The following is a 101399-nucleotide window of genomic DNA, read 5'->3' on the forward strand; positions in this document are numbered from 1 at the left end:
ACTCTGTCTGTCTGTCTGTTACTCAATCACGCCTAAACTACTGAACCAATTTGCATGAAATTTGGTATGGAGATATTTTGATACCCGAGAAAGGACATAGGCTACTTTTTATCCCGGGAAAATGACGCAATCCTGGAAATCCCACGGGAACGGGAACTATGCGGATTTTTCTTTGACTGCGCGGGCGAAGCCGCGGGCGGAAACCTAGTAGACCATAGATATCGACACAATTACTAAGGGAGTATTCAGAGAGAAAGCTTGAAACTTATAAGCGCTTATCGGCGCTTGTCATGTTCATATATTTTCCTGCGCGGGTTGACAGCACTGACAGGAAAATATATGAACATGACAAGCGCCGATAAGCGCTTATAAGTTTCAAGCTTTCTTTCTGAATACGCCCTAACACTGTATTCTTTGAACGGAAGGTATGACCCATATCAGTCATAGCTCTATGGCTCTGGTAACTTCAGTTGCAGGAAAATCACTCATTTTGTAATGTGTTCAAAGATAAACAGTAGAAAGAAATAAACTCAGTTTAAAACACGTTACAATATTTTTTATTTGAAGCTGCTATAGTCGATAAATAGGCACCAAACTCTTAAAGGGGTATAATATTTTAAATTTTAATGTTTAAAAATCGAAACACATTTTTTTCTCGTCATCATTTCAAAGACATAAGGGATTTAAAAAATTAACCTAGTTCGAGGTTACTACAAAATAAGTCGAAAAAAACGTGATTTCTTGTCTGTTCCCCTATTTTTTTAGGTGTGTGTAGGTTGCATGCATATATATTATATTCCTACTAGCCGTAGTATATTATTATTAGTCTGTGCTACTAGGTATGAAGAGATATACAGAGAACGCTTAATACATTTGCCTGGTCACAATTACCATTAGATACACCATGACATGGTAGAGGCCGTTCTATAGAATTACGTCAAATAAATGTACTCCATCTTTTATATCTCTGTAGGTGAGATGTTCTCCACCCTAGTCTTCATCAGGTCTCCAGAATAAGATAGTAGAGTCCGTGTTGAATAAAATTAATTTCTAAATCGATGTTTTCTTAACTGTTCCCCACTCTAGAACATATAATTACTTGCTTAGTCATCTTAAGGTCTCCAGAATGGGTCATGTAGTAGAGACTTTGCTTATAACGGTTAATGTTGAAAGATGAGTCTTCCTACATTACATTTACAACATACATAGTACACAATATTTACTATGAATAAATGTAATATGTTACTGCCTCTCAGAGAAAACATAAATTAGGTAGAAACCACTATCGGCGCCGACAAGTTTGTTGAAACTTGTCGGCGCCTATCAGCGCTTATAAGCGCATGTTCATATATTTTCCAGCGCGGGCTACCAGCGCTTATAAGTTTCAAGCTTTCTTTCTGAATACGCCCTAAGATTAGATGAGATTTGACTCGACCCCCTCCCCCCCTTAAACACCTCACGTAATTTATGGAGCATGGACGCCCAATAAACACGTATTCATATTTTTATCTAAGATATTATTCACTGGGATATTATAAGAAAATAAAGGATATCATTGTATTTGATACGTAAATGAATTAGAAATATTAATTATTATTAGGGTAATTGAAACTCAGTTTTAGCCATATTATAATTTATTTCAACATCTCAAGAAATGATCATCATATATTATTTCTATTGAAAATATTTAAGCCGAGTATACCATAGACATATTATACTTATTTAATAAGTAGATATGTAACATAAGAATGTATAAAAAGCGAGTTAGGTATAACGACATATTATTACAGATCTATGGTAATTGGTAATAAAGTTTGAATGTTACTAAGACATACGAGTACAACAATAACTATCTTAATAAATCAGCAAAATTGCAAAACATAATATTAAAAAATAATTTGGAAAATCCAAAAGTGCACGCCTCATAATTTTTTTTTAATAAATATTTATTAATTATTATTTTTGTTTATTTAATAACAATTAAACCACATCGAATCAGACCCTGAAAAATGAAAGGGTTCTATTCCTGAGCATACTCAAGCGTAAGAGAAAAAAAAAGACTCGATTAGTTAAGTATTTCGGTCGCTATCGTGTTAACAAGAAAAAGGATCCGCACATACAGACACACGGACGTCCAAGACAGAACTTTTTTAAACTGTTTTTTAACTAGTTTAAATAACAAAAATGACATCAAAAATATCATGAACGTTAAAAATAGTGTTTTTTCTTAATATGTGTGAGTATGTATTATCTTACAAGTGCAATGTATGATACATAAAGAAATTTAAGTTTGAAAAATCAGATGTTTTGCGCGAAGTGACAGTAGTACCCACCTCAACGCTTCGCTTATGAGGCGTGCAATATAATATGAATAGAGAACGAAACGGTGTAAAATCTATAACTTATTAAAATAAATTATTTGACTTAACATAATAAAAGGCATAAGTACCAACAACATAATTATGTATAAAAATTAAAAAGTAAAGACTAACTATCTTATTATGCATGATCATGCAGCAATCGACGCGTCACTCCATTAAAAGTTATAACTTAACTGAGCCAATATATTGTATTATACGGATTATAAATATGTGCCAATCTCTATAGTCTATAATTATAGTACTCCCCGCATTAGCCTAATTTGGGAGTTTGTTGTACATAACATTTATAGTTCGTCGTGTTTTGGTCCTGAGAATTCTTCGTGGCTGATGAAACCGTTCTTATCTTTGTCTTCATGTTGGAATATTTCTTCGACTAGTTTTTCATGGCTCTCGAGCATTTGTTTGATGTCTTCGCTAATTTCAGCGCCGTCGGATGGAACCATCTGCTTCTTCAGATATTCGCTGACCTGGCAAATAAAAATAAGTTTTGTATATTAATTATCTAATAGAAATAACTTATTTACGTACTTAATATAAATTGTTAGGCACATTTTAATACCAAGTAAAGCTTATACTGAGAAGACTGGATAGCAATACTTTCTGAAGTTAGAGTCACCCGGCAAACGTTGTCGGTTGTTCTAACAGTTAAACCAGTAATAACTAAATAACTAAACAGTTAAACCAGTAATAAAAAAAGACGGGTTGCACTCCGGGAGTGCCGGCAGAAGTGAAAACTTGATTATTAACGTTGAGCATGTTTGATATCCATCCGTCTTACGCTTTTTCAATCAGGGTCACGTGTCCTGACGCGAGTTTAGGATTTTATACCCAACGCCGCTAAAGAAGTTATCACTTCAAAAATTATAGATGGATGGATTATATTATGTGAACATTTTAAAATTATTTATTAAATATTTATAATTATTTCTCAACTATTGAAGAATTTGACAGCAACGGAGGGAAAATATTGATTATAATACTGAAATTGAAATTTATATAAATAAGGCTATATTTTATGGTATTCAAGCAACCAGCTCATTGCCGTGCACTAAATACTTTAGAAATTACAGACTGTCCATGCGTAATTAATTACATTTGTATGCAGATGCGGTTAGATCCCATCACCCGTATAATCGTGAACTGACCTCTTCTCTCGACAGCACCGAGTCACGATCTGTGTCCATTGCCAAGAAGGCTAACTCTATACTCACTTCTTCGCGGGACAGCATGTTGTCCTTGTCAGCGTCGATCTCTTTGAATACGTTGGTTGTTGGGGGCGAGTCGCCGATGTTGATGAGTTCCACTTCGAAGTGGAGGGTGGCGTGGGGTGGGATCACGTTGCCGGCCCCGCGCTCACCGTACCCGAGCGACGATGGGATCACCAGCTTTCGTTTTTCACCTGAAAATTATGGCAGTACCTTACATCACACTGTTAATTAACTGTTTTAAGTTTCAACGCTGTCAACTGACAGCTCGACTCGAAACTTTATAATTATTAGTAAAGATTTGTAGGTATCTACGATTGTGTAAGAACAATTTTTATAACTAAGTATTTGTAACTGAAAACAGATTATTATTAGTTTACGAGTCAATTTAACCATACAGTAAAGATTAACAGAATTAAAAATCAGTATTTTCTTTATAAAAGTTTATCTTGGGCCATTCGTGCACAAGGCTACTCAAATATCTTCGTTTTTAGTCTCCAAGAGACTACCGCTATACAAATGCATTGAGATTCATACATAGATAATATCTATATATATTATGATAAAGATAAAGAGAAGAAAGATATTATGTCGAAGAGAAAATTACTTACCGACACACATGTCAACGAGACCCTCATCCCAACCTTTGATCACCTGACCGGCACCGAGTTGGAAAGTGAAAGGTTGGTCGCGGTCGTAGCTGTAACGAAGAAATGAATAGTTAGCAAGATGTCGGTATTTACATCGGTCATTAAATTTACAGTAATAACTTTCAAGTACTTAGCAGTAACTTGTAAGTCAATGGAAAATTCGTCAGCTAATAAGATTCAGTAGGTTATAGATGCTGTTGCGTTACTTTCTAGGTTCCAGCTGACGAACTTTTTTTTTTTCGCATGTTCAAGCTGCCAGCTGACGTATAATCTCCATGCTGTGACCAGCTGACTGTTCTTCTTTCAACATAATAGATAAAATATAATATGACAAACTTTTAAATGAGAGGAAATGACTGAAAAAATTTTTTTTTTCTACATGCGTGCGGGAGGCTAGGTCCCACTGCCCGACCCATCAACGGAGTCGCAGCTGACGGTCGCCAGTGTTCATAGTATAAGTCCCTTATGTATTTTACGAAGTTTCACTCGAGAGTAAATAATGAACCGAATAAAGCTGATAAATGCATGGTAGATACCCTAACTAATATAGTATAGTATTATATTATCTGTGCTAATATTACAGTCTCTGCTTCACGCCTAAACCACTGACTCGGTTCAAATGAAATATGGTATACACGTAGTTGGAAATCTGAGAAATGACATAGAATTCATCCCAGAAATCACAGTCGAAAAGCTACTTAAACGTATTCTGTGGAATATGTAACTCAGTGAGCCTGCTTTTGAGTTCAGAACACCTAGTAAAAACATATTACACTATTACAGGGTGCACATGGTGCAACTATTCATGTATTTTGACAATGCGATCAGACAAAAAGATAAATAGGTGCCGAGGATAACACTATTACATAGCCCATTGTTTCGGAATACAGGATGCTGCATTGCATCGAAAACTGTTCACCTATTATATCACAGATTTTACATAACCGTACCCTCCGAAATTTTATAACTAAACTTTTTTGTACTCCTACGATTTATTTTTGTCTTATTTTATTTTTACTTATTTATACTTATTTTATTTTTGTCTTTTAACTGAATCTAGACTGATTAAGAAAAACATTTGCAGGTACTTAAGATTAGAACGTCCGCGTCGATTTAAATATCTACTTTTACGTGCGTCTACGACAAATTTTTTAATAGTCCATTGAAAAGTTACATTTGGGTGTCGCGTTTTTTAGAGGACGCAATTTTATTTTTTTTTATGTGTAGGGGGGTCAGTGTGAAGCTATCACCAAGTTTGTGGGGTCGCCACCCTTGTCCCACGGCCGCCATCTTGAAAAGAGCGGTCGATATGGTTTTTACAATATAACTCTTAGGGCCGATTTTTCAATGCTTGGATAAAACTTATCCGTCCAATAAAGTATTACACGAAAATATTAAAATGTCACGTAAACTTTCAAATACGGGTAATTAGAATACTTTTCTAAAATTGTAGTTTTATACATTATTCGACGAATAAGTTTTAACCAAGGATTGAAATATCAGCCCTTAAACTATTTATCTGATAAAAAAACATTGTTAGCATTATTTGTTGCAAATTAAATTCTCTACACCTTTAGTCCAGTAACTTTTTGTCGTAAAACTATAAATAAAAAAAACTATAAGCGAAAATGGTCAGAAATTAGAGATATTTATATTTTTCGATAATTTATTTTTTATCATTTTACGAAGAAATGATATCAGACCATTTTTGTAGATTGTTTTTCGAGGAACAACTTTTATAAATAACATCATTACGTCAATAGCTGAGGTTATACAGCGCTCTGAAGTGAGTACTATTTTTCAGTGCTATTAGCTATTGTGCAACTCGGCTACTGTGCATGCACTGCACTAGCGCCGCCACGGGACTCGGTACGTCACGGCACGGCATAGGCACAAACTGCCCGTGTCTAAGTTTTTATATGTGTGCGTGCTTGTATAAACAAGTGGGGCGACAATTATAAACTTCATGTGATTGACATAGAGCTCACATTGGTTTGTACAACGCACACAAGCACAAATAGTGTACGCAGTCTTCTTACGAAGATATACAAACCAAATCCGAAACTACGGCGCAGCGTCTTTCCAAACTATACAAGGCCAGTACGCAACGATGTGAAACTAATCACGTATAGTTTGGAAATAACTTTTTTACAAAGTTCTTTCAATCTATACAACAGCAGTACGCAAATACTCGCGTATACTTTGTAGTGAAGTAAGTAAGAATAGCGCTCCAAAATATACAGCGCCAGTACGCATGCGGACTAATCGTGTATGTTTCGGAGTACAAACCTAACCTAACCCATAGGTAACCCTTATATCTGTTACCTATTTATTTTTCTAAGCTTACCTAATAATATTTTTATTCCATATTTTACTGAATCAATCAAGAAGAATAAAAGTAGATAGATAAAATAAAGCTGTACAAGTCTTTGATTGCCTATATATTTATAATTTCGCTCAAGCGTAAGTGGTGTAGTAGCTATATTTAGTTATACATATTTTGCGTACTGATCGTGTATAGTTTGGAACGAAGAAGCAAGCATCCGCGTTACAAAGTATACACGATCAGTACGCAAAATTCGTGTATATTTTATAATAATAAAATACGCTACGGCGCATCTAAAGTTCGGCGACCAATATAAAATATTATACTTTATGCTTACCTTAGACAGGTACAAGGTAACCCTGCAAAGTTCGCACTCATCTTGATCGCGAACATTCCAGGCACCGGTGTGAACTCGATTCTCTGGAATATCTTTACCCTGAAATTTGAATAAAAATATTAAATATTATGAATCAGTACGTTTGTTACAAAAGCGTAAATAAATTTATTTATTTACTAGCTTCCGCCCGCTACTCCGTCCGCGCGGATGTCGGTCTTCGCGTGGATGGTTTATTTCTCCATTTTGAGTAACTCTGACTATGACATCTTATAAAATATATCTATTGGACCCAAATACGGCTAGGCCTATAATAATACGCAACGTGTGTTCGCGGTTCTACAGAACAACGTCTATGGATAAAGCTATAAAATTAAGATTAATTTTTTTTTCTACGTATTTTTCCAGGATAAAAAGTATCCTATTTTACGCCCAGGATAATAAGGTATAATTATACCAAGTTTCATCGAAATCGAACCGGTAGTTTTCACGTGATGTCTTCACATACAGACAGACAAAAATTTTTTTAATCACATATTTGGGTTTGGTATCGATCCAGTAACACCCCCTGCTATTTATTTTTTCAATATTTTCAATGTACAGAATTGACCCTTCTACAGATTTATTATATGTATAGATTTATTTAAATAGGTACACATCACAGCTGACAATATTTTGAATATGTAACAATTTATAGCTCACTTTAAATCCAAGTTTTTTAATCGAACGACGGTTCTTATGCTCCTTTTTTATTATTTCATTCTATGTCGGGTAGATTTGCCTTAAAATATCCATAGGAGTACGTTGATCGCGTGTAAAAGATAATAAACACTTTTCGATAGAGAACGTGGCTGGTTCACAACTATTTGTTAACTCCTGTAAAAATAATAAAATTTAATGAAAATTCGCTCACAGCTATTCTATATTATAAAAATGAATCACCTAATGTGATATTAAGCGCAGAACTACGGATCGACAAATTCGGCAATTTTTTTAATACTTTCGTTAATGCACAGGTTTTAACACAGAAAAAAAGGGGCAATGCAATGCAAGTTAAATTAACAAAAATTAATATTATATGAACGTTTTTACCTTACTTTACTACACTTTCCAATACTCCAAAATTTGTGACAATCGAACAAGAGTAAGCCTTGGGGCACACTATGATGAATTCGCGGGGTTTTTGTACCGCACGGCACATTGATACGTTATACTTCTGTAACATTTCCGGGGGTATCATTGTAATGTCGGAGGGGAGCCAAATGGATTTGTTTTGGCAGAACGCAGGGCCAAGAATCTCCACTGCGCTGCGGAAGTTATTGCTTTGGTCGTCTGGTATGCCATACCTGGAAAAGCAGACGTATCGATTTAATTATTATTAATTTCGTTATTGTTTTCTAACAATCCAAAAAATTGTTTAAGCATTAAACTACATTACATAATATCGGCTCGCCAAATCCATACTAATATTATATAGACTGTCTGTTTCTTCTACACACTTTAACCAATAAACCAATTTGTATGAAATTTGGTACGAAAATAGTTTGAGATTCGAGACTTTTCTCGTGACCTTTCCGTGATAAAACTATCCGGAGCGAACCATAGCGCGAACTATGCTGGTTTTCCTTATACTATGCGGATAAAGATGCGCACGGAAAGCCAGTACATATATATATACATAAAAATGAATAGATGTATGAATTATTATTAATACCTCAATTCCTACTTGACCTTTGTAGGCTTATATAATACTTAATATATTATATTACCTTTTTAATATTCTAGTCGATTTCAATTTCGCTTATCTTCACCATTATATTGATTATCACATGACAACTCACCATATTTTCTGCGCACCCTCATGCATGTACTCAATCCAGGGTAGGCCGTGTGGGTCGCGATGCCAGCAACTAGTAGAGAACACCATAGAGAGGTGCAGGGTTGGCACCGTCATACCCACAACTGGGCCTAGGTAACTTAGAACGTTGCGGGGATTTTCACTCAGTCTCTGCGTATAAGAACATAAGTTGTGATCTCTATTTTTCGATCCGAGGATCAACTTTCCTCTGTTCTGTGTGTGTTATTACTCTCTGTGTGTATTATGTGGATGTACTTGGTATTAGTGGTCGGTTTATTGCAACGACATAACCTAATAGACATCTTATGTCTTATTTCCTACTACTCGTTTAGGAGCTAGCAACGTTGACAAGAGAGAATTTTAGTATAGTTGGTTCTTTGATATACTGTTTCTCTTCCTATTTCGGTTAGAGCCCGGGCTGTCTGGCTGGCCGCAGTGGTTGCGTTTATTAATTAGTACGCATCTTATCTGCACAGGAAAATATCCGTAATTTAAAGTCATTTATTAACGCGTAATTTTTAATCATTTGCCTTTAGATAGATCCATCAGACATAATTTTTTTATTGCAAGACGTTTTTTTCGTTGTTAAATAGGTGCCATACGCAATTTTTTATTTCAAAATAATTAAAATGTCATCGAAATAAGTGAAATTCCATCAACATGAGTCTTCGTGTAGGATAAGTAATCACTATGTTACTTATACTTTATATAATATTCATTTTACTATTAACAATTTCTTAGCAACAATCTACCATAGTGCCTCCTTTTTCCAACGAACCTCAAATAGGACGTTAATGTAAACTTGATAAAAACCAAATATCATCAAATTCATATTAATACCCAAAAGTGTAATAAATATGAAGCCATCTATTAAAATATCAGATTCAATATAAGAATTAAAAAAGGATAATATACACTGGTCATCAAAAAAATCGACCCACCTGCATTTTTACGGAAAATTGCGGTTTTCTCACAAACTAAAGAAAAAAATTGTTTGGAAACTGAACCGATTAATTAAACATGCATATTTACACGAATATAAACACATAAAATCATTAACATAATAAAAAAAAATGTCAATTTCAAATAAAGTTCAAAATCCTCAATTTTCAGCTTTTTCTTTATTTAATTTCAAATGCAGTTTATTTTGTAATCATGAAACTTATGATCACGATTCCTTCGAATTTATACTCAGTACTTTCTCTTCTTTCTGGAATGATAGCCTGCGTTCACCATTTTAAAGAAATAATCAAGATTTTGATGGTCTCTTGAGGAATTCGTTATCATTCTTCCCTCATGGCGGTTTTCAGGTCTCCTATTGTTGTAAGGGCTGAATTACGAGCTCTAAGCTTTATTTTTTAATTGTCCCACATGTGCTCTGTAGGTTTCAAATCGAGACTTTTTGCTAACCAGAGTGTAACTCTAATGCGGACCTCTTCTAAATACTGGATCACGATTCGCTCTACGTGTTTCCGAGCATTATCATGCATAGACTCAAAGTTTTTGCAGATACAGCCGGCATATTACACCATATGATAGTCCAAAACCTCGGTAATGTATTGAACAGCATTTAATGAGCATCTTTTTATCGTCAAGCTCCGTGCGCCTTGTCAAAGAAATGCCACTCTAGAACTTTACAGAGCCTCCATCATAATCGACCGTTTCTCCTACCTAGCACTGAACAAATCGTTCATCTGGTCATCGCATGACATAAAGACGTCTATCAGCACCATATAAAGTCATTTGCATCTTGTCACTCAAAAGTACTCACTCCCATTGGCCTATAGTCCAGTTTACGTGATTTCGAGTCAATTGAATCTGGTTTGTCGATGAGCTGTGGCTGATTGTGGCCATGTTTCTGGCTTGTGTGGTCTTAGTTTCTACTCCTTAAATCTTCTTCTAACAGTTCTGTCATTTATACCCACCTCCTTATCTTCACGCAGGCGTCACTAGAGATCTACACCAGACAGATGTCGATTTTGTAGAGTTGATTTCATTATCTAGGGGTCGTCCCTTTGAGGTGCCGCCCTATTTCTTGCAGATCAATATTTTCATCGATACTGCCCAGTCTCTAGAAACCTTTGGTAAACTCATCGAACTGCAAAACAGCTCAGATTTTAGTTTTTAGCCACAGCAAGTTGACATAACCCCTGTTTTAGTAGAGCCACAGTTTGGGCCCCCTCAGCTACAGTAGTATCCATTATTTTGAGACAAAATTTATCAAAACTACAGCATCAATTATTAAACTTAACGTTATGAATAAGAGATCCCGAAAAAAGTCATTTTTGAACTGGGAACACGGGCATAATTTGTCCCGCCGTAAACCGTCAAATCAACACTGTACAGTATTTCTGTATAAAAATTTGTTAAGAATCATTAAGTGCAGTAAAATTTACGACAAACATAATGATTAGCATGTTATCAGACCCTTACAACAAAATACAACAATATAAGACGACTTATTTGTGAAATAATCGATAAATAGCAAACATAGTGTAGGTGGGTCGATTTTTTTGATGACCAGTGTAATATAAGTAATAAAGTTATTACTTACCTTTACATAAACTCTAGTGTAAACCTTGTACATAATATACTCTAATAGCGTCTTTACTCATCAGTCTAAGGTATTGTCTAAACGTGTTCGGCGTTCGCCTTAGATACGATGTCTAATAGATTATGATGCGTTTGTTTTCACCCAAGTTTTACCATTCGGAAAGCTTCTTTTACTGAGAAGAACCGCCAAGAAGCATAGTTGCTCATTTAAAATCATGTCAAATATTATTGAATAGATAAATGAGGTAACACAATGCAAATACAATCATAGTATTATGAAAAATGACATAAAAATTAAACAAATTAGCCCGAAATTCTTCTTTTTTTGTTGCATATTTGATATATAGCGATAAAATTATAAAAGCCCTTATATTTTTTACATTGTTCCTTCAGTCAGCCGCAATTGAAGGTTTTCTAAAATTCCTGTCAGCACCTCCGACGACACGATGTGTTCTACCTCTAATGGGAATTTTGGTTTTATATTTTTTTTTAATATTGTTAATCCGTGTTCCAAACAAAGCGCAGATTTTTTTTGGGACATCTCCTTGACCTGCAAATCATAATAAAGAGTTTAAATTGAAAACATATAATTTTTAACTTCTTTATTTAATATTTTAAATGGGTATTTTGTTGCTTTATTGTGTTGTGGGAATTTCCTATGACCACGCGGGCGAAACCGCGGGCGGAAAGGTATTTAAGGTAACTTGTAGCCAGTGGTGTGCATTCCATAAATACATAAAAACGCTGGCTACCGGACCCTACCAAACTTAGATCAATATTTAATATCCAATAATAAAAATTACAGTGTTCTTTTATTTTATTAATCACCTCACGTAGTATGAAACTAAATATTTCAAATATATTTCAACAAATCCACCTATCGGTATTTTGGTGGCATTATTATGTATATTCTATAACTCGGCTACTGTGCATGCACTGCACTAGCGCCGCCACGTCACGGCACGGCAAAGGCACAAACTGCCCGTGTCTAAGTGTTTATATGTGTGCGTGCTTGTAGAAACTAGTGGGGCGACAATTATAAACTTCATGTGATTGACATAGAGCTCACATTGGTTTGTACAACGCACACAAGCATAAATAGTGTAGGCAGTCTCCTTACGAAGATATACAAACCGAATCCGAAACTACGGCGCATCTGAAGTTCGGCGACCAATTTAAAATGTTATACTTTATGCTTACCTTAGACAGGTATAAGGTAACCCTGCAAAGTTCGCACTCATCTTGATCGCGAACATTCCAGGCACCGCACTATGTGTTTTTAGGCCCGAAAAAGTTTCATTCTTTTTTTATTGGAAATATCTAAGGAGCTTCTCTTTTTAAATGCACGAGTAGAACACCCAGAGTTTTATTTCAAAATATTTAAAATATTGGAATTTTCGCGGCCGACTGAGCTAAATAAATTCGTATAAAAAAAAATAGATACACTAGATAATTTATTATGTTGCAATTTGCGCAATATAATAACTTCGTGGTTAGAATGTGGTATTTTTGTCACATGTAGCCCTCAGTTCAAGGCTTATTTTGGTACTAAACAGAGCTTCTACTAACGCCTGCATATAATATAAAAAAATAAAAACGAAAATCAGTAAAAATTACAATACTTTCGCCTCTATCGACAATATCGAAAATTTCAAAAAGGGATAATTTGCGCCTGTAATCACTACATATATTAGCAACATAATAAATTATCTAGTGTATCTATTTTTTTTTATACGAATTTATTTAGCTCAGTCGGCCGCGAAAATTCCAATATTTTAAATATTTTTTTAAAAATCGTGTTTTTGAAATAAAACTCTGGGTGTTCTACTCGTGCATTTAAAAAGAGAAGCTCCTTAGATATTTCCAATAAAACAAGAATGAAACTTTTTCGGGCCTAAAAACATATAGTGCACCGGTGTGAACTCGATTCTCTGGAATATCTTTACCCTGAAATTTGGATTAAAATATTAAATATTATGAATCAGTACATATATATGTTACAAAAAAGTAAAAAAATATTTTGAATATGTTACAATTGAGTCGATACTCGATACATATCAAACTCCGGTAAGGCCATTCTAACAGAAATGTGGGAATCGAAGTATTTCTAATAACTTAAAAAAACGATATGTTTGGACCTTTATAATTTATGACGAATATAATATTATACATTAGAATTATTTTTACGAAGAAAAAGAAATGTATTACTTGATGATTAGGTATGCCACAAAATTAGATTTAAATCTGGACATACAGGCGTTTGATACGTACCAGCAAAATTTACCGGGATTTGAAAAACATCGTATTGGACTTACAGGAATATTTTTTACATTGTTCCTTCAGTCAGCCGCAATTGTAGTTTTTCTATAATTCTACCTCTAATGGGAATTTTGGTTTATATATTTTTTTAATATTGTTAATCCGTGTTCCAAACAAAGCGCAGATTTTTTTTGGGACATTTCCTTGACCTGCAAATAATAATAAAGAGTTTAAATTGAAAATATACAATTTGTAGTTACAAATTGAAAGTTTTGTAGTTAAAAATTTGTAGTTACAAATTTAAAGAAGTTTCTTTATTTAATACTAGCTTCCGCCCGCGACTCCGTCCGCGCGGATGTCGGTCTTCGCGTGGTTTATTTTCCATTTTGAGTAACTCTGTCAATGACATCTTATAAATCTATTGGACCCAAATACGGCTAGGCCTATAATAATATGCAACGTGTGTTCGCGGTTCAACAGAACAACGTCTATGGATAAAACTGAAAAATTAAGATTAATTTATTTCTACTTATTTTTCCAGGATAAAAAGTATCCTATTTTACGCCCAGGATAATAAGGTTTAATTATACCAAGTTTCATCGAAATCGAACCGTTAGTTTTCACGTGATGTCTTCACATACAGACAGACAGACAAAATTTTTTTTAATCACATACTATTTGGGTTTGGTATCGATCCAGTAACACCCCCTGCTATATATTTTTTCAATAAGGCGGCGGAAAGGTATTTAAAGTAACTTGTAGCCAGTGGTGTGCAGTGGCGGTACGTTCATACAAGCCGAAAAGCCCGGCTTGCCTTAGAAATTCGCTACGAGACAGGAAAATACCCATATTCACGTTTGAATATTCGCTCGCAATGAGCAATTCATAATTTGCTCCGAAATTCAATGAGAACTCACCTACAATATTTTGAATGAAATATTTTGAATATGTAACAATAATTTATAGCTCACCTTAAATGCAAGTTTTTTAATCGAACGACAGTTCTTAAGCTCCTTTTTTATTATTTCATTCAATGTCGGGTAGATTTGCCTTAGGATATCCATAGGAGTACGTTGATCGCGTGTTAAAGGTAATAGCAACTTTTCAATAGAGAACATGACTGGTTCACAACTATTTGTTAACTCCTGTAAAAATAATAAAGTTTAATGAAAATTCGCTCACAGCTATTCTATATTATAAAAATGAATCACCTAATATGATATTAAGCCCAGAACTACGGTTCGACCAATCGGCAATTTTTTTAATACTTTCGTTAATGCACAGGTTTTTACAAAGAAAACACGACAAAGGGGCAATGCAATGCAAGTTAAATAAACAAAAATTCGCACGTATCACAAGAAAGTTACCTTAAATATATGAACATAGTTTTTAATCCAGCTGTTTGTAGCGAAGTACACACTTTCTGACACTGCAAAATTTGTATCGAACAAGAGTAAGCCTTGGGGCACACTATGATGAATTCGCGGGGTTTTTATACCGCACGGCACATTGATACGTTATACTTCTGTAACATTTCCGGGGGTATCATTGTAATGTCGGAGGGGAGCCAAATGGATTTGTTTTGGCAGAACGCAGGGCCAAGAATCTCCACTGCGCTGCGGAAGTTATTGCTTTGGTCCTCTGGTATGCCATACCTGGAAAAGCAGACGTATCGATTTAATTAATATTAATTTCGTTATTGTTTTCTAACAATCCAAAAAATTGTTTAAGCAATTTAGTACATTACAGTACTCCAAAATTAATAATGCGCATGCAGATCTTCGCCAATTATCGTAATTCCAGAAACACCCGAATCATTGAATCGTAAGTACCCTAAACAATGCACTTGCATCTTGCACCTTGTTCGAAAGAAATAAGAGTCAAGTCATAGTCATACACAATCGAAAACAATTCGGGCGGTAGGTGACGGTAGCCTATCAGTCAAAAAATTCAAAAATCCGTCAGTCATCTTTATAAATTAGTGGTTACCGCACGTATTATCTCTGTATGGAATTATATAGAGCTGCTGTTACATACCTACCTTTCTTAGTTTTGTTTCAAAGTTGAATTTTCCGATAAAATGATTATTTACACAGGTAGCAGATAGCAACGGGGAAAGTGAAAGTTAATAAGTGCATAATGAAAGTTCTGATCATTCTACGTTATCAAAAATAGAGATAATCCCTGATTCTGTAAATCCTTTGGACTGAGATTTTAATGATTAGAATTCTACAATTTAAATGTAAACCAGTGATTGAAAATATTTTTTAAATAATATAAACTTTGTCTTATTTTAACCTTCCATACATCCATAATCACGCCAGCTTCAGTAAGACACTTTAATAGTTCTAAGTATAGAATTTTCCAAGTAAATCAATACCATAAAATCACAATAAAACTCATAATTCTAATAAACTATGCATGAAGAAAATACATTTAACCACTCTATATATACATATCGTCTTCGGAAGCTCGGGGAATATGACAGTCGCCGAACAGTGACGAACTTTTCTATGCGCATTATCAGTTTGGGAGTACTGTAAATAATATCGGCTCGCCAAATCCATACTAATATTATGTAGACTGTCTGTCTCTTCTTCACACTTTAACCAATAATCAATTTGTATGAAATTTGGTACGAAAATAGTTTGAGATTCGAGACTTTTCTCGTGACCTTTCCGTGATTAAAAATATCCGGAGCGAGCCATAGCGCTGCTGGTTTTCCTTTTACTATGCGGATAAAGATGCGCACGGAAAGCTAGTACATATACAGGGTCTCCCACTATTGGTATACTAAGCGCGAAGGAACTCGTAGTTTTGCATACACTGATCACGTAAAAAATACTTATGAATGGATGTATGAATTATTAATTTATTATTAATATTTCAATTCCTACTTGACGTTTGTAGGCTTTATAATACTTAATATATTATATTACCTTTTAAGTATTCTAGTCGATTTCTATTTCGCTTATCTTCACCATTATATTTGAATGATTATCACATGACAACTCACCATATCTCATGCATGTACTCAATCCAGGGTAGGCCGTGTGGGTCGCGATGCCAGCAACTAGTAGAGAACACCATAGAGAGGTGCAGGGTTGGCACCGTCATACCCACAACTGGGCCTAGGTAACTTAGAACGTTGCGGGGATTTTCACTCAGTCTCTGCGTATTACAACATTTTAGTTATTTATAATGTCTTTTTGATTGAACATTAAAAAATTGTACATCTATTTCATAGTTTCCAATATGTTAAGGAATTACACCATACTCAGAATACTATGATTGTATTTGCATTGTGTTACCTCATTTATCTATTCAATAATATTTGACATGATTTTAAATGAGCAACTATACTTCTTGGCGGTTCTTCTCAGTAAAAGAAGCTTTCCGAATGGTAAAACTTGGGTGAAACCAAACGCATCATAATCTATTAGACACCGTATCTAAGGCGAACGCCAAACACGTTTAGACAATACTTTAGACTGATGAGTAATACCTAAAGACGCCACTAGAGTTTATGTAAAGGTAAGTAATAACTTTATTACTTATATTATATTATTCTTTATTAATACTTATATTGAATAATTAGTAAACTAATATTTTAATAGATGGTTTCATATTTATTACACTTTTGGGTATTAATATGAATTTGATGAAATTTGGTTATAATCAAGTTTACATTAACGTCCTATTTGAGGTTCGTTGGGAAAAGGAGGCACTATGGTAAATTGTTGCTAAAAAATTGTTAATAGTAAAAATGAATATTATATCTTCTTATATATAAAAATGAATCGCAAAATGTGTTGGTAAGCGCATAACTCGAGAACGGCTGAACCGATTTCGATAATTCTTTTTTTATTATATTCCTTGAAGTACGAGGATGGTTCTTATGTAGAGAAAACGTAAACATGTACCACGGGCGAAGCCGGGGCGGACCGCTAGTATAAAATATAAGTAACATAGTGATTACTTATCCTACACGAAGACTCATGTTGATGGAATTTCACTTATTTCGATGACATTTTAATTATTTTGAAATAAAAAATTGCGTATGGCACCTCTTTAACAACGAATGAAACGTCTTGCAATAAAAAAATATGTCTGATGGATCTATCAAATGATTAAAAATTACGCGTTAATAAATGACTTTAAATTACGGATATTTTCCTGTGCAGATAAGATGCGTACTAATAAACGCAACCGCTGCGGCCAGCCAGACAGCCCGGGCTGTAACCGAAATAGGAAGAGAAACAGTATATCAAAGAACCAACTATACTAAAATTCTCTCTTGTCAACATTGCTAGCTCCTAAACGAGTAGTAGGAAATAAGACATAAGATGTCTATTAGGTTATGTCGTTGCAATAAACCGACCACTAATACCAAGTACATCCATATAATACACACAGAGAGTAATAACACACACAGAACAGAGGAAAGTTGATCCTCGGATCGAAAAATAGAGATCACAATCATTTAATATTAACTGTCAGTCGCTGCAATTGACCGAACGTGACGCAGTTTCCATGCAAGAAGTGAATACATAATTTCTTCACTTTTCGTTAAACATTTAACGTTATATATTAAACATGCTACTACAAGTACACTTTATATAAATTATTGAAATAAGATATAGATATATAGTTCAGTCCCACGGCTGAAACAACAACAACAACAGTAGGGCAACTAATACATGTATGAATTGCAAAAACAATTATTAAATCTTTCAATCATTGAATCAAATGGCAAATCAAAAAAAAATAATTTTATAAAAAAAAAAACAATATTATGAAAAATGACATAAAACTTAAACAAATTAGCCCGAAATTCTTCTTTTGTTGCATATTTGATATATATAGCGATAAAATTATAAAAGCCCTTATATTTTTTACATTGTTCCTTCAGTCAGCCGCAATTGTAGTTTTTCTATAATTCCTGTCAGCACCTCCGATGACACGATGTGTTCTACCTCTAATGGGAATTTTGGTTTTATATTTTTTTTTAATATTGTTAATCCGTGTTCCAAACAAAGCGCAGATTTTTTTTGAAACATCCCCTTGACCTGCAAATCATAATAAAGAGTTTAAATTGAAAACATACAATTTTTAACTTTTTTATTTAATATTTTAAATGGGTGGGACCACGCGGGCGAAGCCGCGGGCGGGAAGGTATTTAAGGTAACTTGTAGCCAGTGGTGTGCATTCCATAAATACATAAAAACGCTGCCTACCGGACCCTACATAAATTAAGGCTGGTTTACACTTTGATTAGTGCGAGTGCAGGTGTGTAGTGCGAGTAGTGTCCAATTCGCGACGCTACACACCAGGCATGGGCGTTGAATCAACGGACTAGTTAAATTAACCGTCTATGTACACTCAACGATTCGACTAGTCCATCGTTCATCAACGGACTAGTTGAATTCAACGACTAAACAAAAGAGTCGAAACGCTCGTCAACGCGTCCGCGACGGTTAACTCTTCGACGTGGCCGTATAATAGTCCACCGTAGACGGCTAAACGACTCGTCGTAGACGGCTCGTCAGTCGACACGTTTGTATCAACTACCAGTTGATAGTTCAATATTTTTACCGTTAATTCCGTTTGACTTTTAATGAGATTACTATGATCAATGCTCGAAATATTGAAAAAAAAGGAGATTAATTTGTATTAATTTGATATTATTGAATTGTCTTAAAAATCTAAGATAAGTATTTTTTTTTATTCAGTTAATTTATTACATATCATAAGGATTACCTACCTATAATAATATATTGAATAATGTTAAAATATCGACTATAACTAACAACTTAAAACGACAAGTTAAAACATAAACAAAAACTTGGTAATAGATAGGTGATAAATATATAATTGTTAAAAAACAGCTCTGACTTTTTCTTTACTAGAGACAACCCTGACATTGAATTCTTTGAAAATCTATAATTCGTAATAACTTCGTGGTAAGAATGTGGAATTTTACATGTAGAGTGTAGACCTCAGTTCAAGGTAACGAACGTTCGATTACCAATACCGTCGCGCGTCGGTCGACCGTGTCAATTCGTTTCAGTTTACACATCGACTAGTCGAAGATTTTAACTAGTTGATCGACTAGTTGATTAACGACATTTAACGGTCTAGTCTCGTTGATGAAAAATGCGTCGACGACCCATTCCTACTACACACTACGCTAAACACTAAACACTCCTGTCCAGACGTGTTTAGGCAGACACACTGCGAGTGAGGGGGAAGGGAGGGCGCGCGGGACGTGGCTACTCGCAGTCCACTCGCAAAAAAATAGAACACGCTTCTGTTCACTTTACTACACAGCCTACTAATCACTTGCACTAAACAGTCGCTGTCCACACCTAGTCACTAATCACCTGCACTCGCACTAATCAGATTGTGAATCAGCCATAAGATCAGTAATTAATATCCAAAAATAAAAATTACAGTGTTCCTTTATTTTATTAATTACCTCACGTAGTGATGTATGAAACTAAATATTTCAAATATAGGCAGTTCTTACGAAGATATACAAACCGAATCTGAAACTACGGCGCATCTGAAGTTCGGCGACCAATTTAAAATGTTATACTTTATGCTTACCTTAGACAGGTATAAGGTAACCCTGCAAAGTTCGCACTCATCTTGATCGCGAACATTCCAGGCACCGGTGTGAACTCGATTCTCTGGAATGTCTTTACCCTAAAATTTTGATTAAAATATTAAATATTATGAATCAGTACATATGTTACAAAAGCGTAAGGAAATATTTTGAATATGTAACAATTAATTTATAGCTCACCTTAAATCCAAGTTTTTTAATCGAACGACGGTTCTTAAGCTCTTTTTTTATTATTTCATTCAATGTCGGGTAGATTTGCCTTAAAATATCCATAGGAGTACGTTGATCGCTTGTAAAAGATAATAGCAACTTTTCAATAGAGAACATGGCTGGTTCACAACTATTTGTTAACTCCTGTAAAAATAATAAAGTTTAATGAAAATTCGCTCACAGCTATTCTATATTATAAAAATGAATCACCTACTATGATATTAAGCGCAGAACTACGGTTCGACAAATTCGGCAATTTTTTTAATACTTTCGTTAATGCACAGGTTTTTACACAGAAAACACGACAAAGGGGCAATGCAATGCAAGTTGAATAAACAAAAATTCGCACGTATCACAAGAAAGTTACCTTAAATATATGAACATAGTTTTTAATCCAGCTGTTTGTAGCGAAGTACACACTTTCTGACACTGCAAAATTTGTGGCAATCGAACAAGAGTAAGCCTTGGGGCACACTATGATGAATTCGCGGGGTTTTTGTACCGCACGGCACATTGATACGTTATACTTCTGTAACATTTCCGGGGGTATCATTGTAATGTCGGAGGGGAGCCAAATGGATTTGTTTTGGCAGAACGCAGGGCCAAGAATCTCCACTGCGCTGCGGAAGTTATTGCTTTGGTCGTCTGGTATGCCATACCTGGAAAAGCAGACGTATCGATTTAATTATTATTTATTTCGTTATTGTTTTCTAACAATCCAAAAAATTGTTTAAGCATTAAACTACATTACATAATATCGGCTCGCCAAATCCATACTAATATTATATAGACTGTCTGTTTCTTCTACACACTTTAACCAATAAACCAATTTGTATGAAATTTGGTACGAAAATAGTTTGAGATTCGAGACTTTTCTCGTGACCTTTCCGTGATAAAACTATCCGGAGCGAACCATAGCGCGAACTATGCTGGTTTTCCTTTTACTATGCGGATAAAGATGCGCACGGAAAGCCAGTACATATATACATAAAAATGAATAGATGTATGAATTATTATTAATACCTCAATTCCTACTTCTTAATATACTTTATAATATTCTAATCGATTTCAATTTCGCTTATCTTCACCATTATATTGATTATCACATGACAACTCACCATATTTTCTGCGCACCCTCATGCATGTACTCAATCCAGGGTAGGCCGTGTGGGTCGCGATGCCAGCAACTAGTAGAGAACACCATAGAGAGGTGCAGGGTTGGCACCGTCATACCCACAACTGGGCCTAGGTAACTTAGAACGTTGCGGGGATTTTCACTCAGTCTCTGCGTATTACAACATTTTAGTTATTTATAATGTCTTTCTGATTGAACGTTAAAAAATTGTACATCTATTTCACAGTTTCCAATATGTTAAGGAATTACACCATACTCAGAATACTATGATTGTATTTGCATTGTGTTACCTCATTTATCTATTCAATAATATTTGACATGATTTTAAATGAGCAACTATGCTTCTTGCCGGTTCTTCTCAGTAAAAGAGGCTTCCCGAATGGTAAAACTTGGGTGAAACCAAACGCATCATAATCTAATAGACACCGTATCTAAGGCGAACGCCGAACACGTTTGGAAAATACCTTAGACTGATGAGTAATACCTAAATACGCCACTAGAGTATAATATATTCTATGCCACGCGTCTGACTTAAATTTAGTATCGACCATTTACGTGATCCATGTACACCTCCTGTCACTATACAAAAATATTTAAAAAAGAACAGAGAAAGAAGAAAAAAAAACATATAATAGATATACAGTTGTGTATAGTGCGTGAGTGTGGCGTATTTCCAAACTATACATAGCCAGAACGCAACCATAGGAAACTGCTCGTGTATACTTTGTAATGCTGTTTTTAAGTTTGTTATTACAATATATACACGAATTTTGCGTACTGATCGTGTATACTTTGTTACGCGGATGCTTGCTTCTTCGTTCCAAACTATACACGATCAGTACGCAAAATATGTATAACTAAATATAGCTACTACACAACTTACGCTTGAGCGAAAAAATAAATATATAGGCAATCAAAGACTTGTACAGTTATATCTATCTACTTTTATTCTTCTTGATTGATTCAGTAAAATATGGAAAAAAATATTATTAGGTAAGCTTAGAAAAATAAATAGGTAACAGATATAAGGGTTACCTATGGGTTAGGTTAGGTTCGTGTTTTTTTTAACTACACAAAAATAGCTCCGTCGCCTCGCAACCGTCTTCTTCTGGACTTATTAGATTCTTACATTTTAGCACTATTGTCAATTGTAAGTCGTGCAGTATAGTCGGAAACGAAGACACAAGCATCCTCGATACAAAAAATATACGATCAGTACGCAACATTATATACACAATACACATGCATTTTAATAATAAATTTCAAACAGCAATACAATAATATAAACGCGAGCAATGGAAAGACGCCGCGCTTACCTACTCCGAAACATACACGATTAGTCCGCATGCGTACTGGCGCTGTATATTTTGGAGCGCTATTCTTACTTACTTCACTACAAAGTATACGCGAGTATTTGCAAGTATTTGCGTACTGCTGTTGTATAGATTGGAAGAACTTTGTAAAAAAGTTATTTCCAAACTATACGTGATTAGTTTCACACCGTTGCGTACTGGCCTTGTATAGTTTGGAAAGACGCGTCACTATACAAAAATATTTAAAAAAGAACAGAGAAAGAAGAAAAAAAACATATAATAGATATACAGTTGTGTATAGTGCGTGAGTGTGTGTGTGTGTGTGTGTGTGTGTTTGTGAATGTGTGTGCTTGTGCATGTGAATGAATATGTTCCGTAAATGTGCCCCGAATAGAGAAACTGTGAATATGGAATGGTATTCTCTATTGTCACAGGGGATATGTTCCTAGGTGACTAAATAAAAGAGCAAAAATAAAGAAATCAGTTTAATTTAAGCTTGAACGTGATATGGATGCAAACGACTCTCGACAGCGTAAACGATAAATGATATCTCTAGTCGTATAAAGTAATGTTTGAGTTGGGTTTATTACCTTAAGATTCCACGGGTGCTGCGAGTACGGTTGCTCACAATTGTTCGGGAAGCCCAAGTCAGCCTCGTCCGTATCTATGGAGGCGGCGTACACGCACACGTGCTCCTCGCCAGTCTCGACATGCTTCCAATATATCTTCTCGACATTCTCCTCGTTGCAAACGCGCGTGGCCACGTTTATATCCACAGCGCTATTGGCGATCTGCAAGTTTACATTTGTGTTATAAAATAAAACACATAATGTGACTCGCTATCCACTAGACGTATAATATACAATATAATATAATTGTTATAATGATACAATAATATTATTGTTCGTCGAGGTTAATTTAAAAATACAAGCGCCCGCTACTTGAAAAGATATGACAATACATATACCTTTTTAAACAATTTCAAATTCATATTCTTTCCTGCGATAATACAGTCTTCGGTTTCACTCAATGGCTCCAATATTTTCACATCATCTGGCCCATACTCTTCGTCGGAGGACGAATCAGACTCCGCCAACATGCGTTTCTGTCTATGTAATGGGTTCGTAGCTCGCTCTAACATATTATCGGAACGCTTCTTCCATAAACGATTAACTTGATTAGCCAGCTTATTACGCTCCTCTGGAATATAATTGCATTGCATATGGTTATTTGTATATCTATCTATATAAAGTAAGTTCGTGTTAGTTTAACACCAGTGTTTATAACTTACGTAGAGAGCGGATTGAAAACATTTTTGGTTTGTCAGAAAGTCAAATTAGTCTCCTCAATTAGATTAGGATAATAACAGTAAAAATTTGTAAATCTTCCGAGCGATTAGGTCATTTCTCGTATACAAACAATAGAAGCGTTAATGACTAGGTAAATTGAGAGTTGTTTACTCACGATTGGTCAACGTGTCGTATGGCAACAGGAATTTCACATATATTTGGTCAAGACGCTTTTCCGGTTTTATCAGTTTTTTGTATCTCATCTCCTCAGCAACCTTATTCCATTTCTTCTTAGTGAATACGTTCTTCAATCCACCTAAGCCTTGCACAACTCGTAATAGTTTTGGTAAGTTTACCTCAAGGCCATCAAGCTATAAAGAAGAAAATAACAACATATAAGAGATTTATCAAAAAACTTAAAACCACAGGTCATTATTTAAAAATAAAATCTTACCAATGGTGGTCTGGGGCACATTTTGTGCGCAATCAAATTGGCCCGAATATTGGAAAGTTCTTTAGAGGCCGGACCCCAGCGCTTGAACATACGCGCTATATACTGATTTGTGACCCCAAATCGAATTTCGTTATCCAAGTTACAAGGTGGGACAAACGTCTCCGGTGGAATCACTTTGCACAACCCAAACTCTGCTACCTTTGGCAGTATAGATTCAAAATATATCATCGGATCCTAAAATATTAAATAGTGTTTTTTTTTTGGTTTAAAAATTTTTTAACATAGTAACGTGTCAGATAAGAATATAAAGTACCCGTCACGAGAAGCTATAAATTATGTAAACAAACATCTTTTACTAAGTAAACATTTTATACTGCGAGATAATAATAAATTGACCATATTCAATCGACATGAAATATAGACGGGTTATATGAAAGTAACAACCTATTTAATTTAGTCGGATCATATTTTAACGACGCAAAGCGCTATCGTTTGTGTTTCTTGGTACCGGAACGCGTCCGTCGCAGGGATTGTGAACTATCGGGACGCCATTTTGAAATAAACGCATCATTTGAGTTGTTTCATTGCTTTGCATATATCGCGGATCTGGTTGTTATTGTTAATTTTGTTATTGTTTCGTTATCACTTTTTTATTGTTGTTACTTTAATTGTTGCGTTAATTTTATTTGTTATTACGTATAATGGAGCCAGTAGCCAGTACATCTAAGGAAATAAATTCGCCACGAAAAAAACGTCAAAAGGTGCGTAATACAATTTATCTAAAATATATAATAAGTAAAAAGAAAGAGTTGTTTGTTCAAACGTTCAAACAAAAGGATATGTTGCTCGCAAAAATACAAATTTTAAATTTGACGAGGTAAAACAATTATTACAAGAGGGACTGCAGCAGATTACTTCGGAAAATTGGAAGCGTTGTGTGGAGCATGTTATCAAGGAAGAAGATAATTTTTATTCCAAAATCGATGAGATGATTGATAAAACTGTAGACAGCTTCGTGATACATGTCACTGATTCTGACACAGAAATGGAAACATCTGAATCTGACGAATAATTATTCTTAAATAATATTTATGTTAATTAATATTTGTTACTTAATAATTTATTAAATCTTAAACAAATTCATTTTTTTTGTTGGTCCAAATGTTGTGAACTCCTGAACACTTGTTTACAAAATTTATAGCTTCTCATGACGGTTACTTTAGATATGAATTAACCTTAAATTCCTCTGCGGTCGGTTTGAAAACGGGAGCATTTTGCATTTTTGGTCGGTCAATATTCCGATTTTCCTTCTGCTTCCTCATTTTCGACAATACTTCATCGTCGCTGGAAATTTCGGAATTGGAAGGTGTCTGGGTACGGGTACTAGTAGATGGTCCAGGAACTGCTGAGGAAGGAATGAAAACAGACCGCCGATTGTTCGACGTCTCATCAGTGGACGGACTCGCGTTGGGATTACGTGTCTCTTGCTGTTGTGTGCCGGACGATTGGCCATTTTGCACGGTCTCATCACAGTCATCATCCAGGGTCTCCGGGAACGGTACTTCAAGTTTACAATTCCACGTATTATTTGAATTATTTAAATTTCCAGTTGACGAAACTGATGTTGAAGGATTGGTGGTATCAGTGAGATCAGTGGGAAGATTTTCTACATTTATATGATCCGATAGTAATAAGTTGAAACTCGACGACTCCAGTGATTTCACAAGTGTCGATACGAGTTTTATTTTTGAACAGAACTTACATGCGTTACATTGTTTATTTAGAACGGTATTACTACAGCAAACAATTTCCCTCAAAGAAGTAATGTGCCTCGAGGGGCACTCGTTTCTTGATTTTTTCGTGTTGCTACGCGTACTTGCTTGATTTTGAACAGATGCAGTAGCATCGTCTATATTTTGTGCACAATTGTTGTTCGGCGCTAAAAAAATAATATTGCCTCAATTTTTTATTTTTTAGACAAAACTATACTTTTACTTATATAATAACATCATACTAATATTTTAAATGCGAACGTACCAGCTACATGTAATGGGGATTCTTGGTTATCTGAAATATTTATAATAAAATATGAGTATTTATATATCTTACGATACCTATATGTAATTCACAAAATAATTTTACATAGGATTACAATAAACTATTAGACTACAAAAAAACAAAAACATACTTATTATATAATCTTCGGGATCATTGGACATCTTTATGGACACAGGCATTTCCATATCTGAAACAAAATATAAAAACACGATAATTTATACATGGTTATCTTAAAATAGATGTAATTCATAAAATAATTTACCTAGGAGTAAGGACTGCGTTTATGCCACTTTAAATCTTCTTATATATAAAAATGAATCGCAAAATGTGTTGGTAAGCGCATAACTCGAGAACGGCTGAACCGATTTCGATAATTCTTTTTTTTATTATATTCCTTGAAGTACAAGGATGGTTTTTATGTAGAGAAAACGTAAATATGTACCACGGGCGAAGCCGGGGCGGACCGCTAGTAAAAAATAAAATAAACCTGTTAAATCACCAAAACGAATTTGGTTCACGGTTCCAGCATCTTCCTGATCTGAAATTTTAATAACAAAAATGTGATAAACAAATGAAATATACGTAAATTAATATTTTCTTCTACATAAAATTACTTTCAACTATTTTACAGTCACACGTACAGTACTCCCAAACTGATAATGCGCATAGAAAAATACGTCACTGTTCGGCGACTGTCATATTCCCCGACATCCGAATACGATATATTGTATATAGAGTGGTTAAATGTATTTTCGTCATGCATAGTTTATTGTGATTTTACGCTAAAAGAGATAAGTAACGAAATTTGTTTCGATAATTTAATGTAAGTTAATAGCGAGGATAAGCCACACGATTGCGAATATAATATATTTGTTGCATTGATTTACTTGGAAAACTATTAAAGTGTCTTACTGAAGCTGATGAATGATGATGGATGTATGATGGTTAATAAGACAAAGTTTATATTAAAAAAAAAATATTTACAAACACTGGTTTACATTTAAATTGTAGAAATGTAATCATTAAAATCTCAGTCCAAAGGATTTACAGAATCAGGGATTATCTATATTTCTGATATCGTAGAATGATCAAAACTTTCATTATGCTCTTATTAATTTTCACTTTCCGCACTGCTATCTGCTACCTGTGTATATAATCATTTTATCGGAAAATTCAACTTTGAAACAAAACTAAGAAGGGTATGTAACAGCAGCTCTATATAATTCCATACAGAGATAATACGTGCGGTCACCACCAATATAATATAAAGACGACTGACGGATTTTTGAATTTTTTGACTGACAGGCTACCGTCACCTACCGCCCGAATTGTTTTCGATTGTGTATAACTCTGAACTTTTGCATTTGTTATACTTCTAATTATTATCTGCAATTTCAGAAGAAAAGTCGTTAGTGCGATTCCCGGTCGAAGCAAATGAACTTTCGAAAATATTTCAATGCAGTTCTATTTTTTTTTACATCATAAATGTTTCCTTTGAGAATTTTTTTTTATCTCCAGTATTCAAGTAAGTACTTTCCCTCCAGGGCCCATCGAAAATTTCCATTGTAAATACCTATCATGTGATCGGCAGGAGCTCCAGTAACAGGTGTTATGGATACGGACTCTTCCATTTATGAAAATACTAGCGGTCCGCCCCGGCTTCGCCCGTGGTACATGTTTACGTTTTCTCTACATAAGAACCATCCTCGTACTTCAAGGAATATAATAAAAAAAATAATTATCGAAATCGGTTCAGCCGTTCTCGAGTTATGCACTTACCAACACATTTTGCGATTCATTTTTATATATAAGAAGATACATAATATTAACAAAAGTTAAATTGATGAACTAAAAAAACGATTATCGCACATATTTCACATCATTAAAGCATTCTTGTAATTATGTACAAGTATAAAATACTCCTGAAGCTCTTTCAAGTGATACCAAACACGGTATATATCTGTGGTATTTGGTACGTACCACTTAAGTGCAAAATGGTGATTTTTGGGTATGAGCGTTTGAAAGTTTTCACGGTTGCTACCCTGTTGCTACAGATCGGAATAAACACTTGAGTAAAACAAATTTATGATATTTAAATGTCTATTATGTTCAAGTTTTGAACACTTACAAAAAAAATAAAAAAAATGTTCTAGTTCAAGAGTAATTGTTACTTAACATGTTTGTACCAAAAGAAAAAATGTGAAAATGATGTGAAAATGTCTAAAACGTGTGTACTTAAGTGGATTAGAGCATATTTATTTGTACTCTTAATTAGTATTTATTCCTATTTTTACATTAATGGAAAGGATTTTTCTTTTTTTTTTCGACGGAGACATAAACAGACATTAAAAAACAAATATTATGAGGAAACGTCTTCCATACAAATAGATTTAACCATATATAAAAACAAAAACGAATAGGAATGTGATTTGCCACAAATAAGTACTCATAAAAAAGCCAGGAAATATTGTGATTTTCGTGCAATATGCTCTGATACTCTCTCTACAAAGTAAAATCCTAAAAGTAGTGTGTGTGTGTGTGGTTTAGAAGTCACGGTAGTTCGCTTGCCTGCCGTGCTAGATGCTGCGGGATCGATCCCATCAACCGACATGTACCAATGTGTCTTTTTCGGATGCATAAGTAGATTCTCTAATAACCAGAGATACATCTTCTATAACAAGAAAACATCATCATTTCTAATAACAGGAAAACATCGTGATGGCAACCGGGATTTTGGTCTGAAATCACCAACCAGCAGTGAGCAAGCGTGGTGATTACTGCTCATGTCTTCTCCTTGTGAGAAGATGTCTTTACCCTGCAAATAGTTACGAGCTGGATCCAGTCAAATAAAATTTGTTTGTAAAACGTACCACTACAACATTCATTCATAGTCGTCATCACTGTCACTGAAAGTCATAAGATTGTTTCTAGTCGGACCATGAGACAATGATTTGAAATAATCATCATAAATTGGATCACTTATTGGCAGGAGATCTAAGATATCTTTGAATTTCAGAGCATCGATATTGATAGGCTCATTAGAGGCCAATGGCAAAGCCACTTCGGAGAATTCTATCTTTTCTCAGTTCTCTTAAACCAGAAATACAGAAACTCTTCATTTTCACTCAAAGAGTATTTAAAATCTACGTCATTAGACTTTTCATACATCAACCAGAAAATACAGTTCTAACCAAATGTAGTTTTGTCTGTTGCAGTATTTCTTTTGATAAAATGAGTAGGTAGGAGTAGTAAATAGTTTCGAAAATGGAAAGAAGTCAGATTCATTAATTAATTTTACATCATGGCGATTGCTGGTCATTTTCATTTATCTCGGGGAACGGAGATGGTGCTGTTTCTTTTTTGAATGAATCTTTCAATATCTGCTCAACAGGCAACCGCTTACTGTTTTTGACCTGGACAACACCGAATATAAAATAAGCTACTCTACTTCTTCTGCCAAACGGTTATTAAAATGCCATAAGCATGATGCGATTTCATCCGCACCTCTTTGAGCTATTCCTTCATACATAACATAATGGAATGTTCGTTTAGTAGTAACTTTGCGGATTTTTAAATTAAAAGTCCAAAGTTTTTTTTATAAAAGGCTACAGATGCAGTTAAATTTGGAATCTGTAAACAAACAGCTTTTATCTTTTAGTTTCATAGTGAATAATGTTGCCTTATGCTCCAATTTTTCTAAATCTATTCTAAACTGACATGAAAGAATGAATTTGAAGAGACAAAGAATCAAACCTTGTGCATGTAGGTATCATTATTTGGCTTTTTAAACGTTTACCAATCTTTAAATCGATTTAAAGATTGATAAACGTTTCTGAACACACTAAGTCTAAGAGATCTTGCATCACATGCATGTTTCTTTATAGATAATAGGCTTGAGACCTAATGTCTGAAGATTTAAATTATGTGCCAAATAACGTTATATTTAAGTAAGGGAGAACTCAGAGAAGACCTGTTAAGTTCACAAATAATTTTATTTGATTTGGTACAAATAAGTTAAGTGATGATAATAATTATTCAAGTTTGGTCTAATTATGTTAAGTGCTCTTACGTTGTAAATGGCCGTTCGTTGATTGAGTATTCGTTTTACAAGTCTATGTTAAGTTATATTAATATATTTGTATCAAATAAAAATATTTTTTTTTGTACTTAAGTGGTTTTGATACAACCTATTTAAGGTATTTCTACTATCAATAGGCTTATGTGACATAGACCAAACGAAAGAGGACGTTTTTATCAGTATAGATTGCCAAAAAACAAAAAATGGCCATTTTTGCACTTACGAGGTATATACCAAACACCACAGATATATTTTAATTTTATATTAAGAACTTTTTGTCCGCTAGAGGGCGCAATACTAAATTGGGTGACAAGCTTTATAGCTCATAAGTCATAACCAACATTATTCTCATAGGTAGTAAAGCAGCTTCAGTAGAATTCAGCTATGAACGAAAAGATGTGAATTATATGCAATCAGCCCATGAATACATGTAAAGTCACAAGCAAATGCTAGTAATATATATGTATGTATATTCAAAATGTACAAACACGGCATATCTATCTTAATTTTATTTTTTTTACTCTGTATGTTTAGTCGCTAGAGGGCGCCACATTAAATTTTGTGAAACCTCATATAGCCTATAACCAGCGGGCAATTAAGACGCTTCTAATGATACGTCATTTGTCGAATTCTGATAAGTATTTTAGAAGTTACGAGGGAACAGATGAACATACATACATACATAGCCTGTCAAAAACAATACAAAACAAAACCCTCCCTTTGCTTTGCCGTAGTCAGGTAAAAAAAAATATTAAAATATACCTGGTATACGAATCGTAGGAGGAACAGCGAGAGGCATTAATGATACAGACACTTCTTTATCTGAAATATTAATAACAAAAACGTGACTATCATTTATATTTTAACTTAAAACATATGTAACTCATAAAATAATCATACCAATGACTGCATTACTATTTGACATCTTCTTGGGCATTTTTTTCTTTTTATTACAACCTGTAACAAATAAAAATATGTATTAAATAATCAATTTTTATATTAAGTTGCAAGTTTTAAAAATTGATGTTTACCGATTCACAGACCTACAAAATATGTACAATTTCATGAGAAGAAATTTAATTAAGTACACCGTGACACATGAAGTTTACATATCAGGTGTATATCAAAAGATGTGGTGTGATATATTGAATAGGGATGTAACGATACCGATACCGATATATCGGCCGATATATCGGCAAGCCGATATATCGGTATCGCCGATAATAAATCAGCCGATACCGATATTTTTTTATTAAATTCTTTCTTTTTCTTTTATGTTTTTGCATTGTATTCATTCATATTGTTTTATTTCTGTTTCTGTAATAGTGTTAAGGTAGAGCGGAACCTCCTGACACAAGCATTTTATTTGCTTACTAGGAGTGTTCCAATCACAAATTTGTTTATGTAAAGGAAATAAATAAATAATTTTGAATTTTTTTTAATTTTTAACGTGATAACGTTTTTAAAATCGTTTTAGTCGGGTGACATGTTCATAAACTTGTGTCACACCAAAACCTCACGAGCGCGATCGCAGGTATAACGAGAGAGAGACGGACCTATCTCCCGTTTCATCTCGAGCGCTGCCACTGCATTATGTTATCACGTAAACATCTCGATCGTAAACCTACTTTACAAACAACCAATTTTTTTGATATCAAATAATTCAAAAACCCGCGCCCTATAAACGATGCGGGAGGCCGCCCGCGCGTGCGCACTTTATTTTCTGAAAAAACTCTACCAATAGTAAACTTTTATTAGGTACTGATTGTATGTGTATTACTTAAAGTTTAACTGACTTCGTAAAATAATAATACTAAAATAAATGGTTTTGTTGTTTTTTGATTTGGCATTTTTATGTAAAAGAATACGATTAACAGTTGTCTCTGTTAAATGTTGGTAACTTTTTATGCATAATTCACTATTTATTTTTCTAACAAGCCATCGATATCGGTATCGGTATCGCCGATACATTACTACAAATATCGGTATCGGTATCGTATCGGCAAAATCATGTATCGTTACATCCCTAATATTGAATATATTGTATTACATTGCTTTTTTTTCATTAATAACGTAAAAATATTATAAAACAAAAGTAGTATCCTCTATGTCCCTGTGTATGGTTAAATCTTTAAACCTACGCAACGGATTTTGAAGCGGTTTTTTAATAGATAGGGTTATTCAAGAGGAAGGTTTTAGTATATAATTTGTTTTTTAGACAAAGCGGGCAAAGCCGCGGGTGGAAAGCTAGTTACAAAAACTGGTTAAGTACTAACCTGTATCACTGCTACAATCCCTCCGTACAGATTTTCTGCTCTTCGAACGTTCTGGGTACCGATTGGGCGGTTCAGATTCGCCATTTTCGCTGCTCTTGCTGCAACTTGGCTGGCTTGTATCTTCTAACCTTTTTAATAGTACAACTGGTTGCTTGTGAGTGTGTATACCTAAAAAAAGAGATATCAGCATAGATATGGGTATATAAAACAAAATATGCTTTTGTGATCATTTACAGCAACCTTCACTCTATAATGTGCAGTAACACATTTTAATTAAAAGGGAGTTCTTTTTTGCTACTATTGCTGATTTTGGTTCTTTATTTTAGATTATTAAGATATGTTACAAATTTTTACATAGTGGCAAATAAAAAGTTTTGCTATTTCTTTAAGTGATGTGGTATTGATAGACTAGTCACTAGAGCATTCAGTCGTAACAGAACATGTATAGGTTAAATAGTATATCGGCTACTAGAAAAATGTGGTACTGGTGTGTAGTTCGCTATGTGGTATGTGATTGATCATACAATCAATTAGTGAATAGTTAAGTGTAGTATTTTCCATAAAAATCATAAAAGGGAACTTTAATTTTTACGATTTATTTCACGGTTTATTTTTCACTTGCCTTGGAAAGAGACCACATCTAACATCGAGCTCGGTGTAGTGTGTATTTGAAAGACTCTTGATTCAGGCGGTGTTTCTGTTCTCCTGTCCCCAGCGGCTTGTTGCGTTTGACGCGTAACCGGAACATGTATGCCCGCGGCGAATTTGCGTTGTGCTCGGACTCTGTAAATAATAGCAGGACTAAAATAGTCACTTTTGGTGAATCATAAGATTTTCTCATTACAAATCGGATAAAAAATTGGATAGAATTCATAAAAAGAATTTTTATGAATTCTGTATATATTAACAGATACACATAACAAACATTATAAAATTGACTTGGACAGCTTACAAATACTCCGTCAAGAAATAAAATAATATCATCCAGAACTGGAAAAAGATTCTAACTATTTACTTCCATTTCTAGATCTACATCGGATGAAGATGATGATAAAGAAGTGTTTATAATAAAACGCTCTTCCATTATTTATATTACTTTATCTGGTTTCGTAGAATCGTTTTCGATTTTGCTGACTTTGCACACAGCATTTCAGACATTGCTCTGGCCCAATTTCAGAAAAAGCTTCTTCCACTATTTTTTTGATATCCATAGCAGGTCTATTACTTAACATTCTTCTCCGCAACTTTTTGTTTCATTATAACCCAAAATCATTTCTATTGGATTTAGTTACTTTAGGTAGTTCAGGATTTAAAATATTTTTAATTTAAAGTATCAAAACGGTTAAGTCCAATTTACCAGTGAAATCTTCCACGCACTTCAAAGTTGAAGATTGCGATGTGTATGAATCTTCTTCATGCAATATTTTTCTATACACATTGTTAACAACACCTCTTGCTTGTGATCGCAGGAGAAAGGAGAAGTCCAAGATGATGCTTTTCAAATCTTGGTAAGTTTTGCTGGTACATATCAAACGCATGCATGTCCAGATTTAAATACAACAAATAACATATTGTTTTTTTAAGTTATTAAAAATACCTCGATTCCCACATTTCTGTTAGGATGGACTTACCGGAGTTTGATATGTATCGGCTCAATTAGAATCTGTTCTTTTTTGCATTAATAGTTAGTGTCGATTAAAAGGATGAAATACATAACAAACTTGTTAAAAAACAAATGAGAGGAAACAATGACATTTTTCACCACCATGGTTTTGTATTAATCATTTACCTCGATCTAGATGATTTAATAAAAGATTTTTTTTAGGTTTCTCCTTTATTTGTTTTAGAATTCTAATCAAAACAATGTATATGAACGCTAATATCCATACTAATATTTTAAATGTGAAAGTAACTCTGTCTGCCTGTCTGTTAATCACGCCTTATGGTCCATTGAAATGTTACATTTTTTAGGCCTAACCTTGCGTTTTTTAGAGGACGCAATTTTATTTTTTTGATGTGTAGGGAGGGGGGGTCAGTGTGAAGCCAAAACCAAGTTTGTGGGGTCGCCACCCTTGTCCCATTGCCGCCATCTTGAAAATAGCGATTGAAATGGTTTTAATGGTAATGGTACTCACTTCGGAGGGCTGTAAAACCTTAGCTATTTACTTAAGGAAAAAATATTGTAAATAAAAGTTGTTCTTCGTAAAACAATCTACAAAAATAGTCTGATAATGTGTTCTTCGTAAACTTATAAAAAAAAAAGTTTTATTGAAAAATATAAACATCTCTAATTTCTGAACATTTTCGCTTATAACTTTTGTTTATAGTTCTACGACAAAAAGTTACTGAACCTAAGTTGTAGAGAATTTAATTTGCAACAAATAATGTTAACATTGTTTTATTATCAGATAAATAGTTTAAGAGATATATCGTAAAACCATTTCAACCGCTATTTTCAAGATGGCGGCCGTGGGACAAGGGTGGCGACCCCACAAACTTGGTGATAGCTTCACACTGACCCCCCCAACACATCAAAAAAATAAAATTGCATCCTCTAAAAAACGCAACCCCAAATGTAACTTTTCAATGGACTAAGAAATTTGGTATAGAGATATTTTGATACCCGAGAAAGGACATAGGCTACTTTTTACCCCGGGAAACAGGAACCAAAAGTACCAAAACCCCTTTAATACAGTTGGGACAGGTGTCAACAGCGGAGTTAACATCAGCTGTTAGATTTTAAATTTTAAAATTACATTAAAATTAATTAATTAGTGCTAAAATAGTAAATATTAGTAATTATTAACTATTTTATTGATATAAAAGTGAAAATAATTGTGAAACACACCTTCTATGTGATCTACGCAACGTTTTGTATAACGCGGAGGTCAACGTGTCAACGGTTATCCGAATTCAAACATCTTCTCCAATAAACCAGGGGAGTACTAGTTTTAAAATTTCATATTTAATTATATACGACACCTACATTCATTTGTAATACTAACACCGCTCATATTTAATGAGCTACGTCACAATAAATACATTGGCATAAAAGTTACCGTCTCACTTTGCTTGACAAGTTGGAAGCAATTTAGAAGACAAAAACTTATCGCCCCAGACAATATTATTCTTTACTCTTTACTACATCATACCGTTAATCACTTAATATCAACATTCAGTTCTATCATAATAGTATTCAGGAATAATTATCTCATACATTTCCTTTCATCTGTTTCAGTAACTTAAAAGTACAACATGCTGACCCGCAAGGCAGTAGCTAAGGACATGGAGAATAAATTAAAAGCTACACTCCATGATTTAAAAGCTTCACAATCTTTATGTGAAAAACTCATACAAGAGCGGGATGAAAGTGAATTAGAGATTCAAGGAATTATAAAAAAGAACTCTCTTCTTAAGGCCGAGCTGGCTGAACTACACATGAAATACATTTATAGTGAAGACAAGTGCAAAGCCCTACAAGACGTTGTGGACAGCTTCCAGCAGTGCTCTAGTGACCATGAGAAAGCTCTTAGCCGTATCGCTGAGTTGGAATGTAGCTTAATGGAAGCGCAAGAGGACAATCCCAAGCGGCAATGCAACACACCAAGTAGTCTTCATGATGAATTAATTGAATGTGGACAGTTAAGTGGCTCTATAAACTTTAAAAAATTCAATTTCTCTTCGCATAAGAAGTTAAAAAAATATCTTAGAATAAGTAAATTCATCAAGCGTACGCAATCTATTGTTAGAAAGAGTTCTTTAAAAAAGATAGTTCAACTAAAGAAAGACAACATAAACCTTGTTCAGGAGTTAGATAAATATCATAGGGATCTAGAATACTATAAAATGTTATATGATGTAGAAACAACTGAACTTAAGGAGAAGATAGACTCCTTAAGTCAAATGTTAACTGATGTGAACCAGAAATACTCTTCTGCCCAAATGCAAATTAATGAGCATATACAAGAGGCAGATTATCTTATTAAGTTGAGCAATGAGAATATGGATCGTTTTGAGTCGCTGACCAATAAATATGTATGTCAGTGTTCAAACAATGACAATGAGCAACCGTCGCCCCATAAGCCTGACTACACAGACATACATAGTGTTAAACCCACTACCACAATTCCAACCAGTAATACTAAATACCTTTCAAAGCAGGAAATAATTGTGTTGTCAGATAATATTGGTCAGGGATTTGGCGCTATGCTCAACAACTTAGGGCTTAAAGTTACTAATGTTTGTACGCCTAACAGTTCATTTAAATATATAATCAAATCACTGGATCATTTCAGCTTTAATAAGAATAATATTGTAATTATATTATATGGGGACAGTTTAAATATAAATAATAAGGATATTGATGTAGGATTAAAAAAAATGTTAGATATTAGTAGTAAGACTAAATGTAAATTTATGTTGTGTACCTTGCCATACCTACCTGGTTTGACACAAGAACAAAATAGATTAATTTATAATATGAATTTAAAATTGTATAACCTAACAAATCATCATCGTGATGCATTTATTTACTTTGACATTAACTCATGTATTAAATCTTTTACTTTGACAAAGAATACAGTGTATCTGCCATATAGATATAAGCGTGAACTTGCTATGTTAATAGCATATAATATTAACCAGTCTGGTACATGTTCGGTATCAGACCATCGATCTACTATAATTTTATGTAGTAGTAATTTTATACATCAACCTAGATTAAGTGTAGACAGACAATCTAGCCCTAAGCTAGATTTAAACTAGTATATAAGACAACAGCTAAGCAGTGTTTTTCCATTGTGCATCAAAATATTCAAGGCTTGGCTAGCAAATTGTTAGAAATAGAATTGTTTCTGAATGATAACAATATTAAAATATTTTGTGTAACAGAACATTGGCTTAAACAATGTCAGTCGTTAGTAAATATTGAAAATTACAAATTAAAAAGTATATACTTTAGGACACAGGCTATTCACGGAGGTTCTGTTATTTTTGTACATGATAGTGTAAAATGTAAAGAACGAACTGACATTGTTAGTCTTTCTGTAGAACGGACCATTGAACTGTCCTGTGTGGAGCTGGAGCGTTATATTATTGTTTGCGTTTATAGACCCCCTTCCAGTGACTATAATATGTTTGAGACAGTCATGGAAGAAATATTAAAGCGTCTAAGCAGGAGTAAAAAAAAAGTTATAGTATGTGGTGATTTTAATATTGATTTACTTTTACAAACACAAACGGCTACACGAATTGTTAATTTGTTTCAGTCATTTAATCTATATAAACTTTTTAACGAACCCACACGAATTACACCTACTTCTGCAACTTGTATTGATAATATATACTGTGACTGCATCTGTTTAGAGAAAAATATTCTCAATACATTGACTTCGGATCACTGTGGCCAGAAAGTAGTTTTTGAATGGGATTGCATACCTACATTTAAAAGGATTAATGTTAGGCCTATAACTAAAAAAGGCATTAATAAATTTAGGAATAATATTAATAAAAACCTGCCCGTACTAAATGATCAATCCTATCCTAATAGTCCTTGTGAAATGTTTAAAAATCTTTTTAATTTAGTACATAAAGAATTTGAAAAAATATTTAAAGTTAAATCTTTAAATATTACCAAGGATTTACCATTTAGTAAATGGGCGACAGCTAGTATACATAGGTGCAGGAACATTCTTTATGAATTATATGGTATGAAGCAATATAATAAAGACCCATCTTTTCTTAGTTATGTTAGAAATTACTCAAAAATTTTTAAAAAAGTTTGTTTCACTGCAAAGCGTTTGTATATCAAAGAAAAAATACGCGACTCTGATAATAAAGTTAAAACAGTTTGGTCAATTATTAATGGTGAAATGGGTAAAAGCAAATCAAGTAATACCATAAAACTTGTAAATAATGACAGGGTTATTGACAAAAGTGCTGATGTTGCGCTTGCTTTTGAAGAATTCTTCAGTAGTGTCCCTGCTACTATTACTAATAGTTTAAATTCGTCTTCAGCACTTGCAGAGACCTTTTTGAGGGACCATGTTGCGGAGTGCAGTACATTATTTGAATTACGACACGTAACTGCTAATGATATTGTTACTGCCTTTAAGACGCTTAATCTTAAAAATACTTGTGATCTTTGGGGAATGTCCGTAAATTTAGTTAATAATATAATAGAAAATATTGCGAAAAATTTAGCTTCCATATTTAATAAGTGTTGTGACTATGGTACATTTCCTAATTTACTAAAGCTTAGTAAAGTTATACCTTTATTTAAGAAGGGCGATCAAGAAGACTGTAACAATTATAGACCTATCTCTATTTTACCAACATTAAGTAAGGTATTCGAGAAGTTAATATTAAACCAATTGAGTAGTCATTTTGCAAATAATAATTTACTGCACACCAAACAGTTTGGTTTCACAAAGGGGCGCTCAACCACAGATGCTGGAGTTGCACTTCTAACACATATATATAAGGCATGGGAAAACTCAAAAAATGCTCTAGGGATATTTTGTGACCTCTCCAAGGCATTTGACTGCGTTGAACATTGTACTTTGTTACGTAAACTTAATCACTATGGAATTAAAGGAAAAGCCCAGAACCTCATAGCGTCATACCTGCATGATAGGATACAGACTGTAGTTGTTAATGGAGAACGTTCTAGCGGTGCGTCAATTAACATTGGTGTTCCACAGGGGTCAATTTTAGGTCCCTTCTTGTTCTTGGTATATATCAATGATCTTCCCTATTATTTGCAGGATAGGTGTGAAATAGTTCTGTTTGCAGATGATACCTCATTAATTTTTAATGTGGATAGGCATGACCCAAATGTTGACGAAGTGAACAGTGCTCTTTTACACATATCTGAATGGTTTACTGCCAATAATTTATTATTAAATGCCAAAAAAACCACTTGTGTTGAATTTTTACTTCCTAATGTAAAAAAGTTGAACAGAGATATTACCTTGAACGGGGAGGTATTGCATCCTACTGAGTCTACTGTATTTCTAGGGTTAACATTGGACGAGAAACTACAGTGGGGAGCCCATGTCAACACCGCTGCAGGTAAGCTCAGTTCTGCTGCATATGCAGTCCGAAAAATAAGGCATCTCACCGATGAAGATACGGCCAGATTGGTTTATTTCAGCTACTTTCATAGCATTATGTCCTATGGAATTCTACTGTGGGGCAGGGCTGCAGATATAGAAACTATATTTATCTTACAGAAAAGAGCCATTCGCTCTATATATAATTTACGTGCTCGGGACTCACTAAGAGATCATTTTAAGAATACTGGTATCCTTACTGTACCATCACAGTATATATTTAATAATATTTTGCATGTACACAAAAGCTCTGACTTACACACAAGAGTAGGAGATAGACACGATTATGGCACAAGGAACAAGAATAGAATTGAAATGCCATTTTTCCGATTAGCTAAAGTTAAAAATTCATTTATGGGTCAAGGTATACGCTTATACAATAGAATTCCTCATAATATTAAAGAGTTTAGTAGTACTAAATTTAAAACTTACATAAAAAATGTACTAGTTCAGAGAGCGTACTACAGTATTCAGGAATATATGGACGATAAAGACCCATGGAGGGTTGTCGCGTAAAAACCACAGGACAGTTCTTTGGCATATTATGTAGTTAGGTAGATATAAGTTACATATTATGTAAAGGAGAATGGGCAAATTGGGCCTGAAACTTGGGCTAAGACCAATACACACGAAATATTGTTTTTGTGATAGATCATTACACATACCTAACGAAAAAAATAAAATAAAAAAATAAATTGACCGGGTTCTTGTACAGTCAAGGCAAAAAGTTTTATTTATTTTGCGCACAATAACGGTGTTTTTGATTCGAGTGAAGTAAATATAAACCTAAATGTCATTGGAGTGACTGAGTTTAACCATAAAAAACGTCTAACTACGTTGAAATATAATAAACACGATATAGGTACCTGTTACAAAACATAATATTAGTGTATTTTGGTTATTAGAAGGCTTCAGATTAGTACGTCTTTGTAAGTGAAAGTGAATTGGAGTAACATAAAGATATTGTCATTGTCTTGCAACAGTTATTAATTGCAAAAAAATAGTATACACAAAGTAATAAAACTTGATGTGTCATGTGACTGTACAAAAACCCGGTTGATTATTTTTTTATATATATTTTTCCCGTTATGTATGTGTTATGATCTATTATAAAATCAATATCTCATGTGTATTGGTCCAACTCAAGTGTTCAGGCCCAACTTCCATAGTAAAATGCCCATTCTCCTTTATTGACATTATTTAAAAGAGCAACTATGGAGTTTCTTGCCGATTCTTCTCCATAGATACTGCTTTCCGAATCGGTGGTAAATGTTAAAATACTATGTAATGACGATTCGAAAGTGCTACTAAATAGTAGTCTAATTGAATAAATGAATGTTTGAGTTTGAGTTTGAATAATTAAGTAGAATTTGACTGATTTCTTAATCTGATAATATACATACATATATGCATTATTCAGAACTAGAACAATGAACTTTTTTATTCTGGGGTAGGAACCTATTTAATTAAAAATATACCGGCCGAATTGATAACCTCCTCCATTTTTTTGAAGTCGGTGAATAAATATGAGAGTAATCTATCTACTAATCTAATATTGTATTTAATTAGAAACATAAACATTAATAAAAATCATTGGTGTGTAATGTATGACCGTGTGTAATGTATTAAAAAATAATACGGTAAATTTTCATTATTTCGCCGTTTCGTTTTTCCAAAAATATTACATATGACCAAAGTTATGGACTAAAGCAAAGGGGGCGCAGGACTTACAAAATTTTTGATAGAGTTGGTGTCATTATAACACCTATTTATTATTGTTTTATCGTAAAGATTACGCTTATATACGCATGTTTTATAGGAACAACTTTTCTCTAAAATCAAAAATGGCCGAGATATTCGCCCTCAAAGATTGATGGTTTTCATTAGGTTAGGTTAGGTTAGGTTTGTTAAAAGAAAAACTACACAGAAATAGGAGCCCCGCGAAGCGGGGCTCCGTCGACGCGCATAGAAAAAAATTTTTTTCACTTATGATCAAAAATTTTCTAAGTCCTTACTTTGCGCCCCCTTTGCTTTAGGCGGACCTTATTATCACATAAAGATTATAGAAACTTTTTCAAATATGGCTTAACAATAAAACTATGGTAATGGCAGTTATCATTTTTTTCGGGAGATATTATCACTACATAGTATAAAACAAAGTCGCTTTTTCTGTCCCTATGTATGCTTAAATCTTTAAAACTACGCAACGGATTTTGATGCGGTTTATTGTAATAGATAGAGGGATTCAAGAGGAAGGTTTTAGTATATAATTTATTAGGTTTTAGACAAAGCGGGCGAAGCCGCGGGCGGAAAGCTATAATAAATACACGTGCGTTATTTAGGTACTTACCGTCTCATGGTGAATGCGCTGAATGCTGATGCTTATGTTGATTAGGTGATACCGGAGTTCAAACGTATTCTATTGATCGGGAACTGTATCTGCAAGTTAATTGTTTATAGATAAGCAAGTTTTAAATAAGTTCAAGTCAAAAAGTTTAATATTAACTAACGTATTATTGAAGTATTAGGTACACTGAATTCTTGTATAATAAGAATTCTTTAAAAAAAGTTTAAACGGTTTCCTATTATTTGCAAAATACAAACCTGCAACATCAAATGCAAGACTCCATTGATTGACCCGCTCACAAAATGCCGCACACTGCTGAGTGCTGACTGCACAGACGCCACAGAGCAAATGGAAGTCGTTATAAAATTAAAACTACTAGTGTACTATAGCCAGTAAGTGTTGCCATGCCTGATTTTATGAAAAATAGCAGAATATTATATGTGCCAAAAATCGGTAGAAATTGGTAGAATCCCTAATGAAAAATTCACGAAAAATTGATAGATCCACTACTACCCTAAATTAATAGGTTTTTAATAAAAAATAGATAAAATCACTATTATACATATACACCACTACATAGTATAAAACAAAGTCACTTTCTCTGTCCCTATGTCTCTTTGTATGCTTTAATCTTTAAAACTACGAAACGGATTTTGAAGCGGTTTTTTTAATAGATAGAGTGATTCAAGAGGAAGGTATAAGTATATAATTTATTAGGTTTTAAACAAAGCAGGCGAAGCCGCGGGCGGTAAGCTAGTTATTTATATACAATACATTATAGTGACTTTTTCTGGTCTTTCGTAGCGGAGTTTCTGATCTTTGACTCCACGTACCTTCTCCATTCTTATGTACAGTGTTGTGTATTTATTTATTTATAACACTTTATTATACAAACTTAAGTATGACAAAAATAATATTACAAAAAAAAGATATCGTTACAAGAGCCGGCTCTTGTATATTATATTTTATTATTATATATCCTTATTGCTAAGCAACAATCTCTACTAGGGAACATCATGGGAGAACAAATGTATGAAGTTTATGTAGGTATAATAATATGTATGTGCATCGCTGCTATCAGGCCACGTGTCCTGACGCGAGTTTAAGATTTTATACCCAACGCCGCTAAGGAAGTTTTCACTTCAAAAATGTTAAATGTTATTATTCATGGTGTTGAAAATTAAAAAAAAATAGGTAGTTATGATTCCTAAAACTTAATAGATATGGCAACACTGACCAGTAACTACATAATTGCTACCACGCCACCGCTAGGGTGCGCCGTGCGCCTGGCGCCAGTCTGTGCCCTGTGGCGCCAGTGTGTCGCCACTCGCCGCGCCGCGCCGGCGCCGGTCGATTTAAAATATGGCCGTTAAAACCATAGATCTCGGAGCAATTAACAAGCCATAGATAATCTTCTACTGACTTCACTACATAGTATAAAACAAAGTCGCTTTCCCTGTCCCTATGTCCTTATGTCCCTATGTCCCTATGTCCCTTTGTACGCTTAAATCTTTGAAACTACGCAACGGATTTTGATGCGGTTTTTTAGGGTTCCGTAGCCAAAATGGCAAAAACGGAACCCTTATAGTTTCGTCATGTCCGTCTGTCCGTCTGTCCGTCTGTCCGTCTGTCACAGCCGATTTACTCGGAAACTATAAGTACTACAGTGATGAAATTTGATGGGAATATGTGTTGTATGAACCGCTACAAAAATATGACACTAAATAGTAAAAAAAAGAATTGGGGGTGGGGCCCCCCATACATGTAACTGAGGGATGAAATTTTTTTTTTCGATGTACATACCCGTGTGGGGTATCAATGGAAAGGTCTTTTAAAATGATATAAAGTTTTCTAAAAAACATTTTTCTTAAAGTGAACGGTTTTTGAGATATCAGCTCTCAAAGTCGTAAAAAGTATGTCCCCCCCCCTCTATTTTTATAACTACGGGGTATAAAATTCTAAAAAAAATAGAGGTGATGCATGCTAATTAACTCTTTCAACGATTTTTGGTTTGATCAAAGTATCTCTTATAGTTTTTGAGATAGGTTGATTTAACTGTAATTTATTATATTTGCTGCTACGGAACCCTTTGTGCGCGAGCCCGACTCGCACTTGGCCGGTTTTATTTAATAGATAGAGTGATTCAAGAGGAAGGTTTATATGTATAATAACATCCATTAAATAGTGGAGAAGTACTGTTATTTTTGAGATTTCTAATGTGATGTCGTAAAAAATTTCATTTTTTTCGCTTACATTGCAAAATGCAAACGCAGGCTGAACCCTACGAGTTTTATCAAAATAATGTACTAAGTATTATACACATTGAAAAGGTCTACAGAAAAGTCCGCGATGGTATATGTCTATCTCTTATGGATAACCCACAATAACTCATGTATTCAGTCATTTACTTTTTACGACAAATAATGGCTAATTTTCGATGCGATTTTAACCAAAACAGCATTAATCCTTAACCAATTAAATACCTTGAATACATTGTTCATTTAATATAGATCTATATGGCTCTTTACACCGTATGATTTAAGTGAATATTTTCGAAGATATTACAGATTTAAAAATTGCGTAGCGTTTGCGGCGGTACCGGCCGGCCGCCCGGCTATCTATTTTATACCCTTGCGAAGCCGGAGCGGGCCGCTATATTTTTATATACAACGTTCACAGTTTTTCTGTAGTGTATTTAGTATCAGCATTGCACCCGTGCGAAGCCGGGGCGGGTCGCTAGTACTATATAAAAATAAGTCGGGTTTTCCTTCCTGACGCTATAACTCCAGAACGCACGAACCGATTTCCACAGTTTTGCATTCGTTGGAAAGGTCTCGGGCTCCGTGAGGTTTATAGCAAAGAAAAGGTGTCTCTGGTGGCGAAACGGAGTTCGCCGGGTTTGGTAGTAGTGCTAGTACTGTATAAATGGTTAAAACATAAGTACCTAGCGGTAGTGTCTCTCACTCTCAGTAATTATAAGTACATCCTTCAAGTAGGCAAATTTTTTTCACCACTATTTTTTCAGATTTTTTTCCAACTTTGAGCGTTTTCACACTATCCGATCGGATATCGGATACAATTTGCCCTTTCACATTATCCGATAAATTCGTTCCGATTTCATCATGAGTACTGCCAGAAATTTTTAGAGAAAACTAAACAAAATTGCCCTAATGTACAGTCACGAGCAATAATATATGCCTAGGGGGCGATGTGCAAAAATATCTGTCACTAGAACTAATTCAATAATATCTGTCTGCCCGTATACAGCAAAAATATCTGACATTAGTAGGCAACATAATAAAGTGGCATCAAAATTATGTGACGAAAATGTTACAGCAAATAATTGTGACAACCTCTCACGGCATAAATATGTGACATCAACTAGGAAGCAATAATATCTGACACAATTTCATATTTCTGTATTTTGCATCGATTCCTCATACAAATCTATACTAATATTATAAAGAGGAAAGGTTTGTATGTATGTATGTATGTATGGTTTTCACGCATAAACTACTGGACCGATTTTGATGAAATTTGGCACAGATAATCTTTAGACCCTGAGAAAGAACATAGACTACCTTTTATTTCGAAATATGTACCACGGGCGAAGCCGGGGCGGACCGCTAGAATATGTGACATCAACTAGGTGGCAATAATATCTGACACAATTTCATATTTCTATATTTTGCATAGATTCCTCACAAAAAGCATAAATATGTGACATCAACTAGGAAGCAATAATATCTGACACAATTTCATATTTCTGTATTTTGCATCGATTCCTCACACAAAGCATAAATATGTGACACCGACTAGGTGGCAATAATATCTGACACAATTTTATATTTCTGTATTTTGCGTTGATTCCACACTAAAAGCATAAATATGTGACATCAACTAGGAAGCAATAATATCTGACACAATTTTATTTTTAATTTAATATTGAATTAATACAAAATAAATAAATTTTATTTTAACTACGTTGTTTTAAAACATTATTACCATATTAATTAATATGTGCCGTCGTTGTATACTACATATTGTATGTCTAGATATTACATATATCCTACTAGTTTAACACCCGCGGCTTCGCCCGCGTTTTCAAAGAAAATGGCATGGTTTCCGTTCCTGTGGGATTTCCAGGATAAAGGCTCTCATAAGCGTTAATCCAAGTTACCTTCTATGTGTGTGCTAAATTCCATTTTCTCTTTTATTTGTGTGAAAGAGTAACAAACATCCTTAGATACATGATACTCACGAACTTTCGCATTTATAATATTAGAAGGATAAGATATCATGACAAAATTAAAGTATTCATATACTTATATGAATGCCCACTTGGGTAGATCTATTTTATTTGAAGGTTCAGTGTAACCTTCATGTATTATTTAGAAATTGTTTTGTCACATGTTTTCAGTTTTGTTATATTTGACGTTAGCGGCGTTTGACACGATTGCTCCGTTATTCATTTTCATTTATAATAATAATAATTAGCCTATAATATTGCTATTATTTTATTGAGTATCGAAAATTATGCCAAGTTATCATATTATCGTAATTTTATAAAAAAAAAAAATATTTACAAAATATAATGTGTCTTTTGTTCATATTCTTACCCCAGCAAAATACATAACACTAATTCAATAAATAACGTTTTGCCTTTTTAAAATCCTATCCTATCTTATCCTACTAGTCCTACTATAATCCTACTTCCTATCCTACTAACCTAGTATTATTAATGCGAAAGTTTGTGAGGATGTGTATGTGTGTGTCTGTGTTTGTTACTCTTTCACGCAAATACTACTGAACCGATTACAATAAAATTTAGCAGACAAATAAAGGGTAACTTGGGTTAACACTTAGGATAGGTTTTATCCCAAAATTCCCACGGGATCGGGAACTATGGTGTATTTCTGTGAAAACGCAGGCGAAGCCGCGAGCGGAAAGCTAGTGTCACATATTTATGCTTTTTGTGAGGAATCAATTATATTTTACAATACAGAAATTTAAAATTGTGTCAGATATTATTGCCTCCTAGGTGACGTCACATATTTATGCTTCGAGAGGTTGTCACAATTATTTGCTGTAACATTTTCGTCACATAATTTTGATGCCACTTTATTATGCTGCCTACTAATGTCAGATATTTTTGCTGTATACGGGCAGACAGATATTATTGAACCCATTCTTATGACAGATATTATTGCTAATCTGCAAATGGTAATATATTTATGCTTCTGACTGTACAGTCACGAGCAATAATATATGCCTAGGGGGCGATGTGCAAAAATATCTGTCACTAGAACTAATTCAATAATATCTGTCTGCCCGTATACAGCAAAAATATCTGACATTAGTAGGCAACATAATAAAGTGGCATCAAAATTATGTGACGAAAATGTTACAGCAAATAATTGTGACAACCTCTCACGGCATAAATATGTGACATCAACTAGGAAGCAATAATATCTGACACAATTTCATATTTCTGTATTTTGCATCGATTCCTCATACAAATCTATACTAATATTATAAAGAGGAAAGGTTTGTATGTATGTATGTATGTATGGTTTTCACGCATAAACTACTGGACCGATTTTGATGAAATTTGGCACAGATAATCTTTAGACCCTGAGAAAGAACATAGACTACCTTTTATTTCGAAATATGTACCACGGGCGAAGCCGGGGCGGACCGCTAGAATATGTGACATCAACTAGGTGGCAATAATATCTGACACAATTTCATATTTCTATATTTTGCATAGATTCCTCACAAAAAGCATAAATATGTGACATCAACTAGGAAGCAATAATATCTGACACAATTTCATATTTCTGTATTTTGCATCGATTCCTCACACAAAGCATAAATATGTGACACCGACTAGGTGGCAATAATATCTGACACAATTTTATATTTCTGTATTTTGCGTTGATTCCACACTAAAAGCATAAATATGTGACATCAACTAGGAAGCAATAATATCTGACACAATTTTATTTTTAATTTAATATTGAATTAATACAAAATAAATAAATTTTATTTTAACTACGTTGTTTTAAAACATTATTACCATATTAATTAATATGTGCCGTCGTTGTATACTACATATTGTATGTCTAGATATTACATATATCCTACTAGTTTAACACCCGCGGCTTCGCCCGCGTTTTCAAAGAAAATGGCATGGTTTCCGTTCCTGTGGGATTTCCAGGATAAAGGCTCTCATAAGCGTTAATCCAAGTTACCTTCTATGTGTGTGCTAAATTCCATTTTCTCTTTTATTTGTGTGAAAGAGTAACAAACATCCTTAGATACATGATACTCACGAACTTTCGCATTTATAATATTAGAAGGATAAGATATCATGACAAAATTAAAGTATTCATATACTTATATGAATGCCCACTTGGGTAGATCTATTTTATTTGAAGGTTCAGTGTAACCTTCATGTATTATTTAGAAATTGTTTTGTCACATGTTTTCAGTTTTGTTATATTTGACGTTAGCGGCGTTTGACACGATTGCTCCGTTATTCATTTTCATTTATAATAATAATAATTAGCCTATAATATTGCTATTATTTTATTGAGTATCGAAAATTATGCCAAGTTATCATATTATCGTAATTTTATAAAAAAAAAAAATATTTACAAAATATAATGTGTCTTTTGTTCATATTCTTACCCCAGCAAAATACATAACACTAATTCAATAAATAACGTTTTGCCTTTTTAAAATCCTATCCTATCTTATCCTACTAGTCCTACTATAATCCTACTTCCTATCCTACTAACCTAGTATTATTAATGCGAAAGTTTGTGAGGATGTGTATGTGTGTGTCTGTGTTTGTTACTCTTTCACGCAAATACTACTGAACCGATTACAATAAAATTTAGCAGACAAATAAAGGGTAACTTGGGTTAACACTTAGGATAGGTTTTATCCCAAAATTCCCACGGGATCGGGAACTATGGTGTATTTCTGTGAAAACGCAGGCGAAGCCGCGAGCGGAAAGCTAGTGTCACATATTTATGCTTTTTGTGAGGAATCAATTATATTTTACAATACAGAAATTTAAAATTGTGTCAGATATTATTGCCTCCTAGGTGACGTCACATATTTATGCTTCGAGAGGTTGTCACAATTATTTGCTGTAACATTTTCGTCACATAATTTTGATGCCACTTTATTATGCTGCCTACTAATGTCAGATATTTTTGCTGTATACGGGCAGACAGATATTATTGAACCCATTCTTATGACAGATATTATTGCTAATCTGCAAATGGTAATATATTTATGCTTCTGACTGTACAGTCACGAGCAATAATATATGCCTAGGGGGCGATGTGCAAAAATATCTGTCACTAGAACTAATTCAATAATATCTGTCTGCCCGTATACAGCAAAAATATCTGACATTAGTAGGCAACATAATAAAGTGGCATCAAAATTATGTGACGAAAATGTTACAGCAAATAATTGTGACAACCTCTCACGGCATAAATATGTGACATCAACTAGGAAGCAATAATATCTGACACAATTTCATATTTCTGTATTTTGCATCGATTCCTCATACAAATCTATACTAATATTATAAAGAGGAAAGGTTTGTATGTATGTATGTATGTATGGTTTTCACGCATAAACTACTGGACCGATTTTGATGAAATTTGGCACAGATAATCTTTAGACCCTGAGAAAGAACATAGACTACCTTTTATTTCGAAATATGTACCACGGGCGAAGCCGGGGCGGACCGCTAGAATATGTGACATCAACTAGGTGGCAATAATATCTGACACAATTTCATATTTCTATATTTTGCATAGATTCCTCACAAAAAGCATAAATATGTGACATCAACTAGGAAGCAATAATATCTGACACAATTTCATATTTCTGTATTTTGCATCGATTCCTCACACAAAGCATAAATATGTGACACCGACTAGGTGGCAATAATATCTGACACAATTTTATATTTCTGTATTTTGCGTTGATTCCACACTAAAAGCATAAATATGTGACATCAACTAGGAAGCAATAATATCTGACACAATTTTATTTTTAATTTAATATTGAATTAATACAAAATAAATAAATTTTATTTTAACTACGTTGTTTTAAAACATTATTACCATATTAATTAATATGTGCCGTCGTTGTATACTACATATTGTATGTCTAGATATTACATATATCCTACTAGTTTAACACCCGCGGCTTCGCCCGCGTTTTCAAAGAAAATGGCATGGTTTCCGTTCCTGTGGGATTTCCAGGATAAAGGCTCTCATAAGCGTTAATCCAAGTTACCTTCTATGTGTGTGCTAAATTCCATTTTCTCTTTTATTTGTGTGAAAGAGTAACAAACATCCTTAGATACATGATACTCACGAACTTTCGCATTTATAATATTAGAAGGATAAGATATCATGACAAAATTAAAGTATTCATATACTTATATGAATGCCCACTTGGGTAGATCTATTTTATTTGAAGGTTCAGTGTAACCTTCATGTATTATTTAGAAATTGTTTTGTCACATGTTTTCAGTTTTGTTATATTTGACGTTAGCGGCGTTTGACACGATTGCTCCGTTATTCATTTTCATTTATAATAATAATAATTAGCCTATAATATTGCTATTATTTTATTGAGTATCGAAAATTATGCCAAGTTATCATATTATCGTAATTTTATAAAAAAAAAAAATATTTACAAAATATAATGTGTCTTTTGTTCATATTCTTACCCCAGCAAAATACATAACACTAATTCAATAAATAACGTTTTGCCTTTTTAAAATCCTATCCTATCTTATCCTACTAGTCCTACTATAATCCTACTTCCTATCCTACTAACCTAGTATTATTAATGCGAAAGTTTGTGAGGATGTGTATGTGTGTGTCTGTGTTTGTTACTCTTTCACGCAAATACTACTGAACCGATTACAATAAAATTTAGCAGACAAATAAAGGGTAACTTGGGTTAACACTTAGGATAGGTTTTATCCCAAAATTCCCACGGGATCGGGAACTATGGTGTATTTCTGTGAAAACGCAGGCGAAGCCGCGAGCGGAAAGCTAGTGTCACATATTTATGCTTTTTGTGAGGAATCAATTATATTTTACAATACAGAAATTTAAAATTGTGTCAGATATTATTGCCTCCTAGGTGACGTCACATATTTATGCTTCGAGAGGTTGTCACAATTATTTGCTGTAACATTTTCGTCACATAATTTTGATGCCACTTTATTATGCTGCCTACTAATGTCAGATATTTTTGCTGTATACGGGCAGACAGATATTATTGAACCCATTCTTATGACAGATATTATTGCTAATCTGCAAATGGTAATATATTTATGCTTCTGACTGTACCTATATTTTTTTTTATATTAAAAAGGTATGATTTAAAAAAAATCAACTGATAGATCGTAGTTGTACCATGGACGAATATAAGTAAAAAATATATTGCTCTAGTGGCACAATCCAGGGAGGAAACAGGGGACTACGTTTGTATGAAAAACGGCTTTTTTGTACAATGTTCAATGTTCAACGCAGTCAAATGCCTTGGAGAGGTCACAAAATATCCTCAGAGCATTTATTAATTTTTCTCATGCTTTATATATATGTGTTAGCAGTGCAACTCCAGCATCTGTTGTTGAGCGACCTCTTTGTGAAATCAAACTGTTTGGTGTGCAGTAAATTATTAGATGCAAAGGGACTAGTCAATTGGTTTAGCATTAATTTCTCGAATACATTAATGTTGGTAAAATCGAGATAGGTCTATAGTTGATACAGTCTTCTTGATCGCCTACCTTAAATAGAGGCTTCTCTTTTATAAATCGACCCAGTAGTTATGTGTATTCTTTGAAAATTTTATTATAGAGTAATGGGAGAGATGAAGCAATATACTTTGTAATAGAGTTAATTATAGAGTTAAACTACGATAACATGGCGCGCCCCTCCAAAATTCAAAACGTTTGAAAGTATTTACAATGCACCACCAAGATTCACAACGCATGTGTGCGTAATGAGACGGCCGTCAAACAAAAACAAATCCACGGATTTGTTGCTCGACTAGTCACGCTCTAATCGCTCATTATTATTAGTAATGGCGCTGCACTGACGTATTCTATGAAAACGACACGTGCGTTGTCTTGGGCGCTCGGCAACTTATGATTAGTTGACCAACAAATCTGGTAATAAGTGAGATATTACGAGTACTGATTGCAAAAAAACTATGAATTAATTTTATTACAGTGTTCAAATACTGAAATGTAATTTTATTATTTACTCTATTAGACTACAGGCCCGTGTTGAAAAAATTATGGGTCATTTGACCCACCACCTGACCTATCTAGAATGATATAAGAGCATAAAATAATAAGATTCAGCACTATGACGTCACTTGTAAGCTGTCCACCTGAGTGCAGATGAGAATTCGAAGGTTCAGGTAGAGATTTTCTCCCCTTGTCTCCATGATTTTTGTACGGCGTTGCGGAATAATGGCTTAAAAGCAGTATAGAAATAGTATGACACAGATGCCGTACTAAAATGGTGGTCCACAAAGTCGGAATTTATTTTTATTTTTCGACAGTTGCCGGGGTAAATTTGGTCATTTGATTTTGTTATTGTGTATTAAATAAATAAATAAATAATAAATAAAATATCCTTTATTGAATTATTATGTAGATAAAACATAAATCAAACAAACTTAAATCTTATTGATCTCTATTGGCACTGGAACTAAAATTTTCTTCATCACTGTCATAGAAGCTTGATGTGTCATTTTCAGAATCGGATTCTCCTACGTGAATAAAATTCTTGCTCATTTTTTTTCTTGAATTTTCCATTACTAACTTGTTTTGCAATCAGTACTTTCGTATTACTGAGCGACGTAGAATTAATAACTTGACTGTCTCAGACCGCTGCCGGCCTGCTACAGGCTACTAAAGACGAATACGTACAACTGCATACAAACTCCTTCGTAAGGATGTCACTACACACATTGAAAGAGTAATTTGGAGGGGCGCGCCATGTTATCGTAGTTTATCTCTACCAAGAAGCTTATATCTTATACACTGGAGATTGCACTATGACCATTAACTTGTCACAAGAAAATATAACCTTGAATGACGTCAGTGTTGTTTTTTGTCTCTTTCTGTGGGTGACCACACTGGTTTGTATATTCAGGATTTTTCGAAATAAAAAAAACTAAAAATCATGGTCTATAAATAATAACGACATATATTTTTAACAGTATTTATATTATATCGTTTTGGTTACTCAAGCTTCAGTCTAAAACTTTTCAATATTCCAAAGGGAGAGTTGCATCGCTAGTGTTGATGTGTGGTAACGATATTACAGCTGTTCTCAGAAATTCGTATGTCTTTCAGGAGCTGTACTTACGGTTACTAATGGTTTCATGGTGGTTAATTATAATATAATTAAAATTACTTTAACAGTAGAGACGCAGTAAATAATTTTTTTTCTGGACCGTAATCCTCAGGCTTAAAATGCAAACTGCATATTCTGGCATGTTGATAAATTTTACCCTTGATAGGCACTATGGACAGCCATTTATTTCTTTTTATTTCATTTTTGGAAAGCTGAAATACGTAAAACAAAAAAATATTAGGTTAAAAAGTATAAATTTCAATGTAAAAAAGAACAAACCACAATATGTGAGTGCAATACTGATGTCGTGTGTTGTTTCATTACTAGTATAAAAATTTTTAAAATGGTGTTCTAAATGTTCATCATAATATTGTTTAGCAATATATTATCGTCGCTATCCGTAAAAACTAAAAACCCATCATCATGGTTACCTTACTTGTTAAATTTGTTTGTTGAAAACTTGTTGAAAAATGATGAAAGTATTAGGAAAAGAACTTATTTATCATGATTGCTTAGTAAAATGATGATAAATTTGACGATTTTTGCCATTAAAATGATTCTAAACAGGTAAATGCATGAATGAGTATTGAGGAATATTGTAAATAACGTAAATATACACTTGCCTGTGAAATTATAGGCCAGAATTTGGTGTCCAAAAACTTCTGCAATTTTTCACAATGCAATACATTATTAATATTCGGAAAATATTTATTAAATACGCAACAATATTAACTTAAAATATATTCGAAGCGACGCAATTTTTTTGACACTTATGCCATATTGTCAAAGTGAGAGTTGCTACAATTTTATTATGGTAACTACCCATAATCAGGGAATATCGCTTTTTAATAATTGGTTCAGATACTTATTTTATTTAGCATAAATAATAATTGTCTCATCCAACAATGCTTCTGAATGACGTTGTTGGCAATTTATCAACAAACTCATGTACAAAAACTAACCTTTTGCATAGAATATTACAGCATACATAGTAGCCTTGGGAAAACTTCGTATTAACAGTGGCAATACCAAGTTAGGTGTGAAAGTGATAGAACACAACAATTTTCTTGTTACACGTCAAATGTTCATACCGAAATCTCCAGTGTATTAGATATAAGCTTCTTGATCTCTACCTTGATATTATGTAGAGTGTCAATATATTATTCAAAAAAGATAACACGTATTCATATTTTTATCTAAGATATAATTCACTGGAATATTATAAGAAAATAAAGGATATCATTGTATTTGATACGTAAATAAATTAGAAATATTAATTACTAGCGGTCCGCCCCGGCTTCGCCCGTGGTACATGTTTACGTTTTCTACATAAGAACCATCCTCGTACTTCAAGGAATATAATAAAAAAAGAATTATCGAAATCGGTTCAGCCGTTCTCGAGTTATGCGCTTACCAACACATTTTGCGATTCATTTTTATATATAAGACTGGCGGTCCGCCCCGGCTTCGCCCGTGGTACATATTTACGTTTTCTCTACATAAGAACCATCCTCGTACTTCAAGGAATATAATAAAAAAGAATTATCGAAATCGGTTCAGCCGTTCTCGAGTTATGCGCTTACCAACACATTTTGCGATTAATTTTTAGGGTTCCGTACCTCAAAAGTAAAAAACGGAACCCTTATAGGATCACTTTGTTGTCCGTCTGTCCGTCCGTCCGTCTGTCAAGACCCTTTTTCTCAGGAACGCGTGGAGGTATGAAGCTGAAATTTATATCAATTACTCAGGTCTACTGTCCCTTGAAGCTGAGAAAAAAATCAAACTTCTAAGCCAACGCAATCAAAAGATACAGCCGTTTATGCCGCAAATTTTCGACACTTGCAAGGGAATCAAAACCTACAGGGTGCTTCCCGTGAACTCAGAATCTTGAAATTTGGTACGAAGCAACGTCTTATAGCATAGATAAAGGAAAAATTACGAAAACCATAAAAAACCTTGCAGGTTTGTACGGAACCCTCGGTGCGCGAGTCCGACTCGCACTTGGCCGGTTTTTTATATATAAGACTAGCGGTCCGCCCCGGCTTCGCCCGTGGTACATGTTTACGTTTTCTCTACATAAGAACCATCCTCGTACTTCAAGGAATATAATAAAAAAAGAATTATCGAAATCGGTTCAGCCGTTCTCGAGTTATGCGCTTACCAACACATTTTGCGATTCATTTTTATATATAAGAAGATTATTAAGGGTAATTGAAACTCAGTTTTAGCCATATTTTAATTTATTTCAACATCTCAAGAAATGATCATCATATATTATTTCTATTGAAAATATTTAAGCCGAGTATACCATAGACATATTATACTTATTTAATAAGTAGATATGTAACATAAGAATGTATAAAAAGCGAGTTAGGTATAACGACATATTATTACAGATCTATGGTAATTGGTAATAAAGTTTGAATGTTACTAAGACATACGAGTACAACAATAATTATCTTAATAAATCAGCAAAATTGCAAAACATAATATTAAAAAATATAATATGAATTGAGAACGAAACGGTGTAAAATCTATAACTTATTAAAATAAATTATTTGACTTAACATAATAAAAGGCATAAGTACCAACAACATAATTATGTATAAAAATTAAAAAGTAAAGACTAACTATCTTATTATGCATGATCATGCAGTAATCGACGCGCCACTCCATTAAAAGTTATAACTTAACTGAGCCAATATATTGTATTATACGGATTATAAATATGTGCCAATCTCTATAGTCTATAATTATTATAGTACTCCCCGCATTAGCCTAATTTGGGAGTTTGTTGTACATAACATTTATAGTTCGTCGTGTTTTGGTCCTGAGAATTCTTCGTGGCTGATGAAACCGTTCTTATCTTTGTCTTCATGTTGGAATATTTCTTCGACTAGTTTGTCATGGCTCTCGAGCATTTGTTTGATGTCTTCGCTAATTTCAGCGCCGTCGGATGGAACCATCTGCTTCTTCAGATATTCGCTGACCTGGCAAATAAAAATAAGTTTTGTATATTAATTATCTAATAGAAATAACTTATTTACGTACTTAATATAAATTGTTAGGCATATTTTAATACATAATTTGATACAACGCCACCTAGTTTGAAACCAAGTAAAGCTTATACTGAGAAGACTGGATAGCAATACTTTCTGAAGTTAGAGTCACCCGGCAAACGTTGTCGGTTGTTCTAACAGTTAAACCAGTAATAACTAAATAACTAAACAGTTAAACCAGTAATAAAAAAAAGACGGGTTGCACTCCGGGAGTGCCGGCAGAAGTGAAAACTTGATTATTAACGTTGAGCATGTTTGATATCCATCCGTCTTACGCTTTTTCGATCAGGGTCACGTGTCCTGACGCGAGTTTAGGATTTTATACCCAACGCCGCTAAAGAAGTTTTCACTTCAAAAATTATAGATGGATGGATTATATTATGTGAACATTTTAAAATTATTTATTAAATATTTATAATTATTTCTCAACTATTGCACGCCTCATAAGCGAAGCGTTGAGGTGGGTACTACTGTCACTTCGCGCAAAACATCTGATTTTTCAAACTTAAAATGTCTTTATGTATCATACATTGCACTTGTAAGATAATACATACTTTTATTTTTGATGTCATTTTTGTTATTTAAACTAGTTAAAAAACAGTTTAAAAAAGTTCTGTCTTGGACGTCCGTGTGTCTGTATGTGCGGATCCTTTTTCTTGTTAACACGATAGCGACCGAAATACTTTACTAATCGAGTCTTTTTTTTTCCCTTACGCTTGAGTATGCTCAGGAATAGAACCCTTTCATTTTTCAGAGTCTGATTCGATGTGGTTTAATTGTTATTAAATAAACAAAAATAATAATTAATAAATATTTATTAAAAAAAATTATGAGACGTGCACTTTTGGATTTTCCAAATTATTGAAGAATTTGACAGCAACGGAGGGAAAATATTGATTATAATACTGAAATTGAAATTTATATAAATAAGGCTATATTTTATGGTATTCAAGCAATCAGCTCATTGCCGTGCACTAAATACTTTAGAAATTACAGACTGTCCATGCGTAATTAATTACATTTGTATGCAGATGCGGTTAGATCCCATCACCCATATAATCGTGAACTGACCTCTTCTCTCGACAGCACCGAGTCACGATCTGTGTCCATTGCCAAGAAGGCTAACTCTATACTCACTTCTTCGCGGGACAGCATGTTGTCCTTGTCAGCGTCGATCTCTTTGAATACGTTGGTTGTTGGGGGCGAGTCGCCGATGTTGATGAGTTCCACTTCGAAGTGGAGGGTGGCGTGGGGTGGGATCACGTTGCCGGCCCCGCGCTCACCGTACCCGAGCGACGATGGGATCACCAGCTTTCGTTTTTCACCTGAAAATTATGGCAGTACCTTACATCACACTGTTAATTAACTGTTTTAAGTTTCAACGCTGTCAACTGACAGCTCGACTCGAAACTTTATAATTATTAGTAAAGATTTGTAGGTATCTACGATTGTGTAAGAACAATTTTTATAACTAAGTATTTGTAACTGAAAACAGATTATTATTAGTTTACGAGTCAATTTATCCATACAGTAAAGATTAACAGAATTAAAAATCAGTATTTTCTTTATAAAAGTTTATCTTGGGCCATTCGTGCACAAGGCTACTCAAATATCTTCGTTTTTAGTCTCCAAGAGACTACCGCTATACAAATGCATTGAGATTCATACATAGATAATATCTATATATATTATGATAAAGATAAAGAGAAGAAAGATATTATGTCGAAGAGAAAATTACTTACCGACACACATGTCAACGAGACCCTCATCCCAACCTTTGATCACCTGACCGGCACCGAGTTGGAAAGTGAAAGGTTGGTCGCGGTCGTAGCTGTAACGAAGAAATGAATAGTTAGCAAGATGTCGGTATTTACATCGGTCATTAAATTTACAGTAATAACTTTCAAGTACTAAGCAGTAACTTGTAAGTCAATGGAAAATTCGTCAGCTAATAAGATTCAGTAGGTTATAGATGCTGTTGCGTTACTTTCTAGGTTCCAGCTGACGAACTTTCCACCAAGATACAGCCAGCTGACATTAAATTTCATTTATAGTAGCATATAAACGATCACCAGGTAAATTTTGAGTTGAGAGGAAATCACTGAAAATTTTTTATTTCTCAAGTTCAAGCTGCCAGCTGACGTATAATCCACCATGCTACGGCCAGCTGATTTTGTTCTTCTTTCAAGATAATAGATAAAATATAATATGACAAATTTTCTAATGAGAGGAAATGACTGAATTTTGTTTTTTTTTGTACATGCGTGAGAAGCTAGGTACCACTGCCCGACCCATCAACGGAGTCGCAGCTGACGGTCGCGAGTGTTCATAGTAGGTATAAATAGTCCCTCATGTATTTTACGAAGAATCAAGCTGATAAATGCATGGTAGATATCGTAACTATATAATATTGTAGGTATAGTATTATATTATCAGTGCTAATATTGTAGTTTCTGCTTCACGCTTAAACCACTGACCCGGTTTAAATGAAATTCGGTACACAGGTAGTTGGAAATCTGAGGAAGGATAGAGTCCCGAGTCCCGTCCGACTCGGGCCCTTCTGGCCTCCTCCACTCAAGCAACAGCCCAAGCCGAGGTTCGAGATACCCATCCAGGGGGGACGCCCTTGCGCATGTCGCTACCAGGGTGAACCTTCAGTTCACCCACGCGACCGCGATAAAATGTAGAAGAAGCCCTTCTGGCTAACATTGAGAGACACCACAAAAAAGGACATTAAATTCATACCAGAAACCACAGACGAATAGCTTAAACGTATTCTTTGAAATGTACTTAAATGTAGCTTAAACGTATTCTTTGAAATGTACGTAACTCAGTGAGCCTGCAGCTTTTGAGTTTATGAGTTATAAAATACTAGCGACCCGCCCCGGCTTCGCACGGGTGCAATGCTGATACTAAATACACTACAGAAAAACTGTGAACGTTGTATAATATAAAAACATAGCGGCCCGCTCCGGCTTCGCACGGGTATCTATACTAATATTATAAAGCTGAAGAGTTTGTTTGTTTGAACGCGCTAATCTCGGGAACTACTGGTCCGATTCTTTCGGTGTTAGATAGCCCATTTATCGAGAAAGGTTATAGGGTATATATCATCATGCACGACCAACAGAAGTGGAGCCACAGGGGTGAAACCGCGCGGAGCAGATGTAAAATATGTATATAGCCGGGCGGCCGGCCGGTACCGCCGCAAACGCTACGTCCCGCAATTTTTAAATCCATACTAATATTATAAATGCGAAAGTAACTCTGTCTGTCTGTCTGTTACTCAATCACGCCGTAGACCTTTTCAATGTGTATAATACTTAGTACATTATTTTGATACAACTCGTAAGTCGTAGGGTTGCGTTTGCAATGTAAGCGGAAAAAATGTAATTTTTTACGACATCACATTAGAAACCTCAAAAATAACAGTACTTCTCCACTATTTAATGGATGTTATTATACATATAAACCTTCCTCTTGAATCACTCTATCTATTAAAAAAAACCCATCAAAATCCGTTGCGTAGTTTCAAAGATTTAAGCGTATAAAGGGACATAGGGATATAGGGACAGAGAAAGCGACCTTGTTTTATACTATGTAGTGATTTCTCATGAGATTCTTTTTTTTTATTATTGGATTTTAATGTATTTTTTTTATTATTTTGGGCTCTGTTTTGGATTGCTTTAACAGGTGATTTTAGTAGTAGTTATGGCACAATATATTTTTAACTAGCTTACCGCCTGCAGCTTCGCCTGCTTTGTCTAAATATAAATTATTATATACCAAAAACTTCCTCTTGAATATGACCTATCTATAAAAAAAAAACGCATCAATATCCGTTGCGTAAGTTTAAAATATTTAAAGCATACAAAGGGACATAGAAACAAAGAAAGCAACTTTCTTTTATACTATTTAGTGAAGAATTATAATAATTAGCTCTGCTGCAGACAAAAATATCACATACAGAACACCTAGTAAAAACATATTACACTATTACAGGGTGCACATGGTGCAACTATTCATGTATTTTGACAATGCGATCAGGCAAAAAGATAAATAGGTGCCGAGGATAACACTATTACATAGCCCATTGTTTCGGAATACAGGATACTGCATCGAAAACTGTTCACCTATATCACAGAGATTTTACATAACCGTACCCTCCGAAATTTTATAACTAAACTTTTTTGTACACCTACGATTTACTTCTTGATAATATGTACTTATTTTATTTTTTGTCTTATAAATGAATCTAGACTAATTAAGAAAAAATTTGTAGGTACAACGTCCGCGTCGATTTAAATATCTACTTTTACGTACGTACCTACGACAAATTTTCTAAGTGAGAGTGTATTGTATTATATTTTGGACAAAGTAATGACAACAAAGACAGGTTTACATAGAATGTCTGCATAGTACCTATCTTATAACCGTTATATCATTTAGCTGTTGATGACACCAGGGAAATTGGTTCTACAATAATTTTAACCTCAATAGGTACCTTTGTTTTACACAAAATGGGTTGAATGCGCTATTCACAGATGTTCAGACAATGCGACTATTTCTTGCATAGTTAGAAATAAGTATCTTCATTGAGAACAAAACATTTGTATCTATAATTAATAAAAACGTAAATTAGCCGTTTGCTCGTTTAATTACATTATAGATATATATATTAAACGCATATAATATACAGTATATTAATAGATATGGTACCAATACATTAATTATCAAAATTCTTCGGGCTCCGAGATATCTCCGAAAGAGTTAAGTAAGATATTTTTCTGAGGATTCCTACATTTTATAATTATAATCTATAGTATATTTATCACTTGCGACGGGTTTGTTGACAATTAAGCCCTTTATTTGGATAGCCATCGAGGACAATGGGCCATACTTAATTAAAGCCACTGACACTCTGTAGCTCATATATTGAAATTGCAACGCTAATTTAAAAGCTATACACGCTCTATTTGTCATTTAACTATGTATTTTATTTTAACTCTACAATCATATTTTCCACTACAATTTCTCATAGATGCAACTATCCAACGAAGCTTATAAAGACTTTTCAGTAATTAAGAAGTTGCAACATTCCTTTTCGTTATTTTTCGTCTGGTTGAGCAATTACTTTTCTTGTCTCGTATTTATTAACTGTGCGTAGATCTGATGTATAAAAATTAAAATCCAAGATGGAATTCAATGTATGTATTGTTATTTTATATATTACTAGCGGTCCGCCCCGGCTTCGCCCGTGGTATGTACCACATTTACGTTTTCTCTACATAAAAACCATCCTCGTACTTCAAGGAATATATTAAAAAAAGAATTATCGAAATCGGTTCAGCCGTTCTCGAGTTATGCGCTTACCAACACATTTTGCGATTCATTTTTATATATAAGACTAGCGGTCCGCCCCGGCTTCGCCCGTGGTACATGTTTACGTTTTCTCTACATAAAAACCATCCTCGTACTTCAAGGAATATAATAAAAAAAGAATTATCGAAATCGGTTCAGCCGTTCTCGAGTTATGCGCTTACCAACACATTTTGCGATTCATTTTTATATACATACTAGCGGTCCGCCCCGGCTTCGCCCGTGGTACATATTTACGTTTTCTCTACATAAAAACCATCCTCGTACTTCAAGGAATATAATAAAAAAAGAATTATCGAAATCGGTTCAGCCGTTCTCGAGTTATGCGCTTACCAACACATTTTGCGATTCATTTTTATATATAAGATAAGATAAGACTAGCGGTCCGCCCCGGCTTCGCCCGTGGTACATATTTACGTTTTCTCTACATAAAAACCATCCTCGTACTTCAAGGAATATAATAAAAAAAGAATTATCGAAATCGGTTCAGCCGTTCTCGAGTTATGCGCTTACCAACACATTTTGCGATTCATTTTTATATATAAGACTAGCGGTCCGCCCCGGCTTCGCCCGTGGTACATTACGTTTTCTCTACATAAGAACCATCCTCGTACTTCAAGGAATTTAAGAAAAAAAGAATTATCGAAATCGGTTCAGCCGTTCTCGAGTTATGCGCTTACCAACACATTTTGCGATTCATTTTTATATATAAGAAGATAAGAAGATTGGTAGTGTCCGAATCACGAAGTTTCTATATTATTTTCCTAATTGATCTCTTCTTAAAATTATACAGTGAACATTACAACATAGGCTTGGGAAACGTTTAATTTCTGGAAGTAATTTTAAACTCTTCCAAGGTTTGTCTTAAATTGCGAAATGAATCCGAGTTCAGGTGTAAGAGCAGGCGAATTCAAATAAATGTAAATTGTTGAATTAAATAATCCTCTGCAATACGTTTCGCAAACATGTGAATCCGTGAGGCATTCACTTTCACGAATCATCAAGCAGGTATCTGGTTATGGGCATCCTAGTGTTACGTAGTTTAGGACAATATTCACATACTATGAATACTAACTAGTTAGGTAATGAACCATTGAGTTGTACTTGTTTAACATTTAGCAATGTGGCTAAATATTGCTTCCTGGTTGCATCAACATCAAAGGCTTTCTATGATATATGTAGGTATTTTTACAAAGCTGCAATCATACATTTAATTCTAACATAGTATGAGGCATAAAATATGTGATGGTAATTTAATTAAACCTACTTCGTATAGGTATTAATTTACGTTAGAGCACGGCAGAGGGCTTAGTATAGGTAACAGACATTTATAAGATTGCAAGCGTCTGACGTTGGAATGGATCAAAAAACCTCCCACAAATGATTTCCTATTAAAGTAGCTTATTTTTCTGTAAATCTATAAAAAATTATCGTTGTACATATGTATACATATTCCTTCTGCGATTGCTTCTTTCCATGTCCTAAGAAATGGCTAGACCGCTTTAAATGATGTTTAGGATACAATCAGTAGGTCTCAGAAGTGAGCATAATATATCGATAATAATTTTAAGAGCATCTCTAAAATCTAAGCAAATGTTACTTCAGTTATTTACTTCAAAATCTTAATAAGTTCATTCACAACCAAAGCCTACCATAGCTCATACAACCCAGCAAACGCAAATGAACAATCGCCATATTAAAAGACAGATTTCAACTAGAAAAATTGCTTGTGCGAATAATTGCAAAATTAAAACTCCCGACGCGGACGTCTGGCTTAATATTCCTGGAAAAACTCTCAGTAAATTGTCAGTCCCATTTTTAGAATAATTTAAATGATCACGTTAGCCAGATTTCAAGATTCTATTTTAAGCGGCATATATCTACATAGGTACTTTTATTCATTTTTATTAGCTTACGTGTATTTGGGACATTACCAAGAGCCTGCGAAAGTGACCTCACCAACGAAAGTGTTACGGTCTAAACGTTAAACAAGCAAAGAGAAAGCAATGTAGGTGCAATAGTTCAACTCTCTCCTGACAATGAGACTCACACAAGATTACATCAGATAATAAAAATGTGCATTCGCAAGATGTTGTTCTGAGCGATATCAAATTATGTTGCAATCTGCCTTCAAATGAAACCTTGTGGAAATAAGCTGTGTGTGACTGTGTATATGAATGCGTGTGAATAGTACAATAATTATTATTAAACACAGTGTTTTTAGTTATAAATAAATATTTAGTTTAGAATTTACAAGCTTACCGCCCGCGGCTTTGTCTTTTGTTGCTTCGTCTAAAACCTAATAAATTATATACTAAAACCTTCTTCTTGAATCACTCTATCTATTAAAAAAAACCGCATTAAAATCCGTTGCGTTGTTTTAAAGATTTAAGCATACATAGGGACATAGAGCCAGAGAAAGCGATTTCATTTTGGTTTCAACTATATTATGTCAGAAGAGAGCAGTCGTTGCAGTGAGAAAATTATTTTCCAACGGCGCGGAGCGTGGCGTCGAAATGTTTTCATCTATTTAGAATAATTTTTAAACTCTTTCGATTTACTGATTAGTAATTTTCAAGTTCATCCATTAAAATTAAATACAGTACTGTGTTTGTTCGTTTGTTTGTCTTCTTTCACGTCGGGTCACGGAGCGATTTTATGATATGATTTCCGTGTCTGAAAAAAGTTAGGAGGCTAGAGAGTGACATATGCTACTTTTTACCGCGATGAAACATCTTACTCCCACGGGAATTTCCTTTGACTACGCGGGCGAAGCCGCGCGCGGAAAATGTTATGATTTATATTTTATTTTATAATATTTATATTTGAAATAAAATTATATTAACAAAATTTCAATAAATATATATTAAAATTTACCTATCTGTATAACTTTTATCATTAATCAAAAACAAATGTGATCTCGGTCGAGTATAATTCTACGCTTTTTGTTGGTTAAAAATTTAGGGATGTAACGATACCGATACCGATACCGATATATCGGCCGATATATCGGCAAGCCGATATATCGGTATCGCCGATAATAAATCAACCGATACCGATATTTTTTTATTAAATTTCTTTCTTTTCTTTTATGTTTTTGCATTGTATTCATTCATATTGTTTTATTTCTGTTTCTGTAATAGTGTTAAGGAAGAGCGGAACCTCCTGACACAAGCATTTTATTTGCTTACTAGGAGTGTTCCAATCACAAATTTGTTTATGTAAAGGAAAGAAAGAAATAATTTTGAATTTTTTTAATTTTTAACGTGATAACGTTTTTAAAATCGTTTTAGTCGGGTGACATGTTCATAAACTTGTGTCACACCAAAACCTCACGAGCGCGATCGCAGGTAATATAACGAGAGAGAGACGGACCGATCTCCCGAGTCCCGTTTCATCTCGAGCGCTGCCACTGCATTATGTTATCACGTAAACATCTCGATCGTAAACCTACTTTACAAACAACCAATTTTTGCACGCCTCATAAGCGAAGCGTTGAGGTGGGTACTACTGTCACTTCGCGCAAAACATCTGATTTTTCAAACTTAAAATGTCTTTATGTATCATACATTGCACTTGTAAGATAATACATACACACACATATTAAGAAAAAACACTATTTTTAACGTTCATGATATTTTTGATGTCATTTTTGTTATTTAAACTAGTTAAAAAACAGTTTAAAAAAGTTCTGTCTTGGACGTCCGTGTGTCTGTATGTGCGGAGGATTTTCTTGTTGACACGATAGCGACCGAAATACTTTACTAATCGAGTCTTTATTTTTCTCTTACGCTTGAGTATGCTCAGGAATAGAACCCTTTCATTTTTCAGGGTCTGATTCGATGTGGTTTAATTGTTATTAAATAAACAAAAATAATAATTAATAAATAATTATTAAAAAATGTTGTGTGGTTTTATGAAACCACGGTAAAAGTGAAACTGTTCGAACGGTTCCGAACACTGCTTTGTGTAGCGCACGTCGCGTGTCGGTCGGCTGCCGAGTAGGTATACCTACTCGGCAGCCGCGATACACGCGACATGCGCTACACAGACCAAAAAGTTTGAGACGATGTAATAAAAGTTTCACTTTAAAAAAATTATGAGGCGTGCACTTTTGGATTTTCCAAACTATTTTGATATCAAATAATTCAAAAACCCGCGTCCAATGAACGATGCGGGAGGCCGCCCGCGCGTGCGCACTTTGTTTTCTGAAAAAACTCTACCAATAGTAAAATTTTATTAGGTACTGATTATATGTATATTACTTAAAGTTTAACTGACTTCGTAAAATAATAATACTAAAATAAATGGTTTTGTTGTTTTTTGATTTGGCATTTTTATTTAAAAGAATACGATTAACAGTTGTCTCTGTTAAATGTTGGTAACTTTTTATGCATAATTCACTATTTATTTTTCTACCAAGCCATCGATATCGGTATCGGTATCGGTATCGCCGATACATTACTACAAATATCGGTATCGGTATCGTATCGGCAAAATCATGTATCGTTACATCCCTAGTTAAAATATTGTTAATGGGTTATCCAAATAGTTCGTGTATTGAATACAGTACTTGTTTTAAACAAACATCAGCCTTGAGCAACATTAGGTTGCTGCATATTTATTTTAATAGCAAGAATAAAAGAACGAGATATTTACTCAAGTAATGGTATTGGCTCGGCATTATTAAAGTTCATAACAATAGACATGCTTATGACGCATTTGCTTGCATTAAATGGAAGAGAAAATTTAATTAAAAACATTTCTAATAATAGTATACCTTAATGAATACTCTGTTTCAAAGGCGATGTTATTATACGGTACCGGGAACTTGTACAAAAATGTCGTAGACAATTATCTGAGATACAGACTCTTTTATTATTATCCCGATGTTGCAGTATTCATTATAATATAAAGTAAGTAAGATAAAATATATTGTATTTACGACTTTTAAGTTAATAAAACAATATATTTTATCTTATGTCCCTGTTGTCTTATAATTATCTCATAATTAAGGTGTAATTTTCTATTAAATCAATTAGTTCCGCTGATGTTACGGTTGAGTGAAAGTAGTAAGTCTGGCTATCGTCAGAAACTGGTTAGGATTCCTAGTGTTACAGCGAAAAGTTCTTAAATATCATGATCACGTGCTCAAAATGTTAACGATCGCGATATTTAATAGCAAAGAATATACGGTCCTTGGTTTGTGCGAATTCCTTTTGTTAAAAAAAAACATTATTTCATATTAGTAATTAACTAATACATAATAATAACCACAAAGTGAAGTCAGTCATCAGCCTTCTGTATCCTGCCAGACCGAGACATTTTTTTTCGTCGTCTCCACCGGGAATGGAACCCAGGACCCCTCGGTTTTACGCTCACGCGTCATCCACTGTACCAAGGAGGCGGTTAGTTATGTAATTAACTAATGCATCTATCAGGAAGCATATAATATAAAAGTTAAGTATTTGAAAGTAGATTCTGATTGACAGTGATAAGGTGAACAAGCATATAAATCATAAATAAAAGTACTGAAGCAATGTCTTGACTTGGTTTAAACTTTAATCCCATTAAATATAAATTAATATACCTATCTTAATATATATAAATCTCGTGTCACATGTCTCATGTTTGTCCTCAATGGACTCCTAAACCACTTAACCGATTATAATAAAATTCACACACCATGTGCAGTTCGATCCAACTTGAGAGATAGGATAGTTTAAACATGTAGGTACCTACCACGGGCGAAGCCGGAGCGGACCACTATCTATACTAATATTATAAAGCTGAAGAGTTTGTTTGTTTGAACGCGCTAATCTCGGGAACTACTGGTCCGATTTGAAAAATTCTTTTGGTGTTAGATAGCTCATTTATCGAGGAAGGCTATAGGCTATATAATATCATCACGCTACGACCTACAGGAGTGGAGCCACGGGGGTGAAACCGCGCGGAGCAGCTAGTTACTATAATTTATATAAACTCCGAAAGCGCATTGTAACTAACTAATAATTCTACTAATATTGCATAACTGCACATTCTACTTATAAAAAAATGTTGGATTGACAAGAACTAGCAGTGAAACTCATAAATAACTATTTTTATTAAACCTGCATCACGTTTTGCACGATAGCCTTTGAACGCGGTTGCTGGCTTTGAATTTTTCACACGGCCACCCTAGCCACCCCCACTTTATTTAATAATATATAAGACAGACTTCGTCACATCTTAAAAATATAAGCTCTTTCTTGTATGAGTGTAGGTATAATACCAATATAATAATAATTTAAATCATTTTGAAAATTATTACCCTTCACATAAACCTACTTACATACGTGAAGGTTGAAAAATAAAACCAACATTTTTGGCCACCAGAATATCTATTCTGTTACAATGCGATAATTTATAAGCAATGTTGTTTCCATTGTTTGACAGTCACGTACAGAAAGAACTGCATGGATTTTAACACAAACCTGAAATTACTTGTTGCGTACCTGTTAATTACGGATTCAGCAGGTAAATGTGCATTGTATACCATCACTTATTACTGAATATGCGAGTTAATTAAGTCCGATATTACACTAAGAGGTATGAGTGTACCAACTCAAGATATCCTCGATCTAAACAAGCGCCGATAGAATTCAGGACAAAGGCGAGCACGGCGATAACATCTCTCTGAATTTTTAACAGCGCAGTTAGTGTAGGAATCACATGTGTTAGCCGAAACTCTCAGAAACATACAAATTTAATATTTATACCTGGCAACACCTTGTTTTACTGGGTTATGAGACATTGCGCATTTGGTAATAACTTTGTGTCTCTTGACAGATTCCAGCCATTGTTATTCTCGTGTTTAATATAAATTATAGGGTTTTATTAAATCTAGAAGGGACTAGAAACAAAACAGTTCATAATCGAGTGTTCAGTGAAAGTTATTATAGTTTTATGCAGTACTTTAATTGGTGGAAAGCAAAAATAATATTTAAATGCACTCTGGAGCGTGAAATACCCTTTACCTCAAAATACGTTGTCATGAATAATTAGGCGAAAGCACTCAGATTTTAAGGGACTATTAAACAACCAGTGTTGATTGTAATAGTGTTGCATGATGCTTCTACAAAGACCTACCTACACCCAACAAAAACCACTTCATGACCGCCAAATGCCAATATACATATTATATTACTAGCGGTCCGCCCCGGCTTCGCCCGTAGTACATAATATTTACGTTTTCTCTACATAAGAACCATCCTCGTACTTCAAGGAATATAATAAAAAAAGAATTATCGAAATCGGTTCAGCCGTTCTCGAGTTATGCGCTTACCAACACATTTTGCGATTCATTTTTATATATAAGAATATAGATAAATTACTTTACTTCTGGTTAGGGAGCCAGGTGCAAATTTGGTTAACTATTTCCTCTCAAAAGATAATTCGTCAGACGCATGAGAGTATAGTATTATAAAGCCTCGTGAACGTCAGCTGGCGCTCGGTTGGGGGGGTGAGCGGTTGTAGCCTCCCACGCACATAGGAAAAAAAATACATTCATTCATTCATTTCCTCTCAGCTAAAAATTTGTCAAATTGTAGCTAACCCAATATCATAACGAAAAAAAATAGTCAGCTGGTTACAACATGGTGTATTATACGTCAGCTGGTGTCTCGAACATGAAAGTTAAATTTAAAGACAAAGGAGAATGGGCAAATTGGGCCTGAAACTTGGGCTAAGACCAATACACACGAAATATTGTTTTTGTGATAGATCATTACACATACCTTACGAAAAAAATAAAATAAAAAAATAAATCAACCGGGTTCTTGTACAGTCAAGGCAAAAAGTTTTATTTATTTGGCTATTATTTTGCGCACAATAACGGTGTTTTTAATTCGAGTGAAGTAAGTATAAATATGTCACTGGAGTGACTGAGTTTAACCACAAAAAACGTCTAACTACGTTAAATTATAATAAACACGATATAGGTACCTGTTACAAAACATAATATTAGTGTATTTCGGTTATTAGAAGGCTTAAGATTAGTACGTATTTGTAAGTGAAAGTGAATTGGAGTAACATAAAGATATTGTCATTGTCTTATAACAGTTATTTATTGCAAAAAATATTATACACAAAGAAATAAAACTTGATGTGACTGTACAAAAACCCGGTTGATTATTTTTTTATATATATTTTTCCCGTTATGTATGTGTTATGATCTATTATAAAAACAATATCTCATGTGTATTGGTCCAACTCAAGGGTTCAGGCCCAACTTCCATAGTAAAATGCCCATTCTCCTTTATTTTCCGTTATTTCCTCTCAAACAAAAATTTACCTGATGATAGCTTATATGTAACTGTGGATAAATATATATGTCAGCTGGCTGTATCTTGGTGGAAAAACCGTCAGCTGATACGGGGGGCTACAACCGCTCTTCCCCCTAACCGAGCTCCAGCTGACGTTCACGAGGCTTCATAATACTATACTTTGATGCATTTTACTAATTACCGCTTGAGAGGAACTTGGTCATAAAATCTGCTGCTGGCTCCCGGACCATTCAAAGAAATCTATAAAAATGTGTCGTCTCAATGTCGTCTCTGTCAATTACATTTCAGCTTGACTAGAGCTTGACACACAAATGCACTGTGTGGTTGTCTACCATTGTATTATGTATGAGACCACATATCGTTGAGATTATGTGACTTGTGAGCAAAAATAAAACTGGAAGATGCGGTCGTTCGTTCCTGGATTCAACATACTAATATACCTACAGACTACAGAGTCTACGGGCTAAGTGAGGCTAGTTACATTTTTAATTAGTCTGATATTCATAGCGTTTTCTGTTAATGTAGCAAAGTGTTCTCTTAATTGTTTATGTATGGTCAGCTGCATTTTTAAATTAATTTATATGTAGATAGGTAGTAATACAACGAAGCGGAATTGTAATTACTATAACTTCAATCTTATAAGATTATTATAACTTATTAATGACTAGCGACCCGCCCCGGCTTCGCACGGGTGCAATGGCGGCCGGCTGGTATCGCCGCAAACGTTACGTCCCGCAATTTTTAAATCTGTAATATCTTCGAAAATATTCACTTAAATCATACAGTGTAAAGGGCCATATAGATCTACCTATATTCAATGAACAATGTATTCAAGGTATTTAATTGGTTAAGGATTAATGCTGTATTGGTTAAAATCGCTTCGAAAATTAATTTATTTAATTAATTAATTATATTTGGTCGTAAAAAGTAAATGACAAAAAAAGTTATTGTGGGTTATCCATAAGAGATAGACATATACCATCACGGACTTTTCTGTAGACCTTTTCAATGTGTACAATACATCATATACACTTAGTACATTATTTTGATAAAACTCGTAGGGTTCACCCTGCGTTTGCAATGTAAGCGGAAAAAATGTAATTATTTACGACATCATATTAGAAACCTCAAAAATAACAGTACTTCTTCACTATTTATTAGATGTTATTATACATATAAACTTTCCTCTTGAATCACTCTATCTATTAAAAAAAAAACATTTAAAAAAAACCGCATCAAAATCCGTTGCGTAGTTTCAGAGATTTAAGCGTACAAAGGGACATAGGGACAGCGAAAGCGACTTTGTTTTATACTATGTAGTGATTATAGACAGCACATTGATGTTAAATAATTTCTTTATTTGAATTATATTGTCCCTGATAAAATATAAATAAAATAAATAAGCAAAATATAGAAGTATCGTATATTTGTTGGAAACATTTATAGTTTGCTGGTGTGTCTGAGCACAAAGCTAACGCGATAACTTTGCTATGCTACGTCTATACCTCGTGTATAAGGGTTCGTATATTTTATAGGAAATATATTACCTACGTAACGTCCTCTTTTAGTCACTAACAATGTTATGGCTAGGACATCACAAAGACTTTAAAGATTTATCCATAAAAGAATTTACTGAAACACAGCAAACTACCGCATTCTATAAGTACGCGTCTTGTGTTTTTGGCATTTTGAATATAATACAATCACTCTTTGACGGTACCTAAATTTCAAAATACATGGTTCTATTAATATTTAATTATAGGAATGATGGTCTACCGAGGTATTAGTAGTAGAATAGTTCAAGAATAGCACTGATAATCAAAAATTATGATACTCTCTTGATGTTTTGTTCGTTGAGAATTACTTAAGCCGTAATATTGAATGTTCATTTTTGTATAGTTTTCCGTTCCATTTAGACGTTTTAGACTGAGATGGCTCACCGCTCAGGCATCAGGCACGTACATCCAAGCCATAACCCGAAGAACGATACATCTTCCCCCCATATTAATATATCATTTCATCGTAACTAAGTGAGACAGACAAATTTCTCGCTACTTTATTTAGTATTTATTGAACCGAAAGGTGTGTGATCAATCAAGCGAAAGGCTACGTTATAGTTGATAATTTTTATTTTTTGTAATAATTGTATTCATCGGCTTACGTTTATGAAACGCTATATTACTGATAGGCTATTATGCATGCTTTTGAATTGGGGGTAATCATAACATAATATCTATGTATGATTTAGAATTATAAACTTTAAAAGGAACTGGTATAAAAGCCACTATGCGGAATACTTAATCATTAGTAAATTGTACCTCTCAAAATGCGCCATACAATTTCCAGAGCACGATACTCGAAGCAAACGCTAACTAGTGATGAGATGAAGCTCTATTTACCGGAGATTTCTAGTCGATCAGTCAAAAGCTTAGACGACGTTTATATATTTGCCGGCATTATAAGTACGTAATTTGTTCTGAATGACAACTTCGTTTAACAAGAAAATTTATAAGCCCATTCCTGGATGAGATGCACCATAACAAAACAAAAAAGAAAATTCTTACGAGCGAAAGCCATAATAATATATTATCATTTTTTTCTGGAGCCTTACGTCTGAGAACACACTTTTTAAAAAGTAAAAAATGTACAACACAAACAGTGTGCAAAATAACCGTTTATCTTAAGCATATGTCAAGAACGGCTTAAGTTAACTTAGTAGGGAAATGTTAAGGAAAAAACTCACTCACACGTTTACCTTGAATATATTTCCCTTTTTTAATAAAGGCTTGTCACTCACGTAATATTTTAACTTTATTGTCCTTATTATACCAATTATTATCAGTTTTTATTACTTATTGTACAAATTCGTTATAGGTATTATATTATCATATATGTATTTATGCTTAAATCGGTGACATTTTCACAATTAGTTTATAGATGAATAATTACGTGTTTCAATGTACATACATAATGTTATGGATATAATGATAGTTGTATAATATATCGCACTATTATTAAAGAAATGTAAATAAGTAGTGTAATACTGTACATGATTACGCTTAAAATTTTTCGCTATCAAATTGTGAAAGTGGTGTTGTACCACGTCGCGGTTGACGGCAAACGCGTTATACCTTTACCGCGAGGAAAAGTGCTCTTAATTATTAACGTCGACGAGCCACTTCGCAAACGTGCCGCAAGAAACCGCCTCATGATACGTTAAACAGGCGTGATAGGCTGGAAAGGAGCTTCCTTTAACTGCTTACATTTATTCATCTTTAATATTAAGGATTTTTATAAACCTGATGGAAAAAGCTGCTTCGAGTTTAAAACCTTGTCGGAGCGGCATAGCTTATTTACAAATTGGCACCAATGCCGACTTCAAAGTCACAATAGATGAGATACATTTTTAAACATGTTTTTTATACACCAAATTCGTCTGGGTCTTGGGCCAATCGTCCGTAATAAAGTAGGCAAAGATCGCACACAACCGCCGCGCCGTTCGTGTATTATTCAAAGGGGTGGAGGCCACATGTGTCCACTGACAATTCACAGTCGACCGGAAACTGTTTTCCTATAGAAACTGTAATGAAAACTCACTGCCGCGGCTGGCTGGCTTCTGCACTGTGCAAAATTTTTATGCCGAAGTACGCGCACCGATACATCAATCGTTCAGATTTACGTTTCCAAGGAGAGTGAATAATGTTCGGCACATGTAACGTATCCTTTTATTATACATAGAACTAACTAAATATACATATAAATGTGCGATGAACGTCTGATGTTGATTTTCAACGTACAACTTTTGTAAAGTTTTGTTTCGAATAGATTCAGAAATTAACTTTTAACGGAAAGTCACAAAGTTTAGTAAATAATTTTATAAAATACTAGCGGTCCGCCCCGGCATCGCCCGTGTTTCTATCTCTCAAGTTGGATCGAACTGCACATGGTGTGCGAATTTTATTATAATCGGTTAAGTGGTTTAGGAGTCCATTGAGGACAAACATTGTGACACGAGATTTTATAATATATGTATTAAGATAAATAATTTTTATTCTTATTTAACCATCTATTCGAAGCTTGCGCTGAACAAATTAGTGTAGTCGGCGACCTTTTTGCTAATTAGTTTTATTTATGAAATAAACAAAGTATGTAGGTTATTAAGCATGAGTTATTCGTGGATGTAATACATTTTTTGGGTAGATTAATCAAATTAGCATCAAAGCTAGGAATAAGAATGGCAGGTGAAATTTATGAAAAAAGCAAGGGTCCATAATATATTGCTTCATTATTCATTAATAATTTATATGCAAATTCATAAAAGCTGAAAAGCTTGTGAAAAGCAGATACATAAACTGAATATATCATACGATATATGTACTATTTGTTGTTGGTAAAACAGAAATAAGAAGTAATATCCTCAACAACATAACATTCTGGCATTGTCTACGGCGGAACTTTTTGAGAGCCACATTAATTGAAGGGCTCCCTGAATGGGTTGAATGGGAAACAACGTAAGTAGGTGAAATATGAAAGAGCTCGGTAAGTTTTAATTCTGTCGATTCAACTTCTTGGATGGCTCGTGTTAATAATTCAGTGGCTGAGGGAAAGACCGCATCGTTACCGGAGTGCCACGCGGTTACCGCTTCACTTCTTAGAGAATTACTTTTTTACTCAAATCGATACTAGGGAAGCAGAGGCTTGTACGTTCCGTGTGTACAGCTTTGCTGCGCTTTTTAACATATAAATTATAAAATATTTCGGTTAAATTTTCGTAGCGAAAGTGGTTTTTGTTATTTATATGACAGTACAATTTTAATTACATACTTCATCGAAGTATTTAAAACTTGAATCAAAAACTTTATATCCCTTTACTATGATATATTTGCGCGGAACTCTACCGAGTTTGGCACACTCTTAGTTTATAACTGGTTGTATGTGGTATCCGTTCAGTGGGTTTCGACGTCCTTTTTGTGCGTTTGTATGCATGCATGCAGGAACAAACATTAACACACCCATCCATCCTCACAATAAGAAAAGATGTTTCGGATTATTTTACTCTATTTGCATTAACGTTGTTTTAATTTTTTCTAGGTAGACATGATTTACCACCATAATCATATACCGCGTCACCGCTTTCCATCAGGTGGGACTGTGGTCAAATGTCTACCTATCCTAGCCTCCGGGAAGTTGACACCACACATAGAACAAACCTAGAACAACTCAGAACAACCGCCAGAATCGTGATAATATATTAAAAGTGCGGTGCCAGCTCTAAAATCGTTTTTTTTTACTTTTCTCGAAATGTTTTAATCTCAGCTTTATGCAATTCTGGAACAATATAGAACAAACATAGAACAACCTGGAACAACCTTTAAAATTTTTCTAACTTCAAAGTGTGGTGCCAACTTCCCGGAGGTCCTATCCTAATAAAAAAAAATTCGTTTTTGTGCTTCAATATTTAAAAGGGCGGGTTTTTAATAATATAATATTCGTATTATTTATAATAGCATTAAATCCATTTATATTTATGGAAAATACTTCTTGTTATTGTTTGTTATAAGTCTCATCAATCTTAAATCTATAAACTTCCCGTAACTCCCACCAGCTCTGTACTGGATACTCTTGCAGAACAGTTTCCAAATAAGATTATATGATCAATAAGGATTTCACTATTATTGTTGTTTTAATAAACTTCTTTTTACAGCTATAAATATCATGTAACATTTATTTCTAAATTCTAGTTTATTATTTCAGATAGGAAAGGAAAAATTTAAGTGTCTGCAGTAGATTTATTATCGTCAATGAATTTGGCATCGCGTTATTATAAATTCAATATTGCAGATAATGCAATAAGATCTATGATACTTTGTTCAGAATCTTGAAATAAAATAAAATCTTTAAACCCCAAAACTGTTCAAATGTTGTTTGTACGGTCTATGTAGTATGTAAGTAGGTATATTATAATTATTTATCTATTTTTTGGTAACCAATAGAGAAAATTGTGAAAATTATAATCAATAGTTATAAGCTTTAACAATATTTTGTGGCATAAATGATATTTATAAAACAAGCATAATGAATGGGTCGCAATTATCGGAGTTTATATTCTAATTCTAATGTTAATATTGACGCTAGTCTCCAAAATGTGTATTTAAATTTAATTTTGAATTAATAATAAAGAAACATTATAGTCGACAGCGACCATCATTTAATGTTTAGGGAGAAGAGACGAATGTGCGACGAATTGGTTGTATTTTTTCGATATTAAGTATTAAACAGCGGCAAACCTCACCCGGGCTATAAACTGCGCCCGTCGTGTATCACGCAGACCTTCACTTCTCCCATACCCTACAATCTTATTTTATTACTCGTGCTGCGCCTAAATTCTCCGATTATTAATGTTATTCCGCCAATACACTATACGGAAAGCATATATGTTGGCTGGCTGGCATCAATGTTTCAATTTTTTATAGGTACGTGCTGTTAGTCGTAACGTGCAATGTTAGAACTAATCGACGATGGCGGAAGACCAAGCTCAGGTACCGACCTGTGAACGCAGCTGGGTACTGATGCAGGTCCTCAGCGGTCACTCCATCTAACAAAAAGCATACATCAAAATATATTTTTCCTCAAAACAGACGCAAAGCCATTCAATTCGCAATCGCAGCGTTCGCAGTGCCCGAATTTCGTGTATGCTTTTTGATAGAAGTGAATACTAATTTAGCTGCCTAATGAAACACATGAACGGGAAATTCATCAAGCATAAATAGAAAAGAGCAAAACTTCGCGTAGCTACATTATAAAAAGCATTTCCATATTTTTCGTAGTATAGTGTTGAATTAGTTATGTAAAACTGAAGCAATACCGCCTATGAGAAGAATCATTGTATGTACCCACATATAAGTATTAAGTATATTTACTTTTTAAATTTAATATGATTTTAGTAGATTTAATATGAAGATTTATCTATTTTTATCGTACAATAATTGCATAAAATAAAGCTTCGAATTTTAGTTGTGATAAAGATTGTATTATTATCATCTACAAAAGGGTTATCAAAGGCCACTACACAATATTGAGTGTCCGCTGCTGGGCGCCTCATTTTAAAAATTATCTACAACAGATAAATCAACCTTGGATAGTATAGAGGACATTCTTCAATCTGTGTTTCTATGAAAGCACTATTAAATAATCATTAATATAGATAATAATAAAACAGGATTATACTCATGATATGATTGTATAGTCACCGAACCTCGAAAAGTGTACAAAGTTTGAATTGAAACTCTCCGTATAAATCGAGTGTATAGGAGTCGGTTACAACTTACAAACAAACAATATGTCGTTTAAATCCAAACATTATAGGTGTAGCTAATAAAAGCGTGCGATATAAAGGTATACGATAAGTCCGCGGACCAATGAAAAGAAAAACATTATACAATATCCATATCTAAACTTAACGAAAAATATTAACTAGTATGAAAAAAAATATAATAATATAATATTTCCTTTGTAGAAAATTCTCTAACTCTGTGAATAAGTTGAACAGTAGGTATATTATATATCGGGAAAGTTTGCCGGGTAACTAAATATTTCAACACTATTATAAAACACAAAAATAAAAGTAGTAATATATTATTATTTATTGCTGGCTGTAGTTATGGTACAAACAAATTGTGTAAACAAAAATTGTGGATCCATTGATACATCTTCATTGAAATGGAATGTTGGACGGCACGACAGATAGAAACTAATAACAAGCAAAGTGCGAGCTCTCGATAATATTGCATTATCACGGAGACTGATTTGTGTAGTCGCAAGGGATTTGAGAGGGATTCAATCTCAGTAACATAATTAAATTATAAATGGAAAAATAACCTGGCGTGAAAAAATATCTATAAAATCGGGTCTATGGGATATCAGTGACAATAAAATGAAAATAATAAAGTAATAGTTGGAGATCAATCGGCGCGATCGCGGTGGGTAGGCTAAACGTAGAACACATTGTTCAAATCGTAACATTTTTCATAGCATAAAATAAGTATGTAACTATGTATATATGGTACGCGGTACGCCTATAATTTCATTAGGTAATTATAGAAATTTCTTAGGATATAATATTATATGAATCCACTAAAAATCAACATTTAACATCAACTTAATAAGTTTATCTTGACCATTGTTTATATTTCAGTATTATCAGATATTATTTAATAATTGTTGTTTTATGGTAGCCTTATCTCCGTAGGTATTGCATAGTTACCGATATGACCTCTCCCGCATCGTGTGAGATAATAATTATTATGCAATGAAAATTCGAATACGTACGCTTGACTCCACAGTAAATCATGGCAATCATGCTTTGACAAGTGAGCTGCATAATGTACCTGTCGGCGGAGTGAGGGGCACCGGGCACGTGCCATAGCAAGATGTAATCTGATACACTTCATCAATGGAACCAATCGATTTGCTATACAGCTTCATTAAATAACCTTTGAGGCTTTAGTAGATGTATACGCTGTCTTTTGCAGCCTTATATTAATACCTAGCTAATTTAGTACATATATGTTAATATTTCTTTTTATTATTTTTTATGTATTACCTAGTCTTAGATATTATATTTGTATGGATGATTGTGAAGATTGCAGATTTTACGTTTAAAACTTCAGTACTTAGTTGATTAGATACATAAATAAGCTAAAACAACGAAGGTGCGGTCTTAAACTAAATAATGTTTATATTACAAAATCCATTAAAAATCACGATCTATAATTGGATATAAACTATGAACAGAGTCTATTAAGTACACCATCAGTTTAGCTATTATTAAACACATTGTCTACAGCATTTCCAATATGCTTCCAATGAATACAATACATAGATGACGTCGAGCTGAAACATAATGCTGTCGTGTTGGTTATCACAAAGCCTTCAAATTGCGTTGGAAGCTATTGCAAAACAATACGCAATTAAATAAATTGGAAGTAGCAGATAGGATATGCTTTAAACGTGTAACATTTACAGTTTTTTAGAAATTATTTTTTATAGATACATGTTTGTGTTTGCCTATGTAATTTTCTATCGGTTAGTAAGGTTTCAACTTTCAACAAAATAGGGAATTTTAATGGAATATATTAGTGCATGTGAAATGTGAATTATATACCAATTACCAACTAGTTTTTCGCCCGCGACTTCGTCCGCGTTTTCAAAGAAAAACCCGCATAGATCCCGTTCCCGTGGGATTTCCAGGATAAAACCTATCCTATGTGTTAATCTAAGTTACCATCTACCTATATGTGTGCTAAATTTCATTGTAATCGGTTCAGTAAGTAGTATTTGCGTGAAAGAGTAACAAACACACACACATCCTCACAAACTTTCGCATTTATAATTAGTAGGATTACAAATATCGAGGGTGCATTCAACAATTTTAATTTTTATATATGTATTACTAGCGGCCCGCCCCGGCTTCGCCCGTGGTACATATGAAAAATAGATGTTGGCCGATTCTCAGACTTACCCGATATGCACAGAAAATTTCATAAGAATCGGTCCACCCGTTTCGGAGGAGTATGCAGACTAACATTGTGACACGAGAATTTTATATAGGTAGGTATATAAGATATTATTTCACTATTGCTTATAAATGTATCTAGACGGAAAGATGAAAAAACAAAGCCCAACGCTGGACAAACAAAATCATAGTCACTTTAATAATATTATAATTGCTCTCACACTGAGCCGATCAAACAATGACAGTCGTATATGAAATCAGATTATTTTATAAATCATAATTATAGCCACAGATTATTATTACAGCTATCGGGAATCTTACGAGAACTTTTGTTTTGCTCAACAATAGAGCTGTTTAAAGTTCTTTCACAATGTCCAACAATTGTTATTAAACACTAGCTGTTCATTACTAAAACAAATCTCACAAATAACCTTTAATGCTTAATATTTTTGAAAGAAGCTATTTCATTGGACCATAAATCAATGTGTCAATAATATTGAACGAGAAAAACGGTTTTTAATTTTCATAATGCTCTCAAGAAAATATAACAAAAAGACATAGGTATTACTCCAAACATTGTTAACTAAAATTATAATAAAGATCAAAATAAGGTAGTCGGGTGTGGCTACATTTATTAACTGTGAATAAAAATCTCCGATTTGTTGTTATCGTTTGCTTTCTGTTTCGATAAGCTGCTATCGTATGCAATAACCTATAGTTAATTTTGCTCAAGAATGTAAGTGCTTGTGAATAAATAAATTTTTGTGTTTGAAATTTACAGCAAAATAAAAAAATGTGTTTTATTTAGAAATAATTCTAAATAAAGGGTCGATAAAACAAAAACATAAACAGAACTGGGTTACCCGTTTTATGAAGTTGGTTTCTCTCCATTTTTTTTAATCTCAGACAAGTAGTTTTTAACGTCCATAGGCATAAAGTAATGACTTTACTTTACTCTTCAAACTAGGCATTTAGAACTTACCTAAATTTATTTTCAAACAAAATTTCAAATACCTAATAATAATACTACCGACTACCGATAGCTAATATTATGCTAATAATTAGATGTGATTTCATTCCGATTATATTAGTTATAAGTACTTGATTGGATCGTGGATCAATTTCTATTTACCAAATTAATTAACTAGATTCCCGTGGAAATCCCTCTACATTTCAAATTTAATTTTCTTTCGAGCGATCCAAAGCTTTCTCATTAAATTTCTATCAATGTGGTCTCGATGATCTAAAACACACGTAAAGTAAATCAATATCGTTATTGTATTGAAGAGAATGTCCGGAATTGAAATAGTACTGGCCCATCTTATCCTGGCCCTCTACATACCGTCGCTCATGAAAATTATCTTTCTGCTAAATCGAAGCTCATGTTTTATTCCGATTATTTTTAATTAACATAGATGATAAATTTACATTGATGCAATCATAAACGCATCCAAGTTTTTCTGTGCACTATAAGCCCACAAACTGTTACATATGTTTTAATACTTTAATTGTTAACTAGTAAACTATATTCTTTTAAAAATTCATCCATATCCCTAAATCTGTTTTTACGTGAAGGCAGACATCCATACAAACATACTCTCGCGTTTATAGTTGGTATTAGTATGATTTTAATGATATTGATCTTAAGTATGTTTTTCCAAATCTTGATGAATCAACTTTTACTTATTTCAAATCTTTAGTGTGTATGGAAATAAACAAACAAATGTTATAAACATTATTTTTTAATACAAATCAATGATGAAATTATGAACTTACTGACACTTGACACAAAAAGTTCAATTCATATTGTATGAGCATCATATTTCGATTAAAAGGGATTACTTTGTTATGAAAACAAATCCGAACTGCAATAATGGTTTTTGTTATTTTTTTCGAATGTTGGGAATTTTATAAACCTTTTTTTGGTGAGCAATCTCGGATTCGATTTACAAAACTATCAGTGTTAGATTCGCAGTCATGGGAAAAAAAGGATGAACGTGTCGTAGACATAGCGTGGGTGTACCTACATCAAATATCCTATAGATACATATACATTGTAAATATAGAAAGGATGTAGATTGTAGGTAGACTAAAATTATGATATCGAAGTACCAATTAATAGTGATGTTAGGCGACCCATGGTAACCATTAGTAACTACAGATTAGTACCTACTACCTATGTGCAGTGACTATGTACAGTGCACTTAGACGAGTAAACCGCAAGAGTTAACCTAATGTTGTTATAATTGTTTTAGTACACAAGAACTACTTTAATATAAAAGTTAAAGCGTTCCACTTAGAATCTAACTTAAATTGCCGGATAACAGCATTTATATGAAGTCTGTGAACGCAGAGCACAGTATTAAATTAATATAACGAAGTACTTTTGTGATCATAACGTAAATTAGCAGTTTTGGTCAAAGCATATTGTATCATAAATTCGTGAAACACGCTTCGGCGGCGGGCGGCGAAATAAATCTCCAATATTATACTCATGTGTGGAATCGGTACACCGTACAAGGGACGTTTTTAAACAAATACATTTTATATCACGACGTGCGAAGCTGACTTTTATATTCTATGGTATAGTATTATAGAGGTGAGTCGGTGTAAAAATAGCAATTATTTTACAATATTATATATCCATACTAATATTATAAATGCGAAAGTAACTCTGTCTGTCTGTCTGTTACTCAATCACGCCTTCACTACTGAACCAATTTGCATGTAATTTGGTATGGAGATATTTTGATACCCGAGAAAGGACATAGGATAGGTTTTATCCCGGAAATCCTACGGGAACGGCTTTTTCTTTGAAAACGCGGGCGAAGCAGCGGGCGGAAAGCTAGTCACCTATAAACTCAGAAATAATATTGCAGTTTTCTGCTAGTAGAAGACTTTCCAAACTAGTTTTCCCCCATTTCATACGGACAGAGTTGGGGTGTTCCGTGTTCATCACATAGTACAAAACAAAGTAGCTGTCGCTCTCCGTCCCTACTACCTATGTATGCTTAAAATCTTGAAAACCATTTAATTACCAATTATATCATATACTTATGTAGCTCTTTCAAGAGTACTCTTTAAACAAAACATGTTTCTATTGTCTAATGATAAAATATAATGTAAACGTTGATTTTCTTTTGTGTTTTGTAGGAAATTCTGTAGTAGGTATAGGTACCTACACCTATTAAGTATCAGCATTACACCAATGCGAATCCGGGGCGGGTCGCTAGTTTAATTTAAGTTTTAACCCAGAACTGAGCCCCGAACGGCCCGATCGGGCCACGACACAATAGATTTTCTATTGTGTCTGTGATTCCGGGGCCTGAGTTATTAAAGAGAACTTTTAACTTATATACAACCAAGCCAGTCTTTAATTATAAAATGTACCCTGTATGTTTATATTATGTACGTATATACTCACTGCCAGGCGACCGCAAGGCATAAGGAGCGTAATACAAACTGACACAGTGAGACAGGGACATAGAAATCAGGCTTCTAAATAAACAAAACTATTTTTATATTGTATTATGTAATTTTTTTTTCAGGTAGTTCAAGTTTGTATTTTTAGATTCGGAAATTCGATACACTGAATGTATTAAATTAAAACAAATTATTCAAAATAATATATCTCTTAACATACCTAAATGATAAAACATATTGCGAAGTTGACTTATTATTACACCGTTAAAACTAATGGCCAATTAATTTTATATTATATAATAATATTCTTTCTCGTATTCTCGGTATCGCACAAACGAGCCAATCTATGAAACTACCTTTCAAGAAATAGAGCTAATTAAGAGGTTGTTTTTATTGCACCTACACTATTATATTTTTGTCCGTATCCTGTAATAATAAATGAATATAGTTTACAGATACCCACCTCCTGCCCATTCAGTTTATTGATCGAAACATAAGTATGTAAGTATATTAATAAAATATGAATCTGCGTTAAAATAACGATGACATTAGGTATAGATTTTACAGTCTGGGATACGTAAAAATGCGTTAGAAGGCGTGGAGGAAAAATCTAACATTTGCTGCAATGAGTTTGTGAAATATTTGTTCTGGCAAAAATCCACAATTTGTGTATAAAAGTCAATCAAATACACTTCGTAAGAAATATAAAAGGCAGTTTTGACTTTTGAGGCTACGACGCGCGCAATTAAATTATACACATCACGACGAGACGGCCGTCACAACAGAATTCTTAATATTCAAACAAGGTTACATTTTTCTTTCTGGATTTATATCCTCAAATTTAATTTTAGCAAAATGCGATAACGGTTTCACGACACGCAAGGAAATAGAAATAATTCAATTACAATGTTAATTTGGACAAATATAATATGTACCACGAAATGTATGATATTGTTGACAATATGTTAGTTGCACTTAATTAATTTTAATAATTAACCACAAATATATCGACTCAATAAATAGCGTTATATACTTGCACATATTATTGTAATACTAAAAATGAATTCAATATAAATTTCATAAATTAAATTAGGTTTCAACTTCCAATGATGCATGATCATTACAGTGATGAATAGGTAAACATTTATTGCATACTAGTGGTCCGCCCCGGCTTCGCCCGTGGTACATATTTCACAATAAAAGGTAGCCTATGTCCTTTCTCGGATATCAAAATATCTCCATATCAAATTTCATGCAAATTGGTTCAGTAGTTTAGGCGTGATTGAGTAACAGACAGACAGACAGAGTTACTTTCGCATTTATAATATTAATAAGTATGGATTTTATATCATATTGACATAATAATTGCATAATAAATATTTACTATAATTAATATTTTTAAATCTTATATATAAAATTCTCGTGTCACAATGTTAGTCTGCATACTCCTCCGAAACGGGTGGACCGATTCTCATGAAATTTTCTGTGCATATCGGGTAAGTCTGAGAATCGGCCAACATCTATTTTTCATATGTACCATGGGCGAAGCCGGGGCGGACCGCTAGTGATATTATAAAATCACTGGCTTTCCGCCCGCGGCTTCGCTCGCTTTGTCTAAAACGTAATAAATTATATACTAAAACCTTCCTCTTGAATCACTCTATCTATTAAATAAATAAAACCGGCCAAGTGCGAGTCGGGCTCGCGCACAAAGGGTTCCGTAGCAGCAAATATAATAAATTACAGTTAAATCAACCTATCTCAAAAACTATAAGAGATACTTTGATCAAACCAAAAATCGTTGAAAGAGTTAATTAGCATGCATCACCTCTATTTTTTTTAGAATTTTATACCCCGTAGTTATAAAAATAGAGGGGGGGGGACATACTTTTTACGACTTTGAGAGCTGATATCTCAAAAACCGTTCACTTTAAGAAAAATGTTTTTTAGAAAACTTTATATCATTTTAAAAGACCTTTCCATTGATACCCCACACGGGTATGTACATCGAAAAAAAAAATTTCATCCCTCAGTTACATGTATGGGGGGCCCCACCCCCAATTCTTTTTTTTACTATTTAGTGTCATATTTTTGTAGCGGTTCATACAACACATATTCCCATCAAATTTCATCACTGTAGTACTAATAGTTTCCGAGTAAATCGGCTGTGACAGACGGACAGACGGACAGACGGACAGACGGACATGACGAAACTATAAGGGTTCCGTTTTTGCCATTTTGGCTACGGAACCCTAAAAAAACGCATCAAAATCCGTTGCTTAAATCCGTAGCTTTAAAGATTTAAGCATACATAGGGACATAGGGACAGAGAAAGCGACTTTGTTTTATACTATGTAGTGATGACTTAATCTTTCTTATTTTATCAAAATCAAACTATAACAGTACAGGAGCTATAAGTAATAATTATGAATTCGAAATATCCACACAATTTCGTCAATTCCCGTCATTAACGAAAGGAAGTGTATAAATAATTCAATATATTTTTACGGAAGTCTTTCCGATTGTACAATCAAGGATTTTAGTGACCATTTATATTTAATAGGATTTTCATATAATAGATAGGTAATTCAAGTATTTTCAGGACACAGAGCACAAAGCAAACTAATTAGGAGATAATAGAAACATCATGCCATGCAATGGATACTTTTAGATAGGTACTACAGTTTGAACGAGACAATATTTAGTATTTCGGGATTCGAAAAGAGATGTTTTCTTTTCACTCAGGATGGGTGGGTCGTGGCTCGTGTCTCGTGGCCCGTGGGATGTATCATCATATCATGTGGGATTGTCGGATACATCAGTAGGCTTATTTAGGCGATAATTGCCATCAAATATCGACATACATGTTAAAGGTTACGTTTGATGTGAGCTTATATACCTACCTCAGAAAATAAGAATTTAATTTCCATATTAAGAATAAAATGGAAACAGCCATTTTGGCTACCAACACAGCTATAGCAGTGCCCCAGTTACGCCACTGATTTTAAACATTCACCTATATTTTACATTATAATAATATAATACATATTACAGCTACATTGCATTATTTTCATCGGAGAACTTTATTTACGTATACCCACCATAATACATATATGTATATTTATTTTAACCATTAGTAAAAGGTCAGGAAAGTGAGTAAAACATTTGAAATAAACATGTAATGTACATTGTACATGCTGTATTTCATAATGCAATTCGTGGAGTCAAAGTTAGGCACAAGAAGAAAGGTACATGAATTATAAATATTATAATGTGCAAAATTTTCACATGTAGGTACGTTAACTGTAATAAGAGTAACGACGAAAGTTTTGCGTTAACACAATATGAAGTGTGCTCGACTTAGTCAGGTAATCATGAAATAGGTAAGGTATAATATGTATCCTGATTTATCTTTTTAGGGTTCTGTACCCAAAAAGAGAATTATGTGGACCTGTCTGTCTGGCCATCCGTTTGTCATCAGGCTGTCCGCTGTATCTTATGAACTGTCCTTATAATAGAGTTATTTTTTTAGCGATTATGCATTTTTGTTGCCACCATAACAACAAATAATAAAAAATATAGGTTACGTAATGGTTGGCACGGTCATAAATGGGATGGATGACCAATTTTTGCCGTTGCTTTATAGCTTATATGTACCTACGGCTTATTATATGCCTCATTTAGGTCGCTTTTTTACTGATACAAATGAAGATCCTAAAAATTACAAGTATCAATAGCTTCCCTTTTACTACGAAATTTTGCCATACCTAGAAGCTGCGCGGAACGACATTTATTTTATTAAAAGCTTATTCTTCTTAGATTATCATCATATATATGATATTTCACTATATATTTAATGTTGATTTCTCTAAATCTTCTTTGTATAGTAACTATAGTTTCGTATTCATTTATTAAGCTGGAGGTATTTAATATTGATTTCTCTCGAAAATTCTTGTCCATTCAGGCTGTGCATTCATTACCTTCTACCTCTTGGCAAAACCGCAATTCACTTAGAGAGTTAGTTTTCCAAAGACCTAAATGTATCTAACGTAATTTAGGATTAAAAATTTTCGAATGGTTTTCGTGCTAATTGCATTGCAATCTCGTATTTCTTATTTAATTACATTGATTAAGAAATTAGCTATGCTCTTTACGTTTACTTCGATTCGGAGGTAATGCATTCGTTTTATGCAAATTAGTGCAAGTACTTATTTTCTTTCTCTTTGCTAGTATTTTTATCACGAAGACCGTTATAGGTATCGAACTCAATCGACCGTGTAGTAACTTAATTTTTTTATCAATAAATAAGAGAGCTGTGTATACCTACCAGTTACCATTACCACAGCCATTACTTTAAAAATGGTTTTCTATTTTTTCGTGTTAAAATCTTTAAATAATACAAATACATACCTATTACCTATATTTTTTTCATACAGTAGACATTAATCATTCCTATCTGATTTGTATAACTTTACTGTAAAATAATCTTTGAAAAACTAAGATAAGATTAGTTATACCTACCTACATGTTAAATTGTAATAATTCATTACCTATGATGTAAATGATTTAATTTTGCACTGTTAAACTATGAGATTTTTTCATGAATTCTGAATGTATATTTTATGTAGGTTGGTTACCTATATGTACATTTTCGTTTAACATAGGTAGTAGGCACTACTGCTCATAGGTATAAGGTACGTAGGTAGGTTATTAAAAAATCGTTAATTTAACGCATTTTTAACGTTTATACTCTTAATAGGTACTAATATAATAAATAACATAGAGTTGTATGGTTCGTTTATTTGAACACGCTAATCTCAGACACTACTGGACCAATTAAAAAAAATATTTCACCCGGAATTACCTAAGTAATTTCTGGGTGCTATGGGCTGCATAATATGGTGCTACCGACTAGGTACCACGGACGAAGCCTGACGGACCGGTTTATTACAAAAATATTTTTGATAATATGACCTATTTTATATACATATAGATATAGTTAACTAGTGTTAATCATATTTACACAATAACCTTTAAAAATTTAATTTTGTGGTAAAATTTATATGTAATAATTAAAATTTGCCTAATAGATATTAATTATCATACCATACCTAGTCCATAATGATTATAAAATAAGAATGTGTGTGGTAAATGGATTGACGCATTTGTTTTCGTCGTTACAAAAATGGGTTTACGGACTCAGTAAAGTAATATAGGTCGGTCACACAATATTATTTATGTATGCCTACGTGCAGAAGCCAACAGTGTATTTGGAAGTTGCATCTATAATGTAAAAACGTGGCCAAAGTTTTATACATAAACTAAAACCCGCATACCGACGAAAAGCTCGAACATCCGGTTTGATAACAATTGAATTTTAAATGGTTTTATGTAATAAACATGAATAATATTTTTTTATATAAGTAATATTATGTAGATATTGTTTTGTCCACTTACCTAGAATCAAACTTGTGGCCGTCATCAAGTGTACCGGTATAGTGCATCGTAAGCATATCGCCATTCTTGGATTTGACAGTGCATCCCTCGGGAGTGCTGACTACTTCGACCTTTAATTCGGTCACATCGGAGCCCGCCAACGTGGCCCCCACTAATGCCAGTACTGCAAGCACGCAGCGCAACGCCATGATAAAGTTACGAAAAGTTTTAAGGTGAACCCAAAACACGTCCTCTTTGTGCGTTCGCTCCAAATGAACTGACTGGTTTCGGTTTCCGCCAACTTGGAAGTTGGATAAACTTTGCCAGATCGCCGCTGTACAGTTATCGCTCAATCAACAATGCTGCGTCTCACTTTGTTTTAAGTGAACAGTTAGCATTAGAGCGAGATAAGCATAGTTTTATCAATTTATAATGTGAGGATGACGCGGCTAGCGTGCACGCTTGCCACGCACGCGAAAGATGACGTATGACGTGTGCCACTTTGGATGATCAGTGACGATGACTTATTTTATTTTAAAACTTATTTTGTTCTGGTAATGTCTGGTAATTAAAATTTTGAATAAGAACTGGTAACATTAAAAACGTACATACACCGTACGCTATATTTTCAATTTTACCCATACACTTTGAAAATATAAATTCACTAACTATCCTTAATCTTGAAATAGATTTCGAAAAAAGCTTTCGTCGATCCGTTTAGCTTTTGTATTATTTTTTCTTGATTTTCTCTCATCAGAGCAATCAGCAAAGGGCTCCAATTTTATCTATAGAAATAATACGCAGTAGGTATAATACAATAATTCATAATTGTATTTGAAGAACTCTCTAAAATACTCCACACATGACGCACGAATAATATTTTATTTTCATCCGCCGTTCATATTATTCCGATGTATGGAATGCTTCTAAAATAAGGTAGGTTTTGTTTGTATTTTAATAAAATTGATATCAGTCCATTCAATATTTTAGAGAATAATTATTATGTCAATGTGTAGATAGGAGTAAGTACTAAGTAGGACCTATATTATTATGTAGGCAGGTTAAACTAACAAAAGGAATTTAAAAATTTTATTAATTTAGATAACTCATTACCTAGTTATAAGTTAAGTAGGTACACCGTACGTAGGTATATCCTTTCCAAAAATTTCAAAAAATTTGATATCCTAGCGATCTAGGTAGTATTTTACTTGTGACTAGCTTCCGCCCACGACTTTGTACGTGCATCCCCGTTTTTCCCCGTTCCCGCAAGAATTTCGGGAAATCCTTTCTTAGCGGATGCCTTCGTCCTAACATCTACCTGCATGCCAAATTTCAGCCCGATACGTCCAGTGGTTTGGGCTGTGCGTTGATCGATCACTATATATCAGTCACCTTTGAGTTTTATATATATATATATGTCACGGCTAAAGGTAGGTGAGAACATAAACTTAAGATTAGCCGGCTAAACTTAGGTTTATTTTCGACGAGGTGTTAATGTTAGTTTGTTCTATCTTTAGCCGGCTAAACTTAAGTGTAACCGCAGGCCCGTGGCTAAAAATGTCGGGGTGGGTAGATTTGGTTAGCGCCGGGCCGGTGGAGGGCTTGAGGGGCCCGCACAGTGCCAGAAAACACTCGCCCTGTTCCTTACATGTATTATAGTAACCAAATCTACCCACCCCGACTCAGGGCAGAAAGCTGGTGGCTAGGTTAGGTTAGGTTAGAACTCTTAAGACCCGCACGAGCCGAGCGAGCGCAGCGAGCGTGCTGCGGCAGCAGCCGGCGAAGTGCCAGAAAACACTCGCCCTGTTCCTTACATGTATTATAGTAACCAAATCTACCCACCCCGACATTTTTAGCCACGGGCCTGCGGTTACACTTAAGTTTAGCCGGCTAAAGATAGAACAAACTAACATTAACACCTCGTCGAAAATAAACCTAAGTTTAGCCGGCTAATCTTAAGTTTATGTTCTCACCTACCTTTAGCCGTAACATATATACAGATTTACGGTGTACCTTCCTAAATACTTATATGTATGATTATGATATGACAAATTTCCAAAGATATTTGAAATAAAATCGGGTGTTACATATTTGATAATTTACAGGCATGTTTGAAAAATGGTTGTTAAAAATATTTTATGTACTCGTAGGCGGTAACTGCTTATATCTTTCAAATAAACAAAAGCTAACTTAGTTTTAATTAACTAGGTACCTACAAAATGTACTTATTTGATGTGTAGTAATTAAAAACCTGAAATTAAAATTTCATAATCTTGCAATTTATACCTGTCACTTTTTCCTGCTCTTAGCGAAGGTGATGAAAATAACATATAATAAAAATGAGCGATTAAAGCTATTTCAAGAGTACATAATGGAATTTTCCAGATGGCGATAAAAATACTGCAGTAATTAAATAGCTTTTAAATTTCCTAGTTTCCAACGCATTGTTGATCGGTTACGTGTAAAAATAGCCTAAAAAATAAGGCCGTTGATAAGTAAGTAGGTATAATAAAATTGTATGTAGGTATGTGATAGATTGTCTATGTAGGTAGATGTAGGTACATAATATTATGTTCATGTATTTTTAATGACTAATTAATTATAGTGATTTGTATGTAAGTAGGTATGTTTGAGACGAATTGGATTAAAAAGTTCGACGGATTTGGATGAAATTCACAGTAATAAAGGTTATACCTCAGTCCTCATAGTATCACATAAGCTAATATTTCTATATTTGATTTTGCCTGCCTATTTCGTATAGCTCCTCTATTGAAGAGTACTGTATCTTTTAAATTTGATAGTAAATAATAAAGTTATATAATACTAGCTTCCGCCCACGACTTTGTACGTGCATCCCCGTTTTCCCCGTTCCCGTAAGAATTTCGGGAAATCCTTTCTTAGCGGATGCCTACGTCCTAACATCTACCTGCATGCCAAATTTCAACCCGATACGTCCAGTGGTTTGTGCTGTGCATTGATAGATCACTAAACAGACACCTTTGAGTTTTATATATGTATATAGATAGCGAGACAATTTAAAATGCAAGTAATTTATATACAACATTATTACTACTTCAAATAATAAATGGGCTAAATAAGGGAACTAGGTAGGAACACGGAATCTTACATGCTGCAGCCTGCAACCTAGTATAATGCGAACAAATAAATCATAAATACATACTTAGTTAGCATAGGTTGTAAAAACTAGTGATGATTGTTGATGTGATGATGTGATGTGTGATGTGGTGATGATAAATTGATGATGATGAGGACAAATATTGAAAAAAATAATATGAATATCCGCACTAAATACCTATACCTACTAGGTAAGTACCTACTATTCAATCAATTATTGTAATAGCTACAATTTTTATGATTAAACGTAGAAATGCGAATCAAAATCAGACTAGTTTGATATCAATCTTTACATTCATAATAATTAATAAGTATTCCTTTCAATTTACTTCGTATTCAAGACTGTTTCTGGAAACGCAATTTATTTTATTCTAAATAGACGCAACATTTATAAGGCATCATCAATTTAATATCTAATTACTTAATTATTTTTAAACATTTAATACATTTATTCGTGAAATCTTCAAAGCTCCATCCAGTTTTACAATTACATATTTTTAAATCACTACATAGTGTAAAACAAAGTCGTTTTCTCTGTCCCTATATTGTATACTTAAATCAAGGGATTTGGGTGCGTTTTTTTTAACAGATAGAATGTTTAAAGAGGACGGTTTCAGTATAGTTATAATTTATTAGGTTTTTGGACAAAGCAAGTAAGTAATAAAAGAGTGATGAGTTGATTATACCTATATATTATCACTAGCTTCGCTTCGCGATTTCACCCGCGTGGCTCCTGCTGGTCTTAGCGTAATGATATAATATATAAAAAGCCTATAATATAGCCTTCTTCGATAAATGGGTAACAAAACAAACAAAGCTAGGCCCGATACATATTTTGTTTCCAAAACTTTAAATTCTAATTCACAGTTATGTAACCACTGTGTGACACGTTATTTGGAAATGCGAGATTAAGGCTTATACATGCGCTAATAACCTTGACCATACTAGACGGATCTCAAATCTCTCCCGCTGCACCTTCTTTTTTCCTCGCATTTTGTATTTCAAAAAATACTAGTCAGTGAAACAAAAAATCCTCGTCAGGGACTGTTGTGTAACTGATAATTTATTAAACATAAAATTTTCAGAGCTCTAAGTCAGCAGGTTACGAAGTTTATAGAGTATTTGCGGAAAAATCGATGACCACGGCACATTTTTTTTCTATAAATCTATTAACTTTGGAAAAAAATCCTCGCGAGCAATTAAAGATCAAAGACCATCCTATTTTATATATTTTTTTCGGTATTGTGCTTTATGTTGTACCAGACTTTATAGAGGTTGAACATAGTCGAAATTGCCGGGTAACGCCTTAAAATACAGAATAATGAAAAACAATTATTTTTGTGGAAAAAATACGGGATTTAAATAGATGTAGTTACATCTTATTTTTTAACACGTTTATACCTGTATAAGTAAATATATTTAATTTATGGTATACATCACTATTGATAGTGGCTAGGTTTGCTAGAACTTTATTATTGAAGTATGTTCGTTGAGTCTTCAAAGCCTTTGGGATAGAATCTTTACAAAAGTACACTTCTATTGGACTACGTTTTGATTGGAATGCATCGTGATATGAGAAAATCTCCTTAGAAGTTAGAACTTCGTTTCTATTCAACTAAGGTAGATAACGATTTTTATTAAGTTGGCAGCGTATTGAAGTAACTACATATAAACTAAATTTTATGAACTTACATTATATTATGTAGTAAGTACCTATTGTTTATTTTAATCAATTCTCCGATTGTTCCAGTTGCGCATATTAGAATGTAATGATTTGTAATAAGACATTTTTTTTCGAATTGAACAATTAGGTATAGTTGGGTCGGCTAAGATCGGACGTATTTGCCGAAAATTTTATACGTACTGTATTTTTTATTTTATTTCTCATGATTCGATGTCGTTTTTCTGTTGCGGTCAACTGTAAATTGATGACAAAAAAATATTGTTTAACCCCAATTTTTTTGGTTTGCGTAGATGTTATCTATCTAAGCAAATTAAGAGCCTAAAAAGTAGACTTTTTTCGATTTACCATAGTGAAGAAAATAACAGTTCGGCCGAAGATCGGACTATGTAGTATCTTCACTTCTATGCGTTTAATAATAAAGTTCACATTAGGAAACCATCTGGACTTACGTCCATACATTGAGCATCAATGATTGGGTCAGGAAATTCCTCAAAAAATTGGACAAAGAAGTTTGCCTGGCCGGCCGCAAAGTGAAGAGAGGGGCAGAACAAAATGGCGGATCTAGTAGTGTTGGCAGCAGTAGAGAATATTGCCTAGTTTGCAAGTTATTCCATGCATCCGATCTTATGTCACATCCGATCTTAGCCGACCCAACCTTACTTAAAAGCCTAAATTATAATGAAATTCCATTGCTCAGGTGGGAACACGGTTGGCCGAGACCATAGAAATCTAAATAACAAAGCCGAGACGCTAGGCGTTGCCCCGGTTTGGCAAAAAGACGCCGGTTAGGAATTAGGATGCTTTCCACCAATATGCGAGGAAAATATGTCGTGCGAGGATGTCTAGCTGTGCTGTGAAAATGTGTGGGGGTTTCCACCAAAGTTTTGCGAGGAAAATGTGCAGGAATGCATTGAAATGTCTTCTATTTCTCAAAATTATATAACTAATAAATATATCTCGCACGCATTCCTCGCACACAGTCTGTACACCTAGCACCGCTGTGCCGTTTCCACCAAGGCTGGGCTGAACGAGGTGAGGTATGAAGCGACACTATTGGTTCTTCAAAAACATATTCTTCGCAACACATCCTCGCACATTATTGGAGGAAAACCATCCACGGTGAAGATACTATAATATTTTATCTTAAGATACTGTAATATCAGTATCTTCAGGTATCCGAAAAATGATGGTCAGAACGCGTTCTGACCATCATTTTTCTTTTTGTCATTGCGTACTAAGACCCCTGTAGAACCGCCATCCTGTTACAAATGACCCACAAAATTTCGGTTTTCGCTTTAGAATCCCGCCTGATCGACTGATCGTGATCGAATTGATCGAATTTTTTCTTCAAAAATTTTTCAACTACATATTTATTACCTAACTATATTTATTTCATTTAAAATATTATTTTTAAATAATGAATAATAATTTTATTGATATAGTTATTAATTAATAATTACATTAGCTACCTAAATGTTATGGGTATTTGTAGGTACTATTTATAAACTCAAATTATATTTCTCTACTTGTCTAGAGAAAATTTTCTGCCTTAGGTACCTTACAACGTCTGTATGAAACTTTTACTACAACACAATCTACTTAACAAATCTGTTTTACAAATCCTTTGAGGAATTTTGGAATAAACACATGTGAATAGTTCAAAAATTAGTCTCCAATAAACTCAAGAAGGGTTTTTACCTATATGTACCTCTAGTTAGATAACTTTCCTGAAAATTTTAAATGTGCCTTCATGTGCAAATTTCATGCATAAATATAAAAGAGTGTACCTATTTTTCAAAAATGAAATGTAGGGAGGAACTATTTAGTATTTCCTAATATGTATACTTAATGCAGACAATATTTGTCTCTTTATTGTTTACTAGAGGTCCGCCCCGGCTTCGCCCGTGGTAGGTACATATTTGATATTTCGCAATAAAAGGTAGCCTATGTCCTTTCTCGGGTATCAAAATATCTCCATACCAAATTACATGCAAATTGGTTCAGTAGTTTAGGCGTGATTGAGTAACAGACAGACAGACAAACTTACTTTCGCATTTATACTATTAGTAGGTACGGATAATTGATGTTTCGTTTTTATATCCAAAAAATGTAGGTTAGTGGACACGGTTGAGTTTGTTATTATGTATCCTAGAGCTCGTAGAAAGCGATTAGAATTCGAATGTTGGATAGATATGCACTTTCTATTCGCCACGTTATGGGTACCCACTACCTACATGATTTGCTTAAAAAGTATCTATGTTAATACGTATAGATATCCAAATTAAGTGGCCCCAATGTATATGCTATATAAGGGGTTACAATTTACAAATAGTTAAATTTCACTTTACTCATCGTAACTTATGAAATTAAATTGGTATCTTTGTAATAATTGATAGGAAACAATATATTAATTAAGGTCAATTTCGGAAACCAACGTCTTCTTTTTTAAACATTTCTCTTTTATATCTACGAACCATACTACGTACCTATTCAAGAACTCGTAAGGTCACATAAAATGAGTTTATCCAGTAAGTACCTACCTATATCATTTTAACCTTTCTGCCTAATGCACTAATAATTAATTTCAAACTCGTGTATCGATTTTAATGACGACTAAGTTTTTTTAGTATCCGACAAAGATTGCTGGAAGTGGTATATTCTTTATGAAATTTTTGAAGAATAGAAAAATTTAGATTTTTTGAGGGATTCCAATTCTCCTCCTTATCGTGGCGACAGCGTAAGGCTATGGCCATATTGTGGTCAATATAAATAAATAAATTCTTCATGTATTCTTTAATGGAACATGTTCCAGATATCCCCTACGAATCGTTTAGATAGATAACATATTCGTCATAATATCAAGCAATAAATTTGTGCAAAGTAAAATAATATAACAATAACAAAATAATACACAATAAAATATGCAAAATATGCAGGTACCTAATTAGGTACCTGTGTATATAATTATATACACAGCATAATTTTCTTTGGTGACTTGGGAAGTGGAAAATACTCATGTACAAAAAGAATGCGGTTTCAATGTCTCTTGATTTACTTGTTGTTTTTCCCGCCTGCCTTCTGCGGACAGAGTCCTATAAGAATATACTTAAAATCCTCTTGTACCCGACTACCCGAAGACTAATATTTGAATAATAGAGTAGTGTTCGCGGCGTCCTCGCAGCCTGTGTCCCACAGAACGGCTGGCGAGGTCCTAACATTATGTCTCAACTTTATGTTTTAGCGCGCCACAGAGGGGATGTCTTGCTCTTTTTAAGTTTTGTCGCCGTATTAACCGCATAGAAAACATATTTATATTTACATACTACCTATTGTGTGCCAATGTTTGGTAATTTCCAAATCGTTATAATAAAAAATCGTTTTGTGGCGTGCTTTTAGGTAGGTATCAAAGGGAAGTAATTAAAATATATTTTCAGAATATGTATTGCCAAATAAAATACCTACGTAATCTTTCAATAGAGGGTTTATAGCTTATAGGTGCCTACGTACACTTCCTACGTGCTACGTGCTCTTGAAAAATTTGTCATGACTCATGTCTTCCATTGACATTTTTTTGGATAGTAAAATTGATTTAATGATTTTTGTCTTTAAACTTTTCAAGAGTCTGTATAAACCTTGTATTTTAAAGGCGGTGTCGATCTATCAGTGTAGGTATATTCTTCGAAAAACATTTTGTAAAGAAGAAATAAGAACTGTAGGCCGCAGGCTAAATACAAGGGAGGTACGCGTAACATTGAGTTTCAAGCTTATTTCAAACTGCATGCGACAACTTATTAAATACTAGATTTCCGCCCGCGGCTTCGCCCGCGTTTGCAAAGGAAAACCCGCATAGTTCCCGTTCCCGTGGGATTTCCGGGATAAAAACTATTAAAAAAATCCTATGTGTTAACCCTCTATATGTGTGCTAAATTTCATTGTAATCGGTTCAGTAGTTTTTACGTGAAAGAGTAACAAACATCCATACATCCATACATCCTTACAAACTTTCGCCTTTATAATATATATTAGAATATTAGATTACATATATTTATTTGTAACGCGCAATTTAAAAACAATCTAGTCTTTACCTATTTATGATAAAATTATAGAATACATCCAAATATTTAATTGTAATAATTATTACAAATATCAACTAACTATAATGTATACTAACTAGTTCAGCACTTTACCTAGAAATACATATATACTTAAATATATTCCTCTAAACAAACTCGGACAAATTCATGTGGCCTCACGATTCATGAGATGTCTCATGTCACCATTTATACATCATTGATCATACATGTCTACATACTTTCAAATTTAATATAAAGATATATTAAATATATTGCCGACCGTGGGTGTAATAAAAAAACGATCTGATTGGCAAATTTCAGTAGATCTCATGTAGGCAGTAAAGGTGCGATTCGTGGGGCGCTTCCTTCGTTACACTTCTTACGGTAAAGGTTTTGTAGATGCGGGGGCAAAGTGATTGAAGTTTGTCCGTGAGACCCAACGCGGCATGGTAGCAGGCACGATTCATAAACTCCGGCGTGTTTGTTCTATCTAATTATTTCCGATGCTCATCGTCGCATCCACAATTGATTACTATTATATGATCTTGAGTCTTCATTAATATAACGTCTTTGGTAATTTTATTTTTGACCGTTTCAATTATTATTTGCTCACAAACTTATAATACCTATTCCCTTTGTTTAGTATTATGTATATTTACTAGGTATCTAATCTTTGTTGAATGTGTACTACTAGGTACTAGGTACTAATGTGTGTAAACTACCTACGTAAAACATGCTCTAAGTACATGTATAAAACCGATAACGCAAAAATTTATACGGTCTACGTTGTGTATAACACACTGTATATTAAAACATTATCTATTATATTTATAAAGGCTCATCCATACTAATATTATAAATGCGAAAGTAACTCTGTCTGTCTGTCTGTTACTCACGCCTAAACTACTGAACCAATTTGCATGAAATTTGGTATGGAGATATTTTGATACCCGAGAAAGGACATAGGCTACCTTTTATAGCGAAATATGTACCACGGGCGAAGCCGGGGCGGACCTCTAGTAATATTATAAATTATTGTCCGATCAATAAACGGGTATTATAACGAATAATGTAAGATTCCGCTTTGAAAGTGGCCGTATAAGTTGTAAACTCAGATTATAAAGTTTTATTTTATTATTTTTTATTTATTAATTATATAATTGACTAAGATACTTTAATAATTTCTTCAAGAGTAAAGTAACTAATGATTGTTGAATTAAGTGTTCAAATATAAAATTAAAGCTCGAAGGTTATCTTAATCCTATGACTTGCGAAGAGAACTAAATGGTGCTTTATCCAGGCTGCCGAGCCATTTGATCCATTTCATAAATTTGTTTCATAAACTTTTCTCTCTGCCTCTTATTTACTGAATATGTTACGTTAAAATATTGTTTAAATGCTGCTTCTTGTTACATCGTGTTTAAGTTAAAGCTCTTACAGCGATGGCATTAAGAGTGTTTCTGAATAATAAGTACCTACAGACAATATCGTAAATGGTAGATACCTATACAGTATACATAATACATATCCTGTTACAAACTTTCATTTTGTATGAATTTTAAAGATAAATTCTCTATATAAAAGTTATAACCGCGACCAAAGCAATTTTAATTGATTTTCGATGTTTGCTACTGCCCACTATATCATGGCAGGAAAATTTTCACGCTTTATTTACCATGGTTACGTGGTCTCTTTACAGGTATTAAACGTACCACGCATTATGTAGGTTATTTATACACAATCAATATTCATTTTTTTCATGGTTTATAATAGACGAAAAATTTCAAAATTTTATACCTACGGTCTATAAGCTGCAAAATTGAAACGACGAATGCATCATCGATTCAATTCTTCAGGGAAAGGTTTATTTGGATTAAATCTAATATCTAATACTTATTCTAATACATATTATATTATAAAGGCGAAAGTTTGTATGGATGTTTGTTACTCTTTCACGTAAAAACTACTGAATGGATTTGAATGAAACTTTACCACAATATAGCTTATACATCAGAATAACATATAGGATAGGTTTTATCCCGGAAATCCCACGGGAACGGGAACTATGCGGGTTTTCCTTTGAAAACGCGGGCGAAACCGCGGGCGGAAATCTAGTTCTAAATACGGTCTGAAATATTTAGAGTCTTCTGCTGCTGTAGGTAGGCTACAGCAACTCACGAAACATATTGTATTTACAATAATTGTTTTTAATTATGTATGCCATAATATTATGTTTGTTTGCAAATATAGCACGAGTATGGAACGTGCTATAAAATTTATAAATTGTTTATGTAAAATAATACTATTGAATCATCACATACTCAGATTATCCACATCCAGTAGTTCATTAACATTGTGCCGCACCTACAATCAACTTCAACGCATCAATAAAATTAGATTCAGTTGTAACCAAAGTGTAGTATTATATCTACTCCGCTTAACGGAACATTATAGACGTAGTATATTATTATTAGTCTGTGATTATAGTTTCATTTTGATAGCAAAATAATAAATAAATAAACGCGATGGATAATTTGGCTTTCGTGATGGACGAACTGGATGTGATCCGACCCCAGAGCAATGCAGTGTATGAAATGAACTTGGAAAATAATCCATATGAAATGTAAGTACATAATTATAATACCTTAGCAAGCTCACTGCTGTCTGCTATACCTCTTGCACTGGATTAACACTAGTCAGGTTAGTACCTAACTAAATAATATCTATTCTAATATTATAAAGCTGAAGAGTTTGTTTGTTTGAAATCGCGCTAATCTCAGGAACTACTGGTCCGATTTGAAAAATTCTTTCGGTGTTAGATAGCCCATTCATCGAGGAAGACTAGGCTATATATTATATCATCACGCTAAGACCAACAGGAGCTGAGCCACGCGGTCGGTTTAAGTCGGTTAAAAATACATAAGTGAAATATGGAAAAATGGACGGTTGAATGAATATTCAGTTAGCATAATATAAAATCAGCCTCCTTGGTACAGTGGTTGACGCGTGAGCGTAGAACCGAGGGGTCCTGGGTTGGATTCCCGGTGGAGAAAAAAATGTCTCGGTCTGGCAGGACACAGAAGGCTGATCACCTACTTGTCCCTAAAGAAAATCGATCAGTGAAATAGATGTATAATGCATCTGCCCCTTACCCCACTTGGGGACATGGGACTTCACACTTTTTATAATATAAAATACCTACGTAAACTATTAAATAGCAACGCACAGTACATAATTTCATGTCATTCCTTGGCTCCTTACGCTTGAAAAGGAGGGTGTTATTGCAGTTACTAGGTAGGCTGTAGATAAACGTATCTACAGGTTACGTCAATCTCATACATTCGTAGTCTATTCTATTGAACGCTACGCTAACAGAAAGCCACTTGACTAGGGGGGCTGTGCTATAGTCGATCGACGCTTTCCTCTCTTTTAGACATAGTGCCAGCATTATAACGTGTGTTAAAGTGTTAGTGTGTGTGTGTGTGT

General features: G+C 34.0%; 3 protein-coding genes across 12 annotated transcripts; all 3 read right to left on the reverse strand.

Moving 5' to 3' along the window:
• Positions 1-1616: 1616 nt before the first annotated feature.
• On the reverse strand, positions 1617-8128 carry LOC149911023 (peptidyl-prolyl cis-trans isomerase FKBP14-like). Of its 2 annotated transcripts, none has more exons than XM_090102126.1 (6): positions 7989-8128; positions 7599-7772; positions 6900-6998; positions 4198-4286; positions 3593-3780; positions 1617-2848 (listed from the first exon to the last, which is right to left on the reverse strand). In XM_090102126.1, exons 3-6 carry the CDS (start codon positions 6953-6955, stop codon positions 2666-2668), a joined length of 516 nt encoding a protein of 171 aa, XP_089958252.1. In that variant the 5' UTR covers positions 6956-6998; positions 7599-7772; positions 7989-8128; the 3' UTR covers positions 1617-2665. The 2 variants fall into 2 exon arrangements, with proteins under 2 accessions (XP_089958252.1, XP_089958245.1); XM_090102119.1 differs by having other exon boundaries at positions 3527-3780.
• A 1-nt stretch (position 8129) lies between these two features.
• Positions 8130-42805, reverse strand: LOC149911024 (jumonji, AT rich interactive domain protein 2-like). 8 transcript variants are annotated; one of them, XM_090102108.1, is made up of 27 exons: positions 42724-42805; positions 42470-42558; positions 33630-33790; positions 33008-33175; positions 31632-31688; positions 31494-31553; positions 27141-27191; positions 26784-26840; positions 26633-26662; positions 26358-26534; positions 25831-26213; positions 24596-24829; positions 24317-24512; positions 23820-24052; positions 23443-23643; positions 21523-21689; positions 20772-21063; positions 20375-20548; positions 20176-20274; positions 18466-18635; positions 16583-16737; positions 14934-15221; positions 14538-14711; positions 13623-13775; positions 12508-13254; positions 11309-11857; positions 8763-9222 (listed from the first exon to the last, which is right to left on the reverse strand). In XM_090102108.1, the coding sequence occupies exons 2-21, from the start codon at positions 42475-42477 to the stop codon at positions 16731-16733; spliced, it is 2925 nt and encodes a 974-aa protein (XP_089958234.1). In that variant the 5' UTR covers positions 42478-42558; positions 42724-42805; the 3' UTR covers positions 8763-9222; positions 11309-11857; positions 12508-13254; positions 13623-13775; positions 14538-14711; positions 14934-15221; positions 16583-16730. The 8 variants fall into 8 exon arrangements, with proteins under 8 accessions (XP_089958216.1, XP_089958234.1, XP_089958179.1 ...); XM_090102053.1 differs by having other exon boundaries at positions 11688-11857; positions 25831-26534; XM_090102044.1 differs by having other exon boundaries at positions 25831-26534.
• Positions 42806-56108: 13303 nt separating this feature from the next.
• Positions 56109-89312, reverse strand: Fkbp14 (peptidyl-prolyl cis-trans isomerase Fkb14). Of its 2 annotated transcripts, none has more exons than XM_090102138.1 (4): positions 89043-89312; positions 58688-58776; positions 58017-58270; positions 56109-56876 (listed from the first exon to the last, which is right to left on the reverse strand). In XM_090102138.1, the coding sequence occupies exons 1-4, from the start codon at positions 89228-89230 to the stop codon at positions 56694-56696; spliced, it is 714 nt and encodes a 237-aa protein (XP_089958264.1). In that variant the 5' UTR covers positions 89231-89312; the 3' UTR covers positions 56109-56693. The 2 variants fall into 2 exon arrangements, with proteins under 2 accessions (XP_089958264.1, XP_089958271.1); XM_090102145.1 differs by having other exon boundaries at positions 58083-58270; positions 89043-89311.
• Between the last annotated feature and the right edge of the window lie 12087 nt (positions 89313-101399).

This window comes from Colias eurytheme, chromosome 1, assembly GCF_061535395.1.
Source record: "Colias eurytheme isolate Ceu_HAF_F1 chromosome 1, ilColEury1 Martin Lab GWU primary, whole genome shotgun sequence".
Taxonomy (NCBI): Eukaryota; Metazoa; Arthropoda; class Insecta; order Lepidoptera; family Pieridae; genus Colias; species Colias eurytheme.

Excerpts from the sequence above, each read along its gene's own strand:
- LOC149911023 (XM_090102119.1), bottom strand. The coding sequence starts at position 6,955 with ATGTTCGCGATCAAGATGAGTGCGAACTTTGCAGGGTTACCTTGTACC. Across the intron at positions 4,287-6,899 it reads TTACCTTGTACCTGTCTAAG|CTACGACCGCGACCAACCTT; the intron begins GTAAGCATAAAG and ends TCTTCGTTACAG. Across the intron at positions 2,849-3,526 it reads CGGTGCTGTCGAGAGAAGAG|GTCAGCGAATATCTGAAGAA; the intron begins GTCAGTTCACGA and ends TTTATTTGCCAG.
- LOC149911024 (XM_090102090.1), bottom strand. Across the intron at positions 31,689-33,007 it reads GGATTGTAGCAGTGATACAG|GTTGTAATAAAAAGAAAAAA; the intron begins GTTAGTACTTAA and ends TATTTGTTACAG. Across the intron at positions 24,053-24,316 it reads ATACGACACGTTGACCAATC|AGGAGCGTAATAAGCTGGCT; the intron begins GTGAGTAAACAA and ends ATTATATTCCAG.
- Fkbp14 (XM_090102138.1), bottom strand. The coding sequence starts at position 89,230 with ATGGCGTTGCGCTGCGTGCTTGCAGTACTGGCATTAGTGGGGGCCACG. Across the intron at positions 58,271-58,687 it reads TCTCGTTGACATGTGTGTCG|GTGAAAAACGAAAGCTGGTG; the intron begins GTAAGTAATTTT and ends CATAATTTTCAG. Across the intron at positions 56,877-58,016 it reads CGGTGCTGTCGAGAGAAGAG|GTCAGCGAATATCTGAAGAA; the intron begins GTCAGTTCACGA and ends TTTATTTGCCAG.